Source organism: Talpa occidentalis, unplaced genomic scaffold (assembly GCF_014898055.3).
Source record: "Talpa occidentalis isolate TD23 unplaced genomic scaffold, MPIMG_talOcc4v2.1 talOcc4.6, whole genome shotgun sequence".
Lineage (NCBI taxonomy): Eukaryota > Metazoa > Chordata > Mammalia > Eulipotyphla > Talpidae > Talpa > Talpa occidentalis.
The window spans coordinates 99,850,908-99,995,086 of NW_023604972.1; the positions used below are offsets into that span (position 1 = coordinate 99,850,908).

The 144,179-nt window shown below is 35.8% G+C and overlaps 1 protein-coding gene across 2 annotated transcripts; it reads right to left on the reverse strand.

The window, feature by feature from the left end:
- Positions 1–35,930: 35,930 nt before the first annotated feature.
- Positions 35,931–96,844, reverse strand: TMEM161B (transmembrane protein 161B). Of its 2 annotated transcripts, XM_037530707.2 has the most exons (12): positions 96,713–96,844; positions 77,885–77,988; positions 66,201–66,284; positions 63,721–63,818; positions 60,210–60,366; positions 48,274–48,425; positions 45,661–45,721; positions 45,025–45,165; positions 42,342–42,455; positions 39,219–39,393; positions 38,412–38,508; positions 35,931–37,217 (listed from the first exon to the last, which is right to left on the reverse strand). In XM_037530707.2, the coding sequence occupies exons 1-12, from the start codon at positions 96,713–96,715 to the stop codon at positions 36,940–36,942; spliced, it is 1,464 nt and encodes a 487-aa protein (XP_037386604.1). In that variant the 5' UTR covers positions 96,716–96,844; the 3' UTR covers positions 35,931–36,939. The 2 variants fall into 2 exon arrangements, with proteins under 2 accessions (XP_037386604.1, XP_037386605.1); XM_037530708.2 differs by lacking the exons at positions 63,721–63,818; positions 77,885–77,988; positions 96,713–96,844 and having other exon boundaries at positions 36,097–37,217; positions 66,201–66,231.
- Positions 96,845–144,179: the final 47,335 nt, after the last annotated feature.

Below are 144,179 nucleotides of genomic sequence, written 5' to 3' on the forward strand. Positions count from 1 at the left end.
TGAAAACAGGACAATGCTGTAGCAGGCTACATAAACTCCAAAAAATTAGGAACTCAATATTTTAAATCAAGGAGAAGTATAATGAAATACATATTTTAGAAAGATAATTGTAGTGCCATGCAGCATTGAACTAGAGGAGGCAAGTGAGAAAGGTAGGGCATCTCCCACAGAATCATCTCATGAAAACTAAATAAATATAACAAGGAAGACTTTGGGAATTGTTGGGACGGGGGATAGGAAAGCCAAACAATCTTTCTCCGTCCTTTACTTTATATGTATGTATGTATGTATCTGTATATATGTATACACACACACACACACACACACACACACACACAAGCAAATGTATTTATGGGTTGGTTCTCTAACCTCTATACCTCGGTGGCCCTGTTCACAAAAAGAAGAGAATAACAGAATATTGTAAGGATGAAATGGATTGACAGATGAAAAGTATCTGGCACATAGTAAGGGATATATAGATGTTGTTATCTTGCTCTACCTATAATAGAAATCCTTTCCCCTTTTCCCTTGGTTTAATCCCATCATCAACTACTTTCATATGATCACCAAAATCCCACTTATAAATTTTTAGGCCTAAATTGTTCAATGAGTTCCACAAATTTGGTTCAATTCAATACACTTTAATACACTTTAACTGACTCCTTCTTATGTTAGAAGGATTCCCAGACGTGGTAAGGGACGTCCACGCATAAAAGGAATCATTTGTTTTTCCCTGTACTAAGGGGGGAAATGAGAAGAGCATCACGTAGTAAAATGTGGTGTGAAATAAAGCAAAACATACGAAAGAAGTTATAACCAATGCAGAATAGTAAAGCACTTAGCTGGGAGTCAAAGAACCCATATTCTAATTTAGTATCCAACATTTGTGATTAAATTTCCTGGAGCAAGTCGCTGACCCTTAGCTAGTGAGACAGATGTGACGGGTAAGCACCTAGGTCTGGTACCAGACTGGATGAATTCTCATCTGACTCTACTCTTTACTTATTGTGGAGCTTTGAATAGGTTACCTCTCTATACCTTTGTGATCCCATCTGAAAATGAAGGTGACAATAATAATAATCACTGACTATCGTGGCTATCTTGTTCAAGTGAATTAAAATATGTAAATTCCTTCAAATACTGTACAAAAGTTGAGCTATTTTCAAAGTTTCTGAATCTCACTATTCTTTACTACTAAATAAGTGCAATAATTGTCATCACTGATCTATCTTATAAAGTTGTAAAATAATTTACATAAAATGAAATAATTTATGTGCAGTGCTTTGTCAATTGTAACGTATGTATCATACAAATGTATAGTGGTACTTATAATACAAAATGAGCATAAATACCATTAGGTAATAGGTAATTCATTGAGTGTTTTTGTTCATCTTACAGATAGAAATTCCATTATGCATCAGAACTAGAATGAAACCTTTCACTCTATCTTGCTGGAATTCTAATCAATGAGAATTTTGGACAATGTGGGAAATGACCAAAAATATTGTTGAACATTTTTAATAATCATTTGAATGGGATGTCTTAACCGATGAACCTGTAGGCATTGATGACCACATCCTTGAGACGATATGAGAGTAAATACAGAAAATTCAATCTTTTTTAAATGTTATCCACTTGGGATGTCTGTTGACATTTTGCAAAGCAAACCATAAATGTGCTTAAACCGATGAGTAAAACATTAAAATTAAAAATCAGCCTATCTTTTCTCCGAGTACCTTTTTCAAATGGCACTGAGAACTTTACACAAGCTCCAGGCACCTCTATATTTAATTCCTGGGGGCAATGGTATTCATCAGTGCATTAAGCAGCCTGGTCAGGTAGTGCTGAGTCAACCTGCTCGGGACTTTCCTTGCTTGTGAATGCAGCACACAGGCCTTGAGATGTCATTATTCAAACGTTATGATAAGGCACACTCACTTATGCTGCTTTACGGGAGAGAGAACCAAAGTTTTAAAAGCCAGAGCCACCGATTTATATTATGGTATGGTAACACTCTTAAAAGACAGTGTCTGAAAGAGAAAAAGCTTTACTGGCTTAATCCACAATCATGGAATTGGTGGTCTTTTGAAAAGTGTTTCTTTTTTTTCATCATCAGTAGTTTCATTTTCATTAGAAACTACAGTCTCAATACTTTGGTAGACCAATTTTTGTAGCACAAAATATGGTGATCTGAGCCTCCCTGGTGGCGCAGGCGGTTGAGCGCAGCGCTGTGAGCTGACCACAGCCTCTGCAGCACCGGTTCGATCCCGGCTGGCCGGCAAGGGTCCCACATGGCGTGGCAGACCTCTCCTGTTGTGCCCACTGCTCCCCTCAGCAGTGTATTTTGTCAGTCTGCCTGTTCTGTTCCCTGCTCTGTCTCTGGTAAATCCTCTCACCCTCCCGTGGATCTGGCCTGTACCCCCATTCTTGTATATAAAAAAAAATCTTTAAAAACAAAACAAAACATGGTGATCTTCCCTTAATGAGTACATGTTAAATCACTGTAGCTAAGATGATTAAACAATCATCTTCCCAGTCAGTACTTCTTAGCTTGGACATGTTTATTAAATACAGTTGCAGTAGTGATGACAAAAGTTATGAGTACATGCTTCTAAGTTATCTTATTTGAACAAAGGATTGCAAATTAGCTTACATGGGAACAATGGCCACTTTCTCAAAATCTTCAAAATGTACCAGCAAATATAAAGTTTAGATGTGGATGGTAGATGCCTCCATCAATACAACTTGATATGATTCATGAAATAAATCTACCACAGCAAAGCATGGGGATCATAAAGTGCATCTTGCTAGAGGAATCTTAAGATCATGAATAACAAGATGCTTATTCTTTTGCCCTTTTATAAATGAGAAGAGTACAAATAAGGCAGACTTTTTTCCAAGGTCTTACCCAGTCTTAACAAAGTAAAAATGGGGCACCTACAATCCATTGATTCATAATCTCTCTAACTACTTTAACCCTATCCAAAGTAAATTCCTAGTGCTTCTTTTATTAACTATTTCTTTAGTTAACTATTTATATAAAACTTTTGTGTCTAGTATCGTTTGCCAGAGGATGATGCTGATTATTAGAACTTTAACTAGGATGACATGCAAAGTCATATTATGTATGGCAACTGGATTCAATTTTAAGTTATAAAAACAGCCTATTTTAGCAACAGTACTGGGATTAGAAATAGCACTCCTCTGATGACAACACTTATCACTTTTATAGCTAAGATTGTCCTCTTTCCTTCCCTAAATCATAGCCAGAAATTAGTCACCCTATGAACATTCATTTACCTCTCTCCTTCCCATCTTGCATGTTATTGCTGGGACAGCTGCCCTTGACAAAGACAGCTTTCAAATAGCCATGAGAAGGCTAGAGATATTTCAAATAAATGAACCCTCACCAACAATTGATATTTGGTTTTGGAAGTGTGAGGCAAACATTCAGAAAGGCTTATATAACCATAGCGTACTCACTCCACTCCTGACCACACACTTGCTCTGTAGAGCCCCACTGTCGATTTCTCAGGGTCCCTGTTATATACAAACAAGAGGAAAACCAAACAAGAAGAAATCAAACCTTTGAAGGTTGACAGTATAGACTAAGATCTAGAATTACTCTGGGTTCTCAGACGAGTTAAGGACCCTTAGACAGCGATGTTGTCATCCTCTTATCAAATATGTGCACCTGAATTTGCCAGTAAAGCTCAAACTAGACCTTGGAGAGCCAAGGTCAATCTCTCAATAAGGATTTCGGAAATTTTTGGGAACAAGTCACAGTTGCAAGCTAAGAAAGAAAGGAATGCTTAAACAGTAAGAAATCTAGGTCATTGGCCAATGCCCATGTAATTCATACAAGCTGATCATCAGCATTTCTAGCTCTCTTGTTGAACTCACTATAGCTAAATTAGCCAAAAGGTGATTTCCAAATGACTGTGAACATGTGTTTATTCTATACATTTGACTGGGTAGGTTTTACCTCACTGGATATTCACTACACCATATTTAATGTCAGATTACAGATTTAGCCCCTGGGAAAAAATAACTGGGCATATTTATCAATATAGTACAATAACCATTCTCAGAGGATCTATGTTATAAATGACAACACCCTGGACAACAATGATTTCAGTCCCTGGAATCAAGAAATGATATACCAGAAACAACTCAAATGACCTTCAACTGGTAAAAGAATAAACAATTTGTGTTATGTCCATGCAGTGAAATATTACTCAACAGACAAGAGAAACAATCTGTTGATACACACAGATAACACAGATGAAGATAACATTCATTATGTTATGTGACAGTCTGGAAAAGACAAAACTATATGGATGGCAAACCGATCAATAATTTCCAGTGTTTAAGGTTGTAGGGGATTTGACTTCAAAAGGCAAAGATTGGCTATAGAAGATAGAGCAAAGGGATTAGGGAAGGAAAGTGATAAGTCTGTTGTTACCTGCATATGATGATGACATGACTCTTTGCAATGATAAACCCACAGAATTATATACCACCCCTAAAGCAGATTTTCTTGTATGTTAATTTAAAATTGGATCAAAAGTATAAAAGTTTCAGTATTTCGCTTTCGCGTTCAGAAAGAGAAATCTGTCTTGTGTACATTTCTATTTAACTCTTGCTTATCTCTTCAAGAACTTAGCTTCAATATCACCTCTCCCCATAAAGCCTTCTCTTTGTTCCCTCATCTTTCTAATTCTTATTCTTTTTAGGGAAATGAACATAGAACTAAAATCCATGTGCTTAAAGGCTCTCTCTCTCCCCGGGAGTAAACTCCATCCTGAATTTGCCATCTATGCATCTCTGACAGGTTCTGTATTTTACTACATATTATCTAACAAAAACTTTTGTAGTGGGAGAATTTTTTAAAAATCACATTAACAGATGTTAATATTGCATTAATATCACATGCATTTTGTAGCTTGCTCTTTTCATCCAAAATTGCTCTCAAGACAGACCATTCATTTTTAACTGCCATCAAGATTTCACTATTGCAATATGCCAATACTTAATTCATTGTATTGCTGACAGGTATTTAGGTTGCTTCCATGTTACCCTATACCATATTTATCTGCTATGTCTCTTCTTCCTGCAAGACAAGCAACAAACAGCAGGGCAGAAACTGTACAGAATGTCTGTTCCTTTCTCATTTCCAGTACACCTGAGAATCGCCCAGAATGTGCTGTGTTTTGCATGGATGATGATACTATGTGTACCTGGCATGCGATAAGCGCTCCCTAAAAAAATGTTGAATAATAAACGCTGACAAAATATTGTTTCAAACCTTGTGATCTCTACTCCTTTACGATGGAAGATTTGAGGAGGAACTGACTCAATTTCAGTAGGAAAACCTTTAAATATTCTTTTGTCGAAGAAGACATACATGAAACAAGATTACAATTTTCCTTCTCTCTCACTAGAGGATCTCAAAGCACTATACATACCACGATTTCCTCCAGTGACATTTTTCCCCTCAATGTGCCTCAAGGTCAGTTCAGAACAGTATTCAAAGCTTGAATACCCTTCACCTGCAACTGCAAAAGCCGGGAAGCTAGAGTCCGGATGTAAATAACAATCCTAACCTACTATTCCCAGATAAGAGTTTTTTCTTCTAGGATTTGATTTTGCTTTTTCTAGGTTTCCGTTTGTACCCTGCCGGCTCACCTGTCCCGCTCAAGGCTCTGGCATTCAACCGCACACCTTGGCGTGCTGGCGCCCCCGCTCGCCCCTCCCCCAGGCCCCCACTTTTCACTCTACCTGATCTACTAAGTAGATCTAATGCTGTTTGATCTCGTCTTCAATTCTTTTCGGTTTAAGGAGCTGTGTAGCCTTGATGCACAAGACAAATACACACTGTAGCTCTGGGCTTACAAAATCATCTATCATCATCCCGCCTTTGGACGTGACCAGTACATTGTGTGTTTCAGAGAAATTAATCTGGTGTTTAGGGCAAGAGAGGCATTTCAAAATCAGTCTGCGTGCAGAACCTCCCTGCAGAACCTACAGAGGCACTTTAGATGCCATTCTCCTCTGCACGGCAAGCCTCAAATTTGACCTTCGAGAGGATTTCAAGGATAGTGCCTTCCTCCCTCTCCCTTGCCGATTCCAAGAGCGCGCGCAGGCCTCCTTCAGGGAAACAGCTGCCCGGGACCAGGGCTCGCCGAACTGCACGTCTAGGCTCGCGGACTCAGCGGGGAAACGCGAGAGGGAGCGGGAGGGAGGTGGGGGCGAGGGGACGGAGAAAGAAGGGGACCGGGGGTGGGGGGAGCAGGAGCCGACAGAGGGAAGAGGAAGATTATCTGCATATGTATGAGGCACCCAGCACTGCCCTCTTCCCCGGCAGCTGCTCGGGCGGGGGCGGGGGAGGGAGGGGTTGGGGATGGAAGGAATGGGGCGGGGGTGCGACGGCCAGCGCCTCGCTAAGAGGACGCGGGTTTGGGGGAGCGGAAGAGGTGATTTGCATGACGCCTCGTGATAGGCTGACGGCTGGGGGCTGGGTCTCAGGGGCGGGGCTTGAATGGCTTAACGGAGGAAATTGCAGAAGTCTTTGGGCTGAAGAAAGCCTGAACGTCGGGACTGCGCTATGCGAAGCCTGGCCGCAAGGGGGCGCGATGTCCCATCTTTGTTCTAGGTGAAGCCTTCCCGCTCCCGCCTCCCCCCACCCCCGGCCCTGTCCCCACCCCCCACACAGACACCACACGCAGAAAGTGCAGAGGAACCCTGTGATCCAGTCAACTGGCTCTGCCCCGTCTATTAAGAAAGATGAACACTCCTTTCTCTCCCATCTCCTTCATGGGAGACCACTTTTCATTTCAGATTATCACATCAATAAATATTCTTCGAGGAATAAAAAAAGGCACTTTGCCAAAGATAAGAGAATATATATGAAATGTGTGCATGATAAAGACAATGCATGTAGGCGGGGGGAATAAGCACGCATATGTAAATACGCACATAATCACCCTGAGAACACAGCACACGGGTGGGGAGGGAGGCAGAACGGACACCCAGAGAGAACACGGATCACTCGCAAGGTGCTCGGAGCTGCACACACTCCTGCACACCGCGGCTCACACTCGCTGACCCGCACCGTTACACACCCCACACACGCGTGCACGCGGACCTCAGGAAAAAAACCCAAGTGAATTCACAGGCAGTGGAAAGACTGTCGAGAAAATATGAGAGAAGAATGTAAAAGCTTCCACCCTCCCCTTCTAAAAATACTCAAGCGGAATGATTCTATTTGCATAATACTAATGTACGCAGGAAGGCGACACCGGAAAAAAAATGGCTCCATTTGAGGCACACAGCAGAGAATGCGTGTATGCACACGCGCACACACACGCACACACACGCACACGCAATCGCGACAGGGAGTGGGACACACCCACAGCCTGTGTCCTCCTCCCACGGGCACCAGCAGATGCCAGCCACAGCGCTCAGTGCAGCTTTCCAGAAAACACTAAGGAGCAAATCGTCAAGAAACCCACCCTGCTCTGCCACGGAAGCACCGTTAGTGAACCCAGATTTTCTAAACACACACATACACTCACGCGCGCATCTGCACGTTTGTCAGTCAAGAGAGTTGGGCAAAGAAATAACAGATGCACAATAGATACCTGAGAGCTAGACTTTATTAGCTATCATTTTAAACAATACTTTGCAATGACTTCACCCTGAAGATGGCTTTTCTGGGGTGCCCCTGAAAAATCAGACTTATTTTCATTGATTCTGCTTTTTCTTTGATTCCTTTTCCCCCCATCCTTCTTACTTTTTTAAGACAGGATAGAAGGAGAAGCCCCCACTCCCAGCGGAGGATAACCCCTGTTTTTGTTTTGCGAGCTCAGGAGCTTTCCAGTTGATTTCCCAGGGAGGAAGGTGCTAGGAAGCGGTCCTCTCCGCAGCCGCCCAGCCAGACGGCACCACAAAAGGCATTATTACACATTCCCAGTAACAAGGGCTGTCTATATATTTACAAATCTGTTCAAATATTTAACCTCTTAACTTGCTAAATATCCCCCTCTTCTCCCTTTCTTTCTCTCTTGCACTCCCCCACTCCCCCTTGCTGCCCTCTCTCCTGCTTTTCCTTTCACTTTCTAAAAGGGGTGGAGGTGGGAAGTGCCCTTCTGGGATCCAAAATGTGGCCAGGGGCGCTGGGCTTTACCTGACCTCATTTGAATGTCAATTTCGTTTCCAGGCAATTATTCTTTGCTAGCCAAAAGATCGAGTTTGAATCACCAGGGTTACCTTTTTTAAAGAAGAAGCTTTGATGTTGTCTCAGTTTTTAAACTGCCTCAGAAAGGCACCCCCTTTAAGGGATTTTACTGACCCTTTAAAGTTGCCAGTGCCCCCAACCCCAATCCGTGCTGTTTTCCTCCGCGTTCTTCCTCCAGGGGGTTAAGGGACTAGCAGAGATCCAACTGCAAACGAGAGGCTCTTCCAAAGAAAGCCAAAGAGTTTGGAGTTTCGTTAGTATTTGGCGGCCCAGCCAAGGCCAGGGGTGAGACAGCAGCCCGTTGCAAGAACCAGTTTGGAATGCCACCGTTGAGAATGTCGTCTCGCCCAGGTCCTTTTTAATGGTAATAGTAAAGTCATTCTGAGGACCAGTGCAAAAAAATGTGAAGATATATAGCACTGGGCCTTTAATGCAGTGAAAATGTTAGGTTAATCAAAAATCGAGGTGTTCTCACTTTGATGCATGAAAGGAACAGAAAAGTTGTGCCTGGTCTCCGCGGGGAGAGGTGCAGGCGACCCGCTGGTGGCACCGAAGCTGCGGACTGCCCCACTGCCCTGGACAGGTCACCACGGTGGTCTCACCTTCAAAGGACCCCCCAGCACCCTTACGTTGGGGCGTTTCACATTTGCCCAGGGCTTTACTGTAAGACAATTTGAGGTGCCCTTAAGGGGCTCCCCCCATTCCATTCTGGGTTGTTGGGTTTTTTTTTTTTCTTTTTCTTTTTCTTTTCTTAGAGAAAAAAAGTAGCAAGGACAATCTGGTACTTCTAAAGTTGACTCCAAAGAGAACACTTCCTTTTGACACGTTTTTTCTGGTCTCAAATAGTAGCTTTATTTATGTATCTGTTTCGGGATGATGAAACAGTGAAACTTCCGGTCTGGTGAGATAATGAGATGTATCCGATTTGTTCAGTTGACCAAAATATTTCACCTGTCACTACCTTTCAATGTCTGTTCTTCTCCCAGGTGTGCTCCCCACAAGTCCAGAGAGGACCTGAGGAAAAACCAGCCCTCACCTGGGGACCCGAGTCCTCAGAACACTTACATTGGGGTTACCCCTCTATAGTCCCAGACCTCCTCTCCCCGCTTTCTGCCAGTCGCTGACTCTCCGAGGTACTAGAGGGATAAAGACCCTCGCTGGCTGCTGTCGGGGCTGACACCCTGCGCCAGGGACGCTCAGGGCCGCCCAAGCCTTGGGCACGGAGAGGTGGGCAGGAAGGGGTGGCTTCCGTGTGTGTTTTAAAGAGATTTGCTGAAAACTTGAACAGCCGCCACATGTGAGAAAGAAGGGAGGCTAAATAAATAAATCTTTTTAAATAACGTGTGTTTACTCTTTGTGCCACATCAGACCTGGGAGGAAACCGTGGGCACGGGATTATGCGTGCCAGTCTGTAAAATGCCATCTATTTGCAAGTCAGTGTGGTGGTCAGGACATTTTTTCCCCTATGGCACAAACCCCTTAGGAAAAAAAAGAACAAACTGAGAGCAGCTGAAGAGTTTTCTAGTTTTTCCTGACTGGAAAAGATAGTCATCCGGAGACATTATCTAAATCTGCGAGAGAATGAACGCTGCTTGTCACGCGTCCTCGTCTCCAGTAACGTGCGCCATCCAATTAGAAGCAATTTAAGCAATCAAGGCCGTTATGAGAGAAGGGGGTGTTAAAAATAGGTTTTCTATAGCCTCAGAACTCTAATTCGGAAGAAACTCTAAAATTTCATATGTATCATTTCTTTATATAAAATAAATATATAATCCCACGTCTCCCGTTCGCTCTTCTCCCCCACCGTCTGTCTGCCTTCCTTTCGGGAATGCACAACAGAAGTGAAGTGGAAAGCCCTGAGGAAAAGGGAGCGGGTCCCTATAAAATCCTACTGAAGCCAAACCAGAGCATTTGGGTGGGGCCCAGCCCTTTACGGACTTCTCCCGGTGGTAGCACTCTTAATAGTGGTTGTTGTTTGCCTTCGATTGCGGCGAGTGGGGAAATGCCAAAAGTAGCGCCCAGAGAGGCAGGGACAACTACGGGACTGGGGGCTGTGTGGCCTGGAGGCTCCGGAGGGGTGAAACGTGGTCCCGGCAGCGGACTGAATGAGACCTCGGGCCAGATGCTGAGCACTCCAAGCAAGTCTGGATAGTTGCTGACCTTCGTTAGACTTGGGGGGCTAGGGATGCAGAAAAAATAGGAAAAAGCCTGTGCTGTGGGAAAGGTTTTTTTTTTTTTTTTTAAGTATGTGCGTGTTTCCTGTTCTGTTAGAGCATGAAGAGTAGAAATCACCGATAAAAACAGACCCCAAGCAATCTCTCATAGCGCAGCCAAACTGGAATGCAAAACTGGGGCCTCACTTCTCACCCATTTCTGTGGACTAGAAGCCAAGTGCAGAAGCGGCTGACTCCGGTTCGCCCTCCCACCAAGCCACCCCATTTTCTCCTACCCCCACGCTTGGATTCTCCCCAGCTCTCAGGGGAGAGTGGAGGAGAGCAGATCCGGCAATGGGCAAAAGCAAAGTTGGTAAAACTTGCAAGAAGTAAAGGGCCAAAGCCTTAGCCTTCTCTGTCTGCAGGGCCGAGGTCCTGAGTCTTGGCTCCCTTAGTCCATTTAGGCCCAAGGTCTCTGTCAAGGAACTGTGCTCAAAGCCAACCACCCAGAACCTGAATCCGGAAAGTTCTGGCAGGGGTGGGGGAGTGCACTTTGGGCTAGGAGCCCAAAGTGGCAGAAGGCACTAGAGAGACAGAAAGTCTGTCCCTGCTCTCCAAAAGCAGGCACCAGTGTCTCCTAGGGGGCTGACAGCCCCCAGAGTGGGAATTAATCACCTGGCAGTAACTCCCTTCAGAAGCTGGCCTTCTGGAAGGAGCTTAAGATGGAAATAACATTCACCCTAAAGCTTCAAAGGGTAGAGGAGCAGTGCAGAAGCAGGGGTGATTCTCTTCTCAGATGTGCCACTCTTGTTTCAAAACAATAGCAGTTCCAGAAGCAGCAGTTGCTGCCTCAACAGGACTAGCTGAGGATCAATGCCTGGGTTTCTCAGAGTGTGAGTTATACCAAGTGCAGGGAAAGCAGAGGCAGATGCCAGGTCCCCTGTCCACCCCCAGGGCCATTCTTCACAGAAGGTTCTCAGTACACAGCTCAGGAGAATACTGCATTGTTAAAATCCTTCCTAATAGCACCTAATTTATTTCCTATTTGTTCTGCATGTTTTGTAACTGATTCATAAACTGAAACCATTTGCTTTTTAGCAAATTGATGGATTTAACAATTCAAAAAGCATGGCTATTTTCAAATAATACTCCCTGGAAATGTCTTCTGAAATTTAAAGTTTTGTAACAAGTAATCCTTCCACAATCCCTTTAAAAGATAAATACACTGTATTTTTACATAATTAGAAAAAAAAGTTTAAATGCATGGATATTAAGAATATTTGTTAATCAGGTTTTCTGATTTAAGAAACATAGATATAAGGTTTTCTGAATTTAATTCCTCTTTTGCTACATAATGTTCTAATATGTTGGGGTAGAATTCAAAATAGCTATGGACAAGCAATGGCATACTTTAAAAAGTTAAATTTCTCCTTAAATCTACTCTTTTCATGCAACAGTTCACATATAGTACCGACTCCTTTCAAATAACAGTTCCAAAGTTTAGGACACATATGTATATGTATAGAAAATAATATGACCTTTTCTCTGCCATAAACTAGCTGGGTGAAGTCAAGCAAATCTTTTCTCCTTACTACGTTTTGTTAATTTGGAGTTCACAAAATGTACAGCTTTATGAAATAATAATTTAATTCAATGTATTTTACAGTTGCATAAAATAATATTAACATCAAAATAAACATTTTCCTGGTTAAGTAATTAGTCTATGTTTTAACTGTCTACTCTGTTTTAACTGTCTAGTAGGAACATCTAGGCTGCAGTCTAAGATTGATGAATATACAGGAAAAATTAGGCATACACCTACTTTTTTGTAACAAACACCATCTCTCTCTCTCTCTCTCTCTAGATTTCCAATGAGATGCATGATTCAAAAAAGTTTCAGAACCACTGACCTATAGTGGAAAAATTCATAGGCAAAAAGGCAACCCCAGAAATCATTGACTGTATTTATATTTTTTTGCATGGATGAAACTATTGGTTTCTTGCAGTAATTTAAGGTCACCAAATGTTATGTGAACTTCTGTAAAACCATTTCATTTATTGCAGAAAAAGAAGATCTCAGGATGGTATTATCTATATGGATTTAATGCCCCTAAAAAGAGCTTAAATTTTTTCTTCAACTATTGAAGTCGGTGAATTAATAACTTTGATAATTTTATAACTTTTCCTGGAAGACATCTAGTACATTTCATCAATTCTAAGAATCAGGAACTATACAGAAATATATTTTCTGATAGTGTCCTTGAAGTTGTCTCTTTAATAATAAAGAATCTTTGCTCAATTATCTCCTTCCTCAACTCCCAATCCTACCTTAACTCCCAATATCCTGCCCTTCCCACTACCCCCAACCCTGTTCTCTCAGGTAGACACTGAATTTGTTTAGTCTGAGCAACACTTTCAGGAATCAGCAGCAGCAGATTACAACAATGAACTTTTTTTTTTTTTTTTCAGTTCAACCCAAGTCTATGAAATTAATTTCCATTTCAACAATCACAAGACTTTCCTTGGAAATATCAGTGACTGCACAAGCCATAGATAGATCAAGTGTAGGTTCTATATCTTCTGAATGGGCTAGGTTATGTTTTCAATTGGAACAAGGTATTAAGTGATTAAACTGTGCCAGCAGACATAGCACTTTCATCAAGCCCTTTTCTATCCAAGCAGGCACAAGGATAGTCAATCCCTGCCCTTGAAAGTCTCCAGGGAATACTTGGAATGCTTTAGGAAATCATGTTCGCAATTAAAGCACTGGCATTTTTCTTCTCATCACAGAATAAACTGATTACCATTTTTGAAACTTTACCTTTTTTTTTATTTCAATAAGCTGCTTAAGATCCTCTTGCATTCATTGACAGGATTTTTGGCAACCATTCTGCTGCATTAGTCCATGGCCATTTAGTTGTTAAATGTTAACAGATTACTAGTGATTTAACAGAGACACATTCAAATTCCAGATGCCATTATCTTAATTCCTACCACAGTTAGCATTCATACAAGATGGAGGATCAAATACCAATTTGGGCACTATATTTTGTCTGCCTTTTTGTAGATAACACTAACATGCCTTCACCTGACTCCTGTCAGCATACCTGGCACATAACTGAGAGAACAAGTGAATTGATAAATGAATAAATAAATACGCTGTGTGCCCAATGTCTTTTTGACTATTTGGAACCATGGAAGAAGTGGCAGCTTTTTAGTGATTCCTATCATGGCTTCTACATTGTAAATGTTCTTAAATGAAAAATATGGTAAAATACTGAATACACATTATAAATTTGAAATAAATTTGTTAAGGAGTCCATTATAAGATCCTTTTTTAAAGCCATCAAATTGATAGACAAGGGGGAAATAAATGCTAAATTTACCTGGGAAGACTAGAATATCACAGTGTGAGACATTGTTCTTAATGCTTTGCCTGGATCATCTCATCTCATCTCCCAGGAAAATTCTCTGAGACATGGACTATTATTGCCATTTTACAGATGAGAACACTGTGGCCAAGAGAATAACTTGCTACTTAGATTCATAAGATGTTGATGTCTGTTGACATCAAGATTCAAATTAAGACAATCTGGTTCTAGTGACAGAACCCTTAGTCACTAGGTACTAATAGTACTTCACACAAAACACTGTTAAATTGCTGCTCATGTAATTTGGCTTTTTCTCTCATAAAATATACAAACATCGATATCAGAAAAATATTCAGAAGTTATAGCAGGTGATTCCAAGAATCCAAAGACTACACTCATATTGCTACTGCAAGAATAAATAAATGAATGAATGAAATGGCAGCATAGCATGGACTCTAGTCAGCTGAGAGCTGAGTCCACTACCAAAATCCCCCATTATTTGACTCCAAGGCTTTAGACAAGTTACTTAACTTTTCAATGTCTAAGTTCTTCAACTGCAAATGGGCAATAAAAACACTGTCTCCATGAAATAGTAATGATCAAATGTAACAGAAACAAAGTACTTGATATAAAATAAGTATATGTTAGATATAGTTATTCTGAGGGCCTCCCTGGTGGCGCAGCAGGTTGAGCGCAGTGCTGTGAAGCTGTCCGCAGCCTCCACAGTGCAGGTTTGATTCCTGGCCAGCCAGGGAGATACCCACATGGTGAGGCAGACCTCTCCTGTCTCGCCCGCTGCTCCCCTCAGCAGTGTACTTTGGTCTTTCTGCCTGTTCTGCTCCCTGCTCTGTCTCTGGTGAATTCTCTCACCCTCCTGCGCCTCTGGCCTGTACCCCAGTGCTTGTATAAATAAATCTTTAAAAAAAATAGAAAAAATAAATAAATTGATGTGACAATATAATATTATTTATTATGCAATCATGATTATATTTCCTCTTACAGCTTTTTGTTTTTCCTACAGTTTATTATTATCTTTTGTTTTTCCTGAGTTATCTGTTGTGTCTATAAGCTTTGCAGATTTTGAAAAATCATATCAAATCTTTGGAATCTATTTTTCTTTCTTTTTTTAAAGATTTATTTCATTTATGTATGCATATAAGAACTGGGGTGTAGGCCAGAGGTGTGGAGGGAGGGGGTATGTGAGAGGATTCACCAAAGACAGAGTGGGGAGCAGAACAGGCAGATCCACTGAAATACACTGCTGAGGGGAGCAGCAGGCAGGTGTGCAAGACAGGCCTGCAAGAGATCTGTGGCAAGACAGAAGAGGTCTGTTGCTCCGGGGATGGAACTCACACCTCAGTGGCTTGCAATAGTTTGACAGCGCTGAGACTTTAACCACTGTGCTACCAGGGAGGCCCTGGAATCTACTATTTTTCTTAAACCTCCCTCCATGAGCCTTCTGCTTTTCTGCTTCAATCTTGACAAGTTTTTCTCCAAGTTATCTACATAATACATAAGCTGTGTCATCCTTTCTTTAATTTCCTGGTTATAGTCAGTGTTCTCTGTAGTGGATCGCAAATCATTCCATTTCATATCACTTCTCCCTCCCTTATCCTTTGCTTAAATATCCTCCTAAGACTGTGCATGTGGGAGACAATTTTTCTGAGATCTTCCTTCTGTAAAAAAGTTCTCACTCTACTTTCACACATGTAATTGATCATTTGGTTGGTATAGAATTACAGGTTTAAAATGCTTTTCTTCAGAAATTTTAAAGATATTGATCCATTATCTTTTACTAAAGTTAAGGAGAAGATTGATGTAATCTGATTCTCATTCCTTAAAGTTCAGTCTTCCCACCATCTTCTGTAAACTTCTAGAGTCTTCTCTTTATTCTTACTGTTATGTAATTTTAAATAATGTGCCTAATGTGAGTTTTTATTTATACATTGTTCTGAACATCCAGTGGACACTTTCAGTCAAATTACTCATGCCCTTCAATTCAACTTTCTCTCTTTGCTTTTTTTTTTTTTTTTCTGTTTCTGAAATTTCTACTAGTTGGGAATTGGTCCTTAAGATTAATCTTTCTGTTAATATACTTCTGTTGTACAGTCTATTCATTTTACTTCCTTCAGAATTTATTATTGAATAATTATTGTTCAACCACTAAATTGATTTTTTTTAAAGATACAGTTATTTATGCAGACAGGAGCTGGGGTACAGGCCAGAGGTGAGGGGAGAAAGATGAGAGGATTCACCAGAGACAGACTGGGGAGCAGAACAGGTGGATTGCATGAAACACATTGCTGAGGGGTACAGCAGGCGAGACAGGAGAGGTCTGCTATGCCATGTGGGTCAGCTCCCGGGTCTGGGATGTAACTCGTGCTACAGTGGCTGCGATAGCATCATAGCGCTGAGACTTAACCACCCGAGAGGCCCCTCAATTGATTTTTTGATCTGAAAATCACATTGTTTTAAATACCAAAAGCATTTATGTGATCTATAATTTCTTTTTCATAACATCCTATTCTTTTTCGTAGCAGCCTGTTCATGTTTTACTGCTGTATTATGGTTTTCAGTCTTTCTAGAATATTCATAAAAATTTTACATTGTTGTCCTAAATTATCCGTTTCCTTCAGTGTTGTAATCTCCATGTTCCACTTTTTTTCTACCTTTTTTCTTGGACTTTCTTATTTATATTGCTGACTTGTCTCAAATGATTAGAGATACTTATTTTCTGTTTTTAACTGTGAACTAGTAAAATGGCTGGCTGGTAGCTCTCTGAACAGGAATAGGATCTTATTAACTGGCAGCTCAATTGATGAAATGTGATCGGGTACTGGCCTTTTTATTGAAGAGCACACACTTGCAATAACCCAGAGGTCTTTGTTCTGAAGTGTCAGTGCCTGTACAAGCTTTCTGGAACCCATTTTGGTAGCTTTCTAGAGAAAGTCCTTCATTATATTTACCTGGGAAACAGCACATGTGTAAATGCTTAACACTAGGAGCATTGGGACAGTTTCATATAATCAATTAAATGCCTGCTTGAGTCATAGGTCTTGCTCCCATCTTCCGTCAACTGCCAATTCTCAGTTCTGGTTCCACATAGCAAACTGGCCCCCTCTTTGTCTATAGTCACCTCTACACATATTCTATCAGTACTATCAATAGTGTCTGCTTCTCCCCTGATTCATCAGTTACCACTCCTTTTTTCAATTTTTCAATTTTCAGAACTTTTTCAAAATCTTTTTGCTGTTAGTTATGTTCTTTGTTTTAAAGCCTTAAATATTGTTTTACACCTTAAATGATACCTTATTGATGTTTTAGGAAAGTCAGACTGTCATATTCAATCAAAAGCTCCTGTTTAAGTTTTAAGCCTTTTTATATTACTTAAACTTTATTTATTTCATACTCCTGATTTAGTGCTTTTTATTGGCAATTTCTACTCAATCATGAACCCAAGTTTAATTTATGGTCTCAATTGGAAAGAAAGATGGTTAGTCCTAAGACACAGTCCCTCATTATTTGAATAATCAAACATAACTCTTTTTTAACTTATGCCTCATTATATGGAATGAATATGAAATGTTTATTCTAGAGGATCCTATGTTAATGTTAACAGTCTAGAAAAGACAATGCTGGATTTATGAGAATTTACTTAGACTGCACATCTGTTTAAAAGCTGCTTGAAGAAGAGCCTCCCTGGTGGCACAAGGGGTTAAGCACCGCACTATGAAGCAATCCGCAACCTCTGCAGCCCAAGTTCAATCCCCGGCGGGCCAGGGAGCAACTCACAGGAGCAACTCCTGTCTTACCTGCTGCTCCCCTCAGCAGTGTACTTCAGTCAATCTGCCTGTTCTATTCCCCACTCTGTCTCTGGTGAATCCTCTCACCCCCACTGCAACTCTGGCCTGTACCCCAGCTCTTGTATGCATAAATAAATCTTTTTTAAAAAAAAGCTACCTGAAGAAACTAGAAAATCCTACATGTAGCAAAAGCATACACAACAGTTAGCATATCATTACCAGATAAGATTGCTTGACAACAAACGCAGAATTTTAGATCCTTCCTCAAAAGTATCTTCAGTCCCCTTATAATGGTCACAGCATTATATTTGATATTACAAGTGATAACATTCTACTAACCATATAGATAGTTTCACTGGAACTGTGATCATGTCTGGTTTTCACCACTGAATATCCAGGGGCTAGCATAGCTCTTGCACATTATGGTCAAATGATAAACATGTGTCTAGTAAATACCTAATGAATTGTGTGTCTGGACGAGCTTCTGAAACTTATCAGACTTGGGGAATTAGATGTATTAAGATGTACTTGGAATCACAGTTGCCAGTGTATGATAAATGTCATAGGGGTCACCTAAACAAGTGCAATAAGAGACATTCAAAGCGGGGAAGATTGCTTTAAGCCAAGGTGATTACAATATCCAGCTGAAAATGAGGGACAGGATTTTGATAGGTAGAAATGAGAAGGGAAGGGCTTTACACAGCATAAAGGGTTTAAATCAAAATAGTATGGAGCTTATAAACTGTTTGCATTCATTCAATATATTTTACTTAAAAACAAAGCCTGACTTACAGAATTCAGAAATAAAAGTTTCATAAAGAAGGAAGATAAGATCTTCTTTCTTATATCAACTCTATAAAGTTACTGAATGGACATTTAGATATAATCATTTGGGGTCTATAAAATCAAATTCTTAAGGCAAGCTTAAAGTGTTTCACATGCGATATGCTTGGCTTTGGAGGTGAATTAAAATATACTACTAATTCAGAATGCAAATGTGCCTTATTTAAGGTTGATTGCCTAGGAAATGAGGACAGATACTGCTCATTCTTGATTATTTTACTAAATTTTGCAATTTCAGATTTTCTTAATGAAAAGAGAATGCCTTGATATTTTAATGTTCTGTTTACAAATATCCAGGTGCTTGTACTTTAATCAAATAAGCCACAAAGTGGATTAGACAGAACTAAATGTACCTGGTTGAAATTTCCCAACAGAGCATGTTTGGGGACAGATTGTGACACCCAGGGTGGGTCAGTGCACATACTTACAACAGTCCCCCCTTCAGAGCAGTTGAGAGTCATCATTGATTCCCAATTTTCCTGATAAGAGAAAACAGCATCTCAAAAAAAGACAGAGGACCTCCCTGGTGGTGCAAGGGGTTAAGACATAGCACTATGAAGCTATCTACAGTCACTGCAACACGAGTTCAATCCCTGGCCAGGAAGGTGACCCACATGGCACAGCAGACCTCTCCTGCTCACCCACTGCTCCCCTCAGCAATGTATTTCAATAGATCTGCCTGTTTTGCTCCCCACACTATCTCTGGTGAATCATCTCACCCTCCGCACCTCTGCCCTTTACCCCAGTTCTTGTATGCATAAATAAATAAAAATCTTTAAAGAAAATAAAGACAGAGACATATATGTGTAATGGCAGGACAGAAAGGCCACTGAGCTGGATCTCTATGGACCCAAGCAGACGGGGTGAAGGAGAAGAGAGTTCTGGAGCCTCAGTGGCTTTTGCAGGCTTTTATTGGGATTTACCAGGTACATGGCAGGCAGGGGTGCTGGGGGGCTGGCAGGCCTCCCAACCCCCAGCAAGTCTTCACTCTATCTGGGCTCTCCGGCCTTCTCTCTTGTTCTGCTTCTCTCGTGGTTCTTCTGCTTTTGTTTTGCTTCACGGCACCGCACCACCACACTGCACTCTGCTGCACCACCCTTATAAACCCAGTCTCTCAGCCCAGGTGTACCCACCTATGCATGCCCACACCTCACTCCAGGTGTCCGCCATCAGGCACGCATTCAGGGCTGCAAGGATCCACCATTACCCCAATGGTGGGAGGGCAAAAAAGCCTGATACTTTACCTACTCTACAACATGACTATTTGGAGAAGGAATATAAACAGGGAGAAAAAGAGCAGGAAATAATAAAACAAGTAATACAATATGATAGTCAAGTACTCCAGGTTCTTTACATATATTAGTCCACTTAAGGAGAGAGAAGGAGAAGGAAAGAAAATAGAGGGAGGAAATAAATTTCTTTTTCTAGAAAAATAAATTTTACAATGACAGACAATTTTCCACTGTTGTCCTTGAAGAAGTATGATGAAATGGACTCTGCCTTACTGCACTGTGACTCTCAAGTCTTGAATCTTGTCAGAAATCAGTCTTGATTCATATTTTATGTGATAAAAGAGGCATCACAGAGCTATTCACTAGAAACTCCACCAAGAAAACAAGATGAAGAGAAATGCTTAGTGCCTTTAAATTTTGGGTGATGGTGCAGCAATGAATCATACAATTCTCAATGCTAATTCTAGATTTCTTATACATAAAAGCTAGAACAACATTGTTATAAACATTATTTATAAGTTATAGTCTAACATGTTAATTACTCCACTAAAACGATTCATCATGTTCTTTAATAAAATGACCAAATAGCACGAGGGGGAAAGTAGACTAGTGAGATAAGTATCTTGGGAATGGGAACTCTAACCTCAGCTTTGGCAAGAAACATCTGTGAGAGGACCACGTGGACCAAGGTTTACCAGACACTCTTAATGTTGTCAGATACATTCTAGAGACCTGTTAATAACCTCTCACACACTAGAATTGGTTTGCCTTTGAAATGACTTTTATGTATTCACTTTATTCTGATTTAGGACCACCTTCTCCTTAATGAACTAGCTAAGCTCTACCACTCTTCTAGTCAGATGCATGTCAGCTGTGGAAATCCATTTTTTTTTAAGATTTATTTGTGCATACAAGAGCTGGGGTATAGGCCAGATGTGTGGGGGGTGAGCGGATTCACCAGAGACAGAGTGGGGAACAGAACAGGCAGACTGACTGAAATACACTGCTGAGGGGAGCAGCAGGTGAGTCAGGAGAGGTCTGCTGCACCATGTGGGTCACATTCCTGGCCTGGGATTGAACTCATGCTGCAGTGGCTGCAGACAGCTTCATAGTGCTGATGCTTAACCCCTTGCACCACCGGGGAGGTCCCTGTAAATCCATTTTTTAAATTATTTTTTAAAGGTTTATTTATTTATGCATACAAGAGCTGGGGCACAGGCCAGAGATGGGGTGGGGGTGAGAGGATTCATCAGAGACAGAGTGGGGAACACAATAGGCAGATTGACTGAAATACACACTGCTGAGGGGAGCAGTGCATGAGTCAGGAGAGGTCTGCTGCACCATGTGGGTAGCTCCCTGGCTGGTTGGGGATCGAAATTGTGCTGCAGTGGCTGCGGATTGCTTCATAGTGTGGTACTTAATCCCTTGCGCCACCAGGAAGGCCCCCTGTAAATCCATTTTAAAAGGCAAAATTATACATGTCCTTTAGTGGAACCCCACATTACAAATCAATATCTAAGCCATCTAGTCATTTTCAGTTTCAAAGATTATGCTTTATTCTTCTTGTTTTACAAAGCAGGAATTATTGTTGCTTTAAAACCTGCAAATTAAGGTCCAGCAAAATAATGCAGGCTAATGGCAAAGCAGAAAGAAATTATTAAAACCTGCTTTTACAAACTTCAGTCTTTCTGAAAAGCTCCAAGTTCTTAAATGTAGTCTCTTATGTCTCTCAATGGACTAAGAGGTTGTTTTCTCATTTTGTAGAATCTGAGTTATCTTCACTCTTATCCCACTTACCTCTCACCCTACACGCCTGCTCCTACCCATTCACCAAATTAGGTAACCAATGGCCCAGCAGTTTTTTACACCAATCGTTTGACTCCTCCTAGCAAAGTCAAGTAACCACAGAAGGCTGCTTTGGGGTTTGCAGTATTGCCAAAATTGCACCCACGTATGAACACTGCTTTTGTGGCATGAGGTCTGCCCATCAGAAGCTCTGGTGCTGTTCCCGATGGAAGATTTCTGGGCAGGAACTTTCAGAGCCCCACGTGCAAGGGAGCGACACCTGGGAAGATTATGAGAGCATTTGCAGGCTGTGCATAGTACTAAAAGCTCTGCCGAATCGTTCCACTGCTGCTCTAGTCAGTAACAAATTGAAGCACTTTATAAAATTTGTAGCTCTTCAATAATTTTGAATCACTTTAAAGTGCTCATGCTCCAAACCATAAAGTCTTTCTTAACCACTGCAAACGTATAAAAGGCACATCATCCAAATGACAGTAATCAACTCCTTCAATTTTAGGTGTGAAATTGTTCTCTGTTTTTTCTCCTTGTTTTTGTTGTTCACCAAATGCAAAAAAAAAAAAAAATGGTCATAAGGACACAATGTGCAAAATCTCCGTTTTCAACAGCACCAAGTAAGCAAAATTCTAAAAAGTTCTCAGATGAATATTTGATTTTAGATAAGATGGCCTAAAGTGAGTGTGAGTGTGTGCATGTGTGTGTGTGTTTTACTTGTATCCAGGATCCTAAATGAACTGAAAGAGGCCATTGAAAGTTACAAAGAAGTCTCTGCTGATGCAAGTCTTTGGGAATGCCATGGACCAGGCTGTTAGGGAAAGTGAGAGATGAGGGGCAAAGGCAACGGATTGTGTACTTACAGTGTATGAATTTCTCTTTGAGTTAAAATAAATTTCCTATGACTTAAACCACTAACTGATGAACACTAAAACAGCATCATGTTGACAGTTTTTTAATATGCATTTGTCTTTCAATTATTGAATCAGTCCTTTATAGATTAGTTACTTCTGGATAATGGATCATTAGTTTGTTCAAGCTTGTTCACAAAGTAACAACCACAAACCAAAGTAAACCACGCATGAGTTTATAAACAAAGGTGTTTCATCAGATGAATGCAACAACACCTGCCATTTCTTGGGGCAGCTAGAAAATATCTTAGAAACATTCTAGGACCTCCCTGGTGGCCCAAGGGTTAAGATGCAACCTATGAAGCTGTCTGCAGCCACTGCAGCACTAGTTCGATTCCTGGCCAGCCAGGGAGCTACCCACATGGCGCAGCAGACCTCTCCTGTCTTGCCTGCTGCTCCCTTCAGCAGTGTATTTCAGTCACTCCACCTGTTCTGCTCCCTACTTTATCTCTGGTGAATCCTCTCACGCCCCATAACTCTGACCTACACCCCAGTTCTTGTATGCATAAATAAACATAAATCTTTTTTTTTTTTTAAAGAGTTGAGACCTTGGAAGGTAATTTTATGTGATTCCCTTCTGAATGGGATTGGGCCTTTATAAAAGAGCCTCCAGAGAAAGCTCTCATCCCTTTTTCTGTCATGTGAAGATACAATGGAAGATGACAATCTGTGACCTAGAGACACCCTCTCAGAGTCCAGTTGTGCTGGCATGCTGTATCAACTGGTCTTCCAGACTCCACAACTGAGAGAAAGAAATTGCTGTTATTTCTGTATAAGCCACCCAGTCCAGGGTATTCTGTGGCAGTGGGTAGAACCAATGAAGACACAGTATGAAAGAAGCAGATTTCTAAATAATAAGTACAGCTTCTTTCCACCTCAGGTAGGCTGAGGTAAACAGTGGTGAAGAAGGGGTCTGAACTTGTTCCAGCAGCCTGTGGGGTCTGAAATAGGCACTTCCTTGTGTAATCAGGAGAAGAGCACTTGGTCTTCTGCATACTGCAGGTGTAACAGGAGAGAACTCTCAATGACGGTAGTAGTTATGGGCTGCTGAGAATAGTGCTAACTTTTAACGAGAAGCTGATTCACCTAAACTCAAGCAATCTACGATTCCTATGAAAAAATATAGCTAAATAACCCATAGCACACGTTTCCTATATGGCACTGGGGCCTTAATTTACTTGTCGATAACTCAGTTGCTTTATACAGTCTTCTTTTTGTGACTCACACACTTAAAATTTAAGGGACATTTCAATGGCAGAAGAAAAAATACCCTTCCAAAATGGCATTTGGTTTTGGGCCTCAGAAACAAAAATAGGATCAACAGGGTACATTCACAAAGCTAGGAAATATGATCTTTCTTGATCAAAAAGGGGAGATTGATTTGTTAGTAAGATTTACATGCTTGACGTGGAAGAGACGGAGGTAGTAAAACTGTTCCATCTAAATGAGTTTCTGAGTGGACTATTGTGAACCTAAGACTGTATTAGGAAGAAGCTATTACACAAACTGCAAAAATTTCCAGGAGTCTTTTTTTTCCTTTTTAAAAAAAGATTTATTTATGCATACAAGAGCTGGTGTACAGGCCAGAGATGCAGGGGGGTGAGAGGATTCACCAGAGACAGAGTGGGGAACAGAACAGGCAGAATGATGAAATACACTGCTGAGGGGAGCAGCAGGCAAGTCAGAAGAAGTCTGCTGCACCATGTGGGTAGCTCCCTGGCTGGGGATGGAACTCGTGCTGTGAGGGCTGTGGATTGCTTCATAGTGCAGTGCTTAACCCCTTTGCGCCACCAGGGAGGCCCCAATTTCCAGGAGTCTTAATTAGGGGGAAGGTTGCCTTCCTAAGAAGCAGTTGGACATGTGGAGGAGTGCAAGGAGTGCTTTGGTTCTGTATTTTAGTTACCCCAAGTTTTTTAATGGTGATGGCGAGTGCCTCTGGTGCAACCAGTGAGTAGTGAGTCAGGGATACAAAATATCTTTTTTTTTTTAAAGATTTATTTATTTATGCATACAAGAACTGGTATGTAAGCCAGAGGTGGGTGGGGGGTGTGTGTGAGAGATTCACCAGAGACAGAGTGGGGAACAGAACAGGCAGAATGATGAAATACACTGCCGAGGAGAGCAGCGGGCAAGTCAGGAGAGGTCTGCTGCACCAATTGGATTGCTTCCTGGCCGGCTGGGGTTGGAACTCGTGCTGCAGTGGTGGCGATAGCTTGATAGCGATAGCTTGATAGCGATAGCTTAGTAGTGCTGTCTTTATCCCCTGCGCCACCAGGGAGGCCCTCATTTTTATTTTTTATAGGTTGTTACAGGTATAAAAGTTCAGACTGCTGCCTTTGCACCTACCTGTTAGCGAACCAGAGAAGTAGCAAGGAGTAATAGGTAGAAAGAAAACTTGGACAGGAGGGTACCAAAGTTGTTTGTTGGAGAACCACAGTGATCCCCTCCTCTAGGTCAACTCCTCAGCCTGAGTGTTTGTATAGTCTTGTGCCAGCCTCAACCTCTAGGTATTTTGACAACTAGATGAGTCAAGACCGAGTTGAGACAAGATCAAGATCCTGGAGTTGTTCTTTTTTTTTTTTTCAGTAGAGTCTTGCCCTGGGGTGCTTGCTTCTATCCTTAAAATTCAGGTATGGTTAGTGAAAGCATTCAGTTGCTCAGGTTTTGGCCCTGAGTGGTGGTGTTGGTGGTTTTACTGAATATCAGGCTCAGGCTACAAATCACAGCCTCGTTGATAAAGACACATGGGTGATCTAATCTGGCATTCCCTGGCTGTATTGGCTCCAATTTTCCTAGTTTGGAATCTTCAGGCTCAAGCTAGTATTTATAACTATCTTCCTGAGAGTTCTCTAGTGATACATGCTCTGTCCTGCACACCAACTCTGTGTGGCCCATTCCCCAGCACAGTGCTTGATTTCTCAAGTCCCCCATGTGGGTGTGTGCCCTTGGGTTACCAAAATCAACCACCCTGCCCTGTTGCGGATTGTATTGCCCATTTGCCATTTTTCTTTTATTTTAGAAGGACTGGGTTGTAGGCCAGAGGTGCGGACTGGGTTGTAGGCCAGAGGTGCAGGGGGATGTGTGAAGGAATTCACCAGAGACATAGTGGAGAGCAGAGGTGGATTGACTGAAAAACACTGCTGAGGAACAGCGCGACAGCAGAGGTCTGCTACGCTGTATGTGGGCCAGCTGCCTGGCCTGGGATGTGACGCAGGCCAAAGAGGCGAGTGCTGAGATGTAGCCCCAAGGCCACCAGGGAGGCCCACATTTACCATTTTCCCTACCCTTTCCCACCACATCATTGCTCTTGCTGAATCACCAGATTACCTTTCAGGAGTTGGCAACTTTCTTTTGTTGTCATTTGGTTGTAAATATGCAGAGATGGTCCTGCGGTTGTCTTCACTCTCCTGCCTTGTTTTCAGACTCCACATGTCTGTTTTAACTTTTTTATTGAGGCAGCATGGGTTTACAACACTGTATTTGATAAAGGGATAGGATCATATCCTTCAGATGTATGTTACCAGCTGCATACCCATTACAAAGGCTCCTGTCGCCCTCCATCATCACCCAATAGGCCCCCTCCCCACTCTGGCCTACATGCCCCCTCTAGCAGCCTCTTCTACTTATTTCCAGGCTTGGTATCGGTTTGATTGTATCTGACCCTTCCTTGTGTTTCACTGTGTTCCGCACACTAGTGACACCATCTGATATTTGTCTTTCTCCTTTGGCACATGCCTGTTTTCTTAACAGGGTGAGGACAGGCAATTTTATAACCTTTTTAAAAAATGTATTTATGCATACAAGAGCTGGGGTACAGACCAGAGGTGCAGGGGTGAGGGGTGGTGAAAGGATTCACCAGAGACAAAGTGAGCAGAACAGGCAGATTGACTGAATTACACTGCTGAGGGAAGCAGCGGGCGAGTCAGGAGAGGTCTGCTGCACCATGTGGATCTCCTCCCTGGCCGGGGATCGAACTTGTGCTGCAGTGGCAGAGAGCTTCATAGGTTGTGTCTTAACCCCTTGTGCCACCAGGGAGGCCTCGAGGACAGGCAATTTTAAATTTCCATTAAATCTATTCCATGGGGCCTCGCTGGTGGCGCAGGGGATAAAGACAGTGCTATCAAGCTGCTGCCAGCAGCTGGCTGCAGCACAAGTTCTATCCCTGGCCAGCCAGGAAGCTACTCACAGGCCACAGCACACCTCTCCTGTCTTGCCCACTGCTCCCCTTGGCAGTGTTATTTCAGTACATCTGTCTGTTCTGCTCCCTTCTCTGTCTCTGGTGAGTCCTCACACCTCCTGCACCTCTGGCCTGTACCCCAGTTCTTGTATGCATAAATCAATCAATCTTAAAAAAAAATCTATTTTATAATAAGTAAAGTTTATGGTTATTGCTTGTGTCCTAGAAACGTTTACCCTCCCTTAAAGTTACCAAACATTCTTTTATGACTTCCTCTAAACTTTATGCTAGTTTCAGTTTTCATATTGAGGTACAAAATCCTTCTTCATTAATTTTTGTTTGTAGTATGAGGTAGGGATTAAAGTTCATTTTTTTAAAATGTGGATATACAATTATTCTAGTACAAATACCTGAAAAAAAAATCAATGTAGAAATGTGACTTTTTTACCTTGATCTATAATCTGTCTTTATCTCAATGACAGTTTTATTGTAGTTTTATAATAAAACCAAGTTCTCTTTTGTCCTTTTCAAAATGCTGTGGACATTCTAGGCACTTTGCATTTCCACACAAATTTACAATCAGTTTGTAAATTTCTAGTTTGCTTAGGTTTTGAATTGCATTTAATTTATAGAACACTGATTTTCCAACCCATGAAGATATTATATATCTTCATTTATTTGCATCTGCTTTTTCTTACTGTTTTATAGATTTTAATGTAGAAGTTTTGCACATTTTGGTAAATAAAAATTTATTCCTAACTTGCTGATACTATTTATTGTAAATTAATTGTAAAATTTCAATGTTCAATTATATGTTTCTAGTATTCCTAATAATCTTTAATGTTTGTAGGGTATGTAATGATTTATTAAAATTGAAAGTGATTTTTTTTTTTGTATATCCCATTTTCCCTGGACAAGTTTTGGTAAGAATTTCATCAATTTCTTTCATTTTAGGGGCAAATAATTTTTAAATTTTTATATATATTTTGCTTTATCTTTGTATATCTTTTGCTCTACTAAGGTTTGATTGACTATTCTTTTTTTCTAAAGATTTATTTATTTATTTATGTATACATACATACATACATAAAAGCACTGGGTACAGTCAGAGAAGTGTGGGAGGGTGAGAGAATTCACCAGAGCCAGAGCGGGGAACAGAGCAGGCAGAAGGACCGAAGTACACTGCGAGGGAAGCAGCGGGTGGCAGGAAAGGTCTGCGCGCCATGTGGGACCCTCCTCTGGTGGCCGGGGAGCAGCCGGGGATCGAACCGGCGCAGAGCTCAACCGCTGCGCCACCGGGGAGGCCCTGATTGACTATTCTTATATAGCATCTTAAGCTCCAAATTTTGTTCTAAGCATTGCTCATTAGCACCACAACTTGATGTAATATATCCCTTATCTTTTAATTCAAAATAATTTTCATTTTTTTATCCTCACACGAACAACTCAAGCCTCAAATGATTTTGATACTGAATTCTAGTTTAATTTCGTTATGGTGAGAAAACTTCCTAAAAAGGAGTTCATACCCAAAAGCTTTTACGTAATTTTTCTTTCAGTGGCCCCAGAATATGACCATGTGAATCTTGAAAAGAATGTAATTCTGTCACTATTTGGTGCAGTCATCTATACAATCCAAATGTATAATTTTGTTTAAAATTCCATAATTTCATATTATATAAATATAAAATTGATTCTATATATCTTATCTACTTATCTGTGGTCAGTTCTTTTGGCTAGTAAGCTGAATTAAAGCTATTATGCATGAAAAAAATAAAGCTTTTACATATTATGGTGGATTTATCCATTTCTTTTACTTCAATTTTTGCATTCCATACTGAAGACATTTTGGGTACATAAAGATTAGGGTTGTGCTTTGTTTCTGTTGAAATGACCACCTTTATTATAATGAAATGAACTGACTCATTTTTTAATGTACTTTGATCTGAAACTATAGTTAGTGACTTTTAGTGTTTAACCTTTTTTCACCTTTGACTTTCAACATTATTTTACTTTAGATTTGCCTCATAAACATACCATATAAACAGCTTTGTGGCAAGGAATCTGAAAATACTTTCGTATCAGATATTTATTCTAGCTAATCTAATTATAGATGTAGTTGAGTTCATTATTACTTTTGATATCACATTCTTAGGTTTTATGCTTTTTCCTATCACTTCAATTAACATTATTCTATTTTCTTCTTCTATTTACCTCCCTTTTTTACTGTTTGTTAGTGATTATAATGTACATCCTTGTTTTAATCACTCAACTACAAATTATTACTTTCACGAAATAATTTTAATTCATTCACCCCCTCCTTTCCATTGTGCTGTCATGGGACACGAAAGATCTACTGAATTTTTGAAACAACATGAGACATTCAATTGTTCTAATGTCATCAATATTTATTTGCTCACATGTTTATGGTGTCTTCTTCACACATTTCTATGTTTTTATCTACAATTATTTTCCTTCATTCTGTATGATAGAAATATATCTTTTCAGTACAGTCCTAAGAAAAGTTTAGTCTTTTAAAAAAAATTATCTTTATTTCACTGTTACCTTAAATGGAACATAATTCTATATTGATTATTTTACCATAATAAAGACGTAAGTCGGTCAGGATGACCGAATAGGATCTCTCAGATGTGCTCTCCTCTACAGAGAAACAAATTCAACAATAAACAGAACAATCCCCTTTGTGAGAAATCCAGAAACCGGTTAAGGGGCTCCGCAACCCTGACAAGCACAAACAGTCCCATGAAGCTGGCTGAAAAATTTGGGCTATCGGTTGTCATAGTTTTACCTCCTAGATCAGTGTGGAAGGATCTGGAGAAAATCTCCAACTTCTAAATCTCTCTGGGGAGAGAGAGCTGGAGTATACATTTCCAATATTTTAGTTTTTCAGAACTACCCAAAGAATTGGTTTTGGTCTGTTTTGAAGTGTTGATGAGATTGCATGCTCTAGAAACCTGGGGGTTGCTGAGAATAAAAAACAACTGGACAATCTGCTGTGGCTGCAGAAGATCCAGACCTGCTAGTAGACAAAGGCCAATACTGATCAGTGGTCTTTTCCTTGCAGGATGGGGTTGGAGAAAGAAAGTGGAGTGTGCACCAGTATTCAGAGTTTTTTTAAGGGGCTCTCCAAGGTTTTCTGTCCTACCACACTGATTCCTGACCGGGCAGCATACTCTGTAATTGTGGGAGACTTGAGCAGTTCTAGAGAAGTGAGCTATGGTGCCGTGGATGGACACCAGAAAGAGGAAGAGATAATGGGCTCCTGAGAAGGAAACTGGAAAATCCTTCTAATTGAGAACTTGCATGCAAAATCTACAAGACACAGACACAAAATCTGAAAGGCTTCCAGATTCTTAACAAATTACTAGCAAACCATATTGAACAGCACATTAAAAGGATTGTACATCATATCCAAGTAGATTGTCTCTGGGATGCAAGGATATTTCAATATACACAAATCAATGATACACAACATATAAAAATATATGCATAAAAAGTATGAGAAAATTCTGTATCTTTTCATAACAACTTTCAATAAATTAGATAAAGAACAAATTAGCTGAACATAATAAAAACTACTTATGAAAAGTCCATAGTTTACATCATATGCATTATGAAAAACTGAAAGCTTTCCTTTTCTTTTTTTAAAAAAAGGATTTATTTATTTATTTATACAAGCACTGGGTACAGTCAGAACCACAGGAGGGTGAGGGAATTCACCAGAGACAGAGCGGGAAACAGAGCAGGCAGACCGAAGAAGTACACTGCTGAGGGGAGCAGCGGGCGGCAGGAGAGGTCTGCATGCCATGTGGGACCCTCGCCCGGTGGCTGGGGATTGAACCAGCGCTGCAGAGGCTGCGGGGCAGCTTCCCAAGCCAGCACTCAACCGCTGCGCCACCGGGGAGGCCCAAAACTGAAAGCTTTTCATCTAAGATTAGGAATGAAACAAAGTTACCCATTCTTGCTACCTCTATCCAAAATAGTACTGGAAGTCCCAACCAGAATAATTCGGCAAGAAAAGACATGAAAATCAGAAGGGAAGAAGGGAAATATTCAGTTTGTAGATAACATTATAAGTAACAAAACCTGACAACTGTATCAAAAACTTGTTAGACTAAATGAATTCAGTACAATTGCAGGACAAAAAAAAACTGAACAGGGCCTCCCTGGTGCACAACCTATGAAGCTGTCCTCAGCCTCTGAAGCACGAATTCAATCTCTGACTGGGGAGGTAAACACATGGCGCAGCAGACCTCTCCTGACTCACCCGTTGCTCAGCAGAGTAATTCAGTCAATCTGCCTGTTCTGTTCCCCACTCTGTCTCTGGTGGATCCTCTTACCCCCCACACCTCTGGCCTGTACCCCAATTCTTGTATGCACAGATGAATAAATCTTTAAAAAAAAAAATCAAATACAAAAATAACTGCATTTCTGCACACTAAAAATGAACTGAAAAAGAAATTAAGGAAAAAAATATAATTTACAATAGCACCAAAAAGAATAAGACTTAGGAATAAACTTAACCAATGAAATGAAAACTTCTACACTGAGAACTACATATCACTGATGAAATTAAATAAAACACAAAATAAATGGAAAGCTATGTTCATGGACTGAAATATTAAAATGTCTACAGATTCAATGTAACCCCTACTCGATGACATTTCTTCAGAAATAGAATAAAAAAATCCTAAAATTCAGAGAGAAACACAAAGGACCCCAAATGCCCAAAGCATTTCTGAGAATGAAGAACAATGTTTGGTACTTTTGAGAATGAAGGACAATGTTGGAGGCATCACATTTCCTCAATTTGAAATTACAGCTACGTAATTAAAACATTGTGGTACTGGAATAAAAACAGACCTATAGCTCAATGGAACAGAATAGAGAAACCAGAAATAAATCCATGCAATTGACCTTTGACAAGCAAGCAAAGTACACTATATAGAAAGGACAATTTTTTCAACAGTCTACATAAATTGGACTAAAGATTTAAATATAAATCCTGAAAATGTTAAGAGTCCTAGGAAAAATCACATGGGAAAATCTTCATGACACTGGTACCCTTGATGACACTAAAGACAAAAGATGGTTAGACAAGTGGGACTACATAATATTAAAAAGCTTCTATAGAGCAATTGAAACAGTCAATATATGAAAAGGTAACTTACAGAATGGCAGGAAATATTTGTAAAACATACCTGATTATGGATTAATAAACTCTAAGATTCATACACAAATGAAGAGCAAAAAACAATGCAACTAAATAATGGGCAGAGGACTTGATCAGACATTTTTCCAAATACATACAATTTGTCAACGGGTATATAAAGATGCTTAACATCAGTAATTAGTGAAATGCAGATCAAAATTATAATATCACCTCATGCCTGTTAAAATGGCACAATCAAAAACCCATAAAATAACAAGTGCTGGTAAAGTTACAGAGAAAATGGAACCTCTGTACATTTTTGGTGGTACTGGAAAAGAGATACAGAAAGAGAGTAAGGTGACTCCTCAAAAAAATAAAAAAAAGAGCTATGGTATGATAGAGCAATCCTATTTCTGGGTATTTATCCAAAAAAAAAACACAAAAAAAAAAACACAAGATCTTGAAGAATGTTTGCACTCCCATTGTAACATTATTCACAGTAACCATAGGGTAGACACACTTAAATGTCCATCAAGGATAAAAGCATAGGAGTGGAATAGATTTACCTTTGGAATACTATTTACCTTTGAAAAAGGAAACCCCGTATATGCTACAACATAGATGACAGCATGCTTGATATTAATAAGTGAAAGCCAGTCAAAGGCAAAAACTTCATGATTCTATTTATATGCTGCTACCACGTATAGTCAAATAGATAAGAAGCCAGAAGTAGATGGTGGTTGTTAGGGCAGAGAGGACAAGAGAAAGAAGAGTTACTATTCAATTGTTTAAGAGTTTTAGTCAAAGATGTGAAAATTCTAGAAATGTGCTACCCAACAATGTACACACATTCAACAAACTGCACTAAACACTTAAAAATTTAAGAAGGCAGATTCATGTTATATCTCTTATAATGTGATACACACACACACACAAAATGGAATACTCTTCAGTTATAAAAAAGATAAACTCCTGCCATATGTGATGACATGGACTGAACTAGGGGGGATTATAGTAAGTGAAGTAAATCAGAATTGGAAATACCAGGTGGTTTCAGTTACACGTGGAACACAGAGAAACAAAGGGTCAGATAAATGTCAGTTAAAGCCAACAAACCCTAGAAATCTGATTGTAGGAGGATACTGGAGGGGTAGGAAAGAGGGGAGAGCAAAGTGAGGAGGGAAACCAATGGACTACGTACGGTGGACTAATGGTGTTTTGGTAGTGAGTGTGGTAGGGCAACACCTGAAGGGGAGATCCTATAACTCTAAATCACAAACAACATTGTAAACCAGTGTTACCTCAATAACAAAAAAGTATACACAGTGATTGGCTCATATGCTAACAGTTTAGTCAAATGCACCATCCACAAATGGTCTACTGGCAGCAATAGTGATGTGAATAATAGTGAAGTAATTTGTGTTTTAATAGGAAGGACTCACTGTAAACTGATTTTGTTGATTGTGGACCTACCATAAGGAGGGGTCTACTTTATATAAATAACCCTCTAAGTAATGTGATCTGTAACCATTCCTGAAGCAAAAAAATAGCTTCATTTTTCTCCTGCCACCACAAAGAGAAATTGATATCACATTTAGATATATAGCCATACATGTAATGTAAATGATTTAATTTTACATATGACAAAACTGAGGTCAACAGAGATAATTCAGTTCTATTTAATTAGTATGTGCCAAATGCCTGATAAAAACAAATAGCTAACTACAGGCAGAAACAGGACAAGATGTTTCTCATTCTTAGACTTACATTCTTTCCATCCAATTATGTTACTTTAAGACAACAGTCTTTTGCCAAATGGGAGAAAGTAGAGTAACCACTTACAGGGAGATATGGGTGTGTGTTGGGGAGGGGGGGGGATAATACCCACAATGGGATAGAAAAAAACATACTCTGAATCATTAGATAGGCTCAACAAAAATACTGGTAATAGTCTATAGCTAAAAAGGAGTTTAATAGTAATGGAAGGTAAGTATATGAACAGGCTGTATTTGTTGTTTTTTTTTTTCTTTTCTAAGAAAGAAAACAAAAGAAGAGAAAAGGTGACATAGCTTTTTGACCATCCTTAGTCTCCAAATCAGTTTTCATCACATATTACCAGCTCAACTATAACCCAGGTTTACAGACACATCAAGACAAATGGAAGTTAAAAAGTGAGATTATGTAACAATTCAATACACTAAATTCAAGCTCTAGGATTGTAAGTGTGTTTAAGTCTGATTTTTTTAAACCACCTAAAGCTCTTTGAAGACACATGATGATCCACATTCAAAAATCACTTAGTTTTATTTTGTTGAATAGAGTCATATACCCATGATAGACCATTTTCAATTATGAGATGGCTCAGAAAGTGTGTATGAATTCATAGAACGTTGAGACCCTCTGCTTTGCAGTACTAAGAATTTAATCTTTCATTTGAAAGAATAAAATCTGTCCAGTGAAGTTCCAATTATAGATTTCATAATGAATTCTACTTATTGCTTCCTGGACCTATCAATTCCATTAATAGATGATAATGGATGAGTATCTCTTCTGAATCATAACTCAAGAAATGTCAGTATTTTACCAATTATATTTATATCAGAAACAATAAGACAATGAGTCCATTCTACTTGAATGCATTGGTTACTTAGGCATAGCAATTGGAATTCTGGGGAAAAAACCAAAGATAATCAAAATGCATACAGATACCAAGATAAAATTATATGCTTTTCATTTCACACAAATCAATTGAGGTAGGAGGCAGAATAGAACTCTGATTTTTATATAGCATAATGGAAAGAAGGCAAAGTAGGAATATACAAATTGTCTAATAAAATTCCACAGTCACAAGAAGCCAACAGTATAGGTGCTCTTACTTAATTTGACATAAACATACTTTAAAAAACTGACCACTGAACCATTTATACTGACTAAAAGAAATTCATATTATCCAATATTAAAATAACATTATTGGCTTAATTTAGGCTATTGAAGTATTATTTGGAATCACTTCACAATATACATATCAACTTATGTTACACACCCTAAAACCAACAGTGTTATGTGTCAATATATCTCAATTAGAAAACAGTATTGTTTACGAAAGTACAAACCCTTTTGTACTTAACACAATTTCTGATACAAAGACAAAATGTTTAAATAAATCAGTTAGTAACTATAACCATCACTCTCTTCACCTTTGCTTTGAAAGGCAATAAAGGCAAAAAATTAAACCAAAAATTATTTAAATTATAAGCAGGTTGTTAAGTTCACAGCACACTTAGGGAGAATTCGAGTTCAATAACAGTGCATGCTATCCCATGCAATAATGAATTCTATCCCTTCCATTCCATATTACTACACTGTATAATCTTTGAAACTCAAAATAAGTTTAATTGTAACTTTTAAAATGGATCTGTTTAGTAAGAATAGTTACAAATCCCAGATAAGGTTCTTTTCAAATGCAAAATGTAAGAACTTCACATATAAATGCAAGTTATACTTTGCTATAATATTATTATGAGATACTTATTTTAGTGATGCTGATATAGGTCAAGATATATTTAAAATTCTTTTAGAAATACACATGAACTATCACTTGGCTACATTCACAATTCACTCCAACCCCAAATGTTTTATCCAATCTGATCACTTCTTACTCAGTCCTGTTTAAAATATCAGCTCTTTTCAAAATATTTAATCTATACCAAATGGCAAGAATATGCTATACTGAGATCACATGAATGAATTCTTACACGAAGCAAGCCCTGAAAATAATTCCAAAAGAAGACTCCAAAACTTCTTTCAGTAGTGACAGCAGCACCAAAACACAGTCACAGTCTGTTGAGTACATCAATGAGTATTTATAAATTACACTTTAAAGTACTAGCTTATCTCATAGTAATTTGCTTTATGACTGTGATACTTCATTTTGGATTTTAGATGTAAAATGCATTAAAAATAACTTTACTCTTCTTAGAATTTTCCATTCAAATTACCTGAATTAATGACTTGTAAAGTGAAAATTTAATATAACTAATTCTCCACAATATAAATTTAAAACAAGCCCTGTTTAGCATGGGTTTAAATAATACCTGTAGATTTGTTTACAGTGGGAAAGGCACTGATTTTTGAAAGTGACAAAAAAGAATTGTAATTTGGGAGAAATCACCTAAATACAAAATTTTAAGTAATCTCACAGATAGGCAACACAAATAAATTGCTTGCTCTGATGAACTTTTAAAACATATTTTAATCTCATTCCAAAAAAGAAAATTCCTAGATACAAATACAATTCATTCAATCACATTTTAACATACATTCAGCAACTTAAAATATTATAAGGAACCGATATTTTCATCTTTTATAATCTCAATATATTATATATTTAATATATAATATATATATACAATACATACAGATAATCAGCAGGATTACAAAGAAATTTTTTAAAAGTTTGATCAATATTGATAAATATTTTTAGACTATTAAAAAGAACTCTTTACGATCATAGAATAAAATAAAATAAGGGAGGTCCAAACCTAACAGCAAGATTGCAAATGTTCATATGACCAATCATCTTGAAAGATCCCTCAAATTGGATAGAATACATTTTAAAACAATACTCTTGCCACTCTCAAGCAGCAGTACTTATAGATATTAAGCACACACGTCTCCATTATATTTAAAATTACTGTGCAGCTTTCTTTACTGTAATATACAGTAGCTATTTCTCTCTTTCTGTTGGATTTTGTTGTTTGAAGAGTGACTAATCTAGTACCAACAGAAGTGACTTTAGTTCCTTTCCCTCCCCCCTAAAGCATGGCTCAGTTTGAAAATTGTTCTATAGGCAGCCACTATGAATAACAACAGTACCTCAACACCATTAAGAGCAATCAGTCAATAAACTGGAGTCATATGAGAAGTTTCAAAGACTGCTGGAGGTTTTTGTAAACCAAGGTAATCAGAAGTATTACCACTGTAGATAGCCCTCTCACATCAGTTAATACAAGGAATTAATATTCCAATGCCACAGTATAGCACTTAACAACCTATTCTGTAATTTTAAATATTATATCATTAATTCACCCTGAGAATACAGAGGAAGCATTTAAAATAAGATATTCTGATATGTTTTTTATTTTCCTTTGTATTTGCTTTCTTCTGGTTTTTGTCAGTCCTTCAAGGGCACACATATTTGAATTCAAAATATGACTTGAATATCCTGTTTTGTTAACTGAGATTCACGCCACAGTCAGATACTGGTGATAGAAAAGCCCAAAAAGGCTTGTGGAAAAAAGACAAGCAGCAATCCACCAGGTCAAAAAAGACAGAAGTCCTCGAAAAAGCAGAGGAGTGAAAATGTTTTTTAAGCTGCTCAGTGCCACTGTTATTTGAGTAACAGTTACCTTCATCTTCCCATCAGGAGATGGTAATTCAGAGTAAACAGAATGGGAGGGCGGACTATTATCCACCGGCAAAGTAGAGATAGATTCTGGATAAATTCCCCAAGAATGATTACCTAGAAAATGCAAGACACAAATGAAACTTGAAGAGTAATTCCAAAGCTTCTTATTAAGAAAAGTGTACATGTATTTAAATATATATGAGACATATTCTTTAACTTATATTTGAGATCAAAAACAAGTCTAGTGGCACAACAAATTTTATACTGAAAAGAAAGTGAAATAATTATATTTCTATATTGCTGTGCTGGTAAAAAATTCACTTAACCTGACCAGACTACAATCTGGCCTCATCTTTAAAAGTACATATATAAAAGCTGAAAGTTTAATTTATTTTTTAATTAACTGCACTAAAATGTGCTAAAATAATAAAAACAATTTTTCCTTGTATAATACATGAATCAACTACCTCTACTAGAGTGACAGATTCAATGAATTCTTAGAAATCTTTTCTATCTCCAGAATATCAGAATAAATTTCTTTCTGAGAAATTATCTATGATTTCCATGTTAGAGACTATTAATAGCTTCAAAAAAAATTTTTACCATATGCAGGATATGATTCATATAATTTACAATTGAGCTACTCCTTTATGTTCCATAGATTCCCGAAGGGCATTTATACCTATCATCAGCTTTATGGTATCTACTAAGCCCACCCAAATAATGCTTTCAGCTCCTTTGGGCTTCCTTGAACTTTCACACTGGCAGACTGCCTAACCTATGCAAAGGGAAATGATCAGTACAATAATGGATCGTTCTTAAACAAGACCACACAAGAATACAATACCTTAGTAAAAAAAGACTTACTGGAGAACTTTTTTCTTCCAGAGAAATCTTTACTCTTTCAACAATAAGTTATCTAAGGCAGAACTCACCAAAGGATTCTACAATTCACATATGTTTACAAGTACTCTCTAATAATTTAAATGTTTGACACTAACACAATTTTAATCTTGTAACACAAAATAAGAACAACAGTGCTCACTCGTTAACTCAATAAATCTAGGATTTAACTTTTAGAAAATAGTTATTATAAGTAAAGCATATGCTATAAAATCATATGACTTGCGTTTCAAAATCAAGATGATAAATCAACTTCTACAGTTAAGTTTCCCATATTTCTTATTAAGAACTTTTAAAGAGAGAAATCATTTTAAGAAACATATTTCTTTGTAGGTAACAAAAAGCATTATAAATTGTACGTAGAAAGTAAACCAATATGCTACCCAGTTGCAAGGGTATGCTTACCTAGAGTTTTTAAGAGCAGAGTGGTATGAAGTAGCATCACCAGAGGTGCCACATACTGCAGGGCAATGACACAAAGATAATAAAAGACTCGAGCCACCTGCAACCAACAACATTCTTAAGTGCCTAATACAGCTGACATGTTATGAATGAATTAAACTTACATATAACTGGAAAACTGAACTGTTTAAAAGAGATAAGAACATTAAATCTCTACTCTACATGAATATATTCAACTTAGGTAAAATTGTAGAGTATGAAAACACATGAGAAGTTGATAAACATTCCCAACTATGAAACAGACTCAAAAACAGGAGATCCAACAAAATTTCTATAAAAAGACAAATCATATTACAGATCTCTTCCACTATAATAGATGGCATTTTCCTTCTCTGGTATATCCACTACGTTAAATATTTACATTTCATGTCAAGTACTTAGAATACTGTTAAAAGGAATACACTTAGTCACTAAAACTGTTTTTTCCTATTTGTTAAGTCATAATAGCTAGACATTACATTGTAATAACTTTCAAATCAATTAAGGGGTCCCATATGGCAAAATTAGGCATACTACAGCAATGCACAACCCAATTGTATGATACTTCAAACACACTTAAGCCTAGAAGAAGAATTGAGTGCATTTCTTCACACAAGAATGAGCTCAATGTCTCTGTGTTACCTTTTGATTTAAGGTTATCCCATTTATTTAAAATACTATGGGATAAAATTACTATTAAAGGAAACTAAACTTTTTAAGAAACAAAACAGTATTTGCTAGTTTCCATTTTGACCCTCGTATAAAACTTACCATTTTCTGTAGCTCAACCGTACTTATTCGCCCTGCTTCTTTCTTCATTTGATCCACACATTTCTGGGCTAAGTTCAAGTAAGCTTGTAGATGATTACGCATCATGGCCAACCGCAAAGCACATAGCAGGATTATTAACCAGAGTCGCAGAGTATCAAATGTAGCTTCTGTCATTCTACAGATCAAAAAGTTGACACGGTATTCTCAAAGATCAATATACTAACATTCTAGTTATATGTGTTAATGTTGACCATTTAAGATGTAAAAAAAAATCTATACTTAGTTACAATTGGCTATATAAAATTAAAGATATAAAATTAAAGTTTGCTACTCTTCCATAGGTACTTGAATAAAAGAGTCAAATAGTTAAGTCCATCGTGAAAGAATTATAGTTAACAGCTATGCAGAAGAAAAAAAGTAGAATATTGGGATCCTTTTCTTTATCTACCCCTTTACTGGAAAAAAGTTATAAAATGAAAAGCCTCAATAAATGCTGAAAAAGCATTCAGCATCCAACATTTACTTATGATAAAAACTCTCTAAGAAATTGGAATAGAACCAATCTAAATCTTGTAAAATGTGTGTACGACAAACCCACAGCCAGTATCACACTCAATGGTGAAAAGGTAAACACATTTCCACTAAGATCAGGAGCAAGTCAGGGATGTCCATTATCCCTACTGTTATTCAACATATTTTTGTAAGTCCTAGCTGAAGAAATTAGGCAAGAAAAAGACATAAAAGGAGTCCCAACTGGAAAAGAAATGAAACTCTTACTATTCATAGATGACATGCTAATATACTTGGAGAAATCAAAGGAGTCTACAAAAAGCTTCTAGAATAAATGAATACAGTAAAGTGGCAGGATACAAAATTAATGCACAAAAATCAGTGGCACTTTTCTAATATTAAAACAATGTTATCAGAAGAAATGGATATAAGGAATACAGTTCCATTTATAACCAAGCCAACAAAAATGAAATAGCTGGGAATAAGCTTAACAAAGGAGGTGGAAGGACCAGTATAATGAAAACCATACAATTCTGTTAAATGAAATAAAAGACATAAAGAAATGGAAAGATAGCCCATGCTCATGGATTGGAAGAATTACCATCATTAAAATGACCATATTATCCAAAACAATGTACAGATTTAATGCAATACCTATAAACAAAAAAAGCTAATGACTTTTTAAAGGAAAAAGAACAATTATCAAATTAATGGGGAACCATAAAAAGTACCGAATAGCTAAAACAATCTTGAGAGAAAAGAAGAAAATTGGAGACATTACAATTTCTGACTTCAAACATTATCGCATAGCAACAGTAATCAAAACAGTATGATATAGAAACTCAGACAAATGGAACAGAATTGAAAGCCCAGAAATAAATCCCTATATAGACAGTTAATCAGTGACAATGCTGTTATGGCTATACAATGGAGAATGGACAGAATTTTCAATCAATGGTGCTGGAAATATGGATAGCCATATACAAGAAAATAAAGTGAAACCCATATTTAACTCTATACACAAAAAATTCAAAATGAATTAAGGATCGGGACATAAAAATCGAAACCATAAAATACTAGAAAGAAAATACAGGGGACACATTACAGGATATTTACCACAAAGATGTACTTGGAGACTCAACCCCAACAGTAAAGGGAAACAAGAGCAAAAATAAACAAGTGGGACTATATCAAAATTAAAAGCTTTTGTAGCTCAAAAGAAACCATCACACACACACAAAAAAGGCAACCTACAAAATGGCAAGAAATATATGCATACCATATATACCATATATCTAACAAGGGGTTAATCTTTAAAATGTACAAAGTACTTACATAATCCAACAAGAGAGAAAGAAATGACCCAATTAAGAAATGGGCAAAGGACCTCAAGACACTTCTCTAAAGACATTCAGATGGCCCACAGACATACGAATCTGTCAAATTATCATTAAAGGTTCATTTGTGTCGTGAAAAAAACATCAACTTCAAGGAACACATCCCTCATTCAAAAATAAAAATAATTTTTTAAGGTCATGGTCATCACTCCTTATATTCTGAGACAAATTTGGACCAGGACCTATAAGTATATAATATGAAATGTGCAACGTGGAATAAATGACTACTCAAGGTTTTCTATTTTAATTTTGATGAGGCAAAGCAGTGAAAGGAACATTTATTAAGTACTTACTTCCACTTGGTTGCATTACATGTGTTCTTTCATTTAATTCCAATGATAACTTTGTGAGGTAGATACTATTATCTTCATTTTCCAGATGGGGAAACAGAAGTTCAGTGAAGTTAAATAATCTCCCTCAAGTGACAGTTTTAGTGAGAAACAGAACTGGGGCTTGAACCAGATCTGTCTGAACCGTTCCATTCCTCTAGCATAGTTCCCCCCAGGATAATGAGTTAACCTATCAAGCATAGTTATTATCACCTTTTAATAAATTGTTTTCTTACTATCTTCTATTAAAATACAGTTGTCTAATTTGGGAAATATGAACTAACATTAGAAAATAATGTTAAGGTATTGTTTTTAATTTTGTTAAGTGTAAAAATTTTTTATATGTATGAAATTGGTATTTCTGAAGGGTGCAAACTTAAGTACTGAGAAGTAAAAATCTCAAGTCTCTAATTTATTTGAAAAACTACTTCATCAAAAAGCAAGCCAAAATAAGGATGAAGCAAACATGGAAAATGTTAATAACTCTTATAGAAGCTGCCCTATAATATTAATTTGTTTATACTACTCCTTCCCTCTGACCCCCAGTTTTTTCACAACTGAGAAAAACTAAGAGAATTGCAACAAGTATCTGAAATATAGGTACGTCAACAACAGAAAAATGTCAGATAACAATTGGCTATTAAGCGAGAAAGCAGAAAAACTTACAAGTTTACAAGATCATTTAGTGCAGGGTAATAATTATTAACATTTATTAAAGAAGATCACAAAAAGCAATGAGTTATAAAGTTTTCTAATACATCTTTGAGGGTCTCTGTTAATGTTTTTAAAATAGGGTTCAATATTGTCATTAAAAAACGTAAGTACACATATAACATTTTCCAAAAGAGTCTTGACTATAAAATTAGACCTCCAAGACCCATACTTACAAAGGGACACTTTCTTTACCCAATGGTGGGTTCATAATGTAGTCTTTGGTGATTGGTTTTACCCAGAGCAGAACCATAAATAAAGGTGCCAAGAAGTTGATATGAAGTAATGTTCTGAAAGTAGATAAGAAATAAACATAAAAATCCAGAAAAAAAAATTAATAAACTATAGAAATTCACTTACAAAAATGAAGGAGGGAACTTATTTCAGCCTTCTATATTAAGGTACTACTGACACTATAATTTTATATTTATCATTTCACACTGATTTGAATCCTTGCAAAACTACCTCATTATCTTAATTTTTCAGATGAGAACATTTAAATCCAGGTAAGTTAAATGGCTTGCTCATGGCAATATTAACAGGTTAGAGGAGATCTAGCTCTAAAATCTAAATTGTTCACTTTATTCCAGTGTTCCTTAATAATCTTATACAGCTTCACTGATTTAAAACACAGGTACTTAAATGATTCTCGAACTTTATAGTCAATGAGTCCAACTAATTTTCAGTGTAGAAGAGTCATTCTGATACATTGCAGGGCAGCTGAAACAAAATACTTATTATTTACAAGGAACAAGTAATTGGCAAAGTCCATAATACTAGAAGGCAACAACTTTTAACTTCAATATGTAATAATCATTAATAATCATGTATAATATTTTAATTACAATGTTAAAAATCACAATAATACACGCATTTTTATTCCTGAAGTATTAGGAATATATGTGAAATTAATTTCTTATCACATACAAATCAAGGGTATTTACATTATTCATGACAAGATAATACAGCTAATACAACAAAAGGTTTCAAGCCTGAACTATAAGTTCATTGTTAATTGCTTTCCCAAGTTTGTGTCTTAAAGAAACAGAGGACCAGTAAAGATTTTCCTTATTTTAGAAAAAAGACAAGTTTTTCTGACTATATTACTGCCATGTACTGCATTCATTATAAACCATGATGAAGGACTAAACTTAGGTAGCTTAAAACACACTTATACACACACTCTGAAATACCTCTACAGGGAAATGATAGTGATTGTATGAGGTAACAGGGCTAGCTCAGGAAATCATGAACAGCTGACAGAGAAAGGTGGACTCTGATTCTAACCACTGGCATTAAAACAAGTTCTAGTGCCTGGTCATGGGGGTGAGGAGAATGCTGCTCTTTGTGCCAGTCATGCAATTCTCACAACAGAACTAGGCAGCCCACACCCTTACAACAAGCTGAGTGCCACAACCAAAAGAAAATGGGGTGGAGGGGGGGAAGGTTGTACAATTAACTGAAAATAACATATTCCAAATTTCCAAAGGGAAAAATCTTTTAAAAAAGAAGCCCTGTTTTACTGAAAAGGAAACAAACACGTGCCCTTCCCCCACTCAAACCACCACCAAATGCTTTAAATGTTTTTATAAAGTGACTCTTTCATCCCACAGCCTGGGTAAACCATCAGTGTGGGGGAAGAAAGCAGCAGTATTAGGTATGCAGTGTTGCTAGGGAACACTCTAGTATCAAGGAGCAGCCCACAGCGGTTTCAGTAGCTGGTGAAGGGCTCCCCTCCACCCACCCTTTCAGCTTATTTAAATCATAACACTGGGGTTAGTGGACTGAAGTGTGTGTGTAGAGGAGGGGGGGAGCCAGGTTTTGTTTTAAAAGAAGCCATTAGAGAGCTGGATGGTGGGTGAAAGGCAGGATGTAGCCAAGAGCATGCTGAGTAAAAGGAAGGGAAAAAAGAGGGATGAAGGAGTGTATAATGGGAGTGAGAATAAGTAAACACACTTATAAAGTATACATAGAAAAATGAGGATAAAGGAAAAAACAAAGACTGTTGCAATTAAAATAAAGGCACATGATATAGGTAAGAATTTGATAAGACTAGTATTATCATCAAATACAGGGTTTTTAAAGAGCAAAGATATTGTTAATAAGATCACTCAAAAACATGACTATAAATACATCTATCAACATGTAACATTCTCCACTTGGACTTCAACTGTAAAAAAGATGAGACAAGAATTTGTATCTGGATATGAGTTGAAGGAGGTAGGAACCTGTCATTTTGCCTATCTGTGATAATCACAGACAGGCTTTAAAGTACATGTAGAGATTCAGATATGATTTCTCCAATTAAGAACCAAAATAGAACTTGGTAGTTAAAAGTAATTTGATTAACAGCATATAATAATAGCAACCCCCAAATAATGTATTATTTTAACAAGTCTTACAACAAAAATTATTTAAGAAAAACATTTCTATGTATACAAATTTTACTTTCAAAAACTTTTTAACTAAAATATTTTCAGTAAAATTACAAAATTGGTTTAATAAAATAATTTATTAAAATTTAGATACTTTAAATTCTCTGATTTGAGTGGAATTTCCAGATTCAGCTGCAGAGATTACAATTACACACACATTGACTTCTGTGTTAAAAAGAACACAGATACTGATGTTTCCATTTTCACAGGTAAACAGAGATTAGGTAATTTGATGGTATATTTTTAACACAGAACTTAGAATTTAGAAGTAAATAAAAGAAACTTGTTTATTGTAGAAAGAGGAATGTGATATCACATGATCATTTATTTTCAAGACAATAATTTATTTCATCACAATAATATACCTTCATAAGATGGAAAACATATATTTATCTGCATGTGCTTATGTACATTTTCCGCTTACTGTGTAATTTTTTCTGTTGCCAAATTCAGGGCATCCAGATGCATTTGAGCCAGCCGTAATCCAGGAAATGTCAAAAAAGCCCCAATGAGTGAACAGAAAATAGCCAGGAAAAATTTGAAAGTAAGTTTTGAAACAGGACCCCTTTAAAAAAAAAAAAAAAAAAAAGATAAATTTTCATTCTTCACTTCCTAGGAATCACCTATATTCTAATCAACTACTGCACAAACCATAATGACAACAACAACAAAAATAATATAAAGTAAACATCTATGAAAAGATTGCTTTTAATTCAATTATCTATAATGAATCTTGGAAAATTATAAACTGAGTCAGGCATCGCTTTAGTCACATTTGTAACAACCCAATCTGCAAAATCTGATATATGACTCAGATGTAAATTAAGCTTAACTTCTGGTGGCAGATTAAATAAGAACAAATTCAAATATGAATTCTCTATATGATGCTAATTTTATACAAATGTGAAATCTACAAGGAAAGGCATTTCTGAAAGTGGAAGTCTTACCTAAAGAATTCTTTTCACTGATTAAAACAAAGACCAATTTCTAATAAATGCTGTTCTACTAAGCTAAAATTACTAAAATTAAATTTAATGCTTAATTAAAATAAAAAACTTACTGAGACTCTAAACCTTGCTTTTCAAGAAACTGCATCGCACTGTCTGAAAAATTTGTAAACCCTGTAGGAAAAAAAAAAATTTACTCATCACAGTGGTAATCAACAGACTCTTTATTTGGAAAGAAAATGCTAGCAAATGGACATCTTATATTTTAAAGGGACTTGTTTAGCCCTTTCATGTGACAATTAATTAGTATACCATAATGTAATAAAATTTGATTAGCAGAAAGTGTTTGAAAATATTTCTTTTTTTTTTTTAAAGATTTATTTATTTATGCATACAAGAGCTGGGGTACAGGCCAGAGGTGTGGGGGGTGAGAATATTTACCAGAGACAGAGCGGGGAACAGAACAGGCAGATCAACCGAAGTACACTGCTAAGGGGAGCAGCGGGCGAGTCAGGAGAGGTCTGCTGCGCCATGTGGGTTACTCCCTGGCAGGCCAGGGGATTGAACTTGTGCTGCAGAGGCTGCGGACAGCTTCACAGGTTGCGTCTTAACCCCATGCGCCACCAGGGAGGCCCCAGAAAACATTTCTTGATATTTATACTTTCTCTGAGTGTGCACAAAATTTGCAATAAAACTTATCTTTATGTATGTGATAAACTTTAGCCTTAACGTATTTTAACTTTAAGAAAAAATCAGAGGAGGTGGTGTTAGGGGGAAAAGGATGTCCTAAAGCTAATTCCATACAGGCTTTGTAGACTTCACCCCTCCCCCCACTCCAGACCAAAGCCAAAAGACACTGGGAACTCCAAATCCCATCACCACCAAAGGGAAGGTGGTGGGACCTGAAGGTGGGGTTAAGCAGCCAGGTGTGGTATAAAGCCAGACACGTGGGCTTTGGAGGGGAATCCCCCATTTTTGGCTCTCTGCCAGCTTGCAACATCCAGCCAACTCTGAGAGTGCCTTTGGGTTTCCAGGTCGGCGGATCGGGTAGGACGCATTAAAGACGTTATTTCCCTATTTTCTCCCTGAGTTGTACATTTCCTTATTTCCTTTTCCCTTGAAAATAAACCTTTTATTAACCTTTTGTGTAGTGGAGTAGTAATAAGTCCCTTTTAAGAGCGCGGGTGAGGACCCACAGCCAGGCAACCCGTTTTATTTTATATTATGGTTGCCCTATAACAGTTGTATTTTAAGTAACAAAAAACACCTAAAACAAACAAACAAAAAAAGATGTTGCTTGGGAATAAAGGTCAAAAAAAGAAAAATGGAAGCACTATGTTATCTGATTTTAAACTATATCATAAAGAAATAGTAATTAAAAAAAATGTGATTTTGGAATTAAAACAAACACATAGACCAACTGAATAGAATTAAAAGCCAGAAATAAATCCACACATCAATACACAATTTATGACAAAGAAGAAATGACCATACAAGAGAGAGAGACTTTTTAACAAATGGTGCTGGGAAAACTGATGGACACATGTAAAAAGATGAAGTTGGACCACTCTTTAACTCCATGCACAAAAATACATACTACGTGGGTTAAAGATTTAGACTGGCAACAACCAAAAATTAAAAAGCATTTACAGAGTGAAAGAATTAGACTAAAAAGGCATCCTATTGAACAGGGAAGATATTCAGACATTACACAATTAAGGAGTGGTTAATATCTAAGATATACAAAGAATTTATCCAACTTAACACACACACACAAAATAAGCAACTCTTGTAAAATGGGCAGCAGATAAGACAATTTGTCAAATATATATATAAAAGGCCAAGAGAGATATATAGAAAGATGCTCATGATCACTTTTAATAGGGAGATGCAAGTCAAAACCATGAGACAGCATCTCAACCTATGAGAACGGCATATATTAAAAAATCCAACAAGTGCCTGAGAAGATGTGGAGAAAGAGGAACCCTAATAATTGTTTGGTAGAATAAAAGCTGTTACAGCCATTCTGGAAAGCTGTGTGAACCCATTTGAGACACTTAAAATGGAAATACCAAATGATCTAGCAATCCCAGTTTTCATATTCTAAGGATCATAAAACCATCATCTCAAAAAATGAGATGTTTGTCAATATTACTTACAATAGCTAGGATCTGGAAGCAACCTAAGTGCCCAATGACAGAGGATTGTATAAAGACGATGGGATATATCCACTTAATGGAATACTATTCAGCTATGAGGAAAGAAGCAATGTTGTAATTTACAGCAAAACAGAAGCAGCTCTGAGATGGGAGTTATATAGAGTAAATAAAGACAAATACTGGAAAATTTCATATATGAGTGAAATAATCAAAAAGGATGAACTTATAAAGCAAAATAAATATTAATTAGTGAACACTAAAGTGAGGTTTCTGAGGTTAAGCGGATGAGAGAAGGGAGAAAGGTTCAAAAGGGTAAATAGAAGAAGACCTTGCCAAACAAAAAAGGAGGTAAACAGCATAAACTTTTGTGAGAATGTGCATACAAAGCATACAGGTCTGTAAATAAGAATATTAATTATAATATATTAATGTCAAATTATTAAATATTACATAATATACATCTGAAGCAAAAATTTCAAAACTTATCAGGTAAAACTTAAAAATATTGAAGTAAAAAATATTGTCATCAGATAAGGCAAAACTGATTTTTAAAGTTGTGTGAATTACCTGTTTCGAGTCCAAATTCCAGATAGTTTTCTGTTACAATCAAGACTGCCATTGCTTTGACGAAGAAAAAAAATCCAAAGGTGACACAGACTGATCTTTCACCACCATCTTCTACTTTAAAATAGTGTGTAGTTAATGAAAATAGAACTTTGCTGCAGGAGAAAAGTTCAGGAAAAACCACAAATAACTTGTGGAAGTTAAACACAACCATCTTTATTGAACCTGAACTCCAATAAAATTTTACTACATTTATTTTGATTCTACAATATGTCTATCTACAAAGTAGCCTTTGGAATGAAATAAAAAGCTAATGAAAATCAGAACAGTCTTCCAGGAAATAGGATATAAAATCAAAGCAAGTCTAGAGAGATTTATAACATATTAAAATGAATGGAAAGTAAACCTACACAATAAAGTTGTAATTAGGAAAAGAATGTTTTTCAGTTTACTCTAACTCAAATTTGACAATAATTTTATGAACTACATTTTCAGTAGCATGAAAAGCCAGGGTAGAGGTTATTTTAGGGAACTACATTTTATTGGGCATGATTATGAATTAGTTTATATGTAGAATTAAACACATAAACATAGAAATCGTCTGTGTATCATTCGACAATTTAAAATGAGAATTAGTCACTGGTAATCTGTGGTATGAAAACTAAGGATCTGGGATCACCTCTTCATAATATGATTAAACAAAAATGTCTACAGCAAGTAAGTTCCAGTTGAGTATTCAAAGAAAGTCAAAGTTTGTATTAAAATAAAATGGCAAGGGGTCACCAATTGATTAAGTCAATGGATGATCCAAAACTGAGAAACAACCTGCATCTCCATGATACCAACTTGTTCTCGATGAAAGCAAGCAACAAACATACACAATCTGAAAAAAAAAAAAACACTTTTACATAAACTATATGTTATGCATGGAAAATAACTGCTGTCAATTTGTACTTAACATGTACCAGGAATTATCATTTAAATCGTCATTCTCATATTAGCCAACTATTATCATTACTTTACAGACAAATAAAAAAGGGGGGCACAGGGAGATTAAGTAATTTGCCCTAAGTCACACAGCTAGATTAGAGGCAGGTAGGATTTAAACCTATACTGCCTGGCTAAGTCTGTGCACTTAACTTATTTCACTGCTTCTACAAAACTATATACAGCACCTACATTATGTAGTAGTTAAGTAGAAACACACAATATTTTTTTTTTTGGATTCCTTTTATATCTTATTAGAAACAATATAGTAGACTGTCAGGCCAAATAAAAAAATCAATATACAAAAACCTGCATTTCTATATGCAAGTAATGAATTAGAAATTTTTAAAAAATCAAGAAAATAATTTATAGTCATATTAAACAGTAGTAAACACCTGTGGGAAAAAAATCTAACAAAGCAAGTGAAAAACCTATTCAAAGAAAACTGTGACACTGCTAAAAGAAATGGAAGACACAAAGAAAGGAAGAGATACTCCATGCTAATGGATTAGAAGATTTAACATTGGTAAAATGTCCATGTTATACAAAGTAATATGCAGATTCAGTGCAATCCCTACCAAAGTTAAAAAAAAAAAAATTCTTCAAAGAAATAGAGCAAACAATACTGAAATTTATGTGGAGTCACAAAAGATGCCAAGTAGCCAAAGCAATCTTGACAAAGAAGAAGAGGAATGGAGGTATCATGATCCAGGACTTCAAACTAATCTACAAGGCTATAGTAATCAAAACAGTTGGTATTGGCATAAAACGGACACAGATCAATGGAACAGAATATAGAGACCAGAAATAAAACCACACTTAAGGGCCTCCCTGGTAGCGCAGTGGTTGAGCGCTGGGTTGCGAAGCTGCCCGCGGCCTCTGCGGCACCGGTTCGATCCCCAGCTGCTCCCCGGCCACCAGAGGAGGGTCCCACATGGCGTAGCAGACCTCCCCTGCCGCCCGCTGCTCCCCTCAGCAGTGTACTTTGGTCCTTCTGCCTGCTCTGCTCCCCGCTCTGGCTCTGGTGAATTCTCTCACCCTCCCGCGCTTCTGACTGTACCCAGTGCATGTATAAACAAAAACAAACAAACAAATAAATAAATAAAACATGCCTCTATAAAAAAAAAAAAAAAAAAAACCATACTTAAAAGCAGTTAATCTAAAACAAAGAAGCCAAGAGTATACAATAGAGAAAGGAAAGTTTCTACAAGTGGTACTGGAAAAATTGGACATCCACACACAGAAAAATGAAACTAGGCCATCTTCTCACACTATATACAAAAATTATCTCAAAATGGATTAAAATGTAAAAACATAAAATATGTAGAAGAAACCATAGGCAAAACACACCACATCAATGTTTTAGAGATATCTTTGGGGACGAACTCCAACAGCAAGGGAAACAAAAACAAATAGGACTATATATCAAACTAAAAGCTTCTGTACAGCGAAAGAAAACTGTCATTAAAACAAAGACACCCAATTGAATGGGAGAAAATATTTCTACATTATACATTTGACAAGTGGCTAACAGATATCTAAGATCTACACAGAATACAACTCAAGGGAAAAACAAGAACAAAAGATCCAATCAAAAAATGGGCAAAAGACCTACACAGACATTTCTCCAAAGACACACAAATGGCAGGCACATGAAAAATAGTCAACATAACTTAGCATGAGTGCAAATGCAAATTAAAACCACAATGAGATACAATCTCAAGCTTATGACAATGGCTCACATCAAAAAGACTAGAAACAAAGGGGAAAAAAGGGTACCCTTGTATGCTGTTGGTGGGAATGTAAGACTGGTCCCACCCTGATAGAAAACAGTATGAAGATTTCTCAAACAATTACAAAATATCTACCATATGATCCAGCAAGTCTAGGTATCTACTCAAATAATGCAAAATCACTAATTCAAAGGACATATGCACACTTGTATTTCCCACACCACTATTTACAAGAACTAAGTTACAAAAACAACTTATGGGTCCAATGACAGAAGAGTGAATTAAAAAGACATGCTATATGTGCATGATTAAATACTACTCAGTTATAAAAAAGATGAACAGTCATTTGCAAGGACATGGATGATTCTGGAGAGGATTATGCAAAGTGAAATAAGCCAGAAGGAGAAAGACAAATTCCAGATGATTTCACTCATACGTGGACTACAAAGAAACAAAACAAAGCAACTGACAAAACTAAACCAAAAAACATCATAGAAATATGACTGCAAAATTGAGGCTACCAGAGTGGGAGGGAAAGGATGTAAAGATGGGGGGAGCCCGATGGCTGATGGTAAAGGACTACGGGCTCTCTTGTGGTGTGTGTGATGTAGTGACTTTCAAACTGACGAGTTGTGAACCTAGTCCCCCAAAACATACACAGTGTTGTAAACCAGTGAAATCTCAATGGAAAAAAAATCTTTTTAAAGTCTACAGCCAGGGGAGATAAAAGCAAGACCTGCCCTACCAGGAGAACACACCCATACTGTTAACCTGGGTGAAAATAATATTGCTTGTAATGAAAGATGCTTCTGAGAGGAGTCAGTAAAGTGCAGGCAGAGAAAAAGTTAAAAACCTAAGCCATGTGCATATTTTAAACTCTGAATATTTTCAAATTAATCAAAGTTATAAGTTAAATTTATAAGTTATAAATTTAAACATTGTAGTTTAAATTTACATGATTTATTTTTAGTACGTGAATTAATAAAGAAAACTATAGTTAAGTCTGCCCTACTTAAACTTACTAACTTTTCCTCATAAAATAGTACATATACATATAAAAAGTATGTATATACACTTAAGAGTTTATTATAGAATTATTTACAAAATCAGGAATAATTAGGAATAATTTTACAAGACTTAAAACTTGATATAACTTTAACATTTAAGGTAAGTTCACACCAACACTACTGAAGAGTAGTGAGGAGAGTCTAGATACAGATGCTCAAATATTCCCTCCAGAAAATTTTCAATCCCGTGTTCCTTACTCATCTACTTCTTTTCCAAAACTTCAAATTAAAAGAAATTAAAGTGGTGGATCATTTTACTGATCTCAAACACTACAACCTCATCTCTGTTTTGGCATCATCAGAAAGAGGATACACATTGGGAGAGAGTAAGGTTAAAAACCAAAATACAAAACACGAAGTAAATTACTTTTGAGAATGAGCTATGAGCTTGTTCATTGCCTGAGAGTCCAAAATTGAGGTTGAAAACATTACTGCTTCATTTTTATTGAAAATGGATACTAGACTCCAGAGATAATTCTGAACTCCTTTACTCATCTACTAAAAGCAAAATAACATCTTTAGCCAAATAAAAGGTATTAAATGGCCAAAGTAAAATTTCTCAACCACCAAACCTTGTTAACCAAAGAATAATCAAATTACAAAATATGTCAAGACTAAAGGAAAAAATCCACAAAATTAGATGCAACTTAATCAAGACACAAAGCATACCAGTCCTCACATCACTAAAACTTGTCTCATATAATCCTACACCAAAAACACCTAAGCATTATAACCCCAACAACATCAAGTCTTATTAATTACTATATAAATCTTAAGACCAAGTGTTTTGAGTCTCATATTAAAACAAAACCTCATAACCCATATACATAAAACATCGTGGTATGTAATACTACGATCTGGCTATACCCCTTTGTTGAAGTTTCCATTAGTTTCCAACCTCTACTTAAATCAAAATAATATATTTACCATCTCTTGAGTGTAACAGTATTAAGTCTTGGATCATTACTATTATCTGAACTACCATCCTCCCCTCCATCTAACTAATCAAAAATGCAACCAAAGCTCTACATCCTTCATGAAGTTTGTCTATACTTCTTCAGTACAGACCATTCTTCTGAATTCATTGTACTCACTATTATATTTCATTTGATATCCTATTATACAATATCTTGAACTGTAGTGGTACATATATGTAAAGAAAGCATTCTCTACATCTTAACTGCTTGGTTGAATATTTATCTTTAAGTTTGTAAACAGGCTTAATTTTTAGGTCTAAAATAGCAAATTATTTTAATCTAGGATAATAAATAGCATACTTAATCAAGGCACTATAAGGTTTAAACTTAGTTTGCACATACATTGCTTTAAAGACCCAATTCTAGTATTAAGAAAGTGCTTTCTATACCTAAGTATCTTAAAATTACTCAAAGAAATTTTATCTGTTTTTCCTTTGAGAAGGAAAGATCTGATATTCTGAGAAGAAATGTTTGTGCCAATACACAAATGTAATGGACGGTATCCTAAAGAATGGACAGGTTTCTCAAAAATTTTCCCACAAAATTTATGATTACTTTTTAAAATAGATGATGTTTCTACTCACAATTTTCATGTAAACTAAAAAAAGATTTACTATTGTGAAAGATTATATTCTTATTTTTGTGACCACTACCCAAAAAATTCATTTCAAATAAGTAAACCTGCAATTATTTTTTCATCAGAAAAGACAACCAAAATATTCAAAATACAGTCTCAGTGAAAAGAAACCTGCTATAGCACATACACTGAAAACTAGTAAACATTCTTTTAATCCTGCAGTACAGTATAGAAAGAGAAAACAAACAATTTGGATTTTTAAAAAAAATTAAAACATTTCTTATTTTCTTAGATAAATGTTCAATTGTTTTGTTTTGGATAAAAAGAAAACCTAAAATTCCCTTGGATATAAGCAAAAACTAACATGCATATTTAAAATTCCATCCCACAAAAGTTACAGTCAGCCTCAATCTAGTCAGATTGTAGAAGGAAATAATAGCCAAAGATTGTTGAAAATGTAAAACACAGGTTTTATATAACAATAAAAGCAAACAGATTAAAAAAAAAATCTCTATTAACTAAGTCTTCTGGATTAAAGTAAAACAATAAACACTATATTTAAATTTTTAGATTCAGAAGGAATTATCACTTCCCAGCTACAAGAAAGGTCATAATTTTAAATTAATACACAGAAATATGGTCTTATCTTCCAAGAAAGTCCCCTACATAACTCTAGGTTTCAGACCTAAAGATGAGTAATTTGGCATTGCTGATTATCACAGATCTCCAAAAATTTACCAAAGTACCAAATTGTGACATAACATGCTATATATAAATTTTCAAGATGAAACAAATCCACTGTGTCAGATTCACTAGTTTTACTGTTCTTTCCTTACTACGAAATTCGAGCTCTTATGTAGTTCACTTCAGGGGTTAGTGTTTTATTTTTATAATAAATCTAAAACAGTACATTTTTGTAAAGTATGTAACAGTAATTTAGGATCTTTTAAGGAACCTGGAAAAATTGACCATGTTGTGCTAGCTGGCTATTTCCTACAGCAAACAAATACAACATTTTATTTGCAGACAGTAATTTATAAATCTACACACAGAAATGAGTATTTAAAACAGAAAACCTTAGAATTTATTTCAACTTAAACCATTCACAACTTTTTGCTTTGTGTAAAATTTGCATGTCTGGCAACCAAGGCAAATTAAAATTTTAAAACACAGCTTTAAAAACATACACAATAGAGTTTTGTACCTTAAACCAGTCACATTGTAAAATACAAGCACTGTGGAAATGTGACTAATGATCCAATCCTTTAACCAAATATAATAGGACTACTGAGAAGCTTTATCATTCTTTGTAGAACAGCTTTATTCTCACTCAAATTCATGTAATTGACTCAATATTACTCTGTGATACAGCTTATTTGTAAGGAAAGGTTCTTTAAACAAAAATCCATGAGTATTTTAATTTTTAAAAGTTTACTTCCATCAATGGATCTCTAAATTTTTTACAAGCACCATTTTACCTTTTTACTTTTCCTTTATTAATAAGTGAAAATTATGTTCCATATTATAAAACCAGTAGATGTTCTGCAAACAACTCTAAGACCCCATGGGCTATCACCAAGGAAAGACAATTACTAGAAATGCTACATCCTCCCTATAAGGTTTTCTTTACTCTTTCTTTTCTCCACATCATGTAACTTGGCATAAACAGAATTTAAATACTCAAATTTGGTCAAACAAGGTGGTTAGAGTTATGAATGGGAAAGAAACTAGAGCTAAGAATTAGTTTGGGTTTAAGAGTGAAATCAGGGGTAGGTATGATAGCTGGGATCAATGTACAATTCAGTTGAAGAAGAAAGCAGAGCTGATGACAAGAGATGGCTGCTTTAGTTTCAAGATTTTCATGTCATACCTTTAAAAAAGTCTTTCTCATGCTTTTAACACTTTCAAGATTCTGTAGAAAGTATAACTGCTGTCCTACATAATAATGTCAAATAAAACTGATGGGGTAAAAAAACAAAATGATCACAGATATAAAACAATTTTCTTTCTGAATTTTTAGAGAACCAATGTTTAAGTTATATGTGTCTAATTTCAGGGGCATTTTAACAAAGGATACTTCATCAGTAACGACTGCAGAGAATTTCTGAATCAATGATGTATGTGTGACTCTAGAATTAAGTGGAGCTATTGTCCTATGTAATCAATGGAGACATGTGTTTGACTATTAAACAGGCACACACAATAAGAAAATAAAGAGAAGCCAGAGTTCACTGCAACTATACTTGTTCATAGAATATGAAAGGCATACCAAGATATGTTATAACTAAGATAAAAGATAGGCTATAAACATACTCCTTCTTGGTGTTAATATGGATATTGGGTATTTAGGCCTGGTTTCCAGCATGCCATTGAAGGTAATAGGTCATTTTCTTACTGCTATAAGTTTAAAGAAAAATCACATACATACATACTTTGCCTTTTCACTTCCCCCTTTGTGGAAGGCTAACGGCAGAAAATATCTTAGATTCTAAACCCTTCAGCTTGTTCTATCTTCTATGGGACAGGGAGACAGCCAGCTACTAGATTCCTGCAGGGATGCTATTGTTAGGTGCCTTTCACAAATGCATTAGTTAAAATTAAGCAGAGCGAGTTCAGTACTAAAGACTGTGTGGGATGTTTGCGCTCACATTACTGGACATTACAGAGTGAAATGAAAAGATGGAACTTATTCACATCAACGGTAATTTGAGTAGTTAAGAATTACAATTTTCTAATTCCTGCTAAAATGGTATTAAGGGTTGTATTACATTAAATATAACTAGGTAACAAGAATATGCATTTATATATATAAATACTACAAATAATTTTAATGTCCATAAACAGTGAAAATGATGTAAAGAATATTTCATAATAAACAGCATTTTAGAGAAGAATTCAAGGCATGAAAAAAGTATTATAGTCTAATTATCAAGTTAAACATTTTTAGTTTGTTTCATATGACTTGATGTCTAAGAATAAATTTTTATTTTGATTAAATGGCATTTTCCATACTTAATACTATAGAATCAAATAGTAACATTTTAAATGTTCATACTTTACCTGCTCTTGAAATTACTACAATCCTACTATCTGTGGATGTTTCTCAACTAAAACACTTGGTCAGTATTTCTACCTGGTACAATATATACTTTGTGAAAATGTTGACTCTTGAGGCTTTGTTCTTCTGATTAAATTATAGCTATATAAATCCAAAAGAGTCAACTGAACAACAATACAGTGGTGCTAACTGTAAAATCAACATATATTTAATATGGTATCCATGTATAGGTATAAAAGTTAGTTCAACAAGAAGGAAAGTAAAAATTCTCAAAAACATAACAGAAAAAGAGAGAACACTAGAAAAAAGGTGTCAACAAAATTTTTTAATACAGTGTACACAGACAAGCAATAACTGACTTGGGCTTTGTGTTTTTCTGCTATGTTGGATCTCTAAAGAGAGGAAGACAGTAAGAAGACAGACAACTCATTCATAAAATGCCCTGGACAAGTCAGGAATTGGAGACAACAGGTATTTCTCCCTGCAGGCAGGGCTGCAGAATGGATAAAAACTGGACAATTGGTTGAACGTCTATATTAATAGTAATTACATTCACAAGATCTTCTGTCTTGCCCAATCATTAAGTGATCATTCCTGAACTCTGGCAGAACCCAGAATTACTATCTTAAGATGTTAAACCAAAGACTGGTTTGGGAGATTAAATAAAATAATGAAAAGCTGAAATCAGGGAAGAAGGAAAAGGCAGACTAAGTTTAAGTTAATGGCTATACTAAATACTGACTCTCTACAACACTGGCTATCAAACTTACACCCCAAACTTATTCCCAAGAGAAATGATAATCAAATAACCTGCAGATACTGATATTTAAAAGTTCCCCAACAATAATACCAGGTCCCTACTCTATCATTCACAAAAAAGGCTGCCAATCAATCAGCTTCAGTCACTTGCACCTAACTTCCAATTTTTCAATGCCTCCGTAAATATAAATACTCAAAGATGACATTTGAGAACAATCTCTAACATAACAGTGATTAAAGGAAAAAGGGGGAGGAGACTCAGAAAATAAACACAGCAACGTACATATTAAAGGAGATCTTCATACCTTAAACAAATGAAAAGATATCAATGTTACATATCCATGACACAAGAATGCTATAAAAATGGAATGTTCAAAGAAACAAGTCTTAAACATTTTTTTAACTAACAGCTGATATAAAAACTCAACAGAAAGACTGAGAAAAATAAGAAAATTAAATAATGGAAAGGGGAAATAAGAATTACTCAAAAAATAAATGAACTGTCTCACTAAAACCCTGAAAATGAATATGTAAAACACAGAACCTCCCCACCAATGACGGCTTCTGCTAACAGTAATGTGAAGGTGGCTTCCAGAGCCGACCTATCTGTGTACTTCAGTGTGAATCACTTAGTTGGTACAGTGGCTGAGATCTAGAATTTTTACACAGATGTATTTAGCTTAAAACTCATTCTACTCATCCTTGAGAGACAATCTCTCCTAGGTTATTAAATGATTTGTGAGTAAAAATGAAAAGGAGAAGTAAAGAGAACCCCTTAGGTTGGCGATCCCAGGGGGAACTCTGCATTCTTTGGGAGAGTTAAAGAATCCAGACCAGGGCTTAAAAATTTCAGAGAACTCTCTCCAGCAAGTTGAAACTTATATAATACCTGGTACTTCGAAAATATTGAGAGATTTATGTATACCAAGAAAAGAGATTTGATGTTGAATTAATGACATGTACAAAGAAGAAAATGCAAATGAAATGTTAAGAATTTTATCTATGGGCCTCCCTGGTGGTGCAAGGGGTTAAAGACACAACCAATGAAGTGATCCGCAGCCAGTGCAGCGCGAGCTCCCCAACTGGCAAGGGAGTAACCCACATGGCACAGCAGATCTCTCCTGACTCGCCTGCTGATCTCTTCAGCAGTGTATTTCAGTGGATCTGCCTATTCTGTTCCCCGCTCTGTCTCTGGTGAATCCTCTCACTCCCACACCTCTGGTGTGTACCCCAGTTCTTTAGTATTACTGAAAAAAACAAAAAACTCAGCATTATTATAGTTAGAAGATGAGGTGGATGAGAAATTATCAGTGGTAGGTGATAGTCCAGGCAGATGTGTTCAAGTCTCCACTTTCAAATTAAAATGGCAATTAAGCCTAAAACTAAATTCAAACCATGGCCTTGTAAGGCATATGGAAATAAGGATATAAATATCAAACAGAAAGGAGTCAGAAGACACTCTGGAGAGGTAGAAATATAGAGGAGAATATATAAGAAAAATAGATAACAAAGATATTGCACAGGAGTAAAGGATATGAGTTTCCAGATTTAAAAACTAAACCTACACTTAACACAACTCATGATGAATCTTCATAACACTAAAAGAATGGAGAGGAAAAGTTTCTGGAGCATAGCGGAGGCATATGCCAAGAAAAAAAGAGCATCCAACTTCTCAGAGCTTTCAAAATTCTGAGGAAAAGCTATTTCTTTCTTAGAATTTATACTCAAACTATCAACTGAGTATGGGGGGAAAAGGAATGAAAATAATTTTAGGTATGCAAGATTTCTTTTAATATACCATCATTTCTATGAACAGGATAGAATACATGCTGCCAAAAGGAGAAAATATCTAAGAAGTGAAAATCACGTGATCCAAAAAGAGGCACAGAGAATTCTTAAGGAGATAATGAAGAAAATTTCAGCATACCAGTTAAGGAGAAGTTTAGAAAACTGAGCGGATATTTCCATGGGAAAAAAATAGAAATGATATATCTGAACTACTAAGATTTAGAACTCTGTCAAGAGTTTGGCTTATTAGAGCCTCCCTGGTGGTGCAGGGTTTAATAACACTATCAAGCTATCACCAGCTACTGCAGGGAGTTCAATCCCCAGCCAGGGAGCTAACCCACATGGCACAGCAGACCTCTCCTGTCTAGACCGCTGTTCCCCTCAGCAGTGTATTTCAGTCAATTTGCCTGTTCTGTTCCCCACTCTGTCTCTGGTGAATCCTCTCACCCCCTGGACCTCTGTCCTAGACCCCTGTTCTTATACGCAATAAATCTTAAAAAAAAAAAAAGTTTGGCTTATTATATGAAGAAAAACTGTTTAAAGAAGGCAATAAAACTATAATGCTTAGTCATAAAGAATATTTTCCTAAGGGTAACTAAAACTGACTACTGAGTTAATTTAAAAACTGTCTCCTTACCGTTATTCTTACATGAAGAATGGAAAGCATAAGGAAGAAAAGAAAAGGAAGTCTAAAACTAAGAAATACCATCATCACTTAGTAGCTAAAACTATGCAAGGAAATTTCTAAAGAAATACCTAAAAGAATTAAAGGGGCACAAGACTCAGGAAAAACAAGGTAGGGAACTGGCATCTTTCCTTGTATTTCACTTTTTAACCTATTTACCTCTACTTTGAATTTTTTTTCAATTAAATCAAGAAGATTTTAACATATAAAAATCTCCAATCATCTAAAATTGCTTTCTATTGGAAAGGAGATCTAATAGTGTTAGCTGCAATAGAAAAACAAATTCATAATGATGTTTTGAAGGATACATTGCAAAAGACAAAACAAGCAGGCACCAGACTAAGCTGATATTCATTTCCTGTGTGGGCTTCATAAAACTGTAGTAGACTTCAGTTACTAGATACACAACTGTAGCAGCCACTGTGAAATCCACCAGCCACTGGTATTCTGGAAAGTAATGTAATGCTGAAAAATAAGATTTTAAAAAAAGTCTTACTTAACTTTCATAAATGGCTTAGGAGGATTTTTCAATAGCTAAGTTTAAACACACTAGACTTTATTTGTTGATCTGCCATGTAAGGTTTACAAATATAATAATCTAAAATAGAGGCAACAGATTGAAAATTCTGGCATCCCAAATTAAATTTTAATGCTTCATAAATTGAACAATAAAAACAAACCTGTAATTATTACCAAAAAAGTAAACTGTTGTTAAAATTACTGCAAAATAAGTCAGTATTTTCTTATAGCTGATTAGTTACCTTTTATAGAAACTATAAATCAATATTTTTTAACAATCTAAGCTATGATAGATTTAACTTTAAGAATATAACTTGCTTACATTATTACACTGCTTACATTATTAATTCTGTAAAGAGTTAAATTTTGTTAGTTATTAACTGCACTAATGAGAATGGTGATTTTAGAAGTTACTGCAGATTAAAATAGTAATAAATACTTTTTACTCCCTATTCTACTTCTGCAAGTAAAGCTGATGAAGTATCTGTCAACTGTCCATAAAACCGTATCTCTTCAACAAACCATTCCAAAACAAACAAAAACAACAACCTATTCCATTCTTAAGGGTTTACATGAAAATTATCATCATCCTCTAAAAATAAACATGATTCCATCTCCCTTCATCTCAGATATTCTGGCTTACTTCTGCCAGACTGCAGTCTAAAATACACCATGTTGTAGAAGGTCCCCTTAAAATGTGGAAATTAGCCATATACATAAATACCATTCCTATGGGCTCACTGGTACATAATAAAATGATCTACATTGCTCTGGAAAAATTTTAGTTGTATACATAATAGCTGAGAATGTCAAACTAAGACTTGTCTAAAATATCAAAACACACTAAACAAACTTACATCTCTATGAAGTAGTATAAATTACTTCTTTTTTGATTGAACAAATTTTTATATGCTCCAAGTTAATTTAACACTCTTAATTTGCTTCAAGGTTTTTTATTGTTGTGATGAACGAACAGTGTCTGAACATTAATCTGAAAGATTTATCCTCAAGTAGTTGCAGAAGTGCTACCTTCTACCTACTCCTCTACCCCTCTAAAATCACCCAGTTGATTCTTTGAGTAATTTTCTGGAAAGACAGGTAAATAAATGGAAAAGACAAATTTTCTTTATCTGAAAGTTTTCAATTTTTATTGACAGCTGAAATAAACACACTAATTCTTAATGCCTGTCCCATCATACAGGTTTCATGCAGGACACTCACAGCAAACAGCCAAGTGATATTCCAATGTTGTTGTGTTCCTTAAGAGAGTCTTATAGATAGTTGATACAAATTGAGAGAATTTCAAGAGAGTTATTGGGATATCAACAACACAGTGAACAAAAGTAAAAGTTATACAAATTCTTGGCTACAAATTTAACCTCAATATCATACTGTTCTTAATGTATTTAATAATATAATTATAGTTTTGCCTTTCGATATAGTACTGGAGTCAAAAATAACTTTAGGAGCTCATCAAGATGAGCGCTTTAGTTAAGCTCCTGAAAGAACCTAAAGATCAGGCAGAAAGCCCTCTATACACACACACACATATCCCACAAATGCACCAATTTCATTCATAAATGATTACATAAATATAATCTTAAATATCTCCATTATGATGACTAGCTGAAATGCTCTTGATATTACATAACCAGTAAACTAATTCCATTTGTAATTCTCAAAATGTAAAACAAAATAATGAAGAAGTTAAGCTGTGTACCTAAGCCACATTACCTTAATTTTATTTTTTAAATTCCTTATAAGAGCCTAGTTTTCAACAACTGGCCCTAACACACTAAGTATAACCTTGGCCAAGTTATTTAACTCCTCTAATAAATTAAAAATAAATTATATATTGATAAATTATATATTGATATTTCACAGAATCCTGAGGATGAGTTAATATAAGTAAAGCATTTATGCCTGATATTCAATTTTAAGCTATTATTAAACTTAATTAGCTGACAATTAGTCAATAGATAATAGTCATTAGTAAAAATGTCAAAATCTATACTACAAATCAGGGGAGGAGGAATGTGTATATATGCTTTTTATATATGTCTTGTGAACATTTTATACAAGTAAGTACACATAAGAGAATTAGTAAAACAAATATGACAATCAATAAATCAAAGTGCTTTTTAAACGTTTTAAACTGTGCATGAAAAACAATTTAACAGAAAAGAGTTTGACATATTCAGTCTTTAGCTGTATTATTGACAATTGACATATTGTTCCTTAGTGTCATTTCTGGGTTCTAGAATGCCCTTTATGCACATACAATCTTTGTGGGTATAGAGTCACCTTTTAAATATATTTAAGCCACTTTGTATCACAAAATAATTCTGTAAGAGATGAAGAGATGCTAGGTAAACGTATTAAGGTTTTTCTGGGATGGAAAAAAACACAAGAAAAGCCAAATTATGTAATGCACTTTATAAAACATTACCAAAATTACTTTTTAAAAACACATTATTTCAATTTTTCATTTATCATGTAAATGAATAATTTCCAAACTTGATGAAAAATCAGAACCACTTGGAGCATTTGTAAAAATACAATCCCAGAAGCCATTCTAGATTTACTACATCTCTAAGACTAGGTAAAGGAAATCATTTTTAAGGAGCTGCTCAAGCGATTCTGATGTATAGCTAGACTTGAAACTCAGTATTTGATATCATCTTAGATACCTTTCTTTTCTATAATTCAATTAATTTCATGTAAATTTTACTTTAAAATCACTACATTTTATTATACAATTAAGTACTGAGATACAGGGAAAAAACTACAATAACTTATTTAGAAATACCCAATGGGTAAGAATGAATCCTGAGTAAAGTTTCTTGATTACTAATCAACAGGTGATTATTCTAAAACACTTTCTACTAAATTTGCGCATAAAGTGGAATTATTATAAACACAGCAATTCAAAATCAATAAGCAAATGCTTTTCTGCAAGCCATAGTATAAAAGAAGTGGCACAGATAGCAAAAATCTAGGATTTGAAACAATGAAAACTGTGATCTCAACATAAACTATTTAACAAGCTTGTGTGAGTCAGTCTCATCTGAAAAATGGTAAAAATAATTCTTACTACAAATTAGGTCAACAGAAAAGATTTTCAATTCAAGTGATGTCATTCTGAGCTTCCAAGCTCTTAGATTTCATATACTGAATAACAGACTTCATGATTAGAAATACAAACCAAAAAATTTAGCCACAATAGATAAAATGAAAGTACTTTCACCAGCATAATATAAAGCTGAGATTTATAGAACACTTTACCAAGATTTCCCTTACCTAAAGTATCCACTTCTGTAACTGACTTTGTTTCTAGATGGAGATCAATATCCTTTGGAATGGTTAGTGGCTTACTTTCAATGTGACCATTATATTTCCTATAAAAATCAGACAAGTGACACAAAAAACAAGTTACCTACACTGTTATCCAAGGGATGGTAACAGACTAATTACAAATGAAATTTTAAATTTCACAAGGAAAAAACAGCAGAATTTCTAATATTTTGTCAAAAAGGAGGGAGGGTACTCAAAAGCAGTTTTTTAAAAGGGGGGAGCTACAAAATACTGATATAAATTATGTGCATAGAGATTACAAGGGAAAGAATTACCTAAATGAGTGACAGAAAAAAAAATTTGTTCACCCCATTTCTCTTAATCTTTCTTCTATAGAGTTAAAGACAACCTAACACCTATTTCTTTAAGCACAAGAGGAAAAGCAAATGAAGGCAAAATGCATTACTCTTTGAAATACACACGTACACATATACATACAAACATACATACATATATGTAACATACCTATAACTACAAAAAAATCAGAGTTGAAGAAATCTATCAAAATTTATTTGCATGAGAAATTAAGAAATGTGAAAGACTATCTTGATGTTACTTTCACTAAGAATCATAGAGGACAATCACAGAAGAATTATTCAGGTGCACATGTATCATTCCCAAATTTATTTTTTAAGGACAATCAAAACAGAAAGCAATAAACTAAGACCAAGAAAAAATTTTACATTTGTATTCTTGAACAAACAGGGGAAACCTCGGTAAAAATAACAGTATGTCAGTAAATCAAAAAATTATTGCTACTAAGAATGAGATAGTGTCATTAGTGCATCTTTTCGCAAATATAAGGCATTTTCAACATAAAATTATTATAAAAATAAAATTAATAACTACAGGGCATAAGAATTCAAATTTTGTTAAAATAAATACTATACAAAACTTTCAAATGATGAATATGGTAGCTATGAATAGGCAGAGGTGGAGTGGTTAAAAACAGAGAAAACTAAAAACTAACCTGGATTAAAAACCTCGACTCTTAATAGTTATCTGAACTTGGGCAACTCATTTAACATCTTTCACCAACAACTTCCTCATTAGTAAAATATAAACCAAACTGATAGCTAATATTGAGGGTTGTGTAGATTAATTAAAAACTGTATGTAAAAGTACTTTGAAAACTATTAGGCAGGAATATTTTCTTAAAGAACGTAACTTTGAAACACAGACAAGAAGGGTTTATACCTAACATTCCAACAAGCTTTAAGGTACATTTTTAGTAAGTGAAAAAAAGAACAGTAGTACTATTAGAAGACAGTTTTTTTCAAAATACTAATTTCATGTTAAATAACCATTAATGTTTAAATAACTTTTAGCACCTACAAATGCATTAGCCCAGATTTATATAATATTTATGATATATGTATAATTCGGTAACAATCTGTTGTCAACATTTTATAACGTATTTGAGTCATAGTTTCAGGTTCTAAGAAGTGAGGAAGCCAAGATCCACTCCGAAAGGCAAATTATCCAGTCCAGCCCTTGAAAATTCAATTAAATAGAAATATTTTTTAAAAAGTTCCCATTTAAATTTATTCTTTATTTTTAAAAGGAAGCAGAATAGAATTGTTGAGTAAATCATGTGTTCGCTATCTTATATGCTGTATCACATGCTATACAAACACATTATTTTCTAGTCAGGAGGGTAAAAGGACATATGCAGCAGTACTTACTCGCACAGAGAAAGGTTTTTGTTTTGTTTAAAGAACAGTACAGGAAAGACCACACAGAATAAGATAACAGAAAAAAAGATAAAAATTTAAGTTGGAGAGATCCTTCAAAATTACTGTTCCTGGGCGTATAGTTCAGTGGTAGAGCAGTTGACTGCAAAATTACTGTTCCTTTTTCCACAGATGAAGCTGTTACTGGTTCATTTAAGTGAGGTTGATTAAAGCAGGCAGTTTTGTTCATAAACTTTGATACGATATTCAGCAGCAGAAAAGGACCTAAGAGACTATATTGTCCATTCCTTCATTTCAAAATGCAGGTTAATGTACCCAAAATCTTACTACTGAGTGGTAGCAAAACTTGGAAAAAAACTGAAACCAACCAATAACCTTTAAATAAGTTGTATGGTAAAGAAACGGCTAACTCCAGTCAACACACCCCCTCCAGTTTTAATATGATTATATTGTTTTTATAATTTAAACATAAAGAAAAAAATCAATAATTCTTAACTTTAAGAATCATTCTTCTATGCTCATATGTTGATTACTACATATCAGGTTTTTTTAAAGGACGATTCAGTATTATTTTTGATCATGGGTTTTGATCTCAAATTTATCAACTACTTATAACATGATCAATAAATGTTTCTTTAAAGCAAAAATATTTATATTAAAAAATAGATTATTTACATATGCATAAATTATGTCAGATATTTAACACTTTACAAGCTCAACAATAATACTTACCTATCTTTCTTGCTTTTGCCTTTATATTGCTTCCCTGCAAGAATCCTTAGTTCCTCCTCTGTAGGATGCTGATACCATCTCAAACTAAGGGGAAAAAAATATGATCCTTTTAAATAAAGCAACTAAAATCACCAAAATTACTCATTTATTCTATAATTATCAAGTTTTTTGTGAAGACACTGTAGGAAAATATCAAGTAAAAATGTCTAATCTTTGAAACATACTACAGTTTAAGACTTTAAAGGTTTAGACTCAAATGCAGTAAACACTTACCAAGCACTTACTAGATGCCAGACTCTGCAATGTTGTCTGTAGGATATTTGTTAGAACTGGCAACTTATTAATAGATCGTAAGATTAAATAGATTTACTATTAAAAGTAAATGGAATGGATTCTTCAGTCAAGTCAGCAGGAGCACATGCGAGTTCTCCACACAGCCTTCATTTTATACAGAAAGAACTGAGAGCTGCCTTAAAAAGTCCTTTGAATGCCTTCAAAATTATAAGTACTCTTTGCTTTGTTTTCCTATCTTCCCCTTCTTTAATTTAGTTGGAAAATTCTGAAAGTTTATATGTATGATAATTAGAGTAATTCATTATATTTGTAAAACATTTTACTCTTGGCTATATTTAAACTTCTTAATTTAGGGTTCCAACAATTGGGTATAGTCACCTCCACCATACAATCAAAACATCTGAGCACATCATTTATTCCCTCCCAAGCACCCAACTGCTCCTTCACAATTTCCTGTCTCACTGAACTTATCTACTAGCCACTTAAATGTAATAGTCTGGTCTTATCTCAACATGCCCAATCCACTTGCTATTATTTATTGTTCTTTAATTCTTAAATTCTAAACATTACATTACTCCATTCAACAACCTTAGTTCAGCAAGTCTTTCTCTAAGGCCTGACTATGACAAAACCCTCTAACTGGTCCTCCCTGTGCATTCTGATCCTGCCTTTAGCTGTTTTCCATAACGGAAATCTTATCAAGGAAAATATCTATTTAAATCCTTCCCATGACTTCACGAAGTAAAGCAATGAGTAAGGCAAAGTCTTTGAAGAAGGTCCTGTTAGTATTCAGAAGGAGATTTGTATTTGTATTGCCAAATTTGTATTGCCAAATCTTACATTTTCAGTTACAAAAATCTAGATTTTTAAAGCAAAACAGCTACATGCTGTTAAAATGCTAGCAATACCAGAAATCATTAACAATTGATTTGCTCTTACTAAAAACAATGCAAAACTCACAATTTGAGTAGTGACTGTAACTGATGACATTAAAGAAAAATTTAACCCCATTAATAATTTTCTAATAGTTTGCATAAAGCTCAAATGTTTTATAGATATGTGCTGAAATATTTATGAATGCAATAGTAAGATCTGCTACAAAATAAGCTGGGGTAGGAAAGATGAAGGGGAGCATAGTGAAACAAGTTTGATCAACAACATTAATTGTGATGAATACACAGAAGCGCATTATATTCAAATTATACTGATTATATCATTCTGTCTGTTCTTTGCAATAGGTATGAAAATTTCCATTAAAGTTAAAAAAACACATTACAAGGCCCAAATGTTTAAGGGTTGTGATCTGTTTCCACAGCTGTTTAAGATCTGATCGTAGTGTATTTCCTTTAGACTGGTCTACAAACCCCCACCTCCTACCCACTTAAAAATGTTTTCATTCCTTCTTACCCCCTTTTGTAATGACCAAAGATTGGAGAGGTCAAAGTAGGTACACTATTTTAAATAAGAGAACTTAGAAATTCGGAAGCATTGTTAGGTCCAGAGCAGTAATCTGGCTTCTCATTTGAACCTTGAGCATGACATTTCAGCTACACTAAATGCCATTTTAGTCCAAAAATTCTTTTATCCTTTGGGTTTTTGTTCTCTCAACTTGCAAACTCCTGTGCCCTATGCCCAATTTACTTTTCACTATTTATAGGACAGTCTTCCTTGGTTTTTGCCTAGCTCCCAACACGGAGTTTCAAAAGCACTTGGAAATTCTGAGTGATAGGAAGCAGCTATATGCTAATGAGGCAACTAAAGGTAATCCTCCAGATGTCTTCAGGAAGCTGGTTACCACAAATGTCACCCATGTTGATTAGAGTCAGGACTTTCAAACACCTGACCTCCAAGGAGGGTACAGAAATAAGATGCTAAATTTTAACATGTGGTCAGTGATTTAAATCATACTGAAGTAATAAAACTCCATAAAATTTCTAGATACTGAAGGTCACAGGTGCTTCCTGGTAGGTCGACACATGGATGTGCCTGGAGAGTGACAAGCCCCGACATCACAATTAGAAGATATGGGAACTCTGAGCTCCTTCACAAACCTCTTCCTATGTACATCCTTCATAAAAAACTATAACCATAGGTATCGCAATGTACTTAATTCTAGTCTTCTAGTTTAGTATTAAACCTAATGGGGTTATGGGAACACTCAATGTGTAGTTTATAACCAGCTGGTCAGAAGTCTGGGTGATCTGGGTATCCCAAGAACTTTAGGCTAGTATCTGAAGCAAGGATATCCTTAGGGAGGATTTTGTCTTTAACATTAGGGTCTATCCTAACTCCATGTAGCTGGTATAAGGTCAGATGGCTTAAAATAGAATACCGACCTAACTGAAAGATTCTTAGAGTGAAGAGTTTTGATTCAACTGCTTTGCATAATTTAAAACTAGTACAAGTTACTGGCATATAGTAAGTACTAAAAAAGGATCACTGAACCAAAATGAATTCAGTTTTCCTTTTGGTTTAATAATGTCCCAATCAAAAATTCCTAAATTATAATGAGTATAGATAGGTGAGGACACACCTCCTAAAATTTTGATTGAAGTCTAAAATTTTAACTTACAGTCAATGCTTGTTATTCGCGGTAGTTATGGTCTATAAAGTCTCCGCGAACACTGAACCATTGCTCCTAGGGGAAATACAGGGTTAGGTTCCTGAGAGCCTTTGGTCATAATATTTTCATCAATGATCAATAACACAATTTTGATTTGTGTGTTTTTGTTTAAAGACATCTTATTTAATATACATTGTTGATACATTAACATTAAATTCATGGCCAACAGCATTAAAATTCATGCCTGAACAAAGCTTACCTAAATTCTATAATTTTCAGTAGAATATTTTCCTGATTTCTGTGACTCATTACAGTGAATTTTCTCTCTATGGTACATCATAGCCTTTTTGCACTTAGGAACACTCGAAAGTACTTCAGGACTATGTTTGGAAAGCATTTTAAATAGCAAAATCATCAACAAAAAGCACAAAATATAAAAAACATGGCACTAAATAAACCACAAAAAGGACACTTATTTGCAACATGAAAGTCAAAATGAGAAGCATCAACTGAGAATGTGAGTGTCAGGTCACTCAAATTTTTTGCCACTCTGTATGTCTGTCACAAGTATCACAAGTATAGAATTTAGGGTTACAAATTTCAGCACGTAAGCAAGTGACAAATATAGAATCCATGAGTGATGAGTGAGTACATATCATTCAGAAGAACACATAAGCAATAACTCATTTATAAAAACTAAAATTAGTTGTTTAGCTTTGAGAAGTAATAATCCATGAAATAACTCTTGATAGGAAAACATAGGTTACATTTAGAGCCCTATAACTATGAAATGTTTGAAGACCCTTGAGATTCTTTTCTAGGATCCATTTTCTTTTTTCAGTATACTCAAGTTTGTTTGATCTTATTTTGTGAAATGCATTTTCTAAAATGGATTACATTTATTACAGTCCTTACTGGAAAACTCAGGTCATCTTCATTAGTAACAATTACTGTTCAAAGCTAGAAACCAAGGATGCTGGATACTTTTAGGGCCACTTACTTTCTAGTCTGTTACTCATCTATCTATCTATCCATTCATTCATTTATTAACACTTGTGGAGCACACTGGGGATAAGTAGTCTGCTAGGCAAAGGACAGCAATCTCCAGCTTTCTTGATGCTTATATTCCAGGTGGGGCATAACATAACCAAAAAAAAGGATGGAAAAATCATAAATTACCATACCACAAGGAAAGTACCAGGTGGTTAAGAATGAGAGCCAAATGTGTTAGATGAGGAAACCATTCTAAAAAGACATTTACCCAGCATCCTGAAGGATGAGAACAATGAAAGGAAGAGGATTCAAGGCAAAGACAGCACATCCAGAAGCACAAAGGCACAAAAGAACAGTCTACTGCTGCAACCAATAGGCCAAAGAGGCAGTAACACCATGTACAATGAGAATAACATGCAGGAGGCTGAAGTGAGAGGAGGGAAACAAAACATTGCAGTCTTACGGCCATAGTGTGGAGTTTACATTTTATGCTAAAATAATGGTCTCAAAGCAAGGGAGAGAAATTTAATTCCATTTACAATGTAAGATCTCTTGCTGTTCTGTGAATTAGAGGGAGGCAAGACTAGCAGGGAGATATATTTTGGACATCAAAGCAACAAGTGTTGCTGGACTAAAGGTAGGGAGTGAAAAAATAGTAAAGACTGAAGGATATTATCTACATTTCTGATTTGAGGGAGATAACAGTACATTTTTGGAGAAAATAAAACATGATAGAAGGGTAACAGTTAATAAGGAAGTGAGAAAACTGAGTTTATGGAGACAATAAATGTTACAATTTTGGCTGTAAAGGAAAAGGGAATAGACCCCAAACTAAGAAATCAAGATGGAAGGGAGGCATGGCTGTGACTCTTCTCTATATAAAGGTGTGACTACTTTTAACAGAAGCTCTTTTAAAAAACACCGAAGTGTGTGTTAAGCAGAAACAATCCAACAGAAACCAAGCAATTAATCAGAGACAATGGTCAAAGAAACAAAGTGTGGGTAAAGGTCAGAATACAAAGCACACATACATGAATTGGGCTGTGACAGGACACTTTTTCCAAAAGCAAAAATTAAAATGCATAAACATTAACAAAACAAAAAGCGACTGCACATGTAGCTAGAGTTGAGGGTTTGGTGGTGTGAAGATGAGAAATGTAGAGCTCTAGTTTCAAAAGCATAAGGTTAAGAAAGACAAAACTTGAGAAAGTTATCTGAGAAATGGGACATGTAAGTGCTCGCACAGAGGGGTCATCTAAAGTCTGAGATCATAAATTCAAAGCAAAACCTAGACGTACAGTTGCACAACCTTTAATGATCAGTGCTTCCTACACAGTATGAGTCCGTACCATATGGCTCCCATCCACTATACTTTAAGTTCTCATCTCAACCTTTAGTCTTTTTTGCTCTCATTTGGCCTATCTCAGCAAAATGACTTTCAATCTGCTTGCAACTGCTGCACAATGTCTTTCTAATATGAGTCTGAAAGACAGATATAAAAGTTTATTAGCTTTAGATTCTATGTAGCAGTTAATAATAATGGTTACCAAAAGACAATTAGAGAAAACAATTAGCGAAAAGTGCTATATATATAACATGTGAAGTAAAAGGAACATGATGTAAAATTGTACATACAATATAGTCACAACCACGAAGGGAAGATATAATAGAAAAGATTAGCTGGAAGAAATACAACAAAACTTATACAATGATTGTCTTGGTAGATGGGAATGCAATTCATTACCTCTTATTTTTCCTTTTCATCAATTTACCATTTTTTCCTACATTATAGGTACATATTGTGTTTGTAATTTAAAAAAAGGGATTAATAGGATGTTACTTAAAAACTGAACCTCTTCCATTTAAGTTAAATGCATTAATTTCAGAGTATATCATGACATTTACCTTAACTATTCAGTGATTGTCACTTATGTTCAGATTCTCAGCAGTGTCTCAAATAATAAAGCCAATCTGGTGTTACAGGTCACTAAATTACTGAAGTAATTCTTTCAATGATTTTCTTGCGTAAATCTCTTACATAAAATAGCAGAATACAGCCTTTCTTACTAAAGTAGTTCAACAGTGAAAAAAAAAAAAAACAAGCATCTGAAAATATAATGTGTATTGCCCTACTCGTTAAAAACATCGAGCAGCAATGCCCCTAAAACATCAAGTAGTAATGCCCCTGGAAGCAAACCCACTTTAAAAATACCCAGAGGTAAAAATTTCAGAAACTTAAAATGAAAATTTGACTATATAAAAGCTTAGTACAGAGAACAAACTAAAAACATTTTAATACATAGTGACATAAAACTCAACACACACAAACACAGGTTACAAAAGACAATTTTAGTCTCCATTCTAAATCCCTATAATTGTCACAAGAAAAAAAAATCCTTAGGGAAAAACAAAACCCCATAATATCTAAGATCTTTCACTATATGGAGCTAAAATATAGTCTGTTATATGTACATATTTATAGTCTCTTGTTACTTATTGGAAATTTAAACAGAATATCATACATTCTGGAACTGGAAGTTAAGACGGCTAAGGCAAGGAGAGCAAGGACTCAGGCATTCCATAAGGGTAGTAGCTGAGGGTTTAACAACCTTTCCCTTAGGTCATAAGTCCCACCTACTGTGCATTTGAATAGTAGGTTTCTTTCACCAAAGGGAACTTGCATATTCTTAGATCAGGCAACATGCAAAAGAGAACAGGCAAAAAGAGAACAATTGAACATGAAGGTGTTATAACACCCTCTTTAGCCAATGTAGGAGGAAACAAATCAGAATAAATCCAACCATAACATATTTTCGATGAGGGACAAATGAAGGGAAGTAGCAGACCAAAGAGAGAGCCTAGGGAGATAAAGGGGTAGAGACTTTAGCTGAACAATCAGGAAAATGGGCAGCAGGTTCAGCAAGGAAGCTATTAGGAAACAAAGCAAAATCCTACTCCTCATGCAAAACCCACTATTCAAATGTACGAAGAATGTAACCTATCACTTACCTCTCCATGAAAAGAGGGGCCCAGCAAACTTCAAAACAAAAAGGAACTTTAATTACAACAGAAAGTAGAGAATACTTTAGCTAGAAATCAGTGGTATGCTGGACATGATAAAGAACTAACTTATCTTCATGCGACTTGAGAAAACTGTTGGAACAAGTATTTCTTGTGCTATAGAAAGCCCAGTTCACACTAAAGGTACACAGAAACCAGTTTCCCATGATTTTACTTCCCTTTGGGGAGGGAGGGAAGAATACAACAATCATAGCACTAAATTTTTCACACTGAATTTTTCAATTTCAATAATACATGCTTATAGGATAAGGACAGAAGAGCTTTTGATACTAAGTTCTTGTTAAAGCAGGAATTCTGTCAACAAAATCTGAGAGTCATATAAAAAGGCATGTAAAAAAAGAGAATATTTTCTAGAAAAATATTTCTATAAAAACTGGAAGAGAAAACAAAATTTTTGTCATTTAGCAGGATGATATATATTTAATTTCAAATGGCAAGGCAAGAGATATAATTTGAATAGGTATTTCTTAAACTCTAGTTCTAGTTGGCATGTTTTTAATATCAAAATCAATACTGATATAATTTTTAATTTAAATTAAATAGTGATTATGTAGTCACAGAGAAGTCAAAGTTACATAGTAAGTGAAGAAACACCATATACTACCTATAACCCGAAAGACATCTTTTAAAAGATACAGGACAGTTAGAGGATGAAGGTAAAAAAAATTTTTTTTACTACACAAAATGCTCACAGCAATCACAGTGCTTGTAGAAAGGTTTTTCCTTGTCTCCTCCACCAAATTCAAAACTCAGTTCAAGTAAATATTCAGCTCCAGGATAAGGTGTATAGTAGCCGAATGAATTAGACTTTCTATTTCATTTCTCAGTATGGCAATGCAAGTCAAGTTACTTGTTTCATTCTTAAAAATGGAGAAAATATCACTAACATTGAAAAGAATTCATCATTTGTAAGTAAAATGAAAACTACAACTTCAAACCTCCCTTGCACTTTGGCAGAACAGGGCCCTAGTCTATGTCACATAGGCAGAAATGAGGTATTTACTTCTAAGCCTGGCCACTAGAATCACTTCGATTCACAGTTCAATTCTCTCTTTTCTTGCTAACTGGCACAGCATCTAACAGAGGACTCCAAGATAGCAGGAGGAACAGAGGAGCCACAAGACAGAAGCCTAGAATCTCTTCAAGCCTAGAAGCCTTAAAGGATAGCTGAATAGTTGAATGACCATTTATGTTGTGAAAGATCAACCTGTACTGCTGTCTAATTCCTCTCTGATGCCTCGGTTTGATCCTGATTCCTGAATGAGAATCTTTAATGAAGTTCACTGAGCTTTTTATACTTAGCTCAGTCTGTACAGATCCAAATGAGACAAGTGATATAAATTTTGTCAGTACAAAGTTTTATAGTTTTATAACATTGTAAAGGTAGTAAAACAGAATTAAAGCAAAGATCATGCAGACTTTTAACAAAATTAGAGATATACAATACTAATGGCAATATATAAATTATTTAATAAGAGCTAAAAAATGCTATCCAATATTTTAATATTAAAAATCAATATTAAAAATTAGATCGCTAATTTAGAAGCAAAAATTGTTATTTCTTCAACATACTGACTCAGGAAAATGGCAAGCTTACTAATTAAGTCAAAATAATAGAATTCAGTACCATTTCAAACCCTCCTTTCCAAAAGGGACAGAGGTAGATGACAGATCTAAACAAAGATTTATTTTATACGACACTAAAAGAGAAACTGTAACTTTAAGGAAAAATGTGAGCATTTACAATGAGGTATAATAATAGTGGAATAAATATTAATACATGCAAAAACTAAAGTTTCTCCCGCCATATTAATGATTAACCTATTGTGGTATTTATACATCTAGTCACTAAAACAGTTCTATAAGTAGTTTTATTTAAGTCCCAATATACTCCCAAGCTATTCTATATTATTAAGTTCTAAGAAGTTTGTGTGAACCTCTCAAATTCTATTAAGCATTCCATAATAATAAAAAATGCCCTTAGATTTTTCTTTCTTCAACTCAGCAGTATCACATAGTTTAAAATGCAAACTATCATTTCTGATCAATATTTTTTACAGGAACAATTTAAAGGAAATTTTAGATTTTCTGAATATAAAAACAGTACAATTTCATATCATAAAAGGCTGGTAAACCAGCAACTATCCCTAAAGGATAAAATCATTGATCTTATGCTACAAAGTTAGACAATAATTTTCAGTAATTTGGCTTTTGTAACCTAAAAACTTCAACATTAAAATTAAAGAAAGGTAGGGGCCTCCCCGGTGGCGCAGCGGTTGAGCGCTGGGTTGCGAAGCTGCCCGCGGCCTCTGCAGTGCCGGTTCGATCCCCAGCTGCTCCCCGGCCACCGGAGGAGGGTCCCACATGGCGCGCAGACCTCTCCTGCTGCCCGCTGCTCCCCGGCCACCGGAGGAGGGTCCCACATGGCGCGCAGACCTCTCCTGCTGCCCGCTGCTCCCCTCAGCAGTGTACTTCGGTCCTTCTGCCTGCTCTGCTCCCCGCTCTGACTCTGGTGAATTCTCTCACCCTCCCGCGCTTCTGACTGTACCCAGTGCATGTATAAATAAAACAAAAAAACAAACAAATAAATAAATAAAACATGCCTCTATAAAAAAAAAAATTAAAGAAAGGTAGATCATTTTGAAAATACAAAAAAAAATAGGAAAAAAAGCTAACTAGAGCAGAAAAGTAATGATTACCAGAAACCTGCTTGTATCTTTGGAACTTGATTTGACATTAGAGATAGCATTTATTAATACTAAAGTTAATCTCCTAACAAAAGAAAGCGAGATCACATAAAAAATCTGTCAACTTTGTTACTTTTAAAGGCTGAGCTCCCCCTGAAATTAGTAGCATGTATACTTAATGACACATATTTGCACAAAAGTTAATTCTTTAATTCATTATCCAACATTAATAAAGAGAAGCTGATGTTCAATCTCTGAAGTTTTAGCTTTTACTGATGAATGTAAGTTTTATAGAAACAAATGGAAAGCAGATTATGCAAAAACAGAAAACTGCCTACAGACTAAATGGGAAGACTGTCAAGACCTTTACAGCCCAAAAGAGATTTGGAAGTCTCACTAGCACATCATTATAAAAAAGTTTAGACATACAATTCTCAGTAGAAAATAAGCTACTTTAATTTGTTTTACCTAATTTATTAACCAGATTCATTTATTTAGAATTAATGACAACTCACCAAGCTGATCTTTTACCCTTTACAATCTACAAGAAAGGGTTTTGCTAAATAAAAAAATGTAAACAATACTGCACAGGCTATAAATCTACATAGTTAAAAAATTGTCTAAGTCTGAATACTGTTTTTCTGTATTTCAAATTGATATACAGAAAGTATAAAGAAGGGCCTCTGGGTTAAGTCTCAGCCCTGTCACCACTGAGGCCTGAGTTCAATCCCCCAACCAGGAAGCTAACCCACATATGGCACAGCAGACCTCTCCTGTCTCGCCCACTGCTTCCCTTAGCAGTGTATTTCAGTAAATCTGCCTGTTATGCTCCCCACTCTGTCTCTCACATCCTGCACCTCTGGCTTACACACCAGTTCTTCCACGCAAAAAAAAAGTTCTTAACCTTTATTAAATAAAAAGTATAAAGCATAGAGAAGAATATGAAAAATTAAAAATAGAAAATAAATTCTATAGAGGAATCCATAAGTCATCATTACAAGAAGAAAACCTTTATTTTTCTTTTCTTTTTTTCATCTTTTTTTTTTCTTTATACTAAACCTATGTAAGAATAATGTTAGTTGAAGTATGGCAAACATTTATAATGTATATAAATCAAACCATCATGTTCTATGCCTTAAACATATACAGTGATATATAGCAATTACATCTTAATAAAACTGGAAGAAAAATTCTAGGGAGAAAATTTAAGCTTTACAGATAGCATGGCCTTGCGATAAAGACTCATTTGTCTTGCAATGTATGAAATCATTAGGAGGATGAAAACTATTCACTGTTTCCTAACTTCAAAAGTCTAAACAAAAGAAAATGGACATATTAAATCAAGTAAGAGAATCTGAGTATTTATTGGAGATGAGTATTAGAGTAAAACTATAGTGATAATACCAAATATAATTTACCTTTCATGATTCCACAGGAATTGGGCATGTATTTCTATATGCATAGTTTCCTGCTTCTGCCTGATTATAACTCTTATATTTAACTTCTTTACTTTACTTTTATTACTTTACAAATTTCAGCCAGACAACCTAGTTCCTTTGTGGAAGGAGTGAGGATAGTGGTGAGTTTATAGTGCAGTAGACAAAATGAAAACCCTACAAAATAACTTCACCTCCTCCTTGTTAAAGTTTAAAATTCTTTGTAGTAAAACAAAGAAACACTAATGCTTATAATAAACTCTCAACTGCCATTAACAATAGTATAGATTGTTACTGAGTCATTTCTCAAACAATTTATAGTCTCATGCCCTTGCTAATCAAAATTTTAAAAGGTAATTAGGAAAGTTACATGGTATTTTCAGCAGGCATGGACAGAATGGGACAGGGAAGTGAGGGTAATGAATTCTTGACCATGACCCTATTATTTCTATGCTAAATATAAACTATTAATCTCTCAAGAGAAAGAAGAAAACTAGATTTTTCTAATAATTTTCCTTTGTCATGTTTTTAGAAGACAGGAGTTAGTGCTTAATTTCTAGGAAGTTAATCATTCTGACAAACTAAATATATTTGAAAGTGCCAGTCATAATCAGCCTATCCTTGCCTTACCTGCCATTACAGAGTAGCCATCGAGCAAGAGAATAGTGAGGTATAATCTTCTGCATGACACTGGCCATCACCATCGTAACGACCAGCTGTATCCCTATCACACCCTGTGCAAAAAACAAAACAAAAACCAAGTTTAACAATGAATAAATTTAGATTTGAGGACATTGCTGGAAACATTCTCTACACATTTTGAAAATTACACTTTAAAAAAGATGAGTTTACTAGTTATATTATTCTGGCAATTAGGTGTCCAAGATTACATGTGTTTAAACTTAAAATATTAATCTCATGTCATAATTCTCTACAAGTTACTAAAGGGTGATATCCAAGTGAAAAAATTGGCATAAACATTCAAAATTTATTCCCAAGAAATATTCCCATTATGTAACAGTATCAAAATGAAATGAAAAGTAGTGATCTTTTTCATCTTTCTCTAAATGCAATCTTTTCTACACACTTAAAATACTGGTTTGACAAGTTATAAAAGCAGTATGTCTATTTTTTAATTCCAAGGTGGCAGCGAATGATTAAAGAGCATTAACTATATTAAGTGTAACAGCAGAACTGGCCTGAAGTCACTAGAAAAACAAAATTTAACTCATGTCATCCTCACAAACTTAAAGTCAGTGAGTCTGTACAAAAATCAGTGTCCATAAATCCCCTAAGTTTGCTATGATCAATCCTTTTCCTCCTGTTCTTTGTAACAGCTAATTCAAACTTTCTCTCATTTCCTCATACCCTGAACCTCCCTCAAACGTCTAACTCTCCAACTTTAGTAGAAGACTGCTCCAGAGAAAATAACCACCACCAACCACCTCACAGTTACTTGCCTATGTACCAGTCATCTCCTGCACCATCTAGATATAGAGCATCCTCTACATACAGCAAATCCCTGTATCTGTGCTTCACATACACCTGCTTTAATTTTCAAAAATCACAACCATTAAATAACTAGCTTCTGTAACTTCTTTAATCTCTTCTCTATTTAAAACCTTCCTATCAGCATATATAAATCCTCTCTCATCTTTCTAAAAGAAAACATTTTTCCTTCATTCTATAGCCCTCCCCCTTCTTCATACTTACAGTCATTTTTCAAAAACTTGTTTTCATGGTTTCTGTTTTCTCATATCTCCATGCAGTTCCCATCTGATTTCTGTTTTAGCCCACCCATCCAAACACCTACTACTATCAGGATCACTTCATCTTGCCAAATTATCTCTCCTTATCTTAAATCTCAGTGGTTATCCCACAAGGTCTACCACATCCCTTGTTCTACTCCTCCTTGATGACCAAATCGTATACTTTTTGCTGGCTCCTCCTCTAACCAACTCCAACAAGTAAGACTGAATTTCTACATGAAACCTAATATACCAAATAAGTAAATTAAAAAATACAAAAATGTTTATGAAGTGGCAGTACAGCACACTGGTGTAAGACCTAGGACCCTGGTCCCAAACTCCCAGGGATATAATCCACAGTCTACTAGCAGCATGTCTTTGGATAGGTTATTTGACGATTCTGTATCTCTATCTCATCTTCCATAAAATGAAGCTAATAATTCAACATACGTAATCAAGTGGTTCCTGGGAGAGTGTAGAAAAAAAGGAACCCTCATATACTGTTGGTAGGAATGTAGATTGGCCCAACATCTATGGAAAACAGTATGGAGGTTTCTCAAGAGAAACCCTATAAATGGATCTGTCATGTGACCCAGCAATTCTACTCCTAGGAATCTACCTGAAGAATACAAAAATACTGATTTGAAAGGAAACGTACATCCCTATGTTTACTGCAGCACTACACACAATAGCCAGGCTATCTATGGATACAACTAAGTGCCCAAAAACAAATGAACAGGTCAGTAGATTGATGGATTCAGTGATCAAAAAAGATAAACTCATGCCATTTGTGACAACATGGATGGAGCTGGATGGGATTATGCTAAGTGAAAAAAGTTAAGAGAAAGACAAATACCAATGGTGTTACTTATATGTGGGATACAGAAAAACCAAAGAATCAGTGAAGCTTAAAAACTGTGCCTTCAAAGCTGGCCACAAAACTGAAGGAAAAAGACAGGGAGGAGGAAGAAAGGGCAAGAAGAAAGTGAGGAGAGAGCACAACGGAATATGATGGTAGACTATGGGTGCTCTGGTGGTGGGTGCACTGTGGCGACTACACCTGAAGGGGGAGATCCTATATTTTCAAATTACTAACAATGATGTACACCAATGGTACTTCAATAAAAAATCTGAACCAAATAAAGAAATCTGAAAAGTAACGATATATACATACCACCAAAACATAACAAAACTTTTTACAACTACAAAGTTGCATGGTAAAAAGTAGCCACTATTTTCAAGCGCTATTTGTTGTTATTGTCATTGTTATTATGTTACATCATTAACTATAGGATAACATTTTTTCTTAAATTTCAAAAATAGAGGCTTTTTCAAAAATGACATTTTCTAAGCGATAAAAGTCTAAAAAAAAGTTGAAAAATATTAAATTTCACTGACTATAACAAATTGTTCACTCAATTGTTCTTCACAGTAGCAAATGCACAACAATGGTGTGGAAGGTCAACAGTGAGGGGAGGAGTTTGTGTTTGTGTGAGGACAGGGATATAAGGAAACTATACTTTCTGATTAATTTGTCTGTGAACTTTAAACTGCTATAAGAAACAAAGTTAAAACTACCATAAGAAACAAAGTTAAAAAAACATAAACACTGTTAAAAAATGAAAAATGTAAAAAATTTTTTGCAAAAACTACCTCAACATTGATTTTACAGCGGATGGTTTATTCCCTTAAAATCTAGCAACCAGGTTAAGATTCAGACCACTTAAATATTCACCTACCATCAAAAACTTTTACCTTTTTTTCTTTCACATTTCCTATCACTTGAATTTGCTATTCTATTTCCTGTGTAGTTTGTGATAGAAGTTCTATGATCTCCATACAATGAATGGCACTTTCGGGCATAAAGAAAGAAAGAAAGACAGAAAGAAAGACAGAAAGAAAAAAAGGTCAAGAGATACATTAGCAAGTAGGTCAAAAACATAGTCTAATTGAAATTACAAACTTAAAAGCAAAAGATAATTTTTTCAGTCAGGGAAAGTTTTGTGGACAAAGTAAACGTCCATCTGGCTTGAAAGACCTAAGTATCACAGAATCTTCAAGGTCCTCTAATACAATCTTTCACAAACATATACAACAATTTATTAGAATGTGAGCTCTTTCACAACAGAAATCATCTTAGATCTAATAAATACTACAGGTATTATATGGCATTTCAGAAAGACTGATCTAGAAGATAAACATGATGTGAAGTGACAAACTAGGGAGGAGTATCTTACAGAACTCTTTTCTCTTACTCCAAATCACTGGGCATAATGAGAAATCGCTGATATAACCACTACTGAATATATGAGGGCAAAACCAAACAAAAACCAGCAAACTGGATTGACTAGAATTAGGAATATCAATGAGATTTCTACAATAATCCAACCAGATACGAAATTTCAAATTCCAGTGGTTTCTTTGGCATAAGGAGTAAAATATGTTGTAAGATACTGTTGCAGGTTTCAGAGTGATAAACCCAGAGAAAGGCAGACACCTAATATAACTGGCATACTCTCAATGTTATAGCGATTGCCTGACTAAAAACTGCTCAATGCAAAGTGTAAACTCACTCCATTCCTTTTCTATGCCATTTCCATCTTTTAAAATGAAGTTGAAAATACGTTCTCAAAACCTCATGCCTATGTGCTAAATATATCATAGAAGTGTTCTTCCAACCTTCTCATAGAAGTCAAGAGATCTTTTCCTATAATGTTTCTAAGGAACAATGTCACTTCTGTCCCATTACAAGACTCTATCTAATCTTTTGGAGAGGTAATTCTGGAATAATTTTTCAAAATTTTACAAGATTATATATTATCAACTCAATACATTATTAATATTAAACTTAAGATTTAGTTTTGAGACATTATACAATAGACAATTACAATGTATAGGCTAGGAATTAATATTGAAATATAAATTATTCATTATCTAAGAGACACAACCACCTGAAATTTACAAACAAGCCACTCTCACAACCTGCCTTTACTGTCTAACTTAGCAGCTACAGATGCTTAAATTCATTAAAAAAAAAATTGAAAGTTATTTGTTATTTTCAACTAAAAGAGAATGCTTAAATTTAACCACAAACAAACAAACTTTCCAACAGACCACTGCTAAACTGGGCTGAGATGCAGTAAAACTACAAAGTCCATCATGGCTGAAGTCTCAAACACACAACCATATGGGTCATTGACTCAAGTAGCTTTAATGGTTTTATTAACACTTCAAAACAATAACTTGACCAAAGAGATGGTTTCTGTCTGGATTCATTGCCCCTAGGCCCTCACTCTCTATAACTAGAACTGGGGAAAGTCATTTATGAAATAGCTCATAAGCACCCAAGAAGGGTGAAACATTGGGGCAACTTAGGTTTCAACCTTTCCATATCTATTAACCTGAGGCCATAAAGAGCAAGAAAAAGTTATTTGCTCTTAGTCTCTAGAAGAATGATCATGTCAATTTTTGTCAGCAATTGTTTCTGGGTAGGTTAAAAAATTCTTACCAAGGAAAATTAAACAGTTTTACAAGAAATAAAATAAATGAAATAGCAATAATTTATCTGATTTGTCAATATTTAAAATAAAGCTCCCAATACTAAAATATAAACAAGCTTCAATTTTTAAATTATTTGAACTTTAATAATGAGTCAACCTTAGTGGAGTTGACATTTTGCTGTTTCTTTAAGCAAGCTCTACTGCTGAAACAGAGAATACACTATTTACCATTAGAAGATAAGTTTGCATATGTACTTGGGGCTCAGACACCCCAAATGGTTGCAATTATCCTTTCCCTGAATAAGTTAGAAAGGAAAAAAGGAAAGAAAATATACCCAAGACTCTGGTTTCTTAATTTTTTAAACGTTTTAGTGATACTGAACATGTTGAGGCAGACTCTTTAGAGATCTTCAAATAATTTACACTCCAGTAAAAGAAGATGTAATCTTTATTTCAACCTAGGTTCCCATGAAACTCAGAATTCACACTCTGAGCATTTACACAAACCATCTCTCAACAATTTACAAGTATGAAATCAGTGTCCAAATAATCAAGATCACAGAACTACCCAGCCTGTAGGTTTAGCCAGAACAAGATGCTTAATTTCCAACCTAATACTTTTTCCACTAATCAATTCAGTACATTCAATGAACAACAAACTACTTGTGCTGAGTACTGTCGCTCACATGCAAAGGGAGAAACAACACAATCCTTGCCATTACAACAGCCATTTCACTAGAAGAGCAATGGACTATTATGATTTGAGTGATGATAGGATAGACAGATAATTCTATGAGAATACAGAAAACAGAAAAAGAAATTATTAGGAGCAAAAAGCTGTGAAAAGTGCATACTGGAAAGTAAAGCACAAAACAAGATCCAATGCACTCAGTCTGGTGAATTATCAGTGGTATCTGCTTCACATGGGATGACAACAATAGACCAAAACCAGATACTGAAAGGCAAAACAAAAAAAGTTTAGAATTTCACGTGAAGGTGATAGGAAACCAGTGAAAAGGAATATGATGAGATCAGTATTTAAGAAAAAAAAGTCTTAGATATTTTGCAAAGACTGAATGGGGAATAATCCAGAAGCAGTAAAATAACCGCTCAGGTATGAGAGGAGCTAGTAGCAGTACCAAAAGAAGCAGAGCTACAGCCTCTTCATAACGAATTACACGTAATTATATATTATGCCACAAATGAGTGAAAGTACCCAAATGACATTAAAAACCACTGTAAATCCAAATTATGTAAACATAGAAATCACTACAGATATAAACAGGAAAAGTAAATGGAAATTTAAACACAGGTTTTCTGCCTAACATGCAACCATTATCTTGTTATCTGAAACTTGGCAAAGAACATCTGTCTTTCATTGATTGTTACATCCCAAATACTTAGGGCAATGACATTTAGTATAATTCAAGGCATATAGTAGGGCATTTCATATTTACTACATGAATGAATGACATTACAACAAAACCATCTGTCTTACTAGAAATTAAAATCCAAGATATCAAATTACATATCAAAAGAGATGTTATGACAGTATCAGAGCACCACATAGTGCTATGAACAACTATAGAAATTTAAAAAATTGGATATGAAAATTTCAGAGTACATAAGACTTAAAAGGTAAAAGGCAAAAATGCAAAACGGAAGGATATTCCAAGTCAAATGCCAAATGTGAACGGAATGACTATGGAGTAACAAAAGCCCAGTGGAACTAAGCAGCCTTTATTACAATGCAAAGAAATTTAAGACATAAGATGAAAAAAGAATTTTAGATGGTTGAAGTCATTAAAAAGATCATCTTGGAAGACTTTCAAACAGAGAGGGTAGGAGGATGAAATAATGCAAGTAACATATAAGGAAAATTAGACACAGTAATACATTGATCATTGAAAGGAAAACCTGAGACTAAAATAGAAGTGGCTGAAACTTGGAAAGAAAGAATAAAGATTAAGAATTCATTAAAAGAAAATTAAAAGTTTGAGTGAAGGAAAACAACAGAATAAAACTGAGCAATGTCTCAAAGGTTAGTTCAGGATGTTTTAGTCTGGAGAGGACTAACACTCCTTAGACAGACCTCCCAAGGGATACCACCTTGGCAGCATCTCAGCTTTTCAGAAAACGATCAATCTACATAAGACAGATTGTCAATAAAAAGGTTTATAAGCATTTTATCAATTAACTTACAGTAAAACATAAACTATCAAGTGGATCAGAAGTTCAGGCTCACTAAGTGTTCCACTGCATTACTGTCTTGATACACTGAAGTCCAATTATAAAGAGGCTGTTTCATGAATAGTGATTTAGAGCAAAAGCTACATTTTACATTCTAGAGTATAAAAATATTTCAATACTAAATAATTCTGGATAAATACCCTCAATTCTGGTTAATCAAACTTTTTCTAGACCTTCAGCTGATAAAAGTACATTCCAATTGATATATTCTTCCCATAGTCTAAACTTACCTGAAAATTCTTTTGATATGCAAATATCATCGACTTGGCTACTATTTATTTATCTTAGATCTTAGACCCTAATCTATCAATATATCTAAGTTCAAGGTGAGAGAACAACTAAATTCTTTATCAAACTCAAAGTATTAACAAGCCCTCACTGCTGCCTACAAATAATATGGGATAAGAGCTCTGGTAGCATGCCCAAGTTTATGGGTGCACTTGAAAGAATGGGAGTGACTTAATGTACATAAAAGTGCTGGGAAAGACTAGTTCACAAAGATAACATGTGAGCTTATATCACAAGGTTAAAGAAGTTAAGGAAAGGAAAGAAAAAGTAGTTCATGCAGATATATCTGTACAACTAGAGTAAATGGTATGATCTGAAAGTGAGCAAGCTCCACATTGAGACTTTTGTACAGACTGCAGACAATGGACTTTTCTGCAGGTACTTGGAACTAAGTCCAGGAGCTTAAGCCCAGAAGTAACCAAAATAAATATATTTTGTAAGGATAATTTTGTAAACATAGTGGAAAAATTGAGTGAAGGAGTAATTACAAACAGTTAAATTGGAAATTCACCAAAATAGTCCAACCAATACCATAAGAACCTGAGCCAAAAGAGTTTCAAAAACAGTAACAAATTTCAAAAATGAAAAAGAAGTTGTTTAGAGGATAAGAATTAAACACAAGATTAGTAATTACCTCTGCAAGAAAAGTATCAGTAAATAAGGATAAAATTTAGGGGACAATACAGAAGAAGAAAATCTGATTACTAGAATGGTTCATATAAAAAACATCTTTTGTGGGCCTCCCCTGGTGGCACAGCAGTTGAGCGCTGGGTTGCGAGGCTGCCCGCAGCCTCTGCAGCGCCAGTTCGATCCCCGGCCACCGGCGAGGGTCCCACCAAAAAAAAAAAAAAAAAAACATTTTGTAAGTGAGAAAATGCACAAACTCAAGACAAAAGGGAAGGAGTCAATGTTAGGGATTGCTTTATATTCTAGAAAGGAGCTATTGTGGAAATTCAATTGCTTAAGAATCAGAAGCAGATGAGAAAAAAGGCATAAGTACAACTTTATGAAACATTCTTACCGAATAGAAGCACAAATAGCTACAGGGAAGTATTAATTTAAAAAACTGAGGTCTTCAGCTGTTACATGAACTTGGTTAGAGTAAGGAAAACACTAGCCAAGATTCCAGATGCTCTGCTTTCCTTCCAGAGGATACAGTCATTTTGGAAACGCATTATAAATAATTTCAAAGCCCTCAGATCACCTCCTAGGAACCAGGATAGTGTGGAGTTACTCTCCACTTAAAAGAAAGTGTGAGCATAGAAGGGGGGAATGGGGGAGAGTAGCCGAAAATCATGAGACTTATGACAAAACTGTAACACAGATATTGAAAGAACCACTGTTAAGGAACTACAAGTCTGTATAAGTCAGCAGCCTAAGTACATAAGAGAAACAACAGATCTGGAGTTAGGACCTTGTAGAGGTTAAATCTACAGGAGAAGTAGCTAGTCATGAGACACAAAACACCAAAGTGGACAAAGCTTAAGAGACCTTGAAGAATAACCAAGGTCAGGATCTTGGCAATGTGACCAAAAAAGTTGAGAAACTTAAGAGAAAGCTCTGATGAACACATACATGTGGATGATAGAACCACATGGGTGTTTTAAGATGGTTACTTCCAATACCTCCTTTAAATTATTGAGAGCTATCTAGATTTAATTCAGAAGAGAATTTCTTCTATGTAATACCAAAGCAGATAAAGATAACAAAATAATCATGAACAGGCAAGAATTCCTATATACTTCTAGAATCCCAGAATTGATTATGAGTTATCCTGGAGTTTCTGTTTTGTTTTTAAATATAATCCCAACCCCTATATACACAGCAAACTAGCCAGAAAATAAGCAAACCTTTGCCAAATACATGAAATGAAAATAACAAAATTTCTGGTAGGGAAACAACTAAAGAACAAAGTCACCTATTGATACTTAATATACATTTACTGATTAAACTATATGAAAAGACATTTCATATAGTTCAAATTAATACAATAGCCGTAAATATATAAGAATGCAAAATGGCAGAACACGAATTATAGAACAAAATCATCAACTATGATTTGAACTCAAGTACATGGCTTTCAAATTTAATTATTTCCATAATTAGTTTGGTTTGAGAACATCAGAGCTTTATAGCACAAAACACAGTTTCAATTTCTTTAAATTAAAAAATAAGCAGAAATTTTGTTCTTTTCCAACTCAGCAGAAATAAGAAATTTAATATACATTAAAAACTAAGGTCATAATCATGAATCTTCAATAAATTAGGTAGATCTTATTGATAAATCTTTTTTTCATCTTAAATATCTTAATTAGATCTACTACATAGTAGTTGTAGGAATCCAACATAACTATATTCAAAAACAGCAGCTCCAGACTTTCTGCTGAAGAGGTTAGAAAGCCATTGTTTAGAATTTGATTAAATTTAAAAATAAACCTAAAGACATTTTCCTTGATATAAGCAGATATGGCAAAGTGGAAGGTCAAGAAATAGAGGGCAAGGATAAGGATGCCCCTTCAGAAGAATAAAGGACATTCTAATTAAATATAATTCATGAACCATTTTAAGACATTAGTTCTGAAATTATTAAAAGATAATTTTCCAGTTACAGTAGATTAAATTATGCAACATCTCATTTAAAGTAATACCACAGTCCTTGAAATGTTGACAAAGAATAAAATATTTTTAAAGATGTTACACCCACTTTATCTCTAGTCAAGATATGCTTAAGTGTTTCCCTCCTAGGACTCAAACGCAATAAATAAAGGCTCAAAGAGTCATCCCTTAATTCTAACTCTTTTCCTTAATTTTTCTGACACTGCAGAACATCTCTATAGATCTACATTCAAAGAAACTATTAGTTATACTAATCAGTTACAAGATAGTTATATAAATCAGTTACAAATCATTTCATTCAGACGAATTCCTCGTCTCAATGGTCACTTCCTATAAAAGCTTTCTTGACTTTCCAGCTTTACAAAAAAAATGTATAATATCAATCATTCCAAAATAATCTTTATCATCCTCAACTGATACTATCAATGTAAGAGTTTCTCCTCCACTTAAACTGTATTCATCTACTTTCTTCACCTCATCCCACTCCCAGGAAAACGTCTCGCATGGCAATTTTTCATTAGGGGTTGAATATTTTTCTTTTAGATAAAATAAAAGGATAAAGCATAATTTGTCCACTGTTTTTCATTGCATTCAGGTTCCTACTGTGTGCAAAGCACTAAATTTTATTTGATATAAAGAAAATTGTTCACTTTTACATCATATACTGTATGTGCTTTCTATGTTTCCCAGAAGTATATCAATTTTTACAAGAAAATTCTCTCAATTTAATACAATAGGCATTTGTGTTATAAATTCTTTAAAACAAAGTAAAAATTAAAACTTTGGTAACTGCACTAATGAAGTTTCATTAATCAAAGTTAAAACAAAAATTTCTGCTTAAGTCTAAATTTTTAAAGCCATATACAATATCCAAGAAAATGTAATGTGTACCCCTAATATTAACTATTAGGAAGATGCATTCATTGTGAATATTATAATGTGTTGAATAATTAAACATGGTAGATTAAAGCAGTTCTGTCACTACCTATCTATATGGCAATTAGGTAAGATGCATTCCTTATCTACAAAAATGACAAAAGTTGGAAAAGATCTCCAAAACCCTAAAAGAGTTTACTGTCAAAGATTGCAATTTTTTAATTAAATACACAATAAGTTCATTGGCATTCATGACTTACCATTTCTAAACCACCATCAAAGATTCTGATTTTTATTTATTGCTAATGGGAATAATTACCCTTCCTCTTAAGGATTAAAATGTTCTAACAGGAAATGTTAAAATGTTCTAAAATGTTCCTTCCAGGAAATCAGAGGTCCAAGTTAATGTAAAGGAGTATACCTAGGCCACTCTCCAGCATTCTCACCTCAATTATTTGTCTACAGGAATTTTCCTCAGGAAACTTGTAAATGCAGTTAGTTCTATAGTTTTCTTTTTTTTTCAATATACTTTCTTTTACACACACACACACACAGTCAACTTCTGTTATTAAATGACTCATTTTCTTTACACTCTAAAAATAAATTTCAGTGACTACCACAAGAAAGACTGATGATCTTTAAACACTTCTGATATGAATGACTGAGATGCTATTAAAATCAAGAATAAGTATTCAATAAATGTTAAAAGTCAAATGAGAAAATAGTTTTAGTCTTAAAAAACTAGTGCTTCAGAGTTAAAGTTATGACTTACATTCAATGGATGTTATCAAAGCTTTCTTAGTTGTTCCTCTTTATTAGAAAAAATATCTTTTGGGCAATTCTAATTCCAGTTATCCAGATTTTTCTCTTACTTCCATCCTTGTCTTAAAGATTGGGTTAGGAAAAGACTGGCATATTCAATATGAAATATCTAATCAAACAACTAAACTGTCTAGTAATATACACTAGTGACGCTTCATTTTCCTAATGAATCTAGTAAGGGAAGGGAGGAGACAGTATACACAAATTTATACTAGTGAGCTTATCTACTAATAAAAGCAAAACTTTTGAGTAAAAAGCTTCATGGCTTCTCTCTGAGCAAGAGTCTAGTCATGGAACACTTATCTACATATCCCCATAAACCATAAAGAATCGAAATTCATTTTCTAATCAATCACTTATTATCATACAAATGGCCCAAATCTCCTGACATAAAAATATTTAATAAACATTCAAGTTAGTGAACTTTCAATAAAGCTGAATCCTCCTGTCTGACCTTTTCTTTCAGAAAACAGAAAGCAGGCAGCTATGGCATTGCTATTTCTAAGTGGATCAATGCATTGGAGCAAACAGTGGCAGTGAAAAGGTGAGAGATAACAAAAATCAGCTAAACACTATGTAAAGGGCATGAAGAGATAACTATATAATAAAATAAGCAATTCAGATTATTTCAAAATGTTCCTATTACTTATCACAAAGATAAAAGTATTAAGCTTATTTTAAAAAGAAAAGTAGCAATAGCCTTCAAGTGCTAAGTATATGTGACATTAGCTGATGGCAGTCTATAGTCATACATTTTTATAATATGGAACAGAAAAACTTGCTGACACTCCTTCATAAATAATTTCTCCTAGAGGAGGAAAGTCTCCCTTTCTCTGATGCCCATTGGTATTTCCATCTCATCTCTTCTTTACAACCCAAATCTCTCTACTTTAAGAATTTACTGCAAAGACTCATCAAAAGGATTTTCTAGAAATATAATCACTAAAAATATTATTTCTATAGGAAAATAATCTGAAATTCAATCCTTTCATAAATTGAAACTTAATGATAAACAGTAAGACTAGCATAAAAGCAGGGTGGCCAAACAGCCTATGTTAGAAGTCAAATCCCATCACAATTATCTGTATGATTTGAAAGTTATTCTAGTTTTTTGTGCCTCTAGTTTGACATCTATAAAATAGAGGTTAAAAAAAGGAGATTTAAAAAAACCATTTAATTCACAAAGATTTCAAATAGTTAAGTAGATTAAAGAATGACTGCTAAATAAATATAGCTATTATTGTTACAGAGGAAAAGTAAATTCAATTTATTGCCTGACCTACTTTTACCTACCCTGAAATTCCAATAAATTCTTTGTGAAACTTTTCTTGAACATCATACAAGCCAAATATTCCTTTCTTTGTTTCTTCACTATACATTCAACTAAATGTACGTCAACAATGTTCACAAAATCACAGAACACTGAGTCAAACTGTAGAGGTCAAAAAGACTTTCAATGCCACATAATTTTCCAAAGTCATTTTCAGAGTTATCTGTGCATGAGTACAATGTTTTTTGTAATATGTAAATATATTTTAAATAAAATATAATCAGAGAGTAAGAAAAAGCACAGTATCAAAGTATGAAAAGCTGAAACTATTTCAGGTTTTTTCTAAATGTGTTGTTTACCGCCAAAACACAAAGATATGTAATCTACTCTTAACAATAGGATTACTACATCTTTTCTTATATGTTATGAATGTAAAATCTGGATATTTTGACGGAATAAGTTGCATTCGCTCAAGAACTGTAGTAACTCAAAAGACAAAATCATGTGGCACAAAACACAACCTATTAAAATACTATCTACTACTATATTTTTAAAAAACATTTCTATAATCTTTCTGTTCATTGAAATGTAATATATGGGCCTCCCGGTGGCGCAGCGGTTGAGCGCTGGGTTGCGAAGCTGTCAACAGCCTCTTCAACGCTGGTTCGTTACCCGGCTGCTCCCCAGCCACCAGAGGAGGGTCCCACACGGCGCACAGACCTCTCCTGCCGTCCGCAGCTCCCCTCAGCAGTGTACTTTGGTCCTTCTGCCTGCTCTGCTCCCCGCTCTGGTGAATTCTCTCACCCTCCCGCGCTTCTGACTGTACCCAGTGCTTGTATAAATAAATAAATAAATCTTAAATAAATAAATATTTTAAAAAGTCTTAAAAAAAAGAAATGTAACATATAACTTTTTATAAGATTTACACAATTAAAGGCAATAAGAGCTTTGTAACTAATACACTATTTTTTGAGAGTATGAGTCATAAATATGTATTCACAGACACTAGGCATAAAGGTAACTAGATATAGGCATTTATAGGTAGTAGGCATCGATATGAATTCAAATTTGCTCCTTCAGGTTTTCCTGAAAGCCCGATCAAAAAGAACCACCCCAATCTCTTATTGTCACCTTACTCTACATTTCCTTTGTTGCATTTACCATAACTGACATATCTAATTTAATTATCATCAGACTCTCCCAATAAAACATAAGTTCCATAAGGAGAGGTTGTCTCTGTTTTATAAACAGGTCCACCCATAGCAAGAACAGTACCTGTTATATATGGTATTTAATAAAACTTTTAAGATAGTACAATTTCTTAAATGTTTGGTTAGAGAAAAGGTACAATCACGTCAATCAAAACTAAGAGAGAGGTCATTTATTTCATCAGGACATTACAGGTTATTTTCATCTGTACTCAAGGGTAGATGGTACACAAAGAATAAGATCACACTTCACATAAAGATAAGTTGATTTGTGTAAAATTCCTTTGGGGCAAGTTGTTTTCATTCACGTATAAAACCATATTACAACAGTAAGAAAACTTAGAAATGACCACTTTAGAATATCTTCTGATCTTTCAAAGTGAACTAAATTTGCTTTAAGATTGTATCCCAGATCAACAAAAGAATGAAACTATTTAAAAAGTGAACCAAATCCTTATGTACAAACCAACATTAAGAATCATCCTTGAGGGCCTCCCCTGGTGGCGTAGCGGTTGAGCGCTGGGCTGCGAAGCTGCCACAGCCTCTGCAGCACCGGTTCGATCCCCGGACACCAGCGAGGGTCCCACATGGCGCGCAGACCTCTCCTGCCGTGCCTGCTGCTCCCCTCAGCAGTGTATTTCATTGGTCTGTCTGTTCTGTTCCCTGCTCTGGCTCTGGTGAATTCTCTCACCCTCCCGTGCTTCTGACTGTACCCAGTGCTTGTATAAATAAATAAATAAATCTTAAAAAAAAAAAAGAATCATCCTTGAATGAACCATACCCTAACCAAGAGAACAGTCTACTACAATTTGAATTAAGCCCATTTAGGAAAGAAATAACTAAAGAGTGAAGAACAATCAGACAACTGAGAAGAAACTCAAACCTCTGCCCTCACCAAAATTAAACCCTTTAAATTGCACATACACCAAGAGAGAAAACATTCTGGGCCAAAGAGCACAAAGACTCCACAAATTTTAAAGAATATAAATAACACAATGTTTGCCCTCAGGTAATTAAACTAATAATCAATTAAATTAATAATCACTAACAGAAAATCAGAAAATTGCAAAATATGTGGAAATCAACACATTTCTAAATAACATACAAATCAAAGAGGAAATTAAAGAGAAATTAAATGTATATGAAATAAATGAAAATGAAAACCTAACTCATCAAAATATATAGGATGCACTGAAAGCAGTGCTTAGAAGTAAATTTACAGCAGTGAGGCATATATTTAAAAAAGACAAAAATCTATAATCACCTAAGATTCCACCTTAGAGAAATAGAAGAGCAAATTAAATCCAAAGTAAACAAAAGAAAATAATAAGATTCAGAGCAGAAGTCAATAAAACCAGGAAATCAATCAAGCCAAAAGATGGTTCTTTGAAAGGACCAATAAAATCAATAAGCCATTACTCAGGTTAAGAAAAAAGAGAAGACACAAATGACTGGGATCAGAAACGAAAGAAGGGACATCACTATAGACTCTATAGATATTTTAAAAATAATGAAAGAACACTACAAAAACTCTATGCCCACTAATTTGACAGTTCAGTTGAAATGGACCAATTCCATGGAAGACATAACTTGCCAAAATTCACACAAGAGACCATCTGAGTAGGCCTCTATCAATGAAAGAAAATGAACCAATAACTCATAATATTCCAAAACAGAAACAGTAAGCCCAAATAGGTCCACTGGTAAACTGTCTAAAACATTTAAGGAAAAAATTACACCAATTCTCTACAATGTCTTTTGGAAGACAAAAGTAGAGGGAACACTTCTTAACTGAGTCTATGATGGCAGCATCTCCCTGATATCAGAACCAGACATTTTAAGAAAACTACAGATTACTAACTTTCATGAACATAGATGCAAAAATCCTAAACAAAATATCAGCAAATTAAATCGAACAACATATAAAAAGTATATACCACAATCATGTGGAATTTATTCCAGGTATATGAGATTAGTTCAACATTCAAAAACCAACTAAAGAAAATCCAACATACAACAAATTGCAAGTCAGATTATTACTCTGACAGCACAAAAGTCTCCAATATTTCCATATATAATGTCTGCATTTCCCTCCATTTCAAACTTAACTGCAAAATTCATTGATGATTAAGATTCCTAAATGACAAATACCATTGGAGTCCAAATAAGCATTTTTATCAAGCATCAGAGTGATTTTTATGCAAACTCAAGTCTGAGAAGTGGTGTCCTAACTCACTTTCCAAAACTCAGTTGAAATCAACTATCACATGACCATTAGAATAATTAGAATTATTTTTAATTTTTTCCCTCAGTCCTCTTTGAGCATATTTAATGTATTTCTCTTATACCAACATTATCTTTTACCAACCACCTCCACAATTCCTTAAAAGAAAATATTCACATAAACTCTAAGCAGAAGTTTACATACTTCCTCCCCCCCAAACTATTGCTCAACCCCAGCATGGAGTTACTACAGATGCTAAATAGATAAGTCATGAGCTATCTGTAATTCCAACAGCTAGTTCTAATCTACCTTTCTCCCATAAGTCAGTTTAAAAGACAAAAGATTTCCATTTGAGTAAAGCTGGTCTGGTACCAAAGTTTTCAAAAAGGAAAAAAGTATGATAGGACAAATAGGTTTACTCCTATAGTGTTATTTTCTATGGAATATCTTCATAACAATTTGAACATTAAAAATAACTGAATATTCAATATCTTTAATCAGGATCATAATTCTATTAATTGCTCACAATAGGCGAACATTACTACAGGCACGCATCTACTGAATTTTGGTCTCCATAATAGGTCAGAGAGAGAACAAAATGATTTTATAATTGATTTAAACAAAAATAAAACCAAGGTGTCCTACAATGTTATTTCCACTCAGAAGGAGTAATTAAGATAGACGTGAAATACTATGCCAAACGTATGAACAAAGACTCCAAATATTACCTACATGATGTATATAGAAAAAATAAATAAATACAAAGGGAAAACTTGAGAAACCAAAAGCGCAAAGGAAAAAAATAGTAGAAATCAGACTAAATTTCATTTACTCAGAAACATGCCTATGGGGGGTGGGGAGGAACCTGAGTCAAGTCATAGAATGATAAATTTAAGAGAGCGAAGGTGTTTTAATCCCCAGCAAGTTCCATGTCTCTTAGATCTAAGAGGTAACTGGAACTCTTACCTAAGTTGAGTGATTTTGTTAGATTCATATACTAATTATAGGCAGAATTTGGGTCTTCAGAGTTCAGGTCTAGTATTATTTTCATTATGTCATTAGGCCCAACCACTGCAAAAGTTCTCATAACCAAGCAGAGTCCTAAATAAATTGAACCCATGCTCACCTCACTAATGGTTAACCCCCGCCCCCCTTTTTGGTAAAGATTTCAAGCACAGACATACTTGCACATACGGAGTTATCAATTTCTTAGCTAGGAAACTAAAGCTGAGTTAAATAATTATTAAGTCAGAAATACAAGCAACACCGGAATGGAGAGGGTACAACTACCTAGCCTTAGTGGCATTCTCTTAACTGACATTCTGAGAAAGAGTTTACATTAGGTTAAAACACAACTACCTCTTCTGAATTGGCAAGGGGCAAAGGGTTCTTCTAGTAATTACAGAATACTGGGAACAAGTTCCCATTCAGCTTTCCATGATTAATAAAAAGTTAACAATTTTAATTTCACTGTCTTCAAATTTGCTTACCAAGAAATGAAAAGCTGAGCTTAAAGTAACAAGTGGAGGCCTAGTTTTAGTACAGACAGTGTCAAACTACTGTTATTTCAGGTAAAGCGCTGCCTACTTCTAGACTTCAGATTCTTCCCTCTGTAAAACTGGGGTAAGTTGGTTAGGATAATGATTACCTTTGGTTCCTTCCAGTTCTACTGTTCCCTAACGTTGTCTAATTTCACTGATACAAAGAGGGAGAGAACTCTTGATGAACACAACCTGAATTATTCACTGAGGTTTAAACATACACACACAGCCCAGAGCCAGAGGTTATCTGGGAAGAGAGCACCAGGAACCCCATTATTTTAAAGGTTTGGGTTTTTTTTGTTTGTTTGTTTCACTTTCAGTTAAGTTTCTAAAAGTCATTCAGAAGTCAATCACTGTAAGCTGGCAATATTTGGCCCTGAAAAACCATGACAAACTGGAGTTCAGTTGTAAGACGGCCTTTCGTTTTTTCAATTAACCTGCTACTTTTCTGTTCCATACAAGAGCATTTTAATCTCCCTTGCCATCTACCATCACTAGTTTTCTTTTCTTCCATGTCTTCCAGATGATGGTTTGAAATCTTTTCTATAGCCAAGTCACAGACAATGTTGAATTTTGTCGGGCCCCAAAGTCTCTCCTTTACTAAGTCCTTACTTTTTGGACCCCCTTACCACTTCCAAAACGACTGAGTCTGAAAGATAGCTGACTTTGCTCTTTAAGTGGCAGGTGTTAATCCTCCACAAGAAAGGGATCGTTGTGAGCACTTGCAAAGGCTAAAGTCATTGTCTAAAATCTCAAGTTCTTGGTCACTGCCCTTCAGCTGAGAAGGATGCCGAGGAGGAAGGAGGTGATGAAGCCGGCAAGGTCAAGTGCGACCACCTGGCGCCACGGGCCGTACATAGAGAGGGCCACGCACATGCTGGATACCTCCTGTATACTCCGGGACAGACCTCGAGGCTGAGCTGCAGGGACGCTGCCTCCTCCCGGGGCCAAGGGCTCTGACGCTCCCGGGCAGGTGGGAGTCCTGCCCCTTAGCTCATCCCCTCGCACCCGCCCGCTCCACCGTCTACTAGGCACCCGGCTAGCTCCCTTCACCGGACAGAGCTGCCGGCCCCTTCTCCCCACTGTTGTTACCAGAGCCCTTACAAAGGACTCACCATGGCTCCAAGCACAGGTCGTGAACCCGACGCCCAGTACTCGCCGGGACGTCCCGGACCTCCCCTCCAGAACCAACAGCCGGGAACCTCTCAAGACCGCGAGGGAGAGGGTCTTCCGGCCCCGCCGGAAGTTCTGCCCGAGCGGGACAGGAAGTCCCGCCTCCCTTCGGAACGCCGGCGACCCCACGCCACGCAGAGGTGAGGATACGCAGGACGTCCTCTACCGCCACTTCCGTGGGTGCTAGGTTAGGGGCTCGGGGCGGTGCTGACCTTGTTAGCGCGCGCGGGAGGCGCAGGCGCAGCACAGGTAGGTGGGCGGGCGAAGGGCCTTTGCGGAACCTGCGAGAATCTTGAGGTAGGTTGGGCGGGTTGAGCCGCAGCACATCCTCGCTCTAGGTGGTGGATGGAGGCACAGGTTCGTGGATGGGTGGGGGCGCACCGAGACTTAGCGGATTTAGTGAGGGGAAAAGCCGCTGATGGTTGCGCTGGTAATTGTCTGATGTCTACCACGCCCTTTTTTTTTTTTTACCTTCTCATTTTCTTGACTGTCGCCTTTCTTGGACACTTTCCGGATCATCACGGACCTGACCCTTTGTCGTTGCTGCTCTGTTCTTGAATGGGTCCTCCAGCGCTATCCTCCCTCGGGGCAGAGGGATTTGATCACGAGAAGTTTCTTCAGTATTCGCAGATACCAGCTGAAACCAGAAGGACATCTTCCAAGAGCTGAGAAACCGGGAAGAGAATTCTGCCCGTTTAATACATTCCAGTATGGACGGTCTACTATTAGTAGATGGGATGGAAAATGAGTGAAACTCCCTAATACCTTCTGAAACTTTTCCCCCCAAAACCTATACCTGTCAACTCTTTTTGCCTTGTTATTTGACTATATTGAAACAAAGTACTGAAGGCAGGCTTGAAATGAATATGCAAAGCATCGTTGACCCAGAAAGTAATCTCAAAATTTGGGGATCCTTGCTTAACTGGTGGCTATATCTACAATTAAGTCTATGGGCTTTTTTATTTTTCCCCGTATAGTGTCTGTTTTTGTCATAAAGCTGGAATTGCAGGAAACTGGAAACTTCAGAAGTTAAATTTGGGCAGGCAGGAGTGGCTATAGATACTAAGTTTCATACTCCTACCAAAGTATCCGGAAGGCATGATACCAAGCTACAAATAAGCCAAAGACTCGGTATCAGTTCTGAGCCATCCAAAAGAGGCATGCTTAGCACTATTGCTTTCTGGTAGGAAGGAGGCTAGAGACCTAGTGTATGAGTTATGTCGTTTTTACTTTAAATTTTGTGGGGATTTGAATAGCATGACAATTAGAGAAGACAGTGGAATCGTAAGTACTAACTGAAAAATAGCTGGAGGTGGGTGGGACTGGGAAATAGTGAAACAGATCTTGCAGAGGATCAATCCAGAACTTCCCTGAGGGTTCCACTTCTGCTGTATAGGGACAAGGTTGTAAATAGACAAGCCCCAGGACATCTGCAGATGGTGTGGTAGAGAGTGATTGGTATCTGGAGTATCTGTGGGAAGCAGATGCTGCACTTGAAGGAAAAGTGGAGAAGGAATGGGGTATCAGTCAGTGACACACATGCTTTAAGGTTATTCTTTCATTTTTGACACTGGTTCTTAAATCCATCCTAAACCTGGCAGCTTCACTGAGGTTATCATTTTTAATTGAGACAGGATTCTGGGTTCTTTGGTGTAAGGCAAGTTGATAAATAACCCTTGGTTAATATCCTTTAATGTTGCTATTTCAATTAGAGTATGAAACAATGTTTTTAGAGATTAAAATGTACACAATACATGTTTTAAGGGTGCATCTCCCAGTCTTTTTTTTTTAATCCCACAGAAGCATTACTTTTTGTATTGGTTATGTGCCTTGAAGTAGAGGAATTTACCTATTTCCATTATTTAAAAAGGATGGGGCTCTGACATATATAGATAGAAAAAGAATTATAACAGGAAAGAAAAATATGTGGATAAGATGAAAAATAAATTCCATAGTTTTGACAAGGGAGTTAGGAGTCCAATCTTTGAGAAGTCTTACCAACACAAAGATACCTCCTCCAATACCCACAATAACCTGTAACTGTTAAGACCTATTAACTCCTCCACTAAGAACTTTCCTCTGCTTTTTCTTTAATAAATGTTATATTTATACTGTGACTCTGTGATATTTTTTGCCCCAGTGCATATTGTTTTCCCAATTGAACACCTGAAGAGCACAAGCCTTGTTTTTGTGTTGTCCATCCCTCCCCTTCCCCTTAAGAAATACCATTTAAATGAATGTTGTGGATAAAAGCACTTCACTTAAATTTCCCTTAAAATGTTTTATAGACAAAAATGTTAGTTGTGGCAGTACTTATAGTGCTAAAAATTAAATAATTTTTAACAAAGATTGATAAAATTCTATCGTGTAGATGGTGGAAGATTAGGGTTTTTTTTTTTTTAATTAAATCTTAAACTAGACTTTCTAATGGGAAATGTTTGTTTTCTAACTTAAAAGTACAGGATGTGAAATTGTGAGCAGTTTGTTTTAACATGAAAAAAAGTCCTAAGCATAGAACAAAATATAAAAAGAAGTAACCAAAATATATATCAATCACTATTACTGGCATTACCACTCTGAAATAACCTTTCTGAAAGAGGGAATTTTATTTTTAAATTAACTTTCTTTTACTTCAAACCATTTTGGATGGTTTGAAGGAAATTTTTTTTTTCCAGGTTATGCTTTGTAACATCCACCTGTATTCATATTTTCTAATTTGGGGAAAATAAGCTATTGTGTTCCACAGAAATATATGGCAACCCTTTAAAATTGACTAGCCTTCTGAACCTTTACTTACATGTATGTGTGTGTGTGTGTATATATATATCCCATATATCTGATTAATTGGTGGTAATAACAGCCAATTTTAAACAAATTATTCAATGTACATTTTCAAGGATTATATCATACATAGATGGGCTCTTGATATCATTTGATACCTTTCAGTATCAGGAAAGTTTAAACAATCGCGAAGAGCATTAAAACCAAAAGATGGTGCTTATCTTTTTAAAATCTAAATTAGTTTCATTCATTCATTATATATTATCTACAGTGTCCCAGTTACTGTTCTAGACTTGGGGAAACAGTGGTAAATGCAGTAAACATAGAATTTACATTTTAATGGCAAATAGACCATAAATAGGTAAGAAAGATAAAAGAGTACTGGGCAGGAAATTAAAATAGATGAATTAGATGACTAATGAAAGCTTTTAAGAAATGCCATTTAACTGCTATTTTACAAAAGAGTCCAGCTTTGCAGAAATTGGGGAAACCATTGCTTGCAGAGAGGACAATAACAAAACTCTGAGGCACAAAATAGCTTGGAATATTTCAGAAACTAAAAGAGGGCCTGCCTGGTTGAGCAGTGTGACTAAAAGAAGAGTTAAGTTTGGGGGTTAAAAGCCAAATCTTGTTGTCTGAAAGCCTTTTGAAGAGGGTTTGGATTTTTATTCTAAGTGCAATGGAAAAAGCATTTCTTAAAAATTTTCAGAATTGAAAGGGATGAAAGATTTAAAAAAATGTTTTTGTTTGTATTAAGCAACTATCAGCAACTACATTATTTTTCAAACTTTTATTTCTACATGGGATGACAATGCTGTCTGTCACATTAATTGAGCTAGTTTTCTTCCTGTGCCTTGACCACTGCCCAACTAAGAGACAAAATGCCCAGAATTAAAGGTTTTTTTTTTAAGGAGTTCCTGATCTCTCATGTCAAGTCTGCTTGATCAACACAGATGTTATGTTAGAAAAGTACCAAAATTGCTACTTTATAAAGTAAGTTTCCCATGCTTAAAATTTTTGTCATTTTTCTTTTCTTTTTCTTTCCCCTACAACCATCTTTTTTGACTCCTTGTCCCTTTCCTTTCTCCCTCCCTCTTAACCTCAGAACCCTCAGGATGTTTGTTGATAACCAGTTTTTGAAAGTTTTATGTTGTCCAATTTGTTATGTGAATGTCTAATGTTTGTTTTTATTGTTCTGACTTGTGGTAAAACAGTATTTTTTTTTAAATCCCCTCCATTTTGTTGAAAATGGCTGTATTTTGTCCTTCCTTGTGGCTGTATAATATTCCAGGATATGTATGTATCACATCTTTTTGATCCATTCACCTATTGAAGGAGATTTGGGCTGCATCCATGTCCTAGCTATTGTATAGCATTATGTACATAATGCTGATTGTAAAATATAGGGGGTGGATATATGCCCAAGTGTGGGATTACTGAGTCTTGTGGTATTTCTATTTAAAAATTTTTAAGGTAAATCCAGATTGCTTTCCATATGGATTCACCAGTTCACAGTCCTACCAACAGAGTAATAGGGTTCCATTTTCTCTGTATCCTCTCCAGCACCCATTGGGTTATGTGTAATTCTCATGAGCGTGAGGTAGTATCTCATTGTAGTTTTAATCTATATCTCTTATTATGAGTGAGGAAAAAAGCATTTTAAACTGAGGAATAATATGAAATGATATATATTTTTAACCTACTTGATAATTTGCTTTTTTTTTTTTAAAGATTTATCTATCCATACAAGAACTGGGGTATAGGCCAGAGGTGTGGGAGAGTGAGAGGATTCACCAGAGACAGAGAAGGGAACAGAACAGGCAGACTGACTGAAATACACTGCTCAGGGGAGCAGCAGGCAAGCCAGAAGAGGTCTGCTGCACCATGTGGGTTGCTCCCTGGCTGGTGATTGAACTCACGCTGCAGTGGCTGCAGACAGCTTCATAGGTTGCATCTTAACCCCTTGCGCTGATAATTTGCTTTTTAATTAAAGTGTTTTATCAGCTTACATGTAGTATAATTATTAATGTATTTGGTTTTAAATCAATATTCATATTATTTGTCCCTTCTCTCCTGTTAATTTTTCTTTTTTTCACCTTTTTAATTATTTTTTTAAAGATTTTTTTTTTATTTATGCATACAAGAACTGAGGTGAGAGAAGTGAGAAGATCCAGAGACAGAGTGGGGAGCAAAACAGGCGGATCTATTGAAATACAGTGCTGAGGGGAACAGCAGAGGAGATAGGAAGAGAGATCTGCTGTGCCATGTGGGTTAGTTCAGTCCCTGGCCAGGGATGGAACTCATGCCCCAGTGGCTGGCGATAGCTTGATAGTGCTGAGACTTTAACCCCTGTACCACCAGGGAGGCCCTTCAATTATTTTTAATTATTTCAGTTATCCCATAAGCTTGACAGTTATATATTGCTTTAATAATTTGGTATTGTATCTTCATGGATAATGTAAGAACCTAAAAACACATCAACTTCATTTAAGCCACCATATAGTATATACATTGTATATTTTTGATAGAGTTCCTAAATTTCTCAAGACATTAAATTTTACAATTAATGAGCATTTGTATTTGCTCAAACATTTACTTTTTCTTTGAGTTTCTGAGCTTCTATCTGGGATTTTATTTCTTCTACCTGAAGGACATGCTTTAGTATTTTCAAATGTCTGCTGGTGAAAGAATATCTTGCTTTTTATATCTTAAAACTATTTGTTTCACCTTCCTTTCAAGGAACATTTTTGCTGAATTAGTGGTTATTTTACCATGTTGAAGATATGTTACAGAGTCGTCTGTAACAATATGCTTATGCTTATAGAGGCATCTCAATGAAAAGGAAAAGAATATTGCAGAGCATTGATCAGGCACAATTGTCCACCCTCTAGCCCCCTGCTTATATGCACCTACTTTAGATTACAAGTCCCAATATGCCATGAACTAGTCTTCCTGAGCAGGGGAGTTACTGAGAACTAGATGCAGAGCTCAGTGGACTATATAACATGGAAGGCAGGTGGGCCTGAACTCTTGCTTCTGCAGCCTGACTTGCACCCGTGGTACTGTTAGGGGGAAAAGGATGTCCTAAAGCTAATTCCATACAGGTTTTTGTGGACTCCACCCCCACCCCAGGCCAAAGCCAAAGACACTGGGAACTCCAAATCCCATCACCACCAAAGGGAAGGTGGCTGGGACCTGAGGGTGGGGTTAAGCAGCCAGGTGGATATAAAAGGCAGACACGTGGGCTTTGGGGGATCCCCATTTTGGCTCTCCGCCAGCTCGCAGCGTCAGACCAGCTCTGAGAGTGACTTTGGGTTTCCGGGTCGGCGGATCGGGTAGGACGCATTAAAGACTTTATTTCCCTATTTTCTCCCTGAGTTGTACATTTTCCTTATTTCCTTTTCCCTTGTAAATAAACCTTTTATTAACCTTTTGTGTGTGCCTGTAGTGGAGTATTAATAAGTCCCTTTTAAGCGCGCTGGTGAGGACCCACAGCCAGGAACCCGTTCAATATCAGGGCTGCTCTATAACAGTACTGCTGGGAAGAGGACTTGAAGGAGAGACACCTAGAGACCCTTGGAAGAGATACTTGAAAGAAATATGGGTGAGAGACATGCAAGGAGGTTTTTCCTACTCCATAGCAGAGACAATGACAGCCATTGCCCTGAATTCTGCCCTTTGGGATGGGGGTTGGGGAGGCAGCGTCTTGAATTCTGAATCTCTCTGTCCCAGCTCTTTGAGACCTGCTAGCCCCTTTCTTGTCATTCCCCACCAGAAGTCAGGCTTTCAGGCCTCAGCAGCCTTGCTTTACTTTTACCCAAGCCTGGTTGGGTGGGCATTTGCCCATGAAGGGATGTGTCATTTTGGAAGTTTTGTAGAAAAACTTATCTCCTTCTTTCTGTTCTCTATGCACACTAACTGTGTTAAAGATTTTTCACATTAGGAGTATACTCTCTTTGTCTTTGCATGGTGATTAACTAACTGCTTTTTAGAGCATGCACTCCTCAACAATTTGAGGTCTCCAGGTGTTCCTCCATCTCATGCTAACATTTCATTGCTAATTTCTTTTGAGAAAATAATGTCAGTTTTATTTTTTCCCCTGTAGAGGTAATCTTTTTTCCTTAGTCTGCTTTTAAAATGTTTCTCTAAATTCAAAACAGGTATATTGTGATATGAATATATATGTTTTCTTAGTGTTTTGTTTTCTAGATTTGTAGTGCTTCTTGAATCTGGGCACCTGATATCCTTATCTGTTTTGAAAAATTTTGAATTCTTAGGAGATTTGCTTCTGCCATACTCTCTCCCCTCTCCTCTCCTTCTAGTCAAGATGGGACAATCTGAGTATCCAAAAGGTCAAATAAGTTCATGGGAATTAAACCCACTTTAGCACAGGTTGGAACATAAGATATAATCAATTGTCTTTAAATCTATGAGTTCACCATAATAAAGCTAACAAAAATAAGTTAAATGTTTGACATTAAAGAATGCTATGGGCACCTCCCATGGTGGCACAGTGGTTGAGCGCTGGGCTGCAAGGCTGCCAGCAGCTTCTGCAGCGCTGGTTTGATCCCTGGCCATCGGAGAGGGTCCCACATGGCGCACAGACCTCTCCTGCCATGCCCGCCGCTCCCCTCAGCGGTATATTTCGTCAATCTGCCTGTTCTGTTCCCTACTCTGGCTCTAGTGAATTCTCTCACCCTTCTGCGCTTCTGACTGTACCCAGTGCTTGTATAAATAAATAAATAAATCTTAAAAAAAAAAAAGAATGCTATGGAATCAGTTCATTGTTTTGAAAATCACTGTTTTGAAAACCAGTTTAAAAATTTAATAAACCGTTTACCTGCCTTTCCTATATGAACTGTAGGAACTGCAGGTAATCAAGCAGTACATGAGGGGAAGTTTCTCTTTATACCTGCATTAAATGAAGAAGAAATGACAGAATTAGAAAACTGCCATTTTGAGATTCCTAATGAATAAGTTAATTTATTCATTGTACATCAACATCTACTAACATGACAACCAAAGACATCATAAGCCTCTTAATGGAAAAAAACACCATCACTTATTTAAAAATCTTGACAAAAATATTTAAACATGATTTTGAACAAGGCTTTAGATCCATCTACCAATTTATAGGAAATATAGAGAACATGTTAAACACCACGGCTATGCAATCAGGAAAATCCTATCTTTGGAAAATGATGGGAGAAATTAATTTCAACAAATACATAGCAGTAAAGAGAAAATATAAAGAAAAATATATTTTAGGAAGGAGACTTAAGACATAAGAAAATGTAAACTTGTATTAGTTATCTATTGCTATATTGCAAATTATTTCAAGACTTAATACCTTAAAACTAAAAATATTTTTTTCATACAGCTTGTGAGTGGTATAGCTAGGTTTTCTGGCTAAAGGTCTTCTATGACTTTGCAGTCAAACAGTTGGCTGGGTTGCAGTCTTCTGAAAGCTCCATTGATGATGGAGGACCTGCTTCTAAGATGATTCACAGTCTGCTCACAACATGGCGCATGGCTCTCCCCAGAGGACATGTTTGAAGAGAAACAAATAGCAAAAGGCACTCAGAGTGATGTACCATTACTTCTGTATCCTGTTAACCCCAAAGATGACTGCTAATACAAAGTGATTGGGAACTACAGAAGAGCATGAATAACAAGAGGTTGGCTATTACAATCTGCCCTCCAAAGATTCACATTCTTCCAATGGGCAAAAGATACTCCTTTCCCAAAGTTCTTCAAAACTCACATCCCATTACTGCATTAATTCAAACTCTAGACATCTAAATCAAGTCCAGTTGTGGCTGAGCATTTTCGGGTATACTTTCTTAAGCACAACTCTTTAAAATTCTCCTTGTTCTGGAGACATGTAAACTAAGATGGTATCTGCCTCCACACACTTAAGATAAAATAGGATAACAAGTATAGATATGTGTATTTAAAAGGGGAAAAGGAGACACACAGGTTCACAAAACTTCTGAAGATTCAAGACTTGACCTGGGGACTAATTCTCCATGGCTTTTATCTCTGCTTTCTGGTCTCTTGGATCCAGACACACGGAGTAACCCTTCATTTCCCATGTTTACTGCTGTGCAATTGTCTTTCCCTACTTTCTGCCTGTAGAAGCTTGACTATCCAAAACCTCTATTCATTTGGTACTCTATCTTATTTCATCCAATCTGGCAAACAGCCTGCTAATGTAATTCCCTTTAAAAGTCTTCTTAAAAAATTATATTCTACTAATATAATTCTCTTTAAAACTTGTGGATCTCCTGTGAATTGTATTTGATTTTATACCACTAGAGCAACACTCATAAATCTCTTCCACATAAAACCCTTCTCTGCTTTAAGTTTTTGATGCATGGTGCTCTTAAACTTCTTAGAAGTCCTGTAATTTGATTGAAGGGTTTTGTAAGTCACACCCTTTATGTCTGAATGGAAATATACTGAGGCACTGCTTTAGATCTTTCTGAGATTTTAGAAGACTTACAACCACTCCCTCAACTCCATGTTTTCTGATAGTGCCCTGGATTTCTTCAGTATGAATAATTTCTTATTTTCTATACTTTTTGTCTATCAACTGAAGAAATTGTGAGTCTTCAAATCTCAAAAATTCTGGCTCCATTTTTGTTTATCAATCCTTTAACTTACTTTTCTCCTCTCACATTTTACCATAAGCAGCAAGTGGAAGCAGGGTGACATCTTGAACATTCTTGCCAAAAATCTCCTTAACTATCAATAGTTCACCAAGTTCATTAGGCATGTTTACTACTTTGCACGTAACAGAAGGTGCCAAATTTGCTAAACTGTGCCACTTTGCTTCCAGTTTCCAGAAACGCTTTCAAATCTCTTAAGATCTCATCTTCAAAGCTATTATGCATCTATAATTTCTTGAAGACTTTTCAAACTTTCACTTATACTCTTTTTAAGTCCTTTCACCTCTGACCACTGCCAGTTCCAAAGCACAAAAAGCACATAACTTAGCCAAGTCATACTGTGACAGAGTAAAATTTGGAGCAAAGAAATGTGACATCAGACTATATGCTCTTAACAATAGTGCCAGAGTTCCTATAGACATGCTTAATCATTATTGTGTTATGGATTCCTTTGACAATCTGGTGAAGCCTATAAAGCCCATCTTATAATAATGTTTTAAATGCATAAAATGAATGTCACATCATTAATGAATACAATTATACTAAGATATTTTACATAAGTGTTATACATGTACTTCTTCATTAACACATCAGGTAATAAAATCTAACATAGGGCTAATAAAATCCACAATTTCTAGGTAATGAACATTGATTATATCTTCAGATAGCTACAACTATGTAAAGTGGTGGGAAAATACCTGTAATTTTTATTGGTAAAAAAGTCATCAGTACTGGGCCTCCCCGGTGGTGCAGCGGTTGAGCGCTGGGTTGCGAAGCTGCCCGCAGCCTCTGCGGCGCCAGTTCGATCCCCGGCTGCTCCCCGGCTGCTCCCCGGCCACCGGAGGAGGGTCCCACATGGCGCGCAGACCCCTCCTGCCGCCCACTTCTCCCCTCAGCAGTGTACTTAGGTCCTTCTGCCTGCTCTGCTCCCCGCTCTGGATCTGGTGAATTCTCTCACCCTCCCGCGCTTCTGACTGTACCCAGTGCATGTATAAACAAAACAAAACAAACAAACAAACAAACAAATAAATAAATAAAACATGCCTCTATTAAAAAAAAAAGTCATCAGTACTTCTAATAACGTTTATTACATATGTTCACAATAGAAAGAAATGCTAAATTTCACTTAGAGGTTAGCAAAAATTAAGGTATATTGTTTCCCATGAAATTCAGAAGTCTGCTTTATTACCTTAATTCACAAACTTTCTGAAATACTACCTTAGAGGTCATATTCCCTACCCCTTCCACTTGTTTTGGAATTACACTCCAAATGTTATATACAAATAAATTAGCTTATTAAAAAAAAATTCACCACTCAAAATGCTAAACATGAGTGGAGGATGGAAATTTTGGAATGACCATGTCCGCATATAGGCAATAGGAAACTTGGAACTGCCTTGAAACAATTTATTTGAATGGTTTAAAACTAGTTCCAAATGTGTACTGCCACATGCAATTATTCACAAAAAAATTCACTCTTGATACCACAATGCTTTACAGTGTACTATTTTGTCAATACCTGTAGCAATTCAAAAATTAAAAAATAAAATTCAATTAGCTGGACACCTTTTAAAAGTTTCACTCAGCTAAAAGCAAAACATCTGACAAGTTTTTGATTTGCCTTTCTCATGATTTGATGTCCCAGTGGAGCAACAGGGGAACCTAATTCTGATCAACAAGGAAGAATTGCTTGGCTAATTGGAAGTGACAGGAACCTTGGGAGAAAGCTACCACATACCAAGGATAATTATAAAAAGGTAACATGGGCTCTATAGGCTAGTGTCAAGGAACTGAAGCCCAAATGAGGTGTGACTTGCAAAAACTGCGAAGAAAGGACAAAAAATGGATTTTTAAATTCTCTTCAGAGCCAGATGATTAACAATGGAAAAGCCCACTTGCAACTTCTTGTGTAAGGATAGAAATGACAGAGAAAACAAAACTCCCCAACTATTATTGTGCTTCATTCTCTACAAAGGAAACTGGAGAAATAGGTTGATAGAATATAAAGAACAAGTATTTATGGGGTCAGGCAAACCTGGGTTTAATTCTCTATTTCAACACTTACTAGTTACATAAACAAAGATCTTTTCTCATCTGTAAAATGGAGCTAATCAATATCTTTCCCACTGCATTATTCTGAGTAATGGAAATAATAATGCATTTGAAACACTTAGCCAGGCTGACAATACTGACTAAATTAATAGCTGTCCATTAATATTACTCTAAAGAGTACTACTTTAAAAATACTACAAGTATTTTTTTTAAGATTAATTTATTTATGCATATAAGAGCTGGGGTACAAGCCAGAGATGCAGGGAGTGAGAGGATTCACCAGAGACAGAGGGGGACAGAACAGGCAGATTGACAGAAATACACTGCTGAGGGGAGCAGCGGGGCGAGTCAGGAGAGGTCTGCTGCCAGCTGGAGATGGAACTCGAGCTGCAGATGCTGTGGATTACTTCATAGGGTGGCGTTTAACCCCTTGCACCACCAGGGAGGCCCAAGAGTAGTACAAGTATTGACAGGGAGCAATATTCTTTCCAAATGGGAAGAAATCCTAAAAGAATCCCCAACATTTCTAAATTATATATCATCTGCTATGAATGGTTTATATTCCTGGCTTTGAGGGTAATGGTTAGGAGGAGTAACAAATGAGATCTAATATCAACTGTCCCAATTTCTGAAGAATTATGAGAAACAAAATAGGTTCTAGAACACTAATGTGGGCAAATATCTGAGTTCAATGGTAAAAAAGAGAGATCTAAAAATACTGGAATTACTTTTTTTTGCCTTAGTGATGTTCTTTTCCACTGGTGTAATATTTGTTTTCCCAAGAAAAAGGAATTAAAAAAAAAAGACTAGTTAAATTTTTCCAATGAGGTGTTTAAAGTAAAAATGCAAGTCTTGAAAGCAAAAGTGATGAGAAACAAATGAACTTCTTCAAAACTCCAAGTTGTAAAGTTTCAAAGAAGAAAAAAATATATTCTTAAATAGATATAGTGGCTTGAGTAGTAGCAGCCAAAAAGGTATGTCCACATCCCAAATCCTGGAACTTGTAAATGTTACCTTATTTGTAAAAAGGGTCTTTGCAGATATAGCTAGGGATCTGAATATAAGGAAATCAATCACCAGGATTATCTGTTAAGCTGGAACTCCAATGACAAGTGTCCTTTTGTGACAGAAGACAGAGGAGAAGGCAATATGACCACAGCAGCTGAGATTGGAGTAATGCAGCCACAAGTCAAGGAATGTTGATAGCTATCAGAAACTGGAATAGGCAAAAAATCAGATTCTCTGCAAATCCTCCAAAGGAAGTACAGCCCTGCTAACACCTTGATTTCAGACTTCTGGCAACAAAACCATAAGAAAATAAATTTATTGTTGTTTTAATCCACGTTTGTAGAAAATTGTTACCACAGTCCTGTGAAGTTAATATACTCAATTTAAAGAGAATCTAACAATATCTCAAGTAGATTAGATTCTCCTGAGTTGGAAGGAATAAATGATGGTGAAATATAACAGGAATAACAGCTATCTATGTGCAGACACTTTACTCAACTCTATCTAAATTTTTCTCTAGGAAAAAGTACTTTCCCAATATTCCCTGGAAGTCATAAACCCTCAGAATTAGAGAAAGTATCATGAACACTAAATTGTGTAAGTATAAACTATCATTGTAGCTCAACATCATTGACCATTAGGAAAATGCAAATTAAAACCACAATGAAAAGTCATGACATAACTTTTAGAAAGGCTAAAGTGAAAAATACTGTTTTGATATGAAGTGCTGACAGAATGTAGAGCAATTATATTTATCATACATTGATAGTGGTAGAGTGTACAGTCACTTTAGAATACAGCTTGTAGTTTCTTATAAAATTAAACACATACTTACTATACAACACAATAATTCAACTACTGCATATTTGCTCTAGAGAAATGAGAACTTATGTTTACACAAAAATCTGGATATAATTGTTCATATCAGCTTTATTTGTGGAAATAAATCAGATGGATGAAGGAATAAACTGTGGTATCTATGTCACAGAATACAACTTAGCAAAAAAAAGGAACAAAGATGTGCTATAACTCATCTTGCATAGATCTCAAAGCCATTATGCTAACTGAAAATCCAGTCTCAAAATGTTACATATGAAATGTTTCCATTTATAGAACATTCAAAATAGTAAAATTATAGTGATGGAGGGCAGTGAAGTGCTGTAGGTTTTGGGGGAAAGTGTGACTATAAAGGCATAGCATGAGGGAGTTACGTTACCCTATTATGTATGATAAAAACTTTTTAGAACTACAGTCATGTGTTCCTTAATGACAGGGATAAATTCTGTGAAATGTTTTCCAAGGTGATTTTGTCACTGCGTAAACAACATAGAATAATTTCACAAACCTAGACTATAAAGCTAATTGCACACCTAAGCTATATGGTATAGCCTATGGAGATCACCTTGTATGTGCAATTCCCCATTGACCAAAACATTAAGTGACAAATGACAGTATTAACCAAATACAGACAGTTACTATTTTTGTGGCTCACATCTTCTAAGTTATGGATAGTATTATGATGTCTATAAGACACTTGAAAATAATTAAAGACAATATCATATTACATGTGGATATATATGTAAGTTGATGTAGGGTACATTGTAAATATTTTTGTTTGCCATAACTATGAATTCACACTCCTAAGTATGGCCAGCTAATAACCAAAAAGCTACACTCCAGGGTAAACTATGACAAGTGCATTAGTCATACTTATCTTAAACAACATTAGAATTTTGCTAATTAGCACAATGAATATTAGCAGCAGATTTGCACTGATAAAATTAGTGCTTTTTAAAGTATGTGAATTGGCTAATATATTTAGACATTTAACATTTTATAGTAAGGTATACAAACCTAGCAGCCACCAGAGTCTGTATCCATAGGAAAGATACAGTTTTGATTCCTCAAATGTTCTATATCCAGCTATTGATTAGTGGGTACTGGCTGTCTGAATCTGGCCTCTTAATACTGCTTAATATTGTTTAATATGCCTTAAGTAAACCTTGCATGCATGTTGGAGTCAAGTATGGTAGCTGGTCTTCAAAAGGGCCTTCAATTACTTTAATACTAAATGGTCCTTAGTATTTATGTCTTTGTATAGTTCCCTTACATTCTGAATAGAGAAGATCAGTGCAACCAATGTAAGTATTTTGGTATTCTGGAAATGAAGATAATGTGACTTCCAAGACTAGTCATAAGAAACATTGCAGACTCTATCTGTTCTCTCTTGGATTATCTATTCTGGAGGAAGATAGTCACCATGTTGTAAAGTTGTCCAAGCAGCTGTATGGAGAGATCCATGTAAGAGGGAACTCAGGTCACTTGCCAATAGTCCATCCTCCAGCCTCAATCAAGCCCTCAGTTAACAATAGCTCCAGTTAACTTCTTGAGAATGTTCAGCTAACAATAGCCTCAGCCAACATCTTGACTACCATGTCAACTTGACATATCCCTGATCTATAGAAACTGTGAGATAACAAATATTTATTATTGTTTTTAATTACTGAATTTGGGGGTAATTTGTTATTCAGCAATAGACAACTAATACATGTATTATAGATAACTAATAGTACATAAAATGATATAAAAATGAAACAGTTGAGTCTATTGAAGAGATTATGTGTAGTGTTATATGTAAACTTCCTTGCTAATAACTTTATTTAAAGAATGCCTGTTTATATGATGGAATTTGATATGAGACTTGCTTTCATTGTACAATAGTAGCAAGAGTATGTCAACCCCCCTTCACTTATCTCAAAAATGGGTGACTAATTTTATCTGTCAAAAAGATCAAAATAGTTCTACATGACCAAATTGGCTTCATTATTTTGCAAGAGAATCCTATTGATTTTTCTGCTTATTATACCTTGTTTCTACTCACTTCCTTTTATCACCACCATCAATCCAGTCCAGGCTACATTTGTCTCTCACCTGGTCCATTACAACTGTTTTCTCACCATTCATATTCATTGGTCCTCTTCTGCCCCATAGTCAATATTAAAATGATACTTTTAAAACTCAGATATATTCATTCTAATTCCACCACCATCCCTGCCTCCATTTAAAATTTTTCAAGATTTGGAAAAGATCGTAAGACAAAGATGTAACTTAACATGGCCTCTCAAACCCTGCTGGGTCTGTACTTACCAATCTTTTGAGCCTGTCTGGGAATTTTCTCCTTCTTGCTCTCTGTTATCCCATCTCACAGGCCTTCCTTCAATTACCAGAACTCTTCCTATTCCTGCTCAACACAGAGTATTTAGATGTCCTATATTCTCTGCCTTGAAAATTCTTCCTCTTCCTCTTGTCTAGTTTAAGACTGCCTATCCCCTGTATCTAGTGCATGTATCAGTTCTTTAGCAAAATTTTCTTTAATCTCCTTGATTGACTCTGATAGCATTATACATCCCTCCTTTGTGCCCTATCACATTACAATGCTACATTTGTATAATTATTTGATTAAAGTTTGTGTTCACCACTAGACCTTACATTCTATAAGAGCAGGTACCATGTCTGCGTTGACTCATTCATGTATGTCCTGGAGCCTGCCACTTTGCTGAGAACATAGTGCATATCTGATAAATATTTTATTAAAGACTGAATACCTGATGAACTAATTGAATAAATTCAGGTAGCTCTGAATTTTGCCTCAGAGCTAGGCTGTTTAGGTTCAAATTCTAGCAGTTCTTAATTATCATATATAACATTAGGAATGATTTTACCTCATTGTTCCTTAGATTTGTGCTCTGTAAAGTGGGAATAATAATTACCTCAGAGTTTTGCAAGGAATAAATGACTTAATATACTGTAAGGGCTTAAAGTCATTCCTGGCACAATAAGTACTATATATGACAACTGCAATTATCATTATCATTAATATACTTCAGTCATTTTACCATGCTATTTCTTCAAACAATGGCAATCAGTTCATAGATAAATTCATTCCTTCCATGTAGATACATTTCAAGTATCTATGTAAAAATAAGAAACTATGTCAAAGTCTCAAATTGAAGGCAGAGTTTATAAGTTTTGGGGGTTGTCCAGTTTTCACTAAGGTGTAAGGATCTAATGTAAACTCCCATTTCAGTGTATTTATTTTATAATTTGCTATTTATACAAAAGACCAAGACAGGAGAGTTTGAATTAAATGAGAATCTCAAAGGATTTCATACCTACCTAGGGTTCAGATTATGCTACAAAAAGAGTTGAGTCCACCATCTCTCTCTGAGGTTTTTGTATTGGTTACGTACTTGTACTTCAAATATTGACAACATTAACATAATATATAATATTACTGATCTCACTGAATTATGGACCCTCCATCCTCTGAAGTACTGATTTTAAAATGTGAAAAGCACAGGTTTGTAACTTTTGAACACCAAATATTGTAAACTCTTGAAATGATGCTTCTTCTTATTTAACAATGGAAATATTCACACCGTTGAAAGCCAGCTGCTAATACTTTTTTATAGAAGTTGTGAATGCTGGCATTTTATTATATTCAGTGCCTCCACTTTTATTATATTCAGAACCTCCACTTACAGACCAGTCCATTGTAAGCTGCCATTAATTTGGGCAATAGGTCATAAACTGAAGGGTTGTTTTAGATAAGTGTTGCCAGTGATGTATTCTCCTTTCCAGAGAAACTGAGATCACCAGTCCTTGCAACTTAGGTCATTTTCTAGGAGGGAGAAAAAAAATTCTTTTCAACTGTTTGCCAGTTCCTCCTGGCTTTTTGAGAAGGAGATACCTCTGAAAGAAAATAGATCAAAGTTACATGGGACTAAGGGCAGATCAGACAACTATACTTTGTAGTCTGTTGAAAACAGAACTAGCTTTACTGGAATAAAAATTATGTGTTATAGTTATAAGGAGCAGAGGAAAGGTTAGAAGGAAGGCTGTTAGCCTTAAAAACCAACCTTAGCCCCTCTACCAGTTTGTCAAACCTTAAAATTTTGCTGTTAGAAATTTGTTTGCATTTTATAACATAATTCCTTAAGGCAGTCACTTGTGGAAAAAAGTGAATTCTCTATCAATTCCTTTTCCTGAAAGTGAATTTTGAAAGCACTGAAACCAAGAGATAACGCTAGATCCTGAAAACTCTGATTTGACTGGAGGAGTACTGTGGAGAAAAAGTGTTGGTAGAGCACAAACTACATTTGAAGAGAAGCTGGAGGGAAATCTCTGGCTACAGAAAACAGTGATTTTAATGTGTGATGACTATGAGGAGAAAGAGAAAAAAGAGGTGGATTTTTTTTTTTTTTTTGAACTCTGGGCATCCAGAAAAGAAGAAAGAAAATATATTACCATATGATGAGATAGAATGAAAGTGACCCTCAGACAAAATAGGAAGGCCATTCCCCTGACATGCTTAGGCCAAAAATGAGAGCAAATTCACTTTCTTAAATATCCTGGTCATTGCTTTTTTCTATAATCACACAAGATACATTCCCTACTTATAGAATGTTTAGTACATACAGAGCTCTTTGAGGATAATACAAAATTTGAGGATAATACATGTTCTGTCTTTAAGTTGCACACACGTTCTTCTCCTAATATTTCATTCATCAATGCATAAATCATCTACCTATGATCTGCAATCATAGATTGAGTTTCCCTCCATTAATGAGAGAGGAAACTCAGGCCCCTTTGTCTTGTAATAAACAACCAAGGAACACGGAGAAAATAAAGGTAGGATGTCGGCTAGCAGGGCAGCAGCATTGGAAGCAGTGGGATGAGGAAAGGATTACTCAAAGTCCACGTGGAGCAATGAGGAGCCTAGAGGAGCTACACTGGAGGTAATATGCAGCCCCCATCCAAAGACAGCCTTGTATTTATTGGCATTGAGTACACAAGTGAGGCAAGTAAGTAGGGAGTGTACAGACGTGGGGGAAGCAGTTATCAGGCATGTAAACTAGGGTCGAGTGACCAGGGGCTATTGCCTGGGCACCTCCATTGTTCCTGCTGGTTAAAGCATATTATCTCTATCATTTGCCTGCTGTTTTCAGCAGATACTGGTTTCCCAGTATGTTCCTCATACCAGGACTTTTGCCTTTGGTGAGAGGCCCCCCTTTATGATCCTATACCTAGCTGACAAGCAGGAACTCTGTGCACCAAGACAATATCCCCAAGAATAAGGGGTTCTGGGGATCCCACAGTAAGATGAATAAACAAGGGAGGAAGCTGGTATAGATTAACATTTAATTTTATTATGTGCCTGATATTTTCTAGTTGAACTAGAATGGAAAAACTGTGTCTGAATAAATTGTTTCATTTTGTGATGACCAAAGGAATCTTGTGGCAGGATGAGAACTTATGAAAGAAAGAAAATAGTAATGAAGCTATCTTTTAAAGTCCAAAAGAAAAACATAAGATATTAAACTATACAGTTAACTCTCCTCATACCCTCTCCTACTGTTTATCTATACACTAGAAATGATACTGCTATGGTTTAAATGTTTATGTCCTCACTCCATTCATATACTGAAATTCAAACATCCATAGACAAGGGTATTAAGAGGTGGTGCCTTTGGGAAATTCTTAGTTATAGGGTGGTGCCCTATATACCTTTAATATTAAATAAGTAGATTTTTATCTAAATTTTAAATTTAATTTTATCATCAGCACTCTTGGAAAGGAACAAATCCCCTATTGTATTCCTGACATTCTTGAGGTACCTAAATTGTGTGGGATCTTGACCTTTCTTCTAAGAAGAAGTAAAATGTTTCATTTATTAGTCTCACTCAATTTACTGGTTTCAATTTCTCTTTTCATACTTCTAGAATGTTTAAGTAAGAACAGTATCTTCAATAGTAGAGTAAGACTAAGAAAAGTCTAGTCTACTACAGGCTTAGAATCAGAGAGCAAGCAAACACTAAGTCCTCTTTTCCTGAAGACCAAATGAAGTTTCTGCATTCTTGCCCCCGGGCTTACCCTCAATGCTTTCTAGATAAAACTACCCTAGTTTCCCTCTTCTAATCAGGAAAAGGGTGATAGGATTGAGTCCTTTTTCACCTGAAGTATTTTGGCTCCTTATCTCAACTAGTCCTTACATATTCAGGCAGTTGTAACTAGGACTGCTGTAATGATCTGACAAAAGACCTATTCTTTCAACATTACCATTCATTAACTTTCCAAGACAATATGTGACCTGCCACAGCCCTCAGACAGTTCATCCAGTAGGAATCTCTGCTTGACAAAAATAATCCTTTTTCACTTTCATTGTTCATGACAATTTTATTTCTTTCAGTGTCAAACCTCCAATCTTTCCAAGTCAGCACTTCTTAGCTGGACATAGGGATTTTTCTTTTCTACTTAAAAAGGAGGTGCTACTGTAACAGGGTGGTCCCCAGAAAAGGGGGAGGTTCCCTGCCCCACCCAAGGGAGGGTGGAGCTGAGCAGGAAGCGAAGAAGCTGCAGAGAAGAGACTAAGGAAGGAAGCAGGATGGAGCCAGGAGACCTGGAGGAGGCGCATGGAGCCTAGAGACACGTGAAGAAACTGTGCTTGTCTTTTGGTCGTGGACTGGGTGACACAGATGTGGGTGAGACCCGTGGGGAGGTGACAATGGCAGCTTTTATCTTGATTTTGATTTTGCTCTTTTCCTTCCGGGCTTGTCTGGTTGTTTGTGACCCTTTTCTGTGGGTCCCCACTGGAAGATGCTTTAGACTTGGGGCAGGCTTTGGGGCCTTGTTCTGGGCCAATCCCATATGGATGGAGTTTTACCCACGAGGGGACGGGTAACTTTGGGTGCTTCATTTAAAAACTAGACTCTTTGCCTTACCTGTATTGTTTCCTAGTTTTATTAAAGTTCCTTCCCATTAAAGTCTCATATGTTTTGTGTTGATGCGGCGGATGGCAAAACCCATTTAAAATAGGCAGGTTTGTGGGGTTTGGGCTGCCCCTCTCCCTGCCCTATAACACTACTACCTTTCCACTTTTGATTGTATCTTATTTTAATTGGCCTTTCTTAGAATAGTAATTTTAAGTAATTATTTTTTAAATAGCAAAGCTTGTTACTAATACCTATAAATGCTATCCTTCCATTATTTTTTTGCTGCAAATTTTACAATTTGAGGTAGTAGGTATAAAAGTATGTTTTAATCAAATACACTACTTCATGATCAGTAGGCATAAGATTGATGTCAAAATGAATCCAGCAATTAAGATATTTACCTGAAAATAAAAAAGAACTAAAAAGTAGAAGAAAATGTTCTTTGTTGTCTAGTTGTAAATATTTGACTTTATTTAAGTAACTTTTCTTTTTAAGTAAATGCTCTTATAAAAATGGAATCATTGGTTCAAAATATCTCTATCCTTTTCCCTCTAGTGATTAAACCTCTACAAAACTAAAAGACTGATACCAAAATTGAGGAGACTGTAATGCCATCTGGAGAATCTCATTTACTAGAATCCAAACTGAAGCTTTCTTTAAAACTGCAAAATTTTCTGAACACAATTAATTTAAAATGTAAGTAGGCAAATAATAACAAGATTTCAAAGGGAATCTAAGTTGATAGATTTAAGGGAAAAGATAGATGACAGTGAACTTAATGACCTCCTAGTAGTTTGAGCATCTGAAGAATGCCAAAAGGCATTCCAAGTCAAGTTCAAGAACTGGTTGAATGGAATCATAGACAGTAGATCATGAAATTTCTAGTTGATGGCTGAAGATAAGAGGTTATGGATTCTTGCATTAGATTCAGGGTCTCTCTAGATAAGGTTTCACTGTGATATGGAATAGCAAAGTTCAGGAAGATAGACCTTATCAAATGTTAACTTAAGGTGAAAAAGAAAGAGAAAGAAGAAAATATCAACATCTAGTTTAAGAAAGAACTCTTATTGTCTCTTGCAGACATATTGTGTGTAACACAAGATGAAGGACTCTCTGAAGAACTGAGTGAGAACAAGTGCTAAGGTCTGGCTGTGGGTGGTATCTGAGCAGAGTTGACGCCTGGAGGAGAAAGATTATTACTCAGGGAGACAGGTTTAATAGATATACAAAAGCAAACTCATAAATAGACTAAAATTATTGATCTCCATATAACTTTTAGTTATAGATCAATAAGTTCCACATTTTGAGGTTAATATATATTATAATTTTTAAAACTAATAGTTCAGATTATGAACTAGAAAGACTAGTTATTACCATGTAATGGTTTATGCAACAGGGTCTGTTTTTGTTACCAATTATCCCATTTTCTCTCAATTTTTGTTTAATTTCTTCTTAATTACATTTTCAGTATCTCCAGGCTGGATAAATATTCATTGCTTAAAAGCCTAAACTTTGTTATTTATTAGTTTGCTATGCACTCATTTATTTTTAATTGAGTGAATATTGGTTTACAACATTGCACATAATTCAAAGGTGTAGGATCATACCACTTCAGAAGTATGTAACCACACAAACCCACCATCACAACACCCATAATCTTCCAATATAGTCCACTGGGTCCTGTTCACACTTTGATCTCTACCTTTTCCACTCCCACCCCTTCCATTGTCAATTCTATACTCAGATTTCCAGGATTCATTTTTAGTTTGGTTTTGTCTGACACTTTGTTTTCTTTTTAATATTCTGCATATAAATGAAACCATCCAGAATTTGTCTTTCTCCTTTTGACTTATTTTGCTTAGCACAATCCCCTCCAGTTCCACTCATATTATTGCACATGTCAAGAATTCACATTCATTCATAGCTGCATAGATTTTGATTTTGTATATATTCTTTTTTTTTTTTTTTTAAGATTTGTTTTATTTATTTATTTATACTAGCACTTAGTACAGTCAGAAGCGCGGGAGGGGGAGAGAACTCACCAGAGCCAGAGCGGGGAGCAGAGCAGGCAGAAGGACCGAAGTACACTGCTGAGGGGAGCAGCGGGCGGCAGGAGAGGTCTGCGCACCATGCGGGACCCTCCTCGGGTGGCCAGGGAGCAGCCGGGGATCCAACCGGCGCTGCAGTGGCTGCAGGCAGCTTCGCAACCCAGCGCTCAACTGCTGCGCCACCAGGGAGGCCCGATTTTGCATATATTCTTAATCTACTCATCAGTCTTAGACTTTTAGGTTGTCTCCATAACTTGGCTATTATAAATAGTGCTGCAATAAACATAGGAGTGCATATATCCCTTTGCATTAGTGATTTTGTATTCTTCAGGTAGTTAGTAGTGTAATTGCTGAATCATATGGCAAATCTATTTTTAATATTTTGAGAAACTTTAATAACATTTTCTTAGTGGCTGGATGAGTCTACATTCTCACCAACAGTGTTTGAGGTTTCCTTTTTCACCACAGCCTCATCAAATTTGTTTCTAGTCATTTTGATATAGGCCATTTCACATGGGTGAAGTATTGTCTCATTGTGGTTTTCATTTTAATTTCCCTGATGATAAATGATGACCAAATTTTTGTGTGTCTGTTGGACATAGTATGTCTTCTTTAAAGAGCATCTATTTAGGGCCTCCCTGGTTGCGCAGGCAGTTGAGCGCCCGCACTGTGAGGCTGTCTGCAGCTTCTGCAGCGCGGGTTTGATCCCAGCCAGGCGGGAGAATCCCACATGGCGTAGCAGACCTCTCCTGTCTCGCTTGCTGCTCCCCTCAGCAGTGTACTTCATCAGTCTGCCTGTTCTGTTCTCCACTCTGTCTCCAGTGAATCCTCTCATCCTCCCGCGCAACTGGCCTGTACCCCGTTTCTTGTATAAAAATAAATAAATCTGTAAAAAAAAAAAAATACAGAGCATCTATTTAGCTCTCTGCCCACTTTTTGATTGTTTTTTGTTGTTGTTTTTTGCTTAGTCATATGATTTCTTCACCGATCTTAGATATTAGTCCTTTGTCAAATGTATGGTTGTGAGATGTATGATGTGCAAATATTTCTTCCATCCAATAGAAAGTATTTATATTTGAATGACTCTTTCACTGTGCAGAAGTATTTATTTTTGTTTATTTTTATGTTATCCAATTTGTTTATTGTTGCCTTTGTTTCCCTTGCTCCTAGAGCTGAGTCCCCAAAACATTCTTGATGCCATGTCATGGAGTACTGTACCTATTTTTTTCAGTGTATTTTATGTTTCAACTCTTACATCCAAGTCTATAATCCATTTGGAATTAATTTTTATATGGTGTGGGATGGTGGTATAATTACATTCTTTTGCCTGTCCAGTTTTCCAAACACCGCTTGTGAGAGATTTTCCTTTCTCCAGTTATATTCTTGGCTCCTTTGTCATGGACTAACTGTCCATATATATGTGGGTTAATATTCTATTTCAATTCTATTTCATTGGTCTGTGTTTTTTTTCTCCTAACACTATATTGTCTTGATTACTATAACTTTGAAATGTGACATGTCTGCAGTCTATTATTGAACATATTTGCCTTTAATCCTGTTCAGAAGGGGATATATGTAGAATGTATTCTGTTTATCTGTTAACACATCAGTGAAAAGTTCAGGACTGGTTTTCACCAAATTTGAGGTTATGTTTGGGATGGTGTGATTGAAACTAAAGATTAATCACTTTGGGAAACTAAACTATGGTGCAATAGGAGACCCATGTGACTACTCACTGGCAAAGGCATGTCATAGGCAACAAGATGCAATGGAAGTGAGTAAGCAAACAATAGTTTCTAAGGGACAGATTCCAAGTGTCAGTTGATTTGAAATTGGCTACTTACCACATGGGCAACTCTACTTATGTACTTAGAGAAAGCAGCAACAGCAGCAAATTATTTCTTTTTTAATCATCTCTTTTTATGAAAGTACATTCTTAGAAGAATATGAGCATGGGAAGGACAAGTTATTATGTTAAACAAATGAAAATATTCACAAAACCTCATGTAACAGCAAATACAAAGCTAAATTACTAAAAAAAAAATTCAAACCCAGTCCTGTAACTTTTTCACCATTCTTTGTGCTTCCAGAAATTCTGCACCTCATCCCTTCTGCCAGTTCCCTCAAACTGGATAAGCAATGCAAAGGCAATGCTTGTTTTCAAGTTTAACTGTGATTAGTATAACTGAGTCATGTAATGAACTGAAAAGAACCATTTCAGAAAAAAGAAAAACATACTATAAGGAGATACAACATTTACTGAATGCATATTACACTTTCTGAAAGTATATATGTAATATATGTAGCATATGTGAATATAGCTATTATGAACATAAATACAGTTATTATATTTACAGGTAATCATGACAAACTATTTAAGGTAAATTGTATACTCTATTAAAATCTGACATAATATCATATTTCTATTTAATGCATACAAATAGAATGGAAGCAAGTTGATAAGCTACAAGCTATGTTTAGAAAATTTGTTACCAAGACTATATTAGAAATCTTTCAGGAATAGAAGTAAACAGAAAATAAGTAAGCCTAGTTGTTTGCTTAGTTGTAGGTAATATTGAATTAACATGTACCACATTGTTTTTAATCTTTTGATTTTAGATTTCTTGGTTTTAAATGTGAAAAATGCCTCATCTAGAGTATTCTTAGAATAAAACAGAATAGTTAGTATCATCAGTGACTGTGATAGAGCTTTGTATTTTTTGCCCTTATTTTATTTGTCTGGTTATAAACGAAGGATTTCAATCATTTATTTCTTATCTTTCAGAACCACTAATTTATATATAAAAAAGCAATCATCTTTATTTTTTATGTGTGATTTCAGAAAGTAAACACACTGGTGGTTTTATTAAGCATGTATTGACCTTATTGCCATACCACAGACTTAATGTTAAATATACGACTTAGTGTCTTCATAAATATTTTCTAGATGGGAGAAAAATTGGATATTTCTTGAAAGACAGAAGAAACACAGAACTGATAGATATACATATCCACTTACCATAAAATTTAAGCAGCAGTTTTTTAGAAAGAGGAGAATAAAAAAAAAAACATTTTTCTCCTTCAACCAGTTTTTAAAAGATTTTTTACTTGGAATTTGGGTAGCATAGCCAAGACAATAGAAATTTGACTGCTTGGTATTGTGACCATGAGATTTAATTCAGTCTAGCATGTGTGAGATCTTGCCCTGACCCTTCAAATCTAATGCAACCCAAGGTGCATGAAGTGTATGGTGTTGAATAGTTCTGAGACCACGTGACTGAGAACTTCAAATGCCAGGACACAAGTATTGTCATAATTTGATAAACAGTGAAGAACACCTAAAGATTAAGTGAAAAAGGAACTGGGTAAGAGGTTCTACTTAGAAAAATAAATACTTAGGAAAAGAACTCAACTATTTATCTAGTGTGAAGAACTGGCAACTAAAAGAATTTGAAATGAAGATTTTTGAAAGATAGTATCTATTTTAGATATGTATTAATAATCATACAATCCATATTGGATTTCAAAAACGGGATCCTAACTGACATTTCAGAAAAATTGGGAGTGTAAGTAAAATATTATGTAGAGGTGAGTAAGGGAGATGATAAATACAATAAATGGTTTTTCAAATATTTTTAATAGTAAGCACTTAAATTTAAAAATAAATAAAAAGCTACTGTAGTCAACGTCCCATTAAGACCAAAGAAGGCAGAACTGCTACCATTAGTGGTGGGATGAAAATGGGGTACACAGCATGACTTTATATGGGGTCACGTCTTCTCTGTAGTTTTAAGCATTACTCAACAGAAGTAAAAAGGGTTGAAGGTCACTTCTCCACATCTTCCCTCATCAATCATAAAGCAGCTTGGTCTTTGTAGAGATGTATTCTTAGATTTTTGAAAATCTCCATATTAGTCAATACTACCAAAGCATATAACTATTCCCATCCTCACTCGCAATATAACATGCTTTTATCATAGTAAGTGTACATACACTAAGTAGAAAACAAACAAAAAAACCTTCTTGAAATTACAATGCTGGTTAATTCCCTGGGCTCACAGTTTACCTACATAATTATTTTCCTCACATCAAATTTGTGTAATAAATAGCTATGAGCATAACAGAAACTAAATACAATCCACAATTTAATCTTCAATATTAGACATTATCATGGAAATAGAGTGAATGGTTTTGGTGAAGTTCATGTTTCAATTCTATATGTCCTTTTAAGATATGATGAAATTCTTTTATCAGATAAATATAAAAAATGAATAAATTAAGACATTCATGATAAAACATACACTTAGATACACAAACACGAATAAACATAAAGACTTTCTGTGAAGAAATCAAAATGTTCAGCAGATGATTGTCATTCATGTTAATAAAGGGCAGATGAACTTCATTTTAGGTAATGGCTTTGATTTTCCACACTGCCAATTTTTTTTTTCACTGACCACACTGTTAAATAATTTAAGTTTAATGTCCTCTTTCACCCTTTGCATTATCCTTTGAGGAGAAAGCTAGTGAATAATAATAAAAAAATTGAATAAAATTAGACAACAGATCTAGAAAGGGCAAAAAAGAATTTTGAATGGTTCATAACTTGTATAATCAGTAGGTGACTACCCTATTTAATCTCATAATTCTCTTATGAGCTGGAATGGGAAGATGCAATTTGCTAATAAGGAAAAAGGCAAAGAGAATATATTCACTATGCTAATTCCACATGATTTATCCAATGTCACCCTGAGCTAAGGCTCAGCATAGAATTGAGTGATTATTGAGGTAATCCAAACAGGGCATTGGATTACTAAAGAAAGATCTCCTCATAAAATTTAAAAATAGGATTGGTGTTCATGTTGGCTTTGTATAGAAATAATTTTGTCAAAAGATACAATTATTAACTCTGGGGAAAATAACTTCTTTGAAAATAGCATTAGGAATTTCAATTTGAATTTTAAAAAGTTGTGTTTTTCGTATTAGACTCACAGCACTGTGCTGTGCTAGAGAGGAACTAAAAAGCAGCAACACACAGTCCCTTACCTTCAAGGAACTTTAAATCACAATAACATTAGTCCTACAAGAGAGATTAGTCCTACAAAGAGAAGGGACTGATTACACCCAACTCAGAAACTGATAAAAGGGAGAGCAGGAGATAGAGATACAGATGAAACAAGACTGGATATGAATTAATAATTATTAAAGCTGTATAAGGGACACATAGGATTTCATAACTTTATTTTGTCCATTTTTCATATAAAAATATTTATTTTCCAGAAAAAAAAGTGGTTCTTAAAATGACTTCATGAAATGGCATTGAAACAGACTTTGTGGAAGGACAGTATGTTGAAAAAACCCTACACTGGCTAGATGCTGCTTTGTTAGAACATAAGGTATGTACCAGTGTATAGGAGAATGAGATAAAACTATAATGTATATTCATTATTATTGTTTTAATGAGTTTAAATATTAAACTATGACATTTAAAATTACTACAGCAATTAATGGTCTTTGGTGATTTTATCATGATTTAATTAAAGCACAGGTTATAAGTGAAAGAAAGGGACTGGAATAAACCCAGATCTCAATCCAAATTCCAGTTATAAGGAGTCTGTTCTGTAGAATCTGTCCAAACCAGAAAAGAACAGTGATAGCAGACATGGAAAAGAAAGGACAAGAAAGAAAAGAACAGAAACTGTTAGGACAAATAATTGAACTGTATGGAAGGAATCAGGTTGAAAATCAAGGACAAATTCAAGATTTTCTTCTGAGTCTGGATGTCCAGAAGCAGATGACAGCATCTAGGCTAGTGAAGAAAATGTAGGATTTGTTATACCTGATCTGAAGTGCTAGGAGAAGGATGTCTAAATAGAGGTGACCAAAAGAGAGAAAAATATTGTCCCTCTTTAAGAGAGGAATGGGAGAAGAGAGAAACTTGGAACTTATTCATATGGATCTAATCATTGAATCTTGGAATTGCTGAGAAGTTTTGAGGACTGAGAACAAAATTTTAGAGAATTAAGGGCTTGGATGCTATGAAAAAACAAAAATAGTCAAAGACAGAAATGAACTCAGGTAATAACATTGCCACTAACAACATCATGGATTTAGTCAATTTGTTAATAATAGACACTGGCAAATTTAAATGGCTTAAAACAATAAAAGTTTGTTTCTCCATCCTGCATGTTTCCAACAAAAAATGTTCCTTAGAACTCAGGCAGCTCTTCTCTCAGCAGCAATGCAGGGATTTGGACTCCTTTCCATCATGTGGCTCTGCTCTCCTCTTGGTCCCTGAAGTCTTCCCATTTCAGCTGGAGGCAGGGAATGCAAATAAAAATCGTGGTGATTTTTTTCTTCATTTTTAAATTTAATTTTTTCCAATTTTATTGAGCAATAACTGCCTAAACTCAAGGCATATGCATGATAATTTGCTTGATTTCCATTTATTGTGAAATGATGAGCACAATAAGGTTAGCTGCTATCCACTTCTCTTAAACATAAAATATAAAGAAAAGAAAGCAGAAATGGAAAATAATTTTGTCTGTGTGATAAGAATCTTGGGATATATTCTCAACAATTTTCCTATATATCAGACAGCAGTGTTTACTGTAGTCATCATGTATATTATAGCTATAGTACTTATCTTATAATTAGAAGTTTATATCTTTTGACCACTTCCTCTAACCCCTACCCTTGTGTCTGCCTCTGGTAACCAAAAGATCTATCTCTTTTGCAAGAGTGTTTTTTTTGTTTTTGTTTTTCACATTCCACATAGGTAAGATATTTGTCCTTTCTCTAACTAATTCACTTAACATAATGCAATCAAAGTCCATCCATGTTGTCACAAATGGTAGGATTATCTTTTTTTAAATAGCTGAATAATATTTCATTGCATGTCTATAACACAACTTCATTATCCAGTTATCCATTGATGGACACAGGTTGTTTCTATGACTTGGCTATTGTAAATAATTCTGCTGTGAACATGGAGTGCAGATAAATTTTCAGGTTGGGGTTTTTGTTGACTTTGAGTATATTCCCAGAAGTAGAATTGCTGGATCATATGATAATAGTTCTATTTTCAAGGGTTTTTTCCCATTCCATAGGTTGTCTTTCTACTTTGTGGATTTTTTAAATTTGTATTTTTATTTATTTTTTTGCTGTACTGAAGCTTTTTAGTTTTATATAGTCATATTTGTTTATATTTTATTTTGTTGGGTGGGCAGGTTTTATAAGTTCACCTTGGAAGTGATGTGTATCATTTCCCCCTACATACCATTAATCAAATAAAATCAAAATCAATAAACAACTATAGACCAGAGACACACTGTGGGGAGGGGGAATGGGAGGAGGGGTTAAAGCCCAAATAAGGGGGGCAGGAATTTTATGGGGAATATAACCAAGATGAAAATGCATACATTGTGCAAAAATGAAAAATGATGTAAAAAATATATAAAATAAAAAAAAGATAACACAGGGATTGCAACAACAACAACAAAATCCAGTTATCCAACTGCACCAAAATGTAAGTTGTAACTTTGCAGAATCTGTCCCATCTTATATTTGTGTCACACAGTTCTAAAGCAACTTCTTATACTGTACTATATAGCACATTTTTGTGGAAGGCAAAAAAGCACAGTGGTTAAAAGTATGAATTCTAGAGTTAAAATCACTTGGAATTGTTTCTGACTCCTCTATTTATAGCACAACTGTCATCCACATCTCTATAAATTGGTGATGATAACAAAAATCTAACTGATAGGATTGTCAGGAAGATTCAATGTGTTTAATGAACATAAATTGTCTACATATGCCTGACTATCTGGCATGTAGTAAATACTGAGTAAGAATTAACCATTATTATCATATTAGAACTATTATATTTGGATTATAAAATTTAATGGCAAAGTGGGTATCGAACAATGTGAAAGGTGGAGAGGCTGCATCAGAGACCAGAGGAAAAAAAGCCATTGATTTGTCCATTAACTTATATATTTGCAGAAGATTCCATTTTGTTGATAGTTGTTAGTACCAGTCAAATAAGAGGTGAAGGAAGCAGGATTCTCAGCTCCCAACAGTTTATAATTCATATGTTTAGAACTGCAAAAATAAATAACCGCTGAGCAAATCAGATGGCATTGCAATAAAGTTAAATCCTAGAAAGTTCAGATGGGGTTCTAGTCTAAAAGTCTCATATTGAGATAAGTAAATGATGTCTGTGAGAAAGAGAGTTTGTCAACTTGAAAATCACTTCTATTCTTCCTTCTCTCAAGACAAAATCATTTAGTAGGTCAGAATCTGAGGACCTGAGTCAGTTCATTCACCTTAGCAAGTATGTGTCTTATATCTCTACATTGGTATAAGCATGAATAATGCCTATGGGCATTTATTTTTGGAAGATTTACTTTCCACTCCATCTTCTAGTGTTCCCTCCCCACTGCCCATCATGTAATCTTTCTGTTTTGTCGTTTTGTGGTTCCTTGGTAAATTTTCTCCCACTTTGCTCCTTCTTGTGTCACGTTCTTAAAAGATTCTTCTGTTGACCAAAGTTTTGTTTTGACTGAATCTATTTATTATTGTCTTTTGTGGACCATGCTTCTTATATCACGTCTAAAAATCCTTTGCCTAGTTCTTGGATCCCAGAGATTTTCTTCTCGTTTTTGTAAAATTTTTATAGTTTTAGTTTTACATTTTACCTTTTGGTTTGTAGTCCATTTTGGATAGTTTTATTTCTTCCTTTCTTATCCATGAACTTGTTTCTTTTCCTTTTCTTGAACTTATTCCTTATTGCATTGGTTAGAACTTTAATCACTTTGTTGAGTGAAAGTGAATGCATTTGCTTAGTTGCCAATCTTACGCAGGAAAATATTCATTCTTTCATTATTAGGTATAATGTTAACTCTAAGTTTTTTGGTGTTTATCATCAAATGAGGAAGTTCCCTTTTACTCCCACTTTTCTGAGTTTTTATCATTAATGGGTGCTGAATTTTTTCAAGTACTTTTTCTGCATCAGTTGATATGATCATGTGATTTTCTTCATTAACCCGGTTAATATGGTGGGTTACAATGACTGATTTTTAAATATGGAATCAGTCTTGCATTCATGAGATAAATTCCGCTAGGTTATGGTGGATAATTCTTTTTATATGTTCTGAGTTTTATTTATTAATATTTCAAAGGTTTTTTTTTTTTTTCGCTCATCTGTATTTATCATGAATATTGGTCTGCAGTTTTTTATTTACTGGCCTTTTTGTATGTTTGGGATTTTTGGTTTTTTGTTTGCTCTTTTTTACTGTTTTTGTCCAGTTTTGGTATCATATGCCCAGGTTTTAAACTATATTACTAAGATATAGTAACCAAAGTAGTATTGTACTGGAATAAAAATGTATGCACAAACCAATGGAATTGAATTGAAAGCACAGAAATTAATCTACACTGATACAGAAAATTAATTTACAACAAAGGAGCAAAGAGTATTTGATGGAAAAAGAAAACTCTCTCCAACAAATTGTGTTGGGGAAACTAGCCACATGCAAAAGAATGAAACTAGACAACTCTCTCACACCACATACAAAAAATTAATTCAAAATATACTAAAGACTTAGATGTAACACTTAAAATCATAAAATACAGAGAAGAAAATATAAACAAAACATTCCATGACACTGGCAGCAGAGATGACTTTGAGAACTTGATTAATACTACAAGGGAAACAAAACAAAAACAAATGGGACCATATCAAACTTAAAACTTCTGCACAGCAATAGAAACTATCATTAAAATACAAAGATACTTTACCAATGGGAGAAAATAAGTAATTTGCACATCACACATCTGTCAATGGGCTAATATCCAAGAACTACAAAAATACAACTCAACAAAAAGAAAACAACCCAAGCAAAAAGTGGACAGAAGTGCTAAATATACACTTCCCCAAAGAAGACACATGAAAAATGCCCATCAATGCTCATCAGGGAAATGCAAATCAAAATCATACCTGTGATATGACATATATTGAAAAGACCAGACTCAACAAATGTGGGATAAGGTGTGGAGGAAAAGGAATGTTCATACACTGTAAGTGGAATGTACACTGGTCCAGCCACTATGGAAAATAATATTTTACAAAATATTAAAAATAGAACTTACCACCATATGATCCATCAATTTCACTTTTAAGTATCTACCTGAAGAATGCTAAAACGCTAATTCAAAAGGGTATATGGACTCCTCATTGCAACTCTATTTAAAATAGCCAACTTATGGAAACAATCTAAGTGCCCACCAAACAACAGATAAGTGGATAAAGAAGATGTGATATATACACACAATGAAATACTACTGGACTACTTTAAAAAGTTGGTAACAACTTTGTAACAACATGAGTGAAGATGAAAGGGGTTATGCTAAGAGAAGTAAATCAATAGGAGAAAGAAATGCTGATGATCTTACTGCTATATGAAATATAAAGAAACAAAACAAAGGAATAGAGAAAACAAACCCTAGGTATCTGATTGTATAATTGAGACTACCAGGGTAGAGAGAGGAGGGGAGAAAGAAAAGTGGGAGGCAGTCCAATGGAGTATGGTGGGTGAGCTACAGTAACATACACCAACTTTTCACCTCCATTGATAACCAAGGGGTCATCCAAAAAAGGTTTTCACAATGGCTATCCAGTTTTGGGGTCTCCACAATGCATTCTTGAGAAGCAAGGATAATGATTAAAACGCAGCCTTTACCTTCCTCTGTACATAGAAAGCATTGACTTTTTTTTTTTTAGGTTGAGATAATTTAGGAAATCAAAGATATAAACCTACAAATCCCAAAACTCACTGTCAAGAATAATTTCATTGTTCAGTTTTGCAACTCACTGTTCATTTTGTTCTCTGTGTATGCTACTCCATAACAAAGGAAATAAACTTAACTCAAACTTGTTATTGTTAGAGCAGTTCTCTCAGAATAAAATCTGTCACACTCTTTCCTGGTTTTGAATCCTCACTTTGCTTACCAATAAAATCTTTATCTAACTTTTATTGGTACTTTTATTTCAGTCAACTGAGTGAAAATATTAAGTTGATGATATGCTTTTTGCAATGAATCCCTTGGTCAAACAAAGTGATAGTTTAAAGTAAAATAGTTAAATTGTTTCAAACAATGTGACAAAAAAAAGAACAAATAGAGAAAAAAACAGCTATATTACTCCTAAAGCTGGTAACAACCCAAGCAAGGAAGGAGGACTCAGCAATACAAAATTGATAATTTTTTTAAGAATTTATTTATTTATGCATGTAAGAACTGGGGTGTAAACCAGAGGTATGGAGGGTGAGAGGATTCACCAGAGACAGAGTGGGGAGCAGAACAGACAGATTGATATACACTGCTGAGGGCAGCAGCAGGCCAGGCAGAAGAGGTCTGCTGCACCATATGGGTTGCTCCCTGGTCCACTGGGATTGAACTTCTGCTACAGTGGCTGGCAATAGCTTGATAGGACTGTCTTTAACCCCTGCACCACCAGGGAGGCCCTTATAATTATTTTATTTTTATAAAGGATAACTCTATAACAGATAAAAGTGATTGTGTGTATGACATATTATAAAAATGTATGACAAACAATAATAGTAATAGACAATAACAATTCTACTGGTATTTGATATGCTGAGTTGGTAAAACACTGATATCACACCCTAGAGATTTATTCTTTAACTAATTTATGCCCACAGGGTATGGCCTTCAAGCGCATGTGGCCATTGAAACCAATTACACACTTTAAAATACAGCCACCACAATAGATTTATTTGTGTGGCTATTTGAAGTCTGGTAGTATAATCCTCTCCTATGGTAGTGTGATTTTGTGAGCTAGAAATCAACATGAACAGGCCCAAAATGTTCATTTAGGTTCTGTACGATTCATTACTCAGCACGTCACTGCAGACTATGGTATCCTGGGAGGGGTGGCTTTTATGGGAAGAAAACCCAGTGCTCTCCTTCAGACAAAATTAAAATCTTAAAGCTTTATGACTATCCTGCTTAGAACATGCACCCTTTTGTGCAAATTCAGGATTAAAGTGCTATACTCAAAAGATCAGTACAACTTGACTTTTTTTTTTATTTTTAGATGTGAGAGTTAGTAAAACTATGTCAGAATATTAAGCACTCTCTGAATCTAAAATGGTACATTGTTACCAGGAGCAAATAAATATTTTTCAATAGGACTTCCTGTCAGTGTTAAAATGCATTTCCCAAATGTTTATTTCTGTCTCCTTCTTCCCAAATTTCTGTAAGCAGTTACCACTCATCTATTTTTTTGTTGTTGTTGTTGGTACCATGCTTTTTCTTTTTCCTCATCTTAACCAAGTAACCTCACTATGAAAGTAAAAAATTAAGTTTTTAAGTGGTTCAATAAGAATTCAAGGATATCTTTTGAGAATATAGAAACACAAGCTTCTTAAGACTTAAAAACCAAAATTATTTTTCAAAGTGTATAATTTAAAAAGTGGAGTTTATAAAGCTCATTCAGCATTTACTAGAGTTGGGTTTCACTAATAACATCAAGATAATGAAAGTAAATCATGGGTATGTTAAATTTCTTACTTTAAAATTGTTTTGCTTTGTGTCATTTATCTAGTTCTAGATAAATGTCTAAATTCAATGGTTGAGAGCAGAGACCTAATGAACCATATCCTTAGAAGTGTTTTCCCTCTGGCGAAGTTCAGTAAACTGTTGAAGTATTACTGCCTCTAAGAATTAACATTTTTAACTCCAATAATTGAAGTATCTTGGGAACAGAATGGCTAATTATAGGTGTGTCTATCAGGTTCATCTCCCAAGATGAGAAAAAGAAGAAAAAATAAGAATTTCTTTGTTAAATGCCCATTATCAATCTTCACTGACTGGCAAAGGAAAAATGTACTTTGGACATTAAATATCTTCTTGCCCACATATAACTTACTTATCATTATATTGTGAGATTTAAAGAGATAAAATACTGCAAATAAAATAATATCTAATCAAAGCATTTGTCACCTGGTCAAGTTAAAGATATACCCTCCCTTTTCTCCATGTTCTCTTTATTTTACTATATTTAAATATTTTACTGTGTATCCTCTAGAAAAATCACAATGTTTTATTCACTCATACTAGTATATCTTAGGATGAATGTTTTGATTTCAGTTTCAGGAAAAAGTGAAAGAAAGGAAAAAATTGAGCAAAAGGATGTTGGTATTAGAACACTTTTCCTTAAATCTTACTCCAATTCAGTTTAGACTTAAAAAAATTTTACCCACAAAAATATATTTATATATGTTTAAGGTGAAAGTAGTAGAAGTTTGGGGCCTCCCCGGTGGCGCAGCGGTTGAGCACTGGGTTGCGAAGCTGCCCGCACCTCTGCAGCGCCGGTTCGATCCCCGGCTGCTCCCCGGCCACCAGAGGAGGGTCCCACATGGCGCGCAGACCTCTCCTGCCGCCCGCTGCTCCCCTCAGCAGTGTACTTGGGTCCTTCTGCCTGCTCTGTTCCCCGCCCTGGCTCTGGTGAATTCTCTCACCCTCCCGCGCTTCTGACTGTACCCAGTGCTTGTATAAATAAATAAATAAATAAATAAATAAATAAATAAATAAATAAATAAATAAATAAATAAATATAATAAAATCTTAAAAAAAAAAATAGTACAAGTTTGTAAACATGAGAAAAATAAAAGACTCTCTGTCTGAAAGACTATCTAATGTTATATTACTTGATTATGGCTAGAATGTTTGTTATATTTTGATAAGAAGATACCTTTCATTAAAATTACCCAAAAATGAAAGGCCTCATCAAGCCAGTCTCTCTGTTTTGCTGCTTTAGTCATTATAATTGAAGTTAATATGTTAAAACAAACTATTAATTTTCATGAAATACCTCTTCCTCCACTTTCTTAAACTAACCAAGAATTACCTATGCTGTGGTATCTCTAGATCAGTAATTATGAGCCACTTAGCTTTTGCTAATTGTGTTTATTCCTGTGTGCCTGGCACTAATCACTAAAAGTTATATGTAAACTGAATGTTAAACTTAAATCCATAGTTAGGAAAAATAGAGTGCACAGAGTTTCCCAGAAAACAGATGAGATAGACTCATACTAAAACATACCATTGTAAAAATTGGTTTTTTTAAAGATTTATTTATTTATTTATTTATACATGCACTGGGTACAGTCAGAATTGCGGGAGGGCGAGAGAATTCACCAGAGCCAGAGCGGGGAGCAGAGCAGGCAGAAGGACCGAAGCACACTGCTGAGGGGAGCAGCGGGCGGCAGGAGAGGTCTGCGCGCCATGTGGGACTCTGCCCGCTGCCTGGGATCGCGAACCGGAGCTGCAGAGGCTGCGGGCAGCTTCGCAGCCCAGCGCTGAACTGCTGCGCCACCAGGGGAGGCCCCCATAACATTGTAAAATTTAAGTACACTGGAGAAAGTGTTTGAGAAAGGAAAAAAAAAAAAAATAGGTCACATAATGTGAATCAAAAGTCATACTTCTCATTGAAATACAGGACGTTCAAGATCAGTGGAGGCATACCTTCAAAATTCTCAGAGAAAATGACTTCCCACCTAACTTCTATGTCAAGCGCAAATTTTAATCAAGTTTCAGGGCAGATTAAACAAATTTCAGGCAGAGAAGTTCTAAAAAAAATGTTTTTTTTTTTCCTACTTCCCTTCTCACAAAATGTTTTTCTATTAGAGGTTAAGTTTTACCAAAATGAGGGAACAAACAAAATCTGGCAAAACCAAACAGTATTTCCACTTCAATCAAGAGATAAAGGAAATAATCACGATGCTTGTGAAGTTGTGAAAATGCAGGCATAGATTAAAGTCCATCTATATTGGAGAATGAAAAAGGGCCTGTGAAACTCCATTAGGAAGTTAAAATTAATGAAATATCTTAAGAATCTGTATGTTTTGAGAAAAGAGTTAGACAATTTGTGAGAAGTTTGTAAGGAATCACATGGGAAATTAAATAAGACAATGATTAATTCCAAAAGAAAAATAGAAGTTAAGTAATAAAGGGAGAATTATCATGATGTCATTCCTGGACTACCTGGGAATATTATTGAAGTTCAAAGTAGCCACTCCACCTTTCTTTTAGTAACTTTTCTCATGGAAAATGAAATAAAAGTGAAATTTTCAAGCAAAAGCAAGGTGCTTTTGTTTCTAACTTATGTGTGCCTCCTTGAAGGCAGACTCATATATACCACATGGTTACAATATGGCTTTAAAAAATTTCATTCTGGGGCCTCCCCGGTGGCGCAGCGGTTGAGCGCTGGGTTGCGAAGCTGCCCGCAGCCTCTGCAGCACCAGTTCAATCCCCGGCTGCTCCCTGGCCACCAAAGGAGGGTCCCACATGGCGCGCAGACCTCTCCTGCCGCCCGCTGCTCCCCTCAGCAGTGTACTTCGGTCCTTCTGCCTGCTCTGCTCCCGGCTCTGGTGAATTCTCTCACCTTCCCGCACTTCTGACTGTACCCAGTGCTTGTATGTATAAACAAACAAACAAATAAATAAATAATAAATCTTTAAAAAAAAAAAAATTTCATTCTGCCAGTTCTGAATTTTTGATTAAAGCATTCAATCAATTTACATTTAATGTAATTACTGATAAGAGGAAATTTTATGTCTACCCATTTGATCAATTTTTTATATCTTTTTGTTTCCTATTCCTTCACTACTCCCTTTTTGTTTGTTTGTTAGATAATTTTTGATATGCATTTTTAATTCACTTGTCTTTTTTAAATTTTATCAGTGATTGCCCTTAGGATTACAATTAAATCTTAATTTAAAATGCAATTTAGATTAATAATCAATTTAACTTAAATGGTACACAAAAACTGTCATAAAGCAGTTCTGTTCTCTCCCCACTTCTGTGTAAATATGATCTCATATAAGTTACATTTTACACAGTATGAACCCATTAACAGTTTTATAATTATTGCTTCACACAGTTGTCTTTTAAAGTCAGAAAAGAGAGGAAAAGCATTACAAGCAAAATTATATTATCTTTATATTTTTATATATTTACCATTATGATTATTGCTTCTTGTGTGACTTTGAGTTATTTTTTAGTGTCTTCACTTCAGCCTGAAGTATTTCCTTTATTATTACTTATAGTTCAGATCTTCTGGTTACAGATTCTTTCAATTTTTTGTTTACTAATGAATATTTTAATTTCTCCTTCACTTTTGTAGGATAATTTTGCCATATACAAACTTATTAAAAAAAATAAAATTATTGAATCACAGTTTTTATTCCTTTAGCAGTTTGAATATATCACCTCTCTGTCTCCTGACCTCCACAGTTTCTAATGAGAAATCATACCTAAGGGCCATTGACATTGAATAATGTCATTTTTGTTTTGCTGATTCAAGATATTCTTGGCTGTCTTTTGACAATTTGAGCATTATGAGTCTAAGCATTCATCAACTTGAGTTTACCCTGTTTGTAGTTTGTTGAGTTGCTCAGATTCATAGATTGATGTCTTTCATCAAATTGAGGGTGTTTCTTATCATTACTACTTATAATTTGTCACAATACTTAGGGATTAAATATATATTCAAGATGAAGTCATCATCAATGTTAACTTCTAATAGCATTAGATTTTGTTCAACAAATAAGCCAATGCCTTTAAAATGTTTCGTCAGCAGTGTATTTTGTCAGTCTGCCTGTTCTGTTCCCCACTCTGTCTCTGGTGAATCCTCTCACCCTCCCGCGCCTCTGGCCTGTACTTGTATAAATAAAATACAAGTTCTTGTATAAATAAAATAAATCTTTAAAAAAATTAAAATAAAATGAAATGTTTTGTGGGGGAAAAACAATTCAGTGAACAAGCCTATGTAACTGCAATAATGTGAATACTGAATATGGATTAGCCAAAAGTTGTGACAAATATAATGAGAAGAAAGGACACGGTGGGAAAGAATTAAAACCTCGCCTGTCATCATAGGAAGTTAATATAATCCAATATGAATAAAGGAAAAAAGTATCTACAGAAAGATAACTTAGAAATACAGTAAAGCCATAAAAAATAATGAACTGATAGTGATTGCCATTGAAACAAAGTATGTGAGGGTGATGGCAGAAACTGCTGTTTTTTTCTTTTTTTTAAAGATTTATTTTATCTATTTATGCATACAAGAGCTGGGATGTAAGCCAGGGGTGCCAGGGGAAGGGTGTGTGTGGGAGGATTCACCAGAAACAGAGTGGGGAGCAGAACAGGCAGATTTACTGAAATGCACTACTGAGGGGAGCAGGGGGCCAGACAGGAGAGGTCTGCTGAACCATGTGGGTAGCTCCCTGTCGGGGGATCGAACTCATGCTACAGTAGCTGCTCATAGCTTCATAGTGCTGAGACTTAACCCCTTGTGTCACCAGGGAGACACGTTTTTCATTTTTAATCATCCAATTTATTTACAAAAATTTTAGACGATAATATATAGATTGTCCCACTACATCCACACATAATTTCCCCCCTATTTATTTTAATATGACTTCTTACTTACAATTAATGAACAAGTATTAATATTATAATTAACAAAAATTCATACTTGTTCAGATTTCTTTCATTTTTACTAAATGTCCTTTATTTGTTCCAGGATCCCATCCACAACACCACATTATATTTCATTGTCATCTTCTTAGGTTCACATGACTGAAGCAGCTGCTCAGATATTTTTTGTTTTTAATAACCTTGACAGTTGCAAAGAATACTGGTGCTTTGTAGGTTGACTTTCTACTGGAATATATGCAATTTTTTTCCCTTCATGTTTATTTTGGTATATGGGTTTTTGCAGAGAAAACTTCAGAGATAAAGCGCCATTTTCATCCTATTATATCAATGGCACTCTGTTAACATGGCTTTTTACTATTGATGTTGGACTTGGTCCTCTAGTTTAGGTAGAATGTATCAAGTTACTCTGTTGTAAATTTGCTCTTTCTTACATACTATGCTCTCCAATGACTTTTAAAACTGTGTACATTTATTATATTGGTTAAATTTAAAATTAATTAAAGTTAGATGTTTCCTTGGTATTTCATTTCTGAATTATGTGTTACATTCCTAGAGCTGTGGCCAGCAGCATGCAAAAGTGCAAGACAAAAAGCCAGCAAAGAGCCATAGTGGACACAGAGGGACCTATACACAGGAGAAGTAGATCAGAGAGAGGCATACACTCTCATCCTAGGGGCACAGTGAAATTATCCTCAGGTCCAGAATTAGCTATGGGTTGGAGGTGCATGGATGGATGAAAAGTTGGTGATTAATATCTAAGGATCCAGACAATGAGAATTGAGATAGACTAAGTTGACACAAAGTCGGAGGGGGAATAGACAGGTACCTGGGCAAATGGTCTGAGTATCAGAAAGTTAGGGATCTAACTAAAATTAGTAATGGATCAGCACATAGGCAAGGAATACGAATACTAGGAACAGAGCATCCTTGAGGTAAAATGTGAAACAAAGCAAAATTTGGAATTCTAAAGATATTTTGACACAGGTCAGGAACTATTTCTGAACGTAGGAACCAGTTCCTTTTATTATATACCTTGAGGCTTTTAGCAGAAATCCTTGAGGCTAGGTTGGATCTCTTGACTGGATTGTGGAATGAGGAAGTAGCATTTCTGGTGTAATATAAATCATATCTTGTGATGTATGTCATAAAGGTTCAATAAAATGACACAGTTAACATTTTATGTGTTTGATAAATTGAAGCTGGTATTCCTTCCATCTCCAGAAGTATATAAGTCACTATTTTGAGCCAGAAGGAATAAAAAACCCCATTTTCTTCTGGGATATTTTTCTAGAACTGATGGCCTCGACAACAATAATCAAAATTGCTTTCCCACATAGTTTTATAAGTGACAGTGGAGGGTGGCAAACCACTGAGTAATCTACGTCACCCCTTCTGGGCACGAATGTTATTCCTATGAAGAAGTAGATGAATAATCTCCATTGTGACCTCCCCTCTCTCGCTCTTACTTCATTCATCCATGAAAGTGACTGGTCAGAAATGGATTCTCAGACCAGTTGTTCATCTTCACAGGGGACAAAAGTTAGCTCTTCATTTAATTAAAGAATTAAGTCCCTCAGCTTTAATTGTATCTCAAAATGTCCAGAACTCTATGTAGCACCAAGGTTACAAGGTAAATAGAACACACAGACTGCCCTTAAGAAGCTCATATTCTAGTAAGGAATTGAAGCAAGATGACGTCCCTGTTTCCTAGTGTAATTTGAGCTTTGTTTAGGATAAACACAAGACTTATGGAATCCCTCTGGGGAATATCTAACCCAATCTTGGGATTGGGATGGTTTGTTGAAAGACAATTTTGTGTCTAGATAAGGAAAGATTTTATTAACAGGTTTATTGCAATAAGGGGAAGGGCCTGTTATAACAAGCCTGCTATAATAGGGAGACTACTCAGACTGTAACATCCACAGACAACTGACAGGTGGTGCAAAAGGAGGCTCCTTTTTCTAAAGAGGGAGGAAAAGGCTAGAGGGAATCAGTAATGGGGGTGCGGGACAATTGATCTGGGAAGGTCTTTGCTGTGGTTGGCTGATCATCTGGAGAGACTTAAGGAGAAATTGTTCTGTTTCAAAGTGGCACAAAGTTCAGGTGCCTGGCGGTGAAAGAGAAGCCGGACTAAACTTTAATCAGTTCAAGCATGTTGTGAGTGGGGATAAACAGTTCAGAAAATAATTTTTAAGAATGGGAATTGCCATAGATAAACAAGAAGAGCATCATTATTCCTCCCTAAGATTAAGGATAGCAGTTTGTTATATAATCCTTTATCTTTTGGGGGGTGGGGGGAACACAGTAGAGGCAGAGTTAGGGGAATTTAATAATCATAACTTTTCCAAGGCCACATGGCTCAGCTAAAATTCAACATTTCAAAATCTAAATTGATACTATTAAGCAAGTCATGAGGGCATTTGAGAAGGGGGAAATAGTCATGAGGCAGGATAAACATGGTCTATTCAAGGAACGTGAGGATTTAGTGCAGATGATCCTGGAAGCAGGAGATTATTGGGAGGCTACTCCAGTAATTCAGAAAGAAATGTTCACTTAAATTGAGGCATGGTAGTCAAATGCCCAGATAAATGTCCTGTGATATGGAGTAAAAGCTATTGTAAAGGGAAATCAAAGCAATGTGAGCTGTAAAATGAAAGACGAGATTTACTAAGGAAGACCATACGCTTCATCTAAGAAAGCATCAAAACAATAATCGGATCAAGAAGGTGGACATTTGATTTGATTTCACATAGTCTATCAGATCTTTATATCTAGAAGGCCAAGATACAGAACTATATAAAATAGACCTATTCTCTGTGCAAGACAATTTTTTGGATATGATCCCAAAACACATATAACAAAAACAAAAATAAATGTAAAACCTGTGCAAAGAAAACAACAGAGTAAAAAGGAATCCTTTGGAATGAGAGAAAATTTTTGCAAACTATACATCTGATAAGATGTTAACATCCAAAATATATAAGAAACTCAACAATAAAAAACTAAATAAAAATGGACAAAGGACCTGAATAGTCATGTTTCAAAAGATGGCATACAAATGCAAACAGGTATATGGAAAATTGCTCAAACTCACTAAACTTTATGGAAATGGCAATGAAAACCACAATGAGATACTATCTCACATCCATTAGAATAGCCACTGTCAAAAAGACAAAAGAACAGGACTTCCCTGGTGGTGCAACGGGTTAAGACTTCAGCACTGTGAAGCTGTCCTCAGCCACTGCAGAAAGAGTTTGATCCCCAGACAGGGAGGTACCCACATGGCTCAGCAGACCTCTCCTGACTTACCCGCTGCTCCCCTCAGCTGTGTATTTCAGTCCATCTGCCTGTTCTGTTCCCAACTCTGCCTTTGGTGGTCCTTTCACCCCCCACACCTCTGGCCTGTACCCCAGTTCTTGTATACATAAATAAATAATTTTTTTTAAAAAAGACAAAAGAACAAATATTGGTAAAGATGTGAAATAAAAGGAACTCTTATACACTGTTGGTAAATTAGCATAGACATTATGAAAACAGTATAGAGGCTCCTCAAAAAAAAAGAACTTCCATATGATATAACAATTTCACTTTTGGTTGTGTATCCAAAAGAATTGAAATTCTTGTGTACTAATTGTGTACTAATTTATCAACTATCTTGAAGACATATTAGCACGCTCATCTTCCTTGCAGCACTATACATAATAGCCAATGTGTGCAAATAACCTAAATGTCCACTGATAGATAAATGGATGAAAAAATGTGGTATATAAATACAGTGGAATTGTTATTTATTTTTTAAAAAATGAATCCTGTCACTTATGGCAACATGGATGAATCTGGAGACATTAGCTAGGTGAAAGGTCAGATATAGCAAGACAAATACTTCATGATCTCACTTATAAGCGAAATCTGTAAAAGTGGCATTCTGCTTCTGCAGAAAGTTGGATGATGGTTGCCAGGGGCTAAGGGGATGGAGGGGAATGGGGAGATGTTAGTTAGAGTACAAAGTTTCATTTATGCGGACTAGATATAAGTTCTCGAGATCTAATGAGCAGTATGGTGACTAGAGTTAATAATACTATTATGTAGATTTGAAAAATACTGAGCAAATTTTAAATGTTGTCACCCCCACATATAATAAGATAACTATGTAAGGTGATTGACAGGTTAACTAGCTTGACTGTGGTTAATTATTTCACAATACACATGTATATTAAAACATCATGTTGTATGTTGTAAATATATATGATATTTAATAGTAAATTCTACTTCAGTCTGAAAAAAAGATTAAAATTTGTTGAACTATTTTAAGCACAAACTCACTATGATATGTCATACTTCACCACCATGTTCATATTCTTGGTATCAATAGCTTTGAATTAAGCAGTGCCTTCCTGTGACTAATCACATTTAAAGGTTTAACTGTTTCTCTAGTACCAATTCAGGAACTAAAGTACATCACATGCTAGATATTGATGAAATTAATTGGAAAACTATTACCCCTAGTGTCATTGGATAGATTTTGCAAATGCTATAGTCTCTGATACTAATCTTAATAGACCTCCTCTTATCTGTTCACTTATCTAGCAATTACTGAACTGACTATTATGTGCCAGGAATAGTGCTGAGTGTAGGAATACAAAAATGAGTAAGCCAATGCTCTCTACTGAAGGATTTCATGGTGATGAAAAGATATAAACTCAAATAGCTTATATATATAGCTTATATAAAATGTTTATATATACATATGTGCATTGTGTACTAATTTTTCAACTATGATGTGAGCTCTTTCATTTTCTAAAATCACACATGCCCCTGGATTATTTTTGTACAGCTGGGAGTTAAAAATGCTCATGTTTTTAAAGGGTTGTTGAAAAAAAAAGAAGACACAGGTATCTTGTGTTCTTGCAAAGGTTAGAATAGTTACTATCTGACACTGAGAGAAAAAGCTTGCTGGACTCTGTTTTAGACTCCTGATTCTTTTTATTAGTTTATTAGTACTATTTTATTTTTTAAAAAGATTTATTTATTTATGCATGCAAGAACTGGGGTACAGGCCAGAGATGTGGGGGGTGAGAGGATTTACCAGAGACATAGTGGGGAACAGAACAGGCAGATTGCTGAAATACACTGCTGAGGGGAGCAGCGGGTGAGTCAGGTGAGTCTGCTGCACCATGTGGGTAACTCCCTGGCCAGGGATCAAACTCGTGCTGCAGTGGTTGTAGACAGCTTTGTCGGTTGCGTCTTAACCCCTTGTACCACCAGGGAGGCCCAGTACTATTTTATTTTTAATTGAAGTAATATGAGGATACCCTCCTCAGGTGCACCATAGTGTACCCATCATTATCACCCATAGTCCACCACCATAGTCCATTGTGCTTCTTTCCCTCTTTGTTCTTATGGATCCCCCTCTGGTTGCTTCAAACTGTAGTCAGCTTTGAAGAGTTAGTTTTTAGGCTGGTTTTATCTGACCCTTAGTTTGTTTTCTGTATATTCCAAATATTAGTGGCACCATCCAGTATTTATTTTTCTTCTTGTGATTTATTTCACTTAGCATTATCCCTTCCCACTCCATGCATGTTGCTACAAATGGCATGTGTTTATCTTTTTTGATCATTGAGTAATATTCCATTGTGTGTGTGTGTGTATTACATCTTGAAAAAATGTTAATCATCATTTATCATCAGGGAAGTGCAAATCAACACTACAATGAGATACCAAGTCATACCTGTGAGACTGGCCCATATTGAGAAGACCAGAAATCACAAGTGTTGGTGAGAATGTGGAGAAAAGGGAACTTGCCTACACTCCTGGTGAGAATGAAGGTTGGGTCAGCCCTTATGGAAAGCCATATGGAGGTGTTTCAAAATATTAAAATGGATCTGCCATATGATCCAGTAACTCCACTCCTAGGTATCTACTTGAAAAATTCAAAAACACTAGTTTAAAAGGAAACTCGCACTCCTGTGTTTATTGCAGCACTATTTGCAAAAACCAAATTATACAAATAACCTAAGTGCCCCAAAATAGACAATTGCTGGATGAGATCCCAGCACTGATTCAGTTTTCACCAGAATTGGGTGATTCTCATGTGAACTATGTTTGAGAAGATTTGTTATGCACACTTACCCTAAGACAGTAACCAGAACCTAGCTAGGTTTATAGACACTCTTAATAAAGGCTCTCTTCATTAACACAACTTATCCTATATATCGTAGACTATTCCCTTCACATTATTTTACATGCCTTGGTTGGACAGTCTCTTACATCTTATATAATAACATTTCAAACTTTAAATTAATATAGGTCTTTGAAAGGCTGAACACATATTCACATCTTTGGTATAATTTGATCCTAATAATAACATGGCCTAGAATCGCTATTTTACAGATAAACTCAGGTTTAGAAATGTCAAGTGTTCAAGGTCATAGAGGACTTCTGACTCCTAGTTCTTTGTTCTTTGTCAACATTGTCTCCTACTTACTTTTTCTGATACACCATTGAAACAGACTACGCAGTCTTTTCTTACTACCCAGAAGCAAAATTTCATTACATTCCATAAATCTGTTAGCTAAAGAATGTAATTCCTGTTTAACTTGAGAGCCTGTATGTCTTAAGGCAGACTTGTGTTACAATAATTCCTCTAATTTGCAAGCACTTTTCCACATATATTATGTACTTGAAATAAACTAGGAGCTAACTCCTACTCAAGTATAAATGGAGAAAAAAGTATCTCTCTAGAGCATTATTCAACATAAAGCTCATGAAATAATTTGCAGAGGCACAAGGTTCATCCTGCCTAAGCAAATTAAACAATTTTGTTAACCCTGATGTCTTTTGTTAGAAGTGAAATTTATGATAACTCTATTGGCTCTGCACTGCATAGTACTAAGAAGCCTTTGTTTGCTCTCAGCTAGAGCTATTTATACCCCAGGATATTGATATTCTTCTACTTAATCAAAAAGTATTCCAACTAAAAATAAATATAAATGTCACATTCTTCTAAATATGCAAAGTCAAACAAAAAATGAAAATCAAAGAATTATTTACAAATATTTTGGATGTATTCTGACTTCATTCTTACTCCAGGTCTTTATTTTTGACAAATCATTATATGCAAAAAATTTTAGAAGAGATGAAACTCAAACGTCTCCCTCTTTAGATCATGTATTTATTCAGTTTCATTTGGAAATAAAACCTTAATAATATTGATGTTAAAAATGAAAGAGTAACACATTCTAACCTTGTATAGGCATAGTTTGAGAAAACATTTAATATTGCTGCATAGGAAGTATCATGAGATCCATGTTGTTGTCCAAAGCTGGGGAAAAGCGTTCTGCTAGGAATCAGTTTGACACACTGAAGGGGACAGTGTAAAACATATTGTGGAGGGTCTCCCCTGGTGGCGCAGGCGGTTGAGCCTAGCGCTGTGAGGCTGTCCACAGCCTCTTCAGCACTAGTTCAATCCCGGCCGGCCGGGGAGGGGTCCCACATGGTGAGGCAGACCTCTCCTCTCGCCCACTGCTCCCCTCAGCAGTGTATTTCATC

What these genes read in the sequence shown, in the direction of transcription:
- TMEM161B (XM_037530707.2), bottom strand. An exon ending in TACAGAAGTGGATACTTTAG is followed by an intron (nt 60,367 to 63,720) that starts GTAAGGGAAATC and finishes CTTATTTTTCAG; the next exon opens with CATTACATTACTTTCCAGAA. An exon ending in TCTGCTCTTAAAAACTCTAG is followed by an intron (nt 37,218 to 38,411) that starts GTAAGCATACCC and finishes TGCATTTTCTAG; the next exon opens with GTAATCATTCTTGGGGAATT.